Source organism: Triticum urartu, chromosome 7A (genome assembly GCF_056163025.1).
Source record: "Triticum urartu cultivar PI428250 chromosome 7A, HENAU_Tu73, whole genome shotgun sequence".
Classification (NCBI taxonomy): Eukaryota; Viridiplantae; Streptophyta; class Magnoliopsida; order Poales; family Poaceae; genus Triticum; species Triticum urartu.
This window is the reverse complement of record NC_141879.1, coordinates 92,813,057-92,957,235: the sequence shown is the minus strand read 5'-3', so window position 1 is coordinate 92,957,235 and position 144,179 is coordinate 92,813,057.

Below are 144,179 nucleotides of genomic sequence, written 5' to 3'. Positions count from 1 at the left end.
GTTGAAGCCACCTAGAACACCACGGGGTAATGGTGTGTCCGGACGTCGTAATCGAACCTTATGAGATATGGTGCGATCTATGATGTCTCTTACCGATCTACCATTTTCATTTTGAGGATATGCGTTAGAGACAGCTGCATTCACTTTAGATAGGACACCATCTAAGTCCGTTGAGACGACGTCGTATGAATATGGTTTGGAAAGAAACCAAAATTGTCTTTTCTTAATGTTTGGGGCTGCGATGCTTAAGGCTTCAGCCGGAGAAGCTCGAACCCAAAAGCGGACAAACACATCTTCATAGGATACCCAAAGGTGACAGTTGGGTATACCTTCTATCTCAGATCCAAGGGCAAATTTTTTGTCGCTAAGAACGGGTCCTTTCTTGAGAAGGAGTTTCTCTCGAAAGAATTGAGTGGGAGGAAGATAGAACTTGATGAGGTTGTCGAACCTTTACTTCAACCAGAGAGTGATGCAACACAGAAATATGTTTTCTGTGGCGCCTACATCTGTTGAATAGGAAGTTAATGATAGTGATCATGAAGCTTCGGATCAAGTTGCTATCGAACCTCGTAGGTCCACAAGGATATGTACTACTCCTGAGTGGTACGGTAATCTTGTCTTAGATATCATGTTGTTAGACAACAATGAACCTATGAGCTATGGAGAAGCGATGGTGGGCCCGTATTCCGACAAATGGTTAGAAGCCATGAAATCCGAGATAGGATCCATGTATCAGAACAAAGTATGGACTTTGGTGGACTTGCCCGATGATCGGCAAGCCATTGAGATAAATGGATCTTTAAGAAGAAGACGGACGTGGGCGGTAATGTTACCGTCTATGAAGATCGACTTGTGGGAAAGAGTCTTTTCACAAGTTCAAGGAGTTGACTACGATGAGAATTTCTCACTCGCAGCGATGCTTAAGTCCGTCGGAATCATGTTAGCATTAGCTGTATTTTTCGATTATGAAATCTGACAGATGGATTTCAAAACAAGTTTTCTTACTAGTTTTCATAAGAAAAAGTTGTATGTGATACAATAAAAGGTTTTGTCGATCCTAAGGATGCTAAAAGGTATGCTGGCTCCAGCAATCCTTCTATGGACTAGAGCAAGCATCTTGGAGTCGGAATATATGCTTTGATGGAGTGATCAAAGCTTTTAGGTTTATACAATGTTTGCTAGAAATTTGTATTTACAAGAAAGTGAGTGGGAGCACTACAACATTTCTGATAAGTATATGTGGATGACATATTGTTGATTCGAAATAATGTAGAATTTATGGAAAGCATAAACGGTTGTTTGAAGAGTGATTTTCAAAGGAAAACCTGGATAAAGCTACTTACATATTGGGCATCAAGATCTATAGAGATAGATCAAGACGCCTGATGATACTTTCAAAGAACGCACACCTTGACATGTTTTTGAAGGAGTTCAAAATAGATCAGTGAAAGAAGGGATTCTTACCTGAGTTGTAAGGTGTGAAGTTGAGTAAGACTGAAAGATTGACCACGGCAGAAGATAGAGGAAGGACGAAGGTCGTCCCCTATGCTTCTGTCATAGGCTCTATACGGTATGCCATGCCGAGTACCGCACCAGACGTGTGCCTTGCCACATGTCTGGCAAGAGGGTAAAAAGGTGATCTAGGAGTGGATCACCAGATAGCGGTCAAAATTATCCTTAGAGGAATAAGGAAATGTTTCTCGGTTATGGAGGTGATAAAGAGTTCGACGTAAAGAGTTACGTCGATGCAAGATTAACACCTATCCGGATAGCTCTGAGTAGAGATACCGGATACGTATAATGGAGCAAAAATTTGGAATAGCTCCAAGTGGAACGTGGTAGCAGCATCTATGATATGACATAAAGTTTTGCGAAATACATAAGGATCTGAATATTGCAGACCCGTTGACTACAACCTCTCTCACAAGCATAACATGATCAAACCCAGAACTCATTGCGTGTTAATCACAAAGTGATGTGAACTATATTATTGAGTCTAGTAAACTCTTTGGATGTTGTCACATGGCGATGTGACCTGTGGGTGTTAATCACATGGCGAGGTGAACTAGATTATTGAATCTAGTGCAAGTGGGAGACTGTTGGAAATATGCCCTAGAGGCAATAATAAATTGGTTATTATTATATTTCCTTGTTCACGATAATCGTTTATTATCCATGCTAGAATTGTATTGATAGGAAACTCCGATACATGTGCGGATACATAGACAACACCATGTCCCTAGTAAGCCTCTAGTTGACTAGCTCGTTGATCAATAGATGGTTACGGTTTCCTGACCATGGACATTGGATGTCGTTGATAACGGGATCACATCATTAGGAGAATGATGTGATGGACAAGACCCAATCCTAAGCCTAGCACAAGATCGTGTAGTTTGTATGCTAAAGCTTTTCTAATGTCAAGTATCATTTCCTTAGACCATGAGATTGTGCAACTCCCGGATACCGTAGGAATGCTTTGGGTGTGCCAGACGTCACAACATAACTGGGTGGCTATAAAGGTCCACTACGAGTATCTCTGAAAGTGTCTGTTTGGTTGGCACGAATCGAGACTGGGATTTGTCACTCCGTGTAACGAAGAGGTATCTCTGGGCCCACTCGGTAGGACATCATCATAATGTGCACAATGTGACCAAGGAGTTGATCACGGGATGATGTTTTACGTCACGAGTAAAGAGACTTGCCGGTAACGAGATTGAACAAGGTGTTGGGATACCAACGATCGAATCTCGGGCAAGTATCGTACCGATAGACAAAGGGAATTGTATACGAGATTGATTGAATCCTTGACATCGTGGTTCATCTGATGAGATCATCGTGGAGCATGTGGGAGCCAACATGGGTATCTAGATCCCGCTGTTGGTTATTTACCGGAGAGTTGTCTCGGCCATGTCTGCATGACTCCCGAGCCCGTAGGGTCTACACACTTAAGGTTCGATGATGCTAGGGTTATAGGGAATAGATGTATGTGGTTACCGAATGTTGTTAGTAGTCCCGGATGAGATCCCGGACGTCACGAGGAGTTCCGGAATGGTCCGGAGGTAAAGAATTATATATGGGAAGTCATCATACGGTTACCGGAATAATTCGGGGGTTACCGGTATTGTACTGGGACCACCGAAGGGGTTCCGGGGGTCCACCGGGAGGGTCCACCTGCCCCGGAGGGCCCTATGGGCTATGTGTGGAGAGGGACCAGCCCCTTAGTGGGCTGGGCGCCTCCCCCCTAGGGCCCATGCGCCTAGGGTTTGAAGAACCCTAAAGGGGGGCGCCCCCCTTGCCTTGGGGGGCAAGGCAACCCCCCTGGCCGCCGCCCCCTCCTCAGATTGGATCTGAGGGGGCCGGCCGCCCTCTCCCTTGCCCCTATATATATGTGGGGGTGGGAGGGCAGCCGCACCCAAGTTCTGGCGCAGTCCTCCCCCTCTCCCAAGTCCTCCTCCTCTCCCGCGGTGCTTGGCGAAGCCCTGCAGGATTGCCACGCTCCTCCTTCACCACCACGCCGTCGTGCTGCTGCTGGATGGAGTCTTCCCCAACCTCTCCTTCTCCCCTTGATGGATCAAGGCATGGGAGACGTCACCGGGCTGTACGTGTTTTGAACGCGGAGGCGCCCTTGTTCGGCGCTTAGATCGGAATCACCCGCGATCTGAATCGCTGCGAGTACGACTCCTTCATCCACGTTCTTACAACGCTTCCGCTTAGCGATCTACAAGGGTATGTAGATGCACTCCCCTTCCCCTCGTTGCTAGATTACTCCATAGATTGATCTTGGTGATGCGTAGAAAATTTTAAATTTCTACTACGATCCCCAACATGCATATCTATAGACGGGGTATTACTTACCCTTGTTCTCCTCGAGCTGCCTCTTGGCAAGGCCGAGCTCTTTCTTGGACCCCTCGAGGTCCTGCTTCAATATGGCGACCTCCCAGTTAGTGCGGCGGACGCCAGTAGCGAAGCCTGCATATGCATATTGACATACTTATATTAGACTCCTGCGATATTATTTGATCCTCTGTTCGTCTTTTCTTTGTGAGCACCAAACAAAGCATCAGGAGCTACTGTCTATGCCGTAATATTTCTACTACATTTTAAAACACTTACCTCGAAGCCTGTTAGAAGGCTGGCACAGGCTTCAGTCAATCCGCTCTTGGCGGACTGAACCTTTTGGATCACCGCACTCATGATAGTGAGGTGCTCCTCGTCGATGGAAGCGCTGCGAAGCGCTTCCAGCAGATTGTCCAGTGCCTCTGGATGGACAGAGGTCACCGGCACAAGCGTCTTACCCCTCTTAGAAGGAGGCCGCCTGCCCGAGCCCGGAACCGCTAGAGGGTCCGGCACGGTGTTCGGCTGAGGGCCGAACTCGGAGCTCTCGGGGGCCCCGTCCCCGCGGCTCCTGGAGTCCGGAAGGTCGCCTTGAGGCGCCTCCAGGACTGTCTCCCCTTGATCTGGTGCCTCTTGAGACAACACCTCGGCGTCGTCGGCAGGATGAGGGGAGGTGGCGGTTGGGACTGGATCGCTATCCATGTCCGACAAGCCCAAGGAGCCGTCCGATGATACATCGATACTGGCTCGTGGCGGCCTGCATAATTGCGTTCGGCGTTAGGGAAAGCAGTGCGACAACGGAATCCTAGGAGTTACTCTGGTATCCAAATACTTATGATCTCCCCGGGGGCTTGACCCTGGGCAACCACTCGTCTTTGCCTTCATCGGCGGCGGTGGAACTGTCCGGAAGGAGAGTCCTTCCCTTCTTGGACCCTCCGGCCGCACCAGTTGGGGCGGCCTTCCTTTTCTTGTCTCCCCCAGTCGGTGGGGGAGCATCTTCTTCTTCCTCTTCCTCGTCTTCAGGGGAAGAGTGCGCCGCAAAGTCATCAGACGGTGAGTCCGACGACGCCTGGCATCGGGAACTCTTTCGGGTTCCGTTGGCCTTCTTGGTCTTCTCCGGCACCGTATAAGGGGCCGGAGTCTACATCTTCGCCAGAAGATCGTCTGCGGGGCCTTTGGGAAAAGGAGCCGGACAGTCGATCTATCCGGCCATCTTCTGCTAGTCCTGTCAAAGGTACGGGAGTTTAGATCCCGCATAGAGTCAATCTATATAAAAAATAATTATCCTATGAAAGGTAAAACAGCTTACCACACTGGCTTGGCGCTTCGCGTTGAATCCGCGATCCTCGGTAATAGGGGGGACCTCGGCACTTTTGAACAGCACCCTCCAGGCGTCTTCATGAGTCGTGTCGAAGAGCATGTTCAGAGTTCGGTGCCGCGCCGTATTGAACTCCCACAAGTTGAACTCCCGTTGTTGGCACGGGAGTATCCGGCGGATGAGTATAACTTGGACTATGTTGGCAAGATTGAGCTTCTTGTCCACCATGTTTTTAATACATGTTTGAAGTCCGAGCAGCTCTTTCGAACTACCCCAGGACAGGCCCTTCTCTTTCCAGGAGGTGATCCGCGTGGGGATGCCAGATCGGAACTCGGGGGCCGCTGCCCATGCAGGGTCGCGCGGCTCAGTGATATAGAACCACCCCGATTGCCACCCCTTTATGGTTTCCACAAAGGAGCCCTCGAGCCATGTTACGTTGGGCATCTTGCCCACCATGGCACCTCCGCACTCCGCATGGAACATGCCCACCACCTTTGGCTTGACAATGAAGGTCTTCAGCCATAAGCCGAAGTGTTGCTTGATGCGGAGGAAGGCCTCGCACACGACGATAAACGCCCAGATGTTGAGGATGAAGTTCAGGGCCAGATCGTGGAAATCCAGGCCGTAATAAAACATGAGCCCCAGACGAAGGGATGGAGAGGGAACCCCAGTTCGCGGAGGAAATGGGTGAGGAATACTACCCTCTCATGGGGCCTGGGGGTGGGGATGAGCTGCCCCTCATCTGGGAGCCGGTGGGCGATGTCGTCGGGCAGGTATCCGGCTCTCCTCAGTTTCTTGATGTCTCCCTCCGTGGCGGAGGAGACCATCAACTTGCCTCCCGCTCCGGACATGATTGGAGAAGGTCGAGGTGGGAAGTGTGTACTTGGGCGCTAGAGCTTGAGTGTGCGAAAATGGATGGGTAAGGGAGGAAGAAGGCGTGGACAGAAAGGTGAATCCTTATCCCGTTATATGGGCGGACGAAACTAAGCGTCCCCACTTGCCTGGTAAAACTCGCTTATCCCCAAGCGCCGCAATTGATGGCGCAGTTGGGTTACCCATGCCCGTATTGATGAGAATCCCGTAATAAGGGGACACGATCTCTACTTTGATAAGACGTGTCAAAAAACTGCCTCGTGTTATGTGCGGGGCTGGTTAAAAGAAACGGTTCGAATAATCACCGGGCCATGACGTAACGTCATGCTGCCAAAACAAGCCAGCAAATTAGATCTACGAAAATATAATTCTCTCTACGGTGGAATGTGGAACTTATTTTGCAGGGTCGGACACTATCCTCGTATTCAAATTCTTCTGTGATGTATTCGGAGAAGGAACCCGCCTTGCAATGTCAAAGACAATACTGCGCACCGGACTCATCGTCATTGAAGCCTGGTTCAGGGGCTACTGAGGGAGTCCTAGATTAGGGGGTATCCGGACAGCCGGACTATCTCCATTGGCTGGACTGTTAGACTATGAAGATACAAGATTGAAGACTTCGTCTCGTGTCCGGATGGGACTCTACTTGGTGTGGAAGGCAAGCTAGGCAATACGGATATGGATATCTCCTCCTTTGTAACCGACCTTGTGTAACCCGAACCCTCTCCGGTGTCTATATAAACCGAAGGGTTTTAGTCCGTAGGACAACAACCATAACATACAATCATACCATAGGCTAGCTTCTAGGGTTTAGCCTCTCTGATCTCGTGGTAGATCTACTCTTCTACTACCCATATCATCAATATTAATCAAGCAGGACGTAGGGTTTTACCTCCATCAAGAGGGCCCGAACCTGGGTAAAACATCGTGTCCCCTGCCTCCTATTACCATCCGGCCTAGACGCATAGTTCGGGACCCCCTACCCGAGATCCGCTGGTTTTGACACCGATAGGATCCATGTATGAGAACAAAGTATGGACTTTGATTGACTTGCCCAATGATCAGTGAGTCATTGAGAATAGATGGATCTTCAAGAGGAAGACGGACACTGATAGTAGTGTTACTATCTACAAAGCTCGAATTGTCGCAAAATGTTTTTGACACGATCAAGGTGTTGACTATGATGAGATTTTATCACTCGTATCAATGCTTAGAAGTCTGTCCGAATCATGTTAGCAGTTGCCGCATTTTATGAAATCTAGCAAATGGATGTCAAAACTGCATTCCTTAATGGATTTCTTAAAGAAGAGTTGTATATGATGCAACCAGAAGGTTTTGTCAATCCTAAAGGTGCTAACAAAGTGAGCAAGCTCCAGCGATCCATCTATGGACTGGTGCAAGCATCTCAGAGTTAGAATATATGCTTTGATAAAGTGATCAAAGCATATGGTTTTTATACAGACTTGCAGTGAAGCCTGTATTTACAAGAAAGTGAGTGGGAGCACTACAGCATTTCTGATAAGTATATGTGAATGACATATTGTTGATCGGCAATAATGTAGAATTTTTTGGAAAGCATAAAGGAGTGCTTGAAAGGAGTTTTTCAAAGAAAGACCTCGGTGAAGCTACTTGCATATTGAGCATCAAGATCTATAGAGATAGAACAAGATGCTTGATATATTTTCAATGAGTACATACCTTGACAAGATTTTGAAGTAGTTCAAAATGGAACAGCCAAAGAAGGAGTTCTTGCCTGTGTTGCAAGGTGTGAAGTTGAGTAAAGACTCAAAACCCGACCACGGCAGAAAATAGAAAGAGAATGAAAAGTCATTCCCTATGCCTCAGTCATAGGTTCTACAAAGTATGCTATGCTGTGTACCAGACCTATTATGTACCTCACCATAAGTTTGGCAAGATGGTACAATAGTGATCCAGGAGTGGATCACTAGACAACGGTCAAAAATATCCTTAGTGGAATAAGGAAATGTTTCTCCGTTATGGAGGTGACAAAGAGTTCGTCGTAAAGAGTTACGTCGATGCAAGCTTTGACACCGATCTGGATGACTCTAAGTCTTGATCTAGATACATATTGAAAGTGGGAGCAATTAGCTAGAGTACCTCCGTGCAAAGCATTGTAGACATAGAAAACTTGCAAAATACACACGGCTCCGAATGTGGCAGACCCATTGACAAAATTTCTCTCACAAGCAAAACAGGATCACTCTTTGGGTGTTAATCACATAGCAATGTGAACTATATTATTAACTCTAGTTAGTCACATGGAGATGTGAACTAATCACATAAAGATGTGAACTATTGGTGTTAAATCACATGACGATGTGAACTAGATTATTGACTCTAATGCAAGTGGGAGACTGAAGGAAATATGCCCTAGAGGCAATAATAAAGTTGTTATTTATATTTCCTTATATCATGATAAATGTTTAGTATTCATGCTAGAATTTTATTAACCAGAAACTTAGTACATGTGTGAATACATAGACAAACAGAGTGTCACTAGTTTGCCTCTACTTGACTAGCTCGTTGAATCAATGATGGTTATGTTTCCTAACAATAGACATGAGTTGTCATTTTATTAACGGGATCACATCATTAGAGAATGATGTGATCGACTTGACCCATCCGTTAGCTTAGCACGATGATCGTTTAGTTTGTTGCTATTGCTTTCTCCATAACTATACATGTTCCTATGACTATGCGATCATGCAACTCCCGAATACCGGAGGAACACTTTGTGTGCTACCAAATGTCACAATGTAACTGGGTGATAATAAAGGTGCTCTACAGGTGTCTCCTATGGTGTTTGTTGAGTTGGCATGGCTCAAGATTAGGAATTGTCACTCCGATTGTCGGAGAGGTATCTCTAGGCCCTCTCGGTAATGTTCATCACTATAAGCCTTGCAAGCAATGTAGCTAATGAGTTAGTTACGAGATGTAGCATTATGGAATGAGTAAAGAGACTTGCTGGTAACAAGATTGAACTAGGTATTGAGATACCGACGATCGAATCTCGGGCAAGTAACATACCGATGACAAAGGGAACAACGTATACCGTTATGCGGTTTGACCGATAAAGATCTTCGTAGAATATGTAGGAGCAAATATGAGCATCCAGGTTCCGCTATTGGTTATTCACCGGAGACATGTCTCGGTCATGTCTACATAGTTCTCGAACCCGTAGGGTCCGCACGGTTAACGTTCGGTGATGATTGGTATTAAGAGTTTATGTGATTTGATGTACCATAGGTTGTTCGGAGTCCCGGATGAGATCAAGGACATGACGAGGAGTCTCGAAATGATCGATCCATAAAGATCAATATATTGGAAGGCTATATTCGGACATCAGAAAGGTTCTGAGTGATCCGGGTATTTTTCGGAGTACCATGGGAGTTACGGGAATACGGGAGTACATATGGGCCTTAGTGGGCTTTAAAGGAAAAGGAGGAGAAGCCACGAGGGCTGGCTGCGCGTCCCCCATGGACCTAGTCCGAATTGGACTAGGGAGGGGCTTCGGCCCCTCTTTCCTTCTCCTCCCCTTCTCCTTCCTCCCCCCTCCTAGTAGGACTAGGAAAGGGGGAATCCTACTCCTACTAGGAGGAGGATTCCTCCCCCCTTGGCGCGCCTAGAGAGGCTGGCCGACGTCCCCTCCCTCCTTTATATACGTGGGGAGGGGGCACCCTAGAACACACAAGTTGATCAGTTGATCTTTTAGCCATGTGCGGTGCCCCCCACCATAATCCACCTCGGTCATATCGTAGCGGTGCTTAGGCGAAGCCCTGCATCAGTAGCATCATCATCACGGTCATCACGCCATCGTGCTGATAGAACTCTCCCTCGAAGCTCTGCTGGATCGGAGTTTGTGGGACGTCACCGAGCTGAATGTGTGCTGAACTCGGAGGTGCCATACGTTTGGTACTTGGATCGGTCGGATCATGAAGACGTACGACTACATCAACCGCGTTCTCGTAACGCTTCCACTTATGGTCTACGAGGGTACGTGGACGAAACTCTCCCCTCTTGTTGCTATGCATCACCATGATCTTGCGTGTGTGTAGGAATTTTTTTGAAATTACTACGTTCCCCAACAGTGGCATCCGAGCTAGGTTTATGCGTAGATGTTATACGCACGAGTAGAACACAAAGGAGTTGTGGGCGTGGGTATATATATATTGCTTGCCGTCACTAGTTGATTCTTGATTCGGCGGCATTGTTGGATGAAATGGCTCAGACCCACATTACGCGTAAGCTTATGCGAGACTGGTTCTACCGACGTGCTTCACACACAGGTGGCTGGTGGGTGTCAGTTTCTCCAACTTTAGTTGAATCAGATTCAATGAACAAGGTTCTTTCTGAAGATCAAAAACCAATCACTATACTGCGTTGTGGTTTTTGATGCGTAGGTAAGAACGGTTCTTGCTCAGCCCGAAGCAGCCACGTAAAACTTGCAACAACAAAGTAGAGGACGTCTAACTTATTTTTGCAGGGCATGTTGTGATGTGATATGGTCAAGACATGATGCTAAATTTTATTATATGTGATGATCGTTTTGTAACAAAGTTATCGGCAACTGGCAGGAGCCTTATGGTTGTCTCTTTATTGCATAAGACGCAAGTGCCATGTAATCGCTTTACTTTATCTCTATGCGATAGCAATAGTTGAAAAAGCAATAGCTGGTGTGACGACCATGTGACAACACGTTGATAAAAGATCAAGATGATGGAGATCATGGTGTCATGCCAGTAACAATGGAGATCATGACAGTACTTTGTGGATGGAGATCAAAGGCACAAGATGATGACGGCCATATCATGTCACATATTTTTGATTGCATCTGATGTTTATCTTTTATACATCTTATTTTGCTTAGTTCGACGGTAGCATTATAAGATCATCTCTCACTAAATTTCAAGGTATAAGTGTTCTCCCTGAATATGCACCGATGCGACAGTTCATCGTGCCGAGACACCACGTGATGATCGAGTGTGATAAGCTCTACGTTCACATACAACGGGTGCAAGCCAGTTTTGCACACGCGGAATACTCGGGTTATACTTGACGAGCCTAGCATATGCAGATATGGCCTCGGAACACTGGAGACTGAAAGGTCGAGCATGAATCATATAGTAGATATGATCAACATAGTGATGTTCACCGTTGAAAACTACTCTATCTCACGTGATGATCAGACATGGTTTAGTTGATATGGATCACATGATCACTTAGATGATTAGAGGGATGTCTATCTAAGTGGGAGTTCTTAAGTAATATGATTGTCCTGATAGTATTTGCATAACTATGTTGTAGATCAATAGCTCGCAATGTAGCTCCCCGTTTATTTTTGATATGTTACTAGAGAAAAAACTATGTTGAAAGTTGATAGTAGCAATGATGCAGACTAGGTCCGTGAACTGAGGATTATCCTCATTGCTGCATGGAAGAATTATGTCCTTGATGCACCACTAGGTGACATACCTATTGCTGGAGTAGATGCAGACGCTATGAACGTTTGACAAGCTCGGTATGATGACTACTTGATAGTTTAGTGCACCATGCTTTACGGCTTAGAACCGGGACTTTAAAAATGTTTTGAACGCCATGGATCATATAAGATGTTCCAAGAGTTGAAATTGGTATCTCATACTCATGCCCGTGTTAAGAGGCATGAGACCTCTGACAGTACTTTGCCTACAAGATGGAGGAGAATAGCTCAATGAGTAAGCATGTGCTTAGAATGTCTGTACTACAATCACTTGAATCAAGTGGGAGTTAATATTCCCGGTAAGATAGTGATTGACAGAGTTCTCTAGTCACTATCACCAAGTTACTAGAACTTCGTGATGAACTATAATATGCAAGGGATAACGAAAACGATTCCCAAAGCTCTTCGCGATGCTGAAATCGATGAAGGTAGAAATCAAGAAAAAGCATCAAGTGTTGATGGTTGACAAGACCACTAGTTTCAAGTAAAAGGGCAAGGGAAAGAAAGGGAACTTCAACAAAAATGGCAAGCAAGTTGCCACTACCATGAAGAAGCCCAAAGCTAGACCCAAGCCTGAAACTGAGTGCTTCTACTGCAAAGGAAATGGTCACTGGAAGTGGAACAGCTCTAGATACTTGCCGGATAAGAAGGATGGAAAAGTGAACAAAGGTATATTCGATATACATGTTATTGATGTGTACTTTACTAGTGTTTATAGGAAACCCCTCAGTATTTGATACTAGTTTAGTTGCTAAGAGTAGTAACTTGAAACGGGAGTTACAAAATAAGCAAAGACTAGTTGAGGACGAGGTGACGATGTGTGTTGGAAATAATTCCAAGGTTGATAAGATCACCATCGCACACTCCCTTTACCTTCGGGATTAGTGTTGAACCTAAAATAAATTTTATTTGGTGTTTGCGTTGAGCATAATATGATTGGATCATGTTTATTGCAATACGGTTATTCATTTAAGTCAAAGAATAATTGTTATTATGTTTACATGAATAAAACATTCTATGATCATACACCCAAGGTGAATGGTTTATCGAATCTCTATTGTAGTGATACACATATTTATAATATTGAAGCCAAAAGATGCAATGTTAATAATGATAGTGCAACCTATTTGTGGCACTGTCATTTAGGTCATATTGGTGTAAAGCGCATGACGAAACTCCATGCTGATGGACTTTTGGAATCACTTGATTATGAATCACTTGATGCTTGCCAACCATGCCTCATGGGCAAGATGAAGGAAATATGCCCTAGAGGCAATAATAAAGTTATTATTTATTTCCTCATATCATGATAAATGTTTATTATTCATGCTAGAATTGTATTAACCGGAAACTTAGTACATGTGTGAATACATAGACAAACAGAGTGTCACTAGTATGCCTCTACTTGACTAGCTCATTAATCAAAGATGGTTAAGTTTCCTAACCATAGACATGAGTTGTCATTTGATTAATGGGATCACATCATTCGGAGAATGATGTGCTTGACTTGACCCATTCCATTAGCTTAGCACTTGATCGTTTAGTTTTCTGCTATTGCTTTCTTCATGACTTATACATGTTCCTCTGACTATGAGATTATGCAACTCCCGATTACCGGAGGAACACTTTGTGTGCTACCAAACATCACAACGTAACTAGGTGATTATAAAGGTGCTCTACAGGTGTCTCCAATGGTACTTGTTGAGTTGGCATAAATCAAGATTAGGATTTGTCACTCCGATTGTCGGAGAGGTATCCCTGGGCCCACTCGGTAATGCACATCACTATAATCCTTGCAAGAATTGTAACTAATGAGTTAGTTGCGGGATGATGTATTATGGAACGAGTAAAGAGACTTGCCGGTAACGAGATTGAACTAGGTATTGAGATACCGATGATCGAATCTCGGGCAAGTAACATACCGATGACAAAGGGAACAACATATGTTGTTATGCGGTTTGACCGATAAAGATCTTCGTAGAACATATGGGAGCCAATATGAACATCCAGGTTTCGGTGTTGGTTATTGACTGGAAACGTGTCTCGGTCATGTCTACATAGTTCTCAAACCCGTAGGGTCCGCACGCTTAAAGTTTGGTGATGATCGGTATTATGAGTTTTTGTGTTTTTATGTACCGAAGGTAGTTCGGAGTCCCGGATATGATCACGGACATGACGAGGAGTCTCGAAATGGTCGAGATGTAAAGATCGATATATTGGACGACTATATTCGGACACCGGAAGTGTTCCGGATGGTTTCGGAGAAAACCGGACCCCCCCGGCCTAGGGCAGGCCGCGCGCCCCTCCCCCTCTGGTCTGAATTGGACTAGGAGAGGGGGGCAGCGCCCCCCATTCCTTCTCCCTCCCCCCTTACTTTCCCCCTCCTAGTAGGAGTAGAAAAGAGGGGAATCCTACTCTTACTAGGAGGAGGATTCCTCCTCCTGGCGCGCCTACAGGGGCCGACCGTCCTTCCCCCTTGCTCCTTTATATACGGGGACGGGGGGCACGTTTAAACACACAAGTTGATCTATTGATCTATTCCAGCCGTGTGCGGTGCCCCCCTCCACCATAATCCACCTCGATTATATCGTAGCGGTGCTTAGGCGAAGCCCTGCGTCGGTAGCATCATCATCACCATCATCACGCCGTCGTGCTGACGAAACTCTCCCGTGAAGCTCTGCTGGATCGGAGTTCGTGGGACGTCATCGAGGTGAACATGTGCTAAACTCGGAGGTGCTGTGCGTTCGGTACTTGGATCGGTCGGATCATGAAGACGTACGACTACATCAACCACGTTGTGCTAATGCTTCCGCTTTCGGTCTACGAGGGCATGTAGACACACTCTCCCCTCTCGTTGCTATGCATCACCATGATCCTGTGTGTGCGTAGGAATTTTTTTGAAATTACTACGTTCCCCAACAGTGGCATCCGAGCTAGGTTTATGCATAGATGTTATATGCACGAGTAGAACACAAGTGAGTTGTGGACGATACAAGTCATACTGCTTACCAGCATGTGATAACCCACAAGTATAGGGGTTCGCAACAGTTTTCGATAAGTAAGAGTGTCGAACCCAACGAGTAGCTAAAGGTAGAACAAATATTCCCTCAATTCTATCGACCACCGATACAACTCTACGCACGCTTGACGTTCGCTTTACCTAGAACAAGTATGAAACTAGAAGTACTTTGTAGGTGTTGTTGGATAGGTTTGCAAGATAATAAAGAGTACGTAAATAAAAAGTAGGGGCTGTTTAGATAAAGAAACAATAAAGTAAATATAGAGAGTGTGGAAAAGTGGTGGTAGGAGTTGCCGAATTGCCCCTAAGCAATTGACTACTTTACTTGACCGATAGCAAGTATTATGTGGGAGAGGCCACTGCTAGCATGTCATCCCTGACTTGGAATTCTATGCACTTATGATTGGAACTATTAGCAAGCATCCACAACTACTAACGTTCATTAAGGTAAAACCCAACCATAGCATTAACATAAATTGGTCCCCCTTCAATCCCGTATGCATCAATTTCTATGCTAGGTTGAAGCTTCTGTCACTCTTGCCCTCCAATACATAGTCCTATCTGTTGGGTTTCGTAGTAATTTCAAAAAAAATCCTAGGCACATGCAAGATCATGGTGATGCATAGCAATGAGATGGGAGAGTTTGATCTACGTACCCTTGTAGATCGACAACGGAAGCGTTAACTTGGTTGATGTAGTCGTACGTCTTCACGGCCCGACCGATCAAGCACCGAAACTATAGCACCTCCGAGTTCTAGCACACGTTCAGCTCGATGACAATCCCCGGACTCCGATCCAGCAAAGTGTCGAGGAAGAGTTCCGTCAGCACGATGGCATGGTGACGATCTTGATGTACTACCGTCGCAGGGCTTCGCCTAAGCACTGCTACAATATTATCGAGGACTATGGTGGAAGGGGGCACCGCACACGGCTAAGAATATGATCACATGGATCAACTTGTGTCTCTAGGGGTGCTCCTTGCCTCCATATATAAAGGCTCAAAAGGGGGGGCTGGCCGGCCATCATAGGGCGCGCCAGGAGGAGTCCTACTCCCTCCGGGAGTAGGACTCCCCCCCTTTCCTAGTTGGAATAGGATTCGTGAAGGGGGGGAAAAGAGAGAGAGAAGGAAGGGGGCGCCGGCCCCCTCTCTCCTTGTCCTATTCGGACTAAGGGGGGGAGGGGCGCACGGCCCATCCCTGGACACCTCTCCTATCTCCCACTAAGGCCCACTAAGGCCCATATACCTCCCGGGGGGTTCCGATAACCTCCCGATACTCCGGTAAAATCCCGATTTCACCCGGAACACTTCCGATATCCAAATATAGGCTTCCAATATATCAATCTTTATGTCTCGACCATTTCGAGACTCCTCGTCATGTCCGTGATCACATCCGGGACTCCGAACAAACTTCAGTACATCAAAACATATAAACTCATAATATAACTGTCATCGAAACCTTAAGCGTGCGGACCCTACGGGTTCGAGAACAATGTAGACATGACCGAGACATGTCTCCGGTCAATAACCTATAGCGGAACCTGGATGCTCATATTGGCTCCTACATATTCTACGAAGATCTTTTATCGCTCAGACCGCATAACAACATACATTGTTCCCTTTGTCATCGGTATGTTACTTGCCCGAGATTCGATCGTCGGTATCCAATACCTAGTTCAATCTCGTTACCGGCAAGTCTCTTTACTCGTTCCATAATACATCATCCCGCAACTAACTCATTAGTTGCAATGCTTGCAAGGCTTAAGTGATGTGCATTACCGAGAGGGCCCAGAGATACCTCTCCGGCAATCGGAGTGACAAATCCTAATCTCGAAATATGCCAACCCAACATGTACCTTTGGAGACACCTGTAGAGCTCCTTTATAATCACCCAGTTACATTGTGACGTTTGGTAGCACACAAAGTGTTCCTCCGGCAAACGAGAGTTGCATAATCTCATAGTCATAGGAACATGTATAAGTCATGAAGAAAGCAATAGCAACATACTAAACGATCGGGTGCTAAGCTAATGGAATGGGTCATGTCAATCAGATCATTCAACTAATGATGTGATCCCATTAATCAAATGACAACTTTTTGTCCATGGTTAGGAGACATAACCATCTTTGGTTAACGAGCTAGTCAAGTAGAGGCATACTAGTGACACTCTGTTTGTCTATGTATTCACACATGTATTATGTTTCCCATTAATACAATTCTAGCATGAATATACATTTATCATGATATATGGAAATAAATAATAACTTTATTATTGCCTCTAGGGCATATTTCCTTCAGTCTCCCACTTGCACTAGAGTCAATAATCTAGATTACACAGTAATGATTCTAACACCCATGGAGCCTTGGTGCTGATCATGTTTTGCTCGTGGAAGAGGCTTAGTCAATTTGTCTGCTACATTCAGATCCGTATGTATCTTGCAAATCTCTATGTCTCCCACATGGACTAGATCCCGGATGGAATTGAAGCGTCTTTTGATGTGCTTGGTTCTCTTGTGAAATCTGGGTTCCTTCGCCAAGGCAAGGGCACCAGTATTGTCACAAAAGATTTTCATAGGACCCGATGCACTAGGTATGACACCTAGATCGGATATGAACTCCTTCATCCAGACTCCTTCGTTTGCTGCTTCCGAAGCAGCTATGTACTCCGCTTCACATGTAGATCCCGCCACGACGCTTTGTTTAGAACTGCACCAACTGACAGCTCCACCGTTTAATGTAAATACGTATGCGGTTTGTGATTTAGAATCGTCCGGATCAGTGTCAAAGCTTGCATCAACGTAAACGTTTACGATGATCTCTTTGTCACCTCCATATACGAGAAACATATCCTTAGTCCTTTTCAGGTACTTCAGGATGTTCTTGACCGCTGTCCAGTGATCCACTCCTGGATTACTTTGGTACCTCCCTGCTAGACTTATAGCAAGGCACACATCAGGTCTGGTACACAGCATTGCATACATGATAGAGCCTATGGCTGAAGCATAGGGAACGTCTTTCATTTTCTCTCTATCTTCTGCAGTGCTTGGGCATTGAGTCTGATTCAACTTCACACCTTGTAACACAGGCAAGAACCCTTTCTTTGCTTGATCCATCTTGAACCTCTTCAAAACTTTGTCAAGGTATGTGCTTTGTGAAAGTCCAATTAAGCATCTTGATCTATCTCTATAGATCTTAATGCCTAATATGTAAGCAGCTTCACCGAGGTCTTTCATTGAAAAAACTCTTATTCAAGTATCCCTTTATGCTATCCAGAAATTCTATGTCATTTCCAATTAGTAATATGTCATCCACATATAATATCAGAAATGCTATAGAGCTCCCACTCACTTTCTTGTAAATACAGGCTTCTCCAAAAGTCTGTATAAAACCAAATGCTTTGATCACACTATCAAAGCGTTTATTCCAACTCCGAGAGGCTTGCACCAGTCCATAAATGGATCGCTGGAGCTTGCACACTTTGTTAGCTCCCTTTGGATCGACAAAACCTTCTGGTTGCATCATATACAACTCTTCTTCCAAAAATCCATTCAGGAATGCAGTTTTGACATCCATCTGCCAAATTTCATAATCATAAAATGCGGCAATTGCTAACATGATTCGGACAGACTTAAGCATCGCTACGGGTGAGAAGGTCTCATCATAGTCAATCCCTTGAACTTGCCGAAACCCTTTTGTGACAAGTCGAGCTTTGTAGACAGTAATATTACCATCACCGTCAGTCTTCTTCTTGAAGATCCATTTATTCTCAATTGCTTGCCGATCATTGGGCAAGTCAACCAAAGTCCACACTTTGTTCTCATACATGGATCCCATCTCAGATTTCATGGCTTCAAGCCACTTTGCGGAATCTGGGCTCACCATCGCTTCTTCATAGTTCGTAGGTTCATCATGATCTAGTAGCATGACTTCCAGAACAGGATTACCGTACCACTCTGGCGCGGATCTTACTCTGGTTGATCTACGAGGTTCAGTAGTATCTTGTTCTGAAGTTCCATGATCATTATCATTAGCTTCCTCACTAATTGGTGTAGGTGTCACAGAAACAGGTTTCTGTGATGTACTACTTTCCAATAAGGGAGCAGGTACAGTTACCTCATCAAGTTCTACTTTCCTCCCACTCACTTCTTTCGAGAGAAACTCCTTCTTCAGAAAGTTTCCAAATTTAGCAACAAAAGTCTTGCCTTCGGATCTGTGATAGAAGGTGTATCCAATAGTCTCCTTTGGATATCCTATGAAGACACATTTCTCTGATTTGGGTTCGAGCTTATCAAGTTGAAGCTTTTTCACATAAGCATCGCAGCCCCAGACTTTCAGAAACGACAACTTTGGTTTCTTGCCAAACCATAGTTCATAAGGCGTTGTCTCAATGGATTTTGTTGGTGCCCTATTTAACGTCAATGCGGCCGTCTCTAAAGCATAACCCCAAAACGATAGCGGTAAATCAGTAAGAGACATCATAGATCGCACCATATCTAGTAAAGTACGATTATGACGTTCGGACACACCATTACGCTGTGGTGTTCCGGGTGGCGTGAGTTGCGAAACTATTCTGCATTGTTTCAAATGTACACCAAACTCGTAACTCAAATATTCTCCTCCACGATCAGATCGTAGGAATTTTATTTTCTTGTTACGATGATTTTCAACTTCACTTTGAAATTCTTTGAATTTTTCAAACATTTCAGACTTATGTTTCATTAAGTAGATATACCCATATCTGCTTAAGTCATCTGTAAAGGTGAGAAAATAACGATATCCGCCACGAGCCTCAATATTCATCGGACCACATACATCTGTATGTATGATTTCCAATAAATCTGTTGCTCTCTCCATAGTACCGGAGAACGGCGTTTTAGTCATCTTGCCCATGAGGCACGGTTCGCAAGTACCAAGTGATTCATAATCAAGTGGTTCCAAAAGTCCATCAGTATGGAGTTTCTTCATGCGCTTTACACCGATATGACCTAAACGGCAGTGCCACAAATAAGTTGCACTATCATTATCAACTCTGCGTCTTTTGGTTTCAACATTATGAATATGTGTGTCACTACTATCGAGATTCAATAAGAATAGACCAATCCTTAAGGGTGCATGACCATAAAAGATATTACTCATGTAAATAGAACAACCATTATTCTCTGATTTAAATGAATAACCGTCTCACATCAAACAAGATTCAGATATAATGTTCATGCTCAACGCTGGCACCAAATAACAATTATTTTGGTCTAATATTAATCCCGAAGGTAGATGTAGAGGTAGCGTGCCGAACGCGATCACATCGACTTTGGAACCATTTCCCACGCGCATCGTCACCTCGTCCTTAGCTAATCTTCGCTTAATCCGTAGTCCCTATTTCGAGTGCAAATATTAGCAACAGAACCAGTATCAAATACCCAGGTGCTACTGCGAGTATTAGTAAGGTACACATCAATAACATGTATATCACATATACCTTTATTCACCTTGCCATCCTTCTTATCCGCCAAATACTTGGGGCAGTTCCGCTTCCAGTGACCAGTCTGCTTGCAGTAAAAGCACTCAGTTTCAGGCTTAGGTCCAGACTTGGGTTTCTTCTCTCGAGAAGCAACTTGCTTGTTGTTCTTCTTGAAGTTCCCCTTCTTCTTCCCTTTTCCCTTTTTCTTGAAACTAGTGGTCTTGTTGACCATCAACACTTGATGCTCCTTCTTGATTTCTACCTCCGCAGCCTTTAGCATTGCGAAGAGCTCGGGAATTGTCTTATTCATCCCTTGCATATTATAGTTCATCACGAAGCTCTTGTAGCTTGGTGGAAGTGATTGGAGAATTCTGTCAATGACGCTATCATCCAGAAGATTAACTCGCAGTTGAATCAAGTGATTACAATACCCAGACATCTTGAGTATATGCTCACTGACAGAACTGTTCTCCTCCACCTTGCAGCTATAGAACTTATTGGAGACTTCATATCTCTCAATCTGGGCATTTGCTTGAAATATTAACTTCAACTCCTGGAACATCTCATATGCCCCATGACGTTCAAAACATCGTTGAAGTCCCGGTTCTAAGCCGTAAAGCATGGCACATTGAACTATCGAGTAGTCATCAGCTTTGCTCTGCCAGACGTTCATAACATCTGGTGTTGCTCCAGCAGCAGGCCTGGCACCCAGCGGTGCTTCCAGGACGTAATTCTTCTGTGCAGCAATGAGGATAATCCTCAAGTTACGGACCCAGTCCGTGTAATTGCTACCATCATCTTTCAACTTTGCTTTCTGAAGGAACGCATTAAAATTCAACGGAACAACAACACGGGCCATCTATCTACAATCAAACATACATAAGCAAGATACTATCAGGTACTAAGTTCATGATAAATTTAGGTTCAATTAATCATATTACTTAAAGGACTCCCACTTAGATAGACATCCCTCTAATCCTCTAAGTGATTACGTGATCCAAATCAACTAAACCATGTCCGATCATCACGTGAGATGGAGTAGTTTCATCGGTGAACATCACTATGTTGATAATATCTACTATATGATTCACGCTCGACCTTTCGGTCTCCATGTTCCGAGGCCATATCTGTATATGCTTGGCTCGTCAAGTATAACCTGAATATTCCGCGTGTGCAACTGTTTTGCACCCGTTGTATTTGAACGTAGAGCCTATCACACCCGATCATCACGTGGTGTCTCGGCACGAAGAACTTTCGCAACGGTGCATACTCAGGGAGAACACTTCTTGATAATTAGTGAGAGTTCATCTTATAATGCTACCGTCAATCAAAGCAAGATAAGATGCATAAAAGATAAACATCACATGCAATCAATATAAGTGATATGATATGGCCATCATCATCTTGTGCTTGTGATCTCCATCTCCGAAGCACCGTCATGATCACCATCGTCACCGGTGCGACCCCTTGATCTCCATCGTAGCATCGTTGTCGTCTCGCCAATCTTATGCTTCCACGACTATCGCTACCGCTTAGTGATAAAGTAAAGCATTACAGCGCGATTGCATTGCATACAATAAAGCGACAACCATATGGCTCCTGCCAGTTGCCGATAACTCGGTTACAAAACATGATCATCTCATACAATAAAATTTAGCATCATGTCTTGACCATATCACATCACAACATGCCCTGCAAAAACAAGTTAGACGTCCTCTACTTTGTTGTTGCAAGTTTTACGTGGCTGCTACGGGCTTAAGCAAGAACCAATCTTACCTACGCATCAAAACCACAATGATAGTTTGTCAAGTTGGTGCTGTTTTAACCTTCGCAAGGACCGGGCGTAGCCACACTCGGTTCAACTAAAGTTGGAGAAACAGTCACCCGCTAGCCACCTTTGTGCAAAGCACGTCGGGAGAACCGGTCTCGCGTACGTAATGTCGGTCCGGGCCGCTTCGTCCAACAATACCACCGAACCGAAGTATGACATGCTGGTAAGCAGTATGACTTATATCGCCCACAACTCACTTGTGTTCTACTCGTGCATATAACATCAACACATAAAACATAGGCTCGGATGCCACTGTTGGGTTTCGTAGTAATTTCAAAAAAATTCCTACGCACACGCAAGATCATGGTGATGCATAGCAACGAGATGGGAGAGTGTGATCTACGTACCCTTGTAGATCGACAACGGAAGCGTTAACTTGGTTGATGTAGTCGTACGTCTTCACGGCCCGACCGATCAAGCACTGAAACTACAGCACCTCCGAGTTCTAGCACACGTTCAGCTCGATGACGATCCCCGGACTCCGATCCAGCAAAGTGTCGGGGAAGAGTTCCTTTAGCATGATGGCGTGGTGACGATCTTGATGTACTACCGTCGCAGGGCTTCGCCTAAGCACTGCTACAATATTATCGAGGACTATGGTGGAAGGGGGCACCGCACACGGCTAAGAAAATGATCACGTGGATCAACTTGTGTCTCTAGGGGTGCTCCTTGCCTCCGTATATAAAGGCTCAAAAGGGGGGTCTGGCCGGCCATCATAGGGCGCGCCAGGAGGAGTCCTACTCCCTCCGGGAGTAGGACTCCCCCCCTTTCCTAGTTGGAATAGGATTCGTGAAGGGGGGAAAAAGAGAGAGAGAAGGAAGGGGGCGCCGGCCCCCTCTCTCCTTGTCCTATTCGGACTAAGGGGGGGAGGGGCGCACGGCCCATCCCTGGCCACCTCTCCTATCTCCCACTAAGGCCCACTAAGTCCCATATGCCTCCCGGGGGGTTTCGGTAACCTCCCGGTACTCCGGTAAAATCCCGATTTCACCCAGAACACTTCCTATATCCAAATATAGGCTTCCAATATATCAATCTTTATATCTCGACCATTTCGAGACTCCTCGTCATGTCCGTGATCACATCCGGGACTCCGAACAAACTTCGGTACATCAAAACTTATAAACTCATATAACTGTCATCGAAACCTTAAGCGTGCGGACCCTACGGGTTCGAGAACAATGTAGACATGACCGAGACATGTCTCCGGTCAATAACCAATAGCGGAACCTGGATTCTCATATTGGCTCCTACATATTCTACGAAGATCTTTTATCGGTCAGACCGCATAACAACATACGTTGTTCCCTTTGTCATCGGTATGTTACTTGCCCGAGATTCGATCGTCGATATCCAATACCTAGTTCAATCTCGTTACCGGCAAGTCTCTTTACTCGTTCCGTAATACATCATCCCGTAACTAACTCATTAGTTGCAATGCTTGCAAGGCTTAAGTGATGTGCATTACCGAGAGGGCCCGGAGATACTTCTCCATCAATCGGAGTGACAAATCCTAATCTCGAAATACGCCAACCCAACATGTACCTTTGGAGACACCTGTAGAGCTCCTTTATAATCACCCAGTTACGTAGTGATGTTTGGTAGCACAAAAAGTGTTCCTCCGGCAAACGGGAGTTGCATAATCTCATAGTCATAGGAACATGTATAAGTCATGAAGAAAGCAATAGCAACATACTAAACGATCGGGTGCTAAGCTAATGGAATGGGTCATGTCAATCAGATCATTCAACTAATGATGTGATCCCGTTAATCAAATGACAACTCTTTGTCCATGGTTAGGAAACATAACCATCTTTGGTTAACGAGCTAGTCAAGTAGAGGCATACTAGTGACACTCTGTTTGTCTATGTATTCACACATGTATTATGTTTCTGGTTAATACAATTCTAGCATGAATGATAAACATTTATCATGATATAAGGAAATAAATAATAACTTTATTATTGCCTCTAGGGCATATTTCCTTCACTATCAACATACAACTAACCCTAGGGTGTGATCCACGCGCGCAATCATATGATGGGCACCAAAGGACAGCAACATAATCACAAGCAAATTAAATCAATCATAGCAATTCATCAACCACCGATAGGACAACGAAAATCTACTCAGACATCATAGGATGGTAACACATCATTGGATAATAATATGAAGCATAAAGCACCATGTTCATGTAGAGGGTACAGCGGGTTGCGGGAGAGTGGACCGCTGTAGATAGAGCGGGGAAGGTGATGGAGATGTTGGTGAAGATGGCGGAGGTGTTGGTGAAGATCGCGGTGATGATGATGATGATGGCCACGGTGGCGTTCCGGCGCCACCGGAGGAGAGGGGGAGAGGGGCCCCCTTCTTCCTCTTCTTCCTTGACCTCCTCCCTAGATGGGAGAAGGGTTTCCCCTCTGGTCCTTGGCCTCCATGGCATGGGAGGGGCGAGAGCCCCTCCGAGATTGGATCTATCTCTTTGTTTCTCTCTGGTTCTGTGTTCTGTTCTGGCTCTGTTTCACCGTTTCGTGTATATATGGAGATCTGTAACTCCGATTGGCCTGAAACTTTTGCCGTGATTTTTTTCTGAATATTATCTTTCTTGCGGCAAAAGAAGAGCGTCAACCACCTTACGGTGGGCTCACGAGGGTATGGGGCGCGCCCTAGAGGGAGCGCGCCCCCTGCCTCGTGACCACCTCGGGCACTGGTTCACGTTGATTTTCCTTCCGAATTTTCCATATTTTCCAAAAATAAGCTCCGTCCGTTTTTATCCCGTTTGGACTCCGTTTGATATGGATATTCTGCGAAACCAAAAACATGCAACAGACAGGAACTGGCACTGGGCACTGGATCTATATGTTAGTCCAAAAAATAGTATAAAAAGTTGCCAAAAGTATATGAAAGTTGAATAATATTGGCATGGAACAATAAAAAATTATAGATACGATGGAGACGTATCAGCATGTCACACTTTGGTTCGGCGGTATTGTTGGATGAAGTGGCCCGGACCGACATTACGCGTATGCTTACGCGAGACTGGTTCTACCGACGTGCTTTGCACACAAGTGGCTGGCGGGTGTTAGTTTCTCCAACTTTAGTTGAATCGAGTGTGGCTACACCCGGTCCTTGAGAAGATTAAAACAGCACTAACTTGACAAACTATCGTTGTGGTTTTGATGCGTAGGTAAGAACGGTTCTTGCTCATCCCGTAGCAGCCACGTAAAACTTGCAACAACAAAGTAGAGGGCGTGTAACTTGTTTTTGCAGGGCATGTTGTGATGTGATATGGTCAAGACATGATAATATTTTATTGTATGAGATGATCATGTTTTGTAACCGAGTTATCGGCAACTGGCAGGAGCCATATGGTTGTCGCTTTATTGTATGCAATGCAATCGCCCTGTAATGGCTTCACTTTATCACTAAGCGGTAGCGATAGTCGTAGAAGAAATATTTGGCGAGACGACAACGATGCTACGATGGAGATCAAGGTGTCGCGCCGGTGACAATGGTGATCATGATGGTGCTTCGGAGATGGAGATCACAAGCACAAGATGATGATGGCCATATCATATCACTTATATTGATTGCATGTGATGTTTATCTTTTATGCATCTTATTTTGCTTAGATCGACGGTAGCATTATAAGATAATCTCTCACTAAATTTTAAGGTACAAGTGTTCTCCCTGAGTATGCACCGTTGCAAAAGGTCGTCGTGCCGAGACACCACGTGATGATCAGGTGTGATAAGCTCTACGTTCATATACAACGGGTGCAAACCAGTTTTGCACATGCAGAATACTCGGGTTAAACTTGATGAGCCTAGCATATGCAGATATGGCCTCAGAACACTAGAGACCGAAAGGTCGAGCGTGAATCATATAGAAGATATGATCAACATAGTGATGTTCACCATTGAAAACTACTCCATCTCACGTGATGATCGGACATGGTTTAGTTGATATGGATCACATGATCACTTAGATGATTAGAGGGATGTCTATCTAAGTGGGAGTTCTTTAATAATTTGATTAAATGAACTTTAATTTATCATGAACTTAGTACCTGATAGTATTTTTGCATGTCTATGTTGTTGTAGATAGATGGCCCGTGTTGTTGTTCCGTTGAATTTTAATGCGTTCCTTGAGAAAGCAAAGTTGAATGATGATGGTAGCAATTACACGGACTGGGTCCGTAACTTGAGGATTATCCTCATTGCTGCACAGAAGAATTACGTCCTGGAAGCACAACTAGGTGCCAAACCTGCTGCAGGAGCAACACCAGATGTTATGAATGTCTGGCAGAGCATAGCTGATGACTACTCGATAGTTCAGTGTGCCATGCTTTACGGCTTAGAACCGGGACTTCAACGACATTTTGAAAGTCATGGAGCATATGAGATGTTTCAGGAGTTGAAGTTAATATTTCAAGCAAATGCCCGGATTGAGAGATATCAAGTCTCCAATAAGTTCTACAGCTGCAAGATGGAGGAGACTAGTTATGTCAGTGGACATATACTCAGAATGTCTGGGTACCATAACCACTTGACTCAACTGGGAGTTAATCTTCATGTTGATAGTGTCATTGACAGAGTTCTTCAATCACTGCCACCAAGCTACAAAAGCTTCATGATGAACTATAACATGCAAGGGATTCATAAGACAATTCCCGAGCTCTTCGTAATGCTAAAGGCTGCGGAGGTTCAAATCAAGAAGGAGCATCAAGTGTTGATGGTTAACAAGACGACCAGTTTCAAGAAAAAGGGTAAAGGGAAGAAGAAACGGAACTTCAAGAAGAATGGCAAACAAGTTGCTTCTCAAGAGAAGAAACCCAAGTCTGGACCTAAGCCTGAGACTGAGTGCTTCTACTGCAAACAGACTGGTCACTGGAAGCGGAACTGCCCCAAGTATTTGGCAGATAAGAAGGATGGCAAGGTGAACAAAGGTATATGTGATATACATGTTATTGATGTGTACCTTACTAATTCTCGCAGTAGTGCCTGGGTATTTGATACTGGTTCTGTTGCTAATATTTGCAACTTGAAACAGGGACTTTGGATTAAGTGAAGATTGGCAAAGGACGAGGTGACGATGCGCGTGGGAAATGGTTCCAAAGGCGATGTGATTGCGGTCGGCACGCTACCTCTACATCTACCTCCGTCATTAGTATTAGACCTGAATAATTGTTACTTGGTGCCAGCATTGAGCATGAACATTATATCTGGATCTTGTTTGATGCGAGACGGTTATTCATTTAAATCAGAGACTAATGGTTGTTCTATTTATATGAGTAATATCTTTTATGGTCATGCACCCTTAAAGAGTGGTCTATTCTTTTTGAATCTCGATAGTGGAGATACACATATTCATAGTATTGAAGCTAAAAGATGCAGAGTTGATAATGATAGTGCAACTTATTTGTGGCACTGTCGTTTAGGTCATATTGGTATAGAGCACATGAAGAAACTCCATTCTGATGGACTTTTGGAATCACTTGATTATGAATCACTTGGTACTTGCGAACCGTGCCTCATGGGCAAGATGACAAACGCCGTTCTCCGGAACTATGGAGCAAGCAACAGAATTGTTGGAAATCATACATACTGATGTATGTGGCCCGATGAATATTGAGGCTCGCGGCGGATATCGTTATTTTCTCACTTTCACAGATGATTTGAGCAGATATGGGTATATCTACTTGATGAAACATAAGTCTGAAACATTTGAAAAGTTCAAGGAATTTCAGAGTGAAGTGGAAAATCATCGTAACAAGAAAATAAAGATTCTACGATCTGATCATGGAGGAGAATATTTGAGTTACGAGTTTAGTCTTCATTTGAAACAATGCGGAATAGTTTCGCAACTCACGCCACCCGGAACACCACAGCGTAATGGTGTGTCCGAATGTTGTAATCGTACTTTACTAGATATGGTGCGATCTATGATGTCTCTTACTGATTTACCGCTATCATTTTGGGGTTATTCTTTAGAGATGGCTACATTCACGTTAAATAGGGCACCATCTAAATCCACTGAGATGACTCCTTATGAATTGTGGTTTGGCAAGAAGCCAAAGTTGTTGTTTCTTAAAGTTTGGGGCTGCGACGCTTATGTGAAAAAGCTTCGACCCGATAAGCTCGAACCCAAATCGGAAAAATGTGTCTTCATCGGATACCCAAAAGAAAGAGTTGGGTACACCTTCTATCACAGATCCAAAGGCAAGACCTTTGTTGCTAAGAATGGATCCTTTCTAGACAAGGAGTTTCTCTCGAAAGAAGTGAGTGGGAGGAAAGTAGAACTTGATGAGGTAACTGTACCTGCTCCCTTATTGGAAAGTAGTTCATCACAGAAACCGGTTCCTGTGACACCTACACTAATTAGTGAGGATGCTAATTATGATGATCATGAAACTTTAGATCAAATTACTACCGAACCTCATAGGTCAACCAGAGTAAGATCCGCACCAGAGTGGTACGGTAATCCTGTTCTGGAGGTCATGTTACTAGACCATGATGAACCTACGAACTATGAGGAAGCGGTGATGAGCCCAGATTCCTCAAAATGGCTAGAGGCCATGAAATCTGAGATGGGATCCATGTATGAGAACAAAGTGTGGACTTTGGTTGACTTGCCCGATGATCGGCAATCCATCAAGAATAAATGGATCTTCAAGAAGAAGACAGACGCTAATGGTAATGTTACTGTCTACAAAGATCGACTTGTTGCGAAAGGTTTTCGACAAGTTCAAGGAGTTGACTACGATGAGACCTTCTCACCCGTAGCGATGCTTAAGTCCACCTGAATCATGTTAGCTATTGCCGCATTTTATGATTATGAAATTTGGCAAATGGATATGAAGACTGCATTCCTGAATGGATTTCTGGAAGAAGAGTTGTATATGATGCAACCTGAAGGTTTTATTGATCCAAAGGGTGCTAACAAAGTGTGCAAGCTCAAGTGATCCATTTATGGACTGGTGCAAGATTCTCGGAGTTGGAATAAATGTTTTGATAGTGTGATCAAAGCATATGGTTTTATACAGACTTTTGGAGAAGCCTGTATTACAAGAAAGTGAGTGGGAGCTCTGTAGCATTTCTAATATTATATGTGGATGACATATTGTTGATTGGAAATGATATAGAATTTCTGGATAGCATAAAAGGATATTTGAATAAGAGTTTTTTAATGAAAGACCTCGGTGAAGCTGCTTACATATTAGGCATCAAGATCTATAGAGATAGATTAAGACGCTTAATTGGACTTTCACAAAGCACATACCTTGACAAAGTTTTGAAGAAGTTCAAAATGGATCAGGCAAAGAAAGGGTTATTACCTGTATTACAAGGTGTTAAGTTGAGTAAGACTCAATGCCCGACCACTGCAGAAGATAGAGACAAAATGAAAGATGATCCCTATGCTTCAGCCATAGGCTCTATCATGTATGAAATGTTGTGTACCAGACCTGATGTGTGCCTTGCTATTAGTTTAGCAGGGAGGTACCAAAGTGATCCAGGAGTGGATCACTGGACAGCAGTCAAGAACATCCTGAAATACCTGAAAAGGACTAAGCATATGTTTCTCATTTATGGAGGTGACAAAGAGCTTATCGTAAATGGTTACGTTAATGCAAGCTTTGACACTGATCTGGACGATTCCAAATCGCAAACCAGATACGTGTTTATATTGAACGGTGGAGCTGTCAGTTGGAGCAGCTCTAAACAAAGTGTCAGGGCGGGATCTACGTGTGAAGAGGAGTACATTGCTGCTTCGGAAGCAGCGAATGAAGGAGTCTAGATGAAGGAGTTCATATCCTATCTAGGTGTCATACCTAGTGCATCGGGTCCAATGAAAATCTTTTGTGACAATACTAGTGCAATTGCCTTGGCAAAGGAATCCAGATTTCACAAGAGAACCAAGCACATCAAGAGACGCTTCAATTCCATCTGCGAGCTAGTCTAGGTGGGAGACATAGAGATTTGCAAGATACATATGGATCTGAATGTTGCAGACCCGTTGACTAAGCCTCTCTCACGAGCAAAACATGATCAGCACCAAGGCTCCATGGGTGTTAGAATCATTACTGTGTAATCTAGATTATTGACTCTAGTGCAAGTGGGAAGCTCAAGGAAATTTGCCCTAGAGTCAATAATAAAGTTATTATTTATTTCCTCATATCATGATAAATGTTTATTATTCATGCTAGAATTGTATTAACCGGAAACTTAGTACATGTGTGAATACATAGACAAACAGAGTGCCACTAGTATGCCTCTACTTGACTAGCTCATTAATCAAAGATGGTTAAGTTTCCTAACCATAGACATGAGTTGTCATATGATTAATGGGATCACATCATTCGGAGAATGATGTGATTGACTTGACCCATTCCGTTAGCTTATCACTTGATCGTTTAGTTTTCTGCTATTGCTTTCTTCATGACTTATACATGTTCCTATGACTATGAGATTATGCAACTCCTGATTACCGGAGGAACACTTTGTGTGCTACCAAACGTCACAATGTAACTGGGTGATTATAAAGGTGCTCTACAGGTGTCTCCGATGGTACTTGTTGAGTTGGCATAAATCAAGATTAGGATTTGTCACTCTGATTGTCGGAGAGGTATCTCTAGGCCCACTCGATAATGCACATCACTATAAGCCTTGCAAGCATTTGTAACTAATGAGTTAGTTGCGGGATGATGTATTACGGAACGAGTAAAGAGACTTGCCGGTAACGAGATTGAACTAGGTATTGAGATACCGACGATCGAATCTTGGGCAAGTAACATATCGATGAAAAAGGGAACAACATATGTTGTTATGCGGTTTGAACGATAAAGATCTTCGTAGAACATGTGGGAGCCAATATGAACATCCAGTTTCCGATGTTGGTTATTGACCGGAAATGTGTCTCGGTCATGTCTACATAGTTCTCGAACCCGTAGGGTCCGCACGCTTAAAGTTTGGTGACGATCGGTATTATGAGTTTTTGTTTTGATGTACCGAAGGTAGTTCGGAGTCCCGGATATGATCACGGACATGACGAGGAGTCTCGAAATGGTCGAGACGTAAAGATCAATATATTGGACGACTATATTCGGACATCGGAAGTGTTCCAGATGGATTCGGAGAAAACCGGAGTGCCAGAGGGTTACCGGACCCCCCCCCGGGGGAGAAATAGTGGGCCTTATGGGCCTTAGTGGAGAGCGAGAGGGCTGGCCTAGGGCAGGCCGCGTGCCCCTCCCCCTCTGGTCTGAATTGGACTAGGAGAGGGGGGCGGCGCCCCCCTTTCCTTCTCCCTCTCCCCCTTCCTTTCCCCCTCCTAATAGGAGTAGAAAAGAGGGGAATCCTACTCCTACTAGGAGGAGGATTCCTCCTCCTGGCGCGCCTACAGGGGCTGTCCGGCCTCCCCCCTTGCTCCTTTATATACGTGGATGGGGGGCACCTCTAGACACACAAGTTGATCTATTGATCTATTCCAGCCGTGTGCGGTGCCCCCCTCCACCATAATCCACCTCGATTATATTGTAGCGGTGCTTAGGCGAAGCCCTACATCGGTAGCATCATCATCACCGTCATCACACCATCGTGCTGACGAAACTCTCCCGTGAAGCTCTGCTGGATCGGAGTTCATGGGACGTCATTGAGCTGAACGTGCGCTGAACTCGGAGGTGCCGTGCGTTCGGTACTTGGATCGGTCGGATCGTGAAGACGTACGACTACATCAACCGCGTTGTGCTAACAATTCCGCTTTCGGTCTACGAGGGTACGTAGACACACTCTCCCCTCTCGTTGCTATGCATCACCATGATCATGTGTGTGTAGGAATTTTTTGAAATTAGTACGTTCCCCAACACAAGATGACTAAGACTCCGTTCTCCGGAACAATGGAGCGAGCAACTGACTTAATGGAAACAATACATACTGATGTATGCGATCCGATAAGTGTTGAGGCTCGTGACGGGTATCGTTATTTTCTGACCTTCATAGATGATTTGAGAAGATATGGGCATATCTACTTGATGAAACATACGTCTGAAACATTTGAAAAGTTCAAAGAATTTCAGAGTGAAGTGGAAAATCATCGTAACAAGAAAATAAACTTTCTGCGTTCTTGTCGTGTAGGAGAATATTTGAGTTACGAGTTTGGTCTTCATTTGAAACAATGTAGAATAGTTTCGCAATTCACGCCACCTGGAACACCATAGCGTAATGGTGTGTCCGAACGTCGTAATCGCACTTTACTAGATATGGCGCGATCTATGATGTCTCTTACTGATTTACCGCTATCATTTTGGGGTTATGCATTAGAGACGGCTGCATTCATGTTAAATAGGGCACCATCTAAATCCGTTGAGATGACACCGTATGAACTATGGTTTGGCAAGAAACCAAAGCTGTCGTTCCTTAAAGTTTGAGGTTGCGATGCTTATGTGAAAAGGTTTCAAACTGATAAGCTCGAACCCAAATCGGAGTAGTGCGTCTTCATAGGATACCCAAAAGAAACTGTTGGGTAGACTTTTTATCACAGAACCGAAGGCAAGATATTTAGTTGCTAAGAATGGATCCTTTCTAGAGAAGGAGTTTCTCTTGAAAAAGTGAGTGGGAGGAAAGTAGAACTTAATAAGGTAATTGTACCTTCTCCCGAATTGGAAAGTAGTTCATCACAGAAATCAGTTCCAGTGATTCCTACACCAATTAGTGAGGAAGCTAATGATGATGATCATGAAACTTCAGATCAAGTTACTACCGAACCTCGTAGGTCAAACAGGGTACGGTCCGCACCAGAGTGGTATGGTAATCCTGTTCTGGAAGTCATGTTACTAGACCATGGAGAACCTACGAACTATGAGGAAGCGATGATGAGCCCAGATTCTGCAAAATGGCTTGAGACCATGAAATCTGAGATGGGATCTGAGGGAGTCCTGGATTAGGGGGTATCCAGACAGCCGGACTATCTCCATTGGCCGGACTGTTAGACTATGAAGATACAAGATTGAAGACTTCGTCTCGTGTCCGGATGGGACTCTACTTGGCGTGGAAGGCAAGCTAGGCAATACGGATATGGATATCTCCTCCTTTGTAACCGACCTTGTGTAACCCGAACCCTCTCCGGTGTCTATATAAACCGAAGGGTTTTAGTCCGTAGGACAACAACCATAACATACAATCATACCATAGGCTAGCTTCTAGGGTTTAGCCTCTCTGATCTCATGGTAGATCTACTCTTGTACTACCCATATCATCAATATTAATCAAGCAGGACGTAGGGTTTTACCTCCATCAAAAGGGCCCGAACCTGGGTAAAACATCGTGTCCCCTGCCTCCTGTTACCATCCGGCCTAGACGCACATTTCGGGACCCCCTACCCGAGATCCGCCGGTTTTGACACCAACATTGGTGCTTTCATTGAGAGTTCCTCTGTGTCGTCGCCGTTAGGCTTGATGGCTCCTACTATCATTGATAGCGATGCGGTCCAGGGTGAGACTTTTCTCCCCAGACAGATCTTCGTATTCGGTGGCTTTGCACTGCGGGCTAATTCGCTTGGCCATCAGGTCAGATTTGGAAGTTTGAACTACACGGCCGACATCTGCGGAGACTTGATCTTCAACGGATTCGAGCCACAGCCGGGCGCGCCGCACTGTCGCGATGGGTATGACCTAGCTCTGCCGCCGAACAGTACCCCAGAGGCTGCGCCCGCATAAGCTCCGACCCTTAGCTCGGAGCCAACTGCGCCAGTCGAGGACGGGTGGTTAGACACCGCCTCAGGGGCTGCAGTCTCAACGGCGATCGAGCCGAACACCAGCCTAACCCTCTGCGCAGCCCGTGACTCCAAGGTGCCGGACTCTTTTCCGGACTCCGAACCATCCGCGCCCCTACCAATCGAATCCGATTGGGCACCGATCATGGAATTCACCGCCACGGATATCTTCCAGCACTCGCCCTTCGACAACATTCTGAATTCACTAAGGTCTCTCTCTTTGTCAGGAGAGCCCTGGCCGGATTATGGCCAACAGGATTGGGATGCGGACGACAAAGAAATTCGACGCCCACCCACCACCCACTTCGTAGCCACTGTCGATGATTTAACCAACATGCTCGACTTCGACTCCGAAGACATTGACGGTATGGACGACGATGTAGGAGACGAACACGAACCAGCACCTATAGGGCATTGGAAAGCCAAACCGTCATATGACATATACATGGTGGATACACCCAAAGAAGGCAATGGCGACGGGATAGCGGAGGATGACCCCTCCAATAAGCAACCCAAACACCGGCGTCAGTGGCGCCGCTCTAAGTCCCGCCACAGCAAAAGTGGTGATACCGGCACAGGAGATAATTACACTCCGGATAGTGCCGAAGAAAACAACAAACCCCTCCAGCAAGATTTAGAGCAGGAGGACGGAGGATCCAGCTCTCCTGAGAGAGCGGCAGACGGAGAGGAGGAGGATGACAATCACATGCCCCCTCCGAAGACAAGGCAAGCCTCAGCGATGATGAATTCGCCGTACCAGAGGATCCCGTCGAACAAGAGCGCTTCAAGCGTCGGCTTATGGCCACGGCAAATAGCCTGAAGAAAAAGCAGCAGCAGCTTCAAGCTGATCAAGATTTGCTAGCTGACAAATGGACTGAAGTCCTCGCGGCCGAGGAATATAAACTCGAGCGCCCCTCCAAGAGTTACCCAAGGCGCAGGTTACTACCCCGACTGGAGGAAGAAGCGTATGATATGGCTGATCGGCCACCTCGTGGCTGTGATAGAGAGGCACTCCAGCCAAAAGCTCAGCCTCCACCCCAACGCCATTCAAATAAAAAGGCATGGGGAGATACGCCAGACCTGCGAGACATATTGGAGGACAAGGCAAAGCATTCAAGATCGATCTACGGATCATGAGGGCGCACCACACTGCGAGACGACAAACGTCACGCCGGATATAGTAAAAGCAAATCCAGCCGGGCTGAACAAAGCAGGCAAGACCCATTCGAGCTGCGTCGCAATATAGCCCAATACAGAGGCGCCGCACACCCCTTATGCTTCATAGACGAAGTAATGGAACATCAATTCCCAGAAGGTTTCAAACCTGTAAATATTGAATCATACGACGACACAACAGATCTCGTAGTATGGATTGAGGACTTCCTCCACCACATCCACATGGCCCGCGGCGATGACTTACACGCCATCAAATACCTCCCACTAAAGCTCAAAGGACCAGCGCGACATTGGCTTAACAGCTTGCCAGCGGACTCCATTAGCTGTTGGGAAGATCTGGAAGCTGCATTCCTCGACAACTTTCAGGGCACTTATGTGCGACCACCAGACGCCGATGATTTGAGCCACATAATTCAGCAACCAGAAGAGTCGGCCAGGCAATTCTGGACTCGGTTCCTTACAAAGAAAAATCAAATCGTCGACTGTCTGGATGCGGAGACCTTAGCGGCTTTCAAGCACAACATCCGAGACAAGTGGCTAGCCCGGCACCTTTGTCAAGAAAAGGCGAAATCTATGGCAACTCTCACGACGCTCATGACCCGCTTTTGTGCGGGAGAAGACAGGTGGCTGGCTCGCAGTAATAACATATCAAAGAACCATGGTATCTCAGATACCAAGGACGGCAATAGCAGGTCACGTCGCAACAAGCATAAGCGTCGCTTTAACAGTGAAAATACTGAGGATACGCAGTCAATGCCGGATTCCAAGGCTCTAAACCTGGTCAGCGGAAAAAGCCATTCAAACAAAGTACGTCGGGTCCATCCAGCTTGGACCACATACTCGATCGCTCGTGTCAAATACACGGCACCCCAGACAAGCCAGCCAATCACACCAACAGGGATTGTTGGGTGTTCAAGCAGGCCGGCAAGTTAATTGCCGAAAACAAGGACAAGGGGCCGCATAGCGATGACGAGGAGGAACCCCGGCAGCCGCACACTGGAGGACAGAAGAGGTTTCCCCCACAAGTGCGGACGGTGAACATGATATACGCAACCCACATCCCCAAGAGGGAGCGGAAGCGTGCGCTCAGGGACGTATATGCGTTGGAGCCAGTCTCCCCAAAGTTCAACCCTTGGTCCTCCTGTCCGATCACCTTCGATCACAGGGACCACCCCACTAGTATCCGTCATGGCGGATTCGCCGCACTGGTCCTAGACCCAATCATCGACGGATTTCACCTCAGTCGTGTCCTTATGGACGGCGGTAGCAGCCTGAACCTGCTTTATCAGGACACAATGCGCAAAATGGGTATAGACCCCTCAAGGATCAAACCCACAAAAACGACCTTTAAGGGCGTCATTCCAGGTGTAGAGGCCCATTGCACAGGCTCAGTTACACTGGAAGTGGTCTTCGGATCCCCGGATAATTTCCGAAGCGAAGAGTTAATCTTCGATATAGTCCCGTTCCACAGTGGTTATCATGCGCTGCTCGGGCGAACCGCATTCGCTAGATTCAATGCGGTACCGCATTATGCATACCTCAAGCTCAGGATGCCAGGACCTCGCAGAGTTATTACGGTCAATGGAAACACAGAGTGCTCTCTCCGAACAGAGGAGCACACCACGGCCCTCGCAGCAGAAGTGCAAAGCAGCCTCTCAAGGCAATCAACCAGTTCGGCACCTCAAAGCCCGGACACCTTCAAGCGCGCTCGAGGCAATCGGCAAATAGACCGCCTGGCGCGATCTGAGCTCGCGTAGCAATACGGAGGCCACACCAATCCCAGCCCAACGGTGATATTCGTGCCGCGCGTACATAATTACGCATTAAAAATACCATGCGCACAGGTGGGGAGGGGGGCACAACTGCGGCACGCCCCAAAACGCGTCCTAAACCGCACGAGGGGCTTCCCGTTTGGTTATTTTTCTTTTTCTTTCAGGACCTTAATCTCTGGAAACACTGTCTGGCAGCACTATTGCCGAACACATGATGCAGCAACCAAGGAGGCAGACAGCTACGTTATACCACGGAATTCCCTGGTTGATTATCGTAACGAGTGAAATATTCAATTTAATATCATTCCTCAGCTTGCCCTTGGAAGGGACATAGTCCTACTCTTTGCTTATCACACTATCTGTATCACTCTGCTTTAACGCAATTTTTAAAAAAACAATGGATGACATTAAGACTATTATTGCATTTTTGTTATATATATATGTGTGTGTGTGTGTGTGTGTTCATTAATGACGCCTTGCAACCGTACACTCTGGTACGGCCAATACACCAGGGGCTTACGTACCCCACAATGCGGTGTGAAAAGTACGAACACTTTCACAAGTGCGGCACCCCGAACTTATAGCATTATATGCATCAGCTCCGAATCATGTCTTTGGTCAAATGTTGGGTTTGCCCGGCTCCTATGTTTTGGTACCTTACGTTCCGCTCTATCGGCTAATGTAGCACTAGGAGAACTACTGCGATTGTGCCCCGGTTCTGCCGGGCTTAGCACCTCAGTAGAGAAACATAAAACTGACTGTCATGATAAGGCGAGAGACTGGTTGCTGTTCGGCCAGGTTTTTTCGAGTCCCTAAAGACTTATGACGCTTAGTGCGAGGGGCCTGCCCTGTCCGGCTTACAGGCGTGTATCGCGCCCCGAATTCGGCCTTCCGAATACCAGGGGCTTCGCCGAAATTTAAAATTATAGAATTCTATGGCTAAGTGAGAGTGATAAAGCATTATTAGTCTGGTTGCCTTGTTCGTTCTGCTGAGCACCTCCCTCGAAGGACCCAAATATGGGAACAAGAGTGCTCAGGTTTATCCCGAACACCCCAGCACTCGTGGCATGGGGGCAGAAGCCGAGGACTAGCCATCTCTCAAATTGGATAAACGGCCAAACATAAGGTAATATTTTAAATTCACACAAGCGTTGCATAGCGCATATGAAACAAGTTTTCATCATACAGGATCACACGAGCAAGTTCACTCAAATATTACATCCTTTGAACACTCATTCGCGATAAGACGGGCACCCGGCAAAACACCCTCATAGTACATCTCGGGGTGGTGGTGCTCCTTGCCCTCCGGCTGCCCCTCCTTGATTAGCTTCATGGCGTCTAGCTTGACCCACTGCAATTTCACACGAGCGAAAGCCCGGCGTGCACCTTCAATGCAGACAGATCGCTTGACGACCTCCAGCCGTGGGCAGGCATCCACAAGCCACCTCACCAGGCCGAAGAAGCTGTTCGGAAGGGCATCGCCAGGCCACAGCCGGACTATAAAGCTCTTCATGGCCTGATCGGCCGCCGTATGTAGCTCGACCATCTGCTTCAGCTGGTCGCTCACTGGCACTGGATGTTCGGCCTCAGCATACTGAGACCAGAACAACTTCTTCGTCGAGCTTCCGTCCTCGGCATGGTAAAATTGTGCGGCATCGGACACACTGCGGGGCAAATCTACGAATGCTCCTGAAGAGCTCCGGATCCGGGTAAGTAACCGGTAATTTACTTTTACATGCTTGCTTTGCATATAGAAAGCCTTACCCGCCGCTATCTTCTTCATCGCGTCGATATCTTGGAGGGCCTTTTGGGCATCGGCCTTGGCACTTTTTACACTCTCGAGGGCCGCGGAAAGATCAGACTCCCGCGTCTTGGAGTCAAGCTCCAACGCCTCGTGCTTCGCCAGAAGAGCCTGGAGCTCTTGCTGCGCCTCGCCCACCCGAGCCTCGTGCTTCTCTCGCTCGGTGCGCTACTTGGCCGCTGTATCTTCGGCCTTGGTCAGCGCTTGCTTCAGCGTCGCCACCTCGGTCGTGGCCCCTGGCAAACATACAATGATCCTGTCATTTTGCAATCGCGTCCTTTTTTATATATACATCGTTGGAAATATGCCCTAGAGGCAATAATAAATTGGTTATTATTATATTTCCTTGTTCATGATAATCGTTTATTATCCATGCTAGAATTGTATTGATAGGAAACTCAGATACATGTGTGGATACATAGACAACACCATGTCCCTAGTAAGCCCCTAGTTGACTAGCTCGTTGATCAATAGATGGTTACGGTTTCCTGACCATGGACATTGGATGTCGTTGATAACGGGATCACATCATTAGGAGAATGATCTGATGGACAAGACCCAATCCTAAGCCTAGCACAAGATCGTGTAGTTCGTATGCTAAAGCTTTTCTAATGTCAAGTATCATTTCCTTAGACCATGGGATTGTGCAACTCCCGGATACCGTAGGAGTGCTTTGGGTGTGCCAAACGTCACAACATAACTGGGTGGCTATAAAGGTGCACTACGGGTATCTCCGAAAGTGTCTGTTGGGTTGGCACGAATCGAGACTGGGATTTGTCACTCCGTGTAATGGAGAGCTATCTCTGGGTCCACTCGGTAGGACATCATCATAATGTGCACAATGTGACCATGGAGTTGATCATGGGATGATGTGTTACGAAACGAGTAAAGAGACTTGCCGGTAACGAGATTGAACAAGGTATCGGGATACCGACGATCGAATCTCGGGCAAGTATCGTACCGATAGACAAAGGGAATTGTATACGGGATTGATTGAATCCTTGACATCGTGGTTCATCCGATGAGATCATCGTGGAGCATGTGGGAGCCAGCATGGGTATCCAGATCCCGCTGTTGGTTATTGACCGGAGAGTTGTCTCGGCCATGTCTGCATGACTCCCAAGCCCGTAGGGTCTACACACTTAAGGTTCGATGATGCTAGGGTAATAGGGAATAGATGTACGTGGTTACCGAATGTTGTTCAGAGTCCCGGATGAGATCCTGGACGTCACGAGGAGTTCCGGAATGGTCCGGAGGTAAAGATTTATATATGGGAAGTCATCATACGGTCACCGGAATAATTCGGGTTTACCGGTTTGTACCGGGACCACCGAAGGGGTTCCGGGGGTCCACTGGGAGGGTCCACCTGCCCCGGAGGGCCCTATGGGCTGTGTGTGGAGAGGGACCAGCCCCTTAGTGGGCTGGGCACCTCCCCCCTAGGGCCCATGCGCCTAGGGTTTGGGGAACCCTAAAGGGGGGCGCCCCCTTGCCTTGGGGGGCAAGGCAACCCCCTGGCCGCCGCCCCATCCTCAGATTGGATCTGAGGGGGCCGGCCCCCCTCTCCCTTGCCACTATATATATGTGGGGGTGGGAGGGCAGCCGCACCCAAGTTCTGGCGCAGCCCTCCCCCTCTCCCAAGTCCTCCTCCTCTCCCGCGGTGCTTGGCGAAGCCCTACGGGATTGCCACGCTCCTCCTTCACCACCACGCCGTCGTGCTGCTGTTGGATGGAGTCTTCCCCAACCTCTCCTTCTCCCCTTGCTGGATCAAGGCATGGGAGACATCACCGGGCTGCATGTTTGTTGAACGCGGAGGCGCCATTGTTCGGCGCTTAGATCGGAATCAACCGTGATCTGAATCGCTATGAGTACGACTCCTTCATCCGTGTTCTTGCAACGCTTTCGCTTAGCGATCTACAAGGGTATGTAGATGCACTCCCCTTCCCCTTGTTGCTAGATTACTCCATAGATTGATCTTGGTGATGCGTAGAAAATTTTAAATTTCTGCTACGATCCCCAACAGTGGCATCATGAGCTAGGTCTATGCGTAGTTTCTATGCACGAGTAGAACATAAGTTGTTGTGGGCGTCGATTTTGTCAATTTACTTGCCGTTACTAGTCTTATCTTGATTCGGCGGCATTGTGGGATGAAGCGGCCCAGACCGACCTTACACGTACTCTTACGTGAGACAGGTTCCACCGACTGACATGCACTAGTTGCATAAGGTGGCTAGCGGGTGTCTGTCTCTCCCACTTTAGTCGGATCGGATTCGATGAAAAGGGTCCTTATGAAGGGTAAATAGAAATTAGCATATCACGTTGTGGTTTTGGCGTAGGTAAGAAACGTTCTTGCTAGAAACCTATAGCAGCCACGTAAAAAATTTGCAACAATAATTAGAGGACGTCTAACTTGTTTTTGCAGCATATGCCTTGTGATGTGATATGGCCAAAAGGATGTGATGAATGATATATGTGATGTATGAGATTGATCATGTTCTTGTAATAGGAATCACGACTTGCATGTCGATGAGTATGACAACCGGCAGGAGCCATAGGAGTTTTCTTAATTTATTTATGACCTGCGTGTCAACTTAAACGTCATGTAATACTTTACTTTATTGCTAAACCATTAGCCATAGTAGTAGAAGTAATAGTTGACGAGACGACTTCATGAAGACACGATGATGGAGATCATGATGATGGACATCATGGTGTCATGCCGGTGAAGATGATGATCATGGTGCCCCGAAGATGGATATCAAAAGGAGCAAAAAATGATATTGGCCATATCATGTCACTATTTGATTGCATGTGATGTTTATCATGTTTTACATCTTATTTGCTTAGAACGACGGTAGCTTAAATAAGATGATCCCTCGCAATAATTTCAAGAAAGTGTTCCCCCTAACTGTGCATCGTTGCAAAGGTTCGTTGTTTTGAAGCACCACGTGATGATCGGGTGTGATAGATTCTAACGTTCGAATACAACGGGTGTAAGACAGATTTACACACGCAATACACTTAGGTTGACTTGACGAGCCTAGCATGTATAGACATGGCCTCGGAACACGGAAGACCGAAAGGTCGAACATGAGTCGTATAGAAGATATGATCAACATGAAGATGTTCACCGATGATGACTAGTCCGTCTCACGTGATGATCGGACCCGGCCTAGTTGACTCGGATCATGTTTCACTTAGATGACTAGAGGGATGTCTATCTGAGTGGGAGTTCATTAAATAATTTGATTAGATGAACTTAATTATCATGAACATAGTCTAAATTGTCTTTGCAAATGTGTTGTAGATAAATAGCTCACGTTATAGCTTCCTGTTTCAATACGTTCCTAGAGAAAGACCAAGTTGAAAGATATTGTAAGCAATGATGTGGACTGGGTCCGTAGTCCGAGGAGTGTCCTCACTGCTACACAGAAGGCTTACATCTTTGATGCACTGCTCGATGTGCAAACCCCTACAACGTCGTTTGTGGATGTTGTGAACACCTGACAGACACATCCTGATGACTACTTGATAGTTTAGTGCACCATACTTTACGGCTCAAAATCGGGATTCCAATGATGTTTTGAACGCCATAAGACATATGAGATGCTCCAAGAGCTGAAATTGGGATTTCAGGCTCATGCCCGTGTTGAGAGGTATGAGACCTCTGACAAGTTATTTTGCCAACAAGTTGGAGGAGCATAGCTCAGCTAGTGAGCATGTGCTCAGAATGTCTGGGTGCTACAATCACTTAAATCAAGTGGGAGTTAAACTTCCAGATAAGATAGTGATTGATAGAGTTCTCTAGCCACTATCACTAAGCTACTAGATCTTCGTGATGAACTATGACATGCAAGGGATGGAGTTGATCCCGAAGCTGTTCGCGGTGCTTAAGACCGCAAAAGGTAGAAATCAAGAAGGAGCATCAAGTGTTGATGGTTTAACAAGACCACTGGTTTCAAGAAGGGCAAGGGCTAGAATGGAAACTTCATGGGTGGCAAACCAGTTGCCGCTCCAGTGAAGGAACCCAAGGTTGAACCCAAACCCGAGACTAAGTGCTTCTATTGTAAGGGGAACGGTCACTGGTAGCGGAATTACCCCAAATGCATGGTAGATAAGAAGGCTGGCAACTTCAACAAAGTATATACGTGTTATTAATGTGTACCTCACTAGTACTCCTGGTAGCACCTGCGTATTGGATATCGGTTCAATTGCTATTATTGGTGACTTGAAGCAAAAGCTACGGACTAAACGGAGACCGGCTAAGGGCGAGGTGACGATGTGTGTTGGAAGTGTTTCCAAAGTTGATGAGATCACCATCGCACGCTCCATCTGCCTTTGGGATTAGTATTGAACCTAGATAAATGTTATCAGGTGTCTACGTTGAGCATGAATATGATTAGATCATGTTCATTGCAATACGGTTATTCATTTAAGTTAGAGAATAATGGTTATTCTGTTTACATGAATAATACCTTTCATGGTCATGCACCCTATGTCAATGGTTCAGTGAATCTCGGTCGTGGTAATACACATGTTCACGCCAAAAGATGTAGATAGTACCACTTTCTTGTGGCACTGCCGCTTAGGTCATATTAGCGTAATATGCATGAAGAAACTCCGTGTCGATGGATGTTTGGAGTCACTTGATTTTGAATGGCTTGACACATGCGAGCCATGCCTCATGGGCAGGATGACTAAGACCCCGTTTTCAGGTACAATGAAACGGGCAAGTGACTTGTTGGAAATCATACATGCTAATGCGTGTGATCTAATGAGAATTGAAGCGTGCGGTGGATATCGCTATTTTCTCATCTTCACTGACGATTTGAGTAGATATAGGTATATTTACTTAATGAAGCACAAGTCTGAAATATTTGAAAAGTTCAAGCGGTTTCAGAGTGAAGTTAAGAACCATCATAACAAGAAGATCAAATTCCTACGATCTGATCGATGAGAATTTCTGAGTTATGAGTTTGGCAATCACTTAAGACATTGTGGAATTGTTTCACAGTTGAAGCCACCTAGAACACCACAGGGTAATGGTGTGTCCGGACGTCGTACTCGAACCTTATGAGATATGGTGCGATCTATGATGTTTCTTACCGATCTACCGTTTTCATTTTGAGGATATGCGTTAGAGACAGCTGCATTCACTTTAGATAGGACACCATCTAAGTCCGTTGAGACGACGTCGTATGAATATGGTTTGGAAAGAAACCAAAATTGTCTTTTCTTAATGTTTGGGGCTGCGATGCTTAAGGCTTCAGCCGGAGAAGCTCGAACCCAAAAGCGGACAAACACATCTTCATAGGATACCCAAAGGTGACAGTTGGGTATACCTTCTATCTCAGATCCGAGGGCAAATTGTTTGTCGCTAAGAACGGGTCCTTTCTCGAGAAGGAGTTTCTCTCGAAAGAATTGAGTGGGAGGAAGATAGAACTTGATGAGGTTGTCGAACCTTTACTTCAGCCAAAGAGTGATGCAACACAAAAAGATGTTTTCTGTGGCGCCTACGTCTGTTGAATAGGAAGTTAATGATAGTGATCATGAAGCTTCGGATCAAGTTGTTATCGAACCTCGTAGGTCGACAAGGATATGTACTACTCCTGAGTGGTACGGTAATCCTGTCTTAGATATCATGTTGTTAGACAAAAATGAACCTACGAGCTATGGAGAAGCGATGGTGGGCCCGTATTCTAACAAATGGTTAGAAGCCATGAAATCCGAGATAGGATCCATGTATCAGAACAAAGTATGGACTTTGGTGGACTTGTCCGATGATCAGCAAGCCATTGAGATAAATGGATCTTTAAGAAGAAGACGGACATGGGCGGTAATGTTACCGTCTATGAAGCTCGACTTGTGGGAAAGAGTCTTTTCACAAGTTCAAGGAGTTGACTACGATGAGAATTTCTCACCCGCAGTGATGCTTAAGTCCATCGGAATCATGTTAGGATTAGCTGTATTTTTCGATTATGAAATCTGACAGATGCATGTCAAAACAAGTTTTCTTACAAGTTTTCGTAAGAAAAAGTTGTATGTGATTCAATAAAAGGTTTTGTCGATTCTAAGGATGCTAAAAGGTATGCTAGCTCCAGCAATCCTTCTATGGACTAGAGCAAGCATCTCGGAGTCGGAATATATACTTTGATGGAGTGATCAAAGCTTTTAGGTTTATACAATGTTTGCTAGAAACTTGTATTTACAAGAAAGTGAGTGGGAGCACTACAACATTTCTGATAAGTATATGTGGATGACATATTGTTGATTCGAAATAATGTAGAATTTCTGGAAAGCATAAACGGTTGTTTGAAAAGAGTGATTTTCAAAGGAAAACCTGGATAAAGCTGCTTACATATTGGGCATCAAGATCTATAGAGATAGATCAAGACGCCTGATGATACTTTCAAAGAACGCACACCTTGACATGTTTTTGAAGGAGTTCAAAATAGATTAGTCAAAGAAGGGATTCTTACCTGACTTGTAAGGTGTGAAGTTGAGTAAGACTCAAAGATTGACCACGGCAGAAGATAGAGGAAGGACGAAGGTCGTCCCCTATGCTTTTGCCATAGGCTCTATATGGTATACCATGCTGAGTACCGCACCAGATGTGTGCCTTGCCACATGTCTGGCAAGAGGGTACAAAGGTGATCTAGGAGTGGATCACCAGATAGCGGTCAAAATTATCCTTAGAGGAATAAGGAAATGTTTCTCGGTTATGGAGGTGATAAAGAGTTCGACGTAAAGAGTTACGTCGATGCAAGCTTAACACCTATCCGGATAGCTCTAAGTAGAGATACCGAATACGTATAATGGAGCAAAAATTTGGAATAGCTCCAAGTGGAACGTGGTAGGAGCATCTACGATGTGACATAAAGTTTTGCGAAATACATAGGGATCTGAATATTGCCGACCCGTTAACTACAACCTCTCTCACAAGCATAACATGATCAAACCCAGAACTCATTGAGTGTTAATCACATAGTGATGTGAACTAGATTATTGAGTCTAGTAAACTCTTTGGATGTTGGTCACATAGCGATGTGACCTATGAGTGTTAATCACATGGCGATGTGAACTAGATTATTGACTCTAGTGCAAGTGGGAGACTGTTGGAAATATGCCCTAGAGGCAATAATAAATTGGTTATTATTATATTTCCTTGTTCACGATAATCGTTTATTATCCATGCTAGAATTGTATTGATAGGAAACTCAGATACATGTGCGGATACATAGACAACACCATGTCCCTAGTAAGCCTCTAGTTGACTAGCTCGTTGATCAATAGATGGTTACGGTTTCTTGACCATGTACATTGGATGTCGTTGATAACGGGATCACATCATTAGGAGAATGATGTGATGGACAAGACCCAATCCTAAGCCTAGCACAAGATCGTGTAGTTCGTATGCTAAAGCTTTTCTAATGTCAAGTATCATTTCCTTAGACCATGAGATTGTGCAACTCCCAGATACCGTAGGAATGCTTTAGGTGTGCCAAATGTCACAACGTAACTGGGTGGCTATAAAGGTGCACTACGGGTATCTCCGAAAGTGTCTGTTGGGTTGGCACGAATCGAGACTGGGATTTGTCACTCCGTGTAACGGAGAGGTATCTCTGGGCCCACTTGGTAGGACATCATCATAATGTGCACAATGTGACCAAGGAGTTTATCACGGGATGATGTGTTACGGAACGAGTAAAGAGACTTGCCGGTAACGAGATTGAACAAGGTATCGGGATACCGACGATCGAATCTCGGGCAAGTATCGTACCGATAGACAAAGGGAATTTTATACGAGATTGATTGAATCCTTGACATCATGGTTCATCCGATGAGATCATCGTGGAGCATGTGGGAGCCAACATGGGTATCTAGATCCCGCTGTTGGTTATTGACCGGTGAGTTGTCTCGGCCATGTCTGCGTGACTCTCGAGCCCGTAGGGTCTACACACTTAAGGTTCGATGACGCTAGGATTATAGGGAATAGATGTATGTGGTTACCGAATGTTGTTAGGAGTCCCGGATGAGATCCCGGACGTCACGAGGAGTTCCGGAATGGTCCGGAGGTAAAGATTTATATATGGGAAGTCATCATACGGTCACCGGAATAATTCGGGGGTTATCGATATTGTACCGGGACCACCGAAGGGGTTCCGGGGGTCCACTGGGAGGGTCCACCTGCCCCGGAGGGCCCTATGGGCTGTGTGTGGAGAGGTACCAGCCCCTTTGTGGGCTGGGCACCTCCCCCCTAGGGCCCATGCGCCTAGGGTTTGGGGAACCCTAAAGGGGGGCGCCCCCTTGCCTTGGGGGGCAAGGCAACCCCCTGGCCGCCGCCCCCTCCTCAGATTGGATCTGAGGGGGCCGGCCCCCCTCTCCCTTGCCCCTATATATATGTGGGGGTGGGAGGGCAGCCGCACCCAAGTTCTGGCGCAGCCCTCCCCCTCTCCCAAGTCCTCCTCCTCTCCCGTGGTGCTTGGCGAAGCCCTGCGGGATTGCCACGCTCCTTCACCACCACGCCATCGTGCTGCTGCTGGATGGAGTCTTCCCCAACCTCTCCTTCTCCCCTTGCTGGATCAAGGCATGGGAGACGTCACCGGGCTGCACGTGTGTTGAACGCAGAGGCGCCGTCGTTCGGCGCTTAGATCGGAATCAACCGCGATCTGAATCGCTGTGAGTATGACTCCTTCATCCGCGTTCTTACAACGCTTCCGCTTAGCGATCTACAAGGGTATGTAGATGCACTCCCCTTCCCCTCGTTGCTAGATTACTCCATAGATTGATCTTGGTGATGCGTAGAAAATTTTAAATTTCTGTTACGATCCCCAACAAACATATCTATAGACGGGGTATTACTTACCCTTGTTCTCCTCGAGCTGCCTCTTGGCAAGGCCGAGCTCTTTCTTGGACCCCTCGAGGTCCTGCTTCAGTACGGCGACCTCCGCAGTTAGTGCGGCGGACGCCAGCAGCGAAGCCTGCATATGCATATTGACATACTTATATTAGACTCCTGCGATATTATTTGATCCTCTATTCGGCTTTTCTTTGTGAGCACCGAACAAAGCATCAGGGGCTACTGTCTATGCGGTAATATTTCTACTACATTTTAAAACACTTACCTCGAAGCCTGTTAGAAGGCTGGCACAGGCTTCAGTCAATCCGCTCTTGGCGGACTGAACCTTCTGGATCACCACACTCATGATAGTGCGGTGCTCCTCGTCGATGGAAGCGCTGCGAAGCGCTTCTAGTAGATTGTCCGGCGCCTCTGGATGGACAGAGGTCACCGGCACAGGCGTCTTGCCCCTCTTAGAAGGAGGCCGCCTGCCCAAGCCCGGAACCGCTGGAGGGTCCGGCACGGTGTTCGGCTGAGGGCCGAACTCGAAGCTCTCGGGGGCCCCGTCCCCGTGGCTCCCGGAGTCTGGAAAGTCGCCTTGAGGCGCCTCCAGGATTGTCTCCCCTCGATCTGGTGCCTCTTGAGACAACACCTCGGCATCGTCGGCAGGATGAGGGGAGGTGGCGGTCGGGACTGGATCGCTATCCATGTCCGACAAGCCCAAGGAGCCGTCCGATGATACATCGATACTGGCTCGTGGCATCCTGCATAATTGCATTCGGCGTTAGGGAAAGCAGTGTGACAAAGGAATCCTAGGAGTTACTCTGGTATCCGAATACTTATGATCTCCCCGGGGGCTTGACCCTGGGCAACCACTCGTCTTCGCCTTCGTCCGCGGCGGTGGAACTGTCTGGAAGGAGAGTCCTTCCCTTCTTGGACCCTCCGACCTCCCCAGTTGGGGTGGCCTTCCTTTTCTTGTCTCCCCAAGTCGGTGGGGGAGCATCTTATTCCTCCTCTTCCTCGTCTTCAGGGGAAGAGTGCGCCGCAGAGTCATCAGACGGTGAGTCCGAGGACGCCTGGCGTCGGGAACTCTTTCGGGTTCCCTTGGCCTTCTTGGTCTTCTCCGGCACCGTATAAGGGGCCGGAGTCAACATCTTCGCCAGAAGAGCGTCTGCGGGGCCTTTGGGCAAAGGAGCGGGACAGTGGATCTGTCTGGCCATCTTCGGCCAGTCCTGTCAAAGGTACGGGAGTTTAGATCCCGCATAGAGTCAATCTATATAAAAAAAAATTACCCTGTGAAAGGTAAAACAGCTTACCGCACTGGCTTGGCGCTTCGCGCTGAATCCGCGATCCTCAGTAATAGGGGGGACCTCGGCACTTTTGAACAGCACCCTCCAGGCTTCTTCATGAGTCGTGTCGAAGAGCATGTTCAGAGTTCGGTGCTGCGCCATATTGAACTCCCACAAGTTGAACTCCCGTTGTTGGCACGGGAGTATCCGGTGGATGAGCATAACTTGGACTATGTTGACAAGCTTGAGCTTCTTGTCCACCATGTTTTGAATACATGTTTGAAGTCCGGGCAGCTCTTTCCAGGAAGTGAGCCGCGTGGGGATGCCAGATCGGAACTCGGGGGCCGCTGCCCATGCAGGGTCGCGCGGCTCGGTGATATAGAACCACCCCGATTGCCACCCCTTTATGGTTTCCACAAAGGAGCCCTCGAGCCATGTTACGTTGGGCATCTTGCCCACCATGGCACCTCCGCACTCCGCATGGAACATGCCCACCACCTTTGGCTTGACAATGAAGGTCTTCAGCCATAAGCTGAAGTGGGGCTTGATGCGGAGGAAGGCCTCGCACACGATGATAAACGCCAAGATGTTGAGGATGAAGTTCGGGGCCAGATCGTGGAAATCCAGGCCGTAATAAAACATGAGCCCCGGACGAAGGGATGGAGAGGGAACCCCAGTCTGTGGAGGAAATGGGTGAGGAATACTACCCTCTCATGGGGCCTGGGGGTGGGGATGAGCTGCCCCTCATCTGGGAGCCGGTGCGCGATGTCGTCGGGCAGGTATCCGGCTCTCCTCAGTTTCTTGATGTCTCCCTCTGTGGCGGAGGAGACCATCCACTTGCCTCCCGCTCCGGACATGATTGGAGAAGGTCGAGGTGGGAACTGCGGACTTGGGCGCTAGAGCTCGAGTGTGCGAAAATGGATGGGTAAGGGAGGAAGAAGGCGTGGACAGAAAGGTGAATCCTTATCCCTTTATATGGGTGGACGAAACTAAGCGTCCCCACTTGCCTAGTAAAACTCGCTTATCCCCCAAGCGCCGCAATTGATGGAGCGGTTGGGTTACCCACGCCCGTATTGATGAGAATCCCATAATAAGGGGACACGATCTCTGCTTTGATAAGACGTGTCGAAAAACTGCCTCGCATTATGTGCGGGGCTGGTTAAAAGAAACGGTTTGAATAATTACCGGGCCATGACATAACATCATGCTGCCAAAACAAGCCAGCAAATTAGATCTGCGAAAATATAATTCTCTCTATGGTGGAATTTGGAACTTATTTTGCAGGGTCGGACACTATCCTCATATTCAAATTCTTTTGTGATGTATTCGGAGAAGGAACCCGCCTTGCAATGCCGAAGACAATACTGCGCACCGGACTCATCGTCATTGAAGCCTGGTTCAGGGGCTACTGAGGGAGTCCTATATTAGGGGGTATCCGGACAGCCGGACTATCTCCATTGGCCGGACTGTTAGACTATGAAGATACAAGATTGAAGACTTCGTCTCGTGTCCGGATGGGACTCTACTTGGCGTGGAAGGCAAGCTAGGCAATACGGATATGGATATCTCCTCCTTTGTAACCGACCTTGTGTAACCCTAACCCTCTCCGGTGTCTATATAAACTGAAGGGTTTTAGTCCGTAGGACAACAACCATAACATACAATCATACCATAGGCTAGCTTCTAGGGTTTATCCTCTCTGATCTCGTGGTAGATCTACTCTTGTACTACCCATATCATCAATATTAATCAAGCAGGACATAGGGTTTTACCTCCATCAAGAGGGCCTGAACCTGGGTAAAACATCGTGTCCCCTACCACCTGTTACCATCCGGCCTAGACGCATAGTTCGGGACCCCCTACCCGAGATCCGCTGGTTTTGACACCGACAGGATCCATGTATGAGAACAAAGTATGGACTTTGATTGACTTGCCCAATGATCGGTGAGTCAATGAGAATAAATGGATCTTCAAGAGGAAGATGGACACTGATAGTAGTGTTACTATCTACAAAGCTCGAATTGTCGCAAAAAATTTTTGACAGGATCAAGGTGTTGACTACGATGAGATTTTATCACTCGTATCAATGCTTAAAAGTCTGTCCGAATCATGTTAGCAGTTGCCGCATTTTATGAAATCTAGCAAATGGATGTCAAAACTGCATTCCTTAATGGATTTCTTAAAGAAGAGTTGTATATGATGCAACCAGAAGGTTTTGTCAATCCTAAAGGTGCTAACAAAGTGAGCAAGCTCCAGCGATCCATCTATGGACTGGTGCAAGCATCTCAGAGTTAGAATATATGCTTTGATAAAGTGATCAAAGCATATGGTTTTTATACAGACTTGCGGTGAAGCCTGTATTTACAAGAAAGTGAGTGGGAGCACTACAGCATTTCTGATAAGTATATGTGAATGACATATTGTTGATCGGAAATAATGTAGAATTTTTTGGAAAGCATAAAGGAGTGCTTGAAAGGAGTTTTTCAAAGAAAGACCTCGGTGAAGCTACTTGCATATTGAGCATCAAGATCTATAGAGATAGAACAAGATGCTTGATATATTTTCAATGAGTACATACCTTGACAAGATTTTGAAGTAGTTCAAAATGGAACAGCCAAAGAAGGAGTTCTTGCCTGTGTTGCAAGGTGTGAAGTTGAGTAAAGACTCAAAACCCGACCACGGCAGAAAATAGAAAGAGAATGAAAAGTCATTCCCTATGCCTCAGTCATAGGTTCTACAAAGTATGCTATGCTGCGTACCAGACCTATTATGTACCTCACCATAAGTTTGGCAAGATGGTACAATAGTGATCCAGGAGTGGATCACTGGACAGCGGTCAAAAATATCCTTAGTGGAATAAGGAAATGTTTCTCTGTTATGGAGGTGACAAAGAGTTCGTCGTAAAGAGTTACGTCAATGCAAGCTTTGACACCGATCTGGATGACTCTAAGTCTCGATCTAGATACATATTGAAAGTGGGAGCAATTAGCTAGAGTACCTCCGTGCAAAGCATTGTAGACATAGAAAATTTTCAAAATACACATGGCTCCGAATGTGGCAGACCCGTTGACGAAATTTCTCTCACAAGCAAAACATGATCACTCTTTGGGTGTTACTCACATAGCGATGTGAACTAGATTATTGACTCTAGTAAACCCTTTGGGTGTTAGTCACATGGAGATGTGAACTAATCACATAAAGATGTGAACTATTGGTGTTAAATCACATGACGATGTGAACTAGATTATTGACTCTAATGCAAGTGGGAGACTGGAGGAAATATGCCCTAGAGGCAATAATAAAGTTGTTATTTATATTTCCTTATATCATGATAAATGTTTATTATTCATGCTATAATTTTATTAACCGGAAACTTAGTACATGTGTGAATACATAGACAAACAGAGTGTCACTAGTTTGCCTCTACTTGACTAGCTCGTTGAATCAATGATGGTTATGTTTCCTAACCATAGACATGAGTTGTAATTTTATTAACAGGATCACATCATTAGAGAATGATGTGATCGACTTGACCCATCCGTTAGCTTAGCACGATGATTGTTTAGTTTGTTGCTATTGCTTTCTCCATAACAATACATGTTCCTATGACTATGCGATCATGCAACTCCCGAATACTGGAGGAACACTTTGTGTGCTACCAAACGTCACAATGTAACTGGGTGATTATAAAGGTGCTCTACAGGTGTCTCCGATGGTGTTTGTTGAGTTGGCATGGATCAAGATTAGGATTTGTCACTCCGATTGTCGGAGAGGTATCTCTGGGCCCTCTCGGTAATGTACATCACTATAAGCCTTGCAAGTAATGTAGCTAATGAGTTAGTTACGAGATGTAGCATTATGGAATGAGTAAAGAGACTTGCTGGTAACAAGATTGAACTAGGTATTGAGATACCGACGATCGAATCTCGGGAAAGTAACATACCGATGACAAAGGGAACAACGTATACCGTTATGCGTTTTGACCGATAAAGATCTTCGTAGAATATGTAGGAGCGAATATGAGCATCCAGGTTCCGCTATTGGTTATTCACCGGAGACATGTCTCGGTCATGTCTACATAGTTCTCGAACCCGTAGGGTCCGCACGGTTAACGTTCGGTGACGATTGGTATTAAGAGTTTATGTGATTTGATGTACCAAAGGTTGCTCAGAGTCCCGGATGAGATCATGGACATGACGAGGAGTCTCGAAATGATCGATCCATAAAGATCGATATATTGGAAGGCTATATTCAGACATCAGAAAGGTTCCGAGTGATCCGAGTATTTTTCAGAGTACCAGGGGAGTTACGGGAATACGGGAGTACATATGGACCTTAGTGGGCTTTAAAGGAAAAGGAGGAGAAGCCACAAGGGCTGGCTGCGCGTCCCCCATGGACCTAGTCCGAATCGGACTAGGGGAGGGGCTTCGCCCCCTCTTTCCTTCTCCTCCCCTTCTCCTTCCTCCCCCCTCCTAGTAGGACTAGGAAAGGGGGAATCCTACTCCTACTAGGAGGAGGATTCCTCCCCCCTTGGCGCGCCTAGAGAGGCTGGCCGGCCTCCCCTCCCTCCTTTATATACGTGGGGAGGGGGCACCCTAGAACACACAAGTTGATCAGTTGATCTTTTAGCCATGTGCGCTGCCCCCCACCATAATCCACCTCGGTCATATCGTAGCGGTGCTTAGGCGAAGCCCTGCGTCAGTAGCATCATCATCATGGTCATCACGCCGTCGTGCTGATAGAACTCTCCCTCGAAGCTCTGCTGGATCGGAGTTCATGGGACGTCACCGAGCTGAACGTGTGCTGAACTCAGAGGTGCCATACATTTGGTACTTGGATCGGTCGGATCGTGAAGACGTACGACTACATCAACTACGTTCTCGTGACGCTTCCTCTTATGGTCTACGAGGGTACGTGGACGAAACTCTCCCCTCTCGTTGCTATGCATCACCATGATCTTGCATGTGCGTAGGAATTTTTTTGAAATTACTATGTTCCCCAATAGTGGCATCTGAGCTAGGTTTATGCGTAGATGTTATACGCACGAGTAGAACACAAAGGAGTTGTGGGCGTGGGTATATACATATTGCTTGTCGTCACTAGTTGATTCTTGATTCGGCGGCATTGTTGGATTAAACGGCTCAGACCGACATTACGCGTAAGCTTATGCGAGACTAGTTCTACCGACATGCTTTGCACACAGGTGGCTGGTGGGTGTCAGTTTCTCCAACTTTAGTTGAATCAGATTCAATGAACAAGGTTCTTTCTGAAGATCAAAAAGCAATCACTATACTGCGTTGTGGTTTTTGATGCGTAGGTAAGAACGGTTCTTGCTCAGCCCGAAGCAGCCACGTAAAACTTGCAACAACAAAGTAGAGGACGTCTAACTTGTTTTTGCAGGGCATGTTGTGATGTGATATGGTCAAGACATGATGCTAAATTTTATTATATGTGATGATCGTTTTGTAACAAAGTTATCGGCAACTGGCAGGAGCCTTCTGGTTGTCTCTTTATTGCATAAGACGCAAGTGCCATGTAATCGCTTTACTTTATCTCTATGCGATAGCAATAGTTGCAAAAGCAATAGCTGGTGAGACGACCATGTGACAACACGTTGATAAAAGATCAAGATGATGGAGACCATGGTGTCATGCCGGTAACAATGGAGATCATGACAGTATTTTGGAGATGGAGATCAAAGGCACAAGATGATGATGGCCATATCATGTCACATATTTTTGATTGCATCTGATGTTTATATTTTATACATGTTATTTTGCTTAGTTCGATGGTAGCATTATAAGATCATCTCTCACTAAATTTCAAGGTATAAGTGTTCTCCCTGAATATGCACCGATGCGACAGTTCATCGTGCCGAGACACCACGTGATGATCAAGTGTGATAAGCTCTACGTTCACATACAACGGGTGCAAGCCAGTTTTGCACACACGGAATACTTGGGTTATACTTGACGAGCCTAGCATATGCAGATATGGCCTCGGAACACTGGAGACTGAAAGGTCGAGCATGAATCATATAGTAGATATGATCAACATAGTGATGTTCACCGTTGAAAACTACTCTATCTCATGTGATGATCGGACATGGTTTAGTTGATATGGATCACGTGATCACTTAGATGATTAGAGGGATGTCTATCTAAGTGGGAGTTCTTAAGTAATATGATTAATTGAACTTTAATTTATCATGAACTTAGTCCTGATAGTATTTGCATAACTATGTTGTAGATCAATAGCTCACAATGTAGCTCCCCGTTTATTTTTGATATGTTACTAGAGAAAAAACTATGTTGAAAGTTGATAGTAGCAATGATGCAGACTAGGTCCATGATCTGAGGATTATCCTCATTGCTGCACGGATTATCCTCATTGCAGGAGCAGATGCAGACGCTATGAACGTTTGACAAGCTCGGTATGATGACTACTTGATAGTTTAGTGCACCATGCTTTACGGCTTAGAACCGGGACTTTAAAAATGTTTTGAACGCCACAGAGCATATAAGATGTTCCAAGAGTTGAAATTGGTATCTCATACTCATGCCCGTGTTAAGAGGCATGAGACCTCTGATAGTACTTTGCCTACAAGATGGAGGAGAATAGCTCAATGAGTAAGCATGTGCTTAGAATATCTAAGTACTACAATCACTTGAATCAAGTGGGAGTTAATCTTCCCGGTAAGATAGTGATTGACAGAGTTCTCTAGTCACTATCACCAAGTTACTAGAACTTCGTGATGAACTATAATATGCAAGGGATAACGGAAACGATTCCCAAAGCTCTTCGCGATGCTGAAATCGGCGAAGGTAGAAATCAAGAAAAAGCATCAAGTGTTGATGGTTGACAAGATCACTAGTTTCAAGTAAAAGGGAACTTCAAGAAAAATGGCAAACAAGTTGCCACTACCATGAAGAAGCCCAAAGCTAGACCCAAGCCTGAAACTGAGTGCTTCTACTGCAAAGGAAACGGTCACTGGAAGTGGAACTGCCCTAGATACTTGCCGGATAAGAAGGATGGAAAAGTGAACAAAGGTATATTCGATATACATGTTATTGATGTGTACTTTACTAGTGTTTATAGGAAACCCCGCAGTATTTGATACTAGTTTAGTTGCTAAGAGTAGTAACTTGAAACGGGAGTTGCAAAATAAACAAAGACTAGTTGAGGACGAGGTGACGATGTGTGTTGGAAATAATTCCAAGGTTGATAAGATCACCATCGCACACTCCCTTTACCTTCGGGATTAGTGTTGAACCTAAAATAAATGTTATTTGGTGTTTACGTTGAGCATAATATGATTGGATCATGTTTATTGCAATACAGTTATTCATTTAAGTCAAAGAATAATTGTTATTATGTTTACATGAATAAAACCTTCTGTGATCATACACCCAAGGTGAATGGTTTATTGAATCTCTATTGTAGTGATACACATATTTATAATATTGAAGCCAAAAGATGCAAAGTTAATAATGATAGTGCAACCTATTTGTCGCACTGTCATTTAGGTCATATTGGTGTAAAGCGCATGAAGAAACTCCATGTTGATGGACTTTTGGAATCACTTGATTATGAATCACTTGATGCTTGCCAACCATGCCTCATGGGCAAGATGAAGGAAATATGCCCTAGAGGCAATAATAAAGTTATTATTTATTTCCTCATATCATGATAAATGTTTATTATTCATGATAGAATTGTATTAACCGGAAACTTAGTACATGTGTGAATACATAGACAAACAGAGTGTCACTAGTATGCCTCTACTGTACTAGCTCATTAATCAAAGATGGTTAAGTTTCCTAACCATAGACATGAGTTGTCATTTGATTAATGGGATCACATCATTAGGAGAATGATGTGATTGACTTGACCCATTCCATTAGCTTAGCACTTGATCGTTTAGTTTTCTGCTATTGCTTTCTTCATGACTTATACATGTTCCTCTGACTATGAGATTATGCAACTCCCGATTACTGGAGGAACACTTTGTGTGCTACCAAACATCACAACGTAACTAGGTGATTATAAAGGTGCTCTACAGGTGTCTCCAATGGTACTTGTTGAGTTGGCATAAATCGAGATTAGGATTTGTCACTCCAATTGTCAGAGAGGTATCCCTAGGCCCACTCGGTAATGCACATCACTATAAGCCTTGCAAGCATTGTAACTAATGAGTTAGTTGCGGGATGATGTATTACGGAACAAGTAAGGAGACTTGCCGGTAACGAGATTGAACTAGGTATTGAGATACCGACTATCGAATCTCAGGCATGTAACATACCGATGACAAAGGGAACAACATATGTTGTTATGCGGTTTGACCGATAAAGATCTTCGAAGAACATGTGGTAGCCAATATGAACATCCAGGTTCCGGTGTTGGTTATTGACTGGAAATGTGTCTCGGTCATGTCTACATAGTTCTCGAACCCGTAGGGTCCGCACGCTTAAAGTTTGGTGACGATCGGTATTATGAGTTTTTGTGTTTTTATGTACCGAAGGTAGTTCGGAGTCCCGGATATGATCACGGACATGACGAGGAGTCTCGAAATGGTCGAGACATAAAGATCGATATATTGGACGACTATATTCGGACATCGGAAGTGTTCCGGATGGTGTCGGAGAAAACCAGAACCCCCCCCCCCCCGGCCTAGGGCAGGCCGCGCGCCCCTCCCCCTCTGGTCTGAATTGGACTAGGAGAGGGGGGCGGCTCCCACCTTTCCTTCTCCCTCCCCACTTCCTTTCCCCCTCCTAGTAGGAGTAGAAAAGAGGGGAATCCTACTCCTACTAGGAGGAGGATTCCTCCTCCTGGCACGCCTACAGGGGCCGACCATCCTTCCCCCTTGCTCCTTTATAGACGCGGATGGGGGGCACCTCTAAACACACAAGTTGATCTATTGATCTATTCCAGCCGTGTGCGGTGCCCCCCTCCACCATAATCCACCTCGATTATATCGTAGCGGTGCTTAGGCGAAGCCCTGCGTCGGTAGCATCATCATCACCATCATCATGCCGTCGTGCTGATGAAACTCTCCTGTGAAGCTCTGCTGGATCGGAGTTCATGGGACGTCATCGAGTTGAACATGTGCTAAACTCGGAGGTGCCGTGCGTTCGGTACTTGGATCGGTCGGATCATGAAGACGTACGACTACATCAACCGCATTGTGCTAACGCTTCCGCTTTCGGTCTACGAGGTTACGTAGACACACTCTCCCCTCTCGTTGCTATGCATCACCATGATCCTGTGTGTGCGTAGGAATTTTTTTGAAATTACTACGTTCCCCAACAGTGGCATCCGAGCCAGGTTTATGCATAGATGTTATATGCACGAGTAGAACACAAGTGAGTTGTGGATGATACAAGTCATACTGCTTACCAGCATGTGATAACCCACAAGTATAGGGGATCACAACAGTTTTCGATAAGTAAGAGTGTCGAACCCAACGAGGAGCTAAAGGTAGAACAAATATTCCCTCAAGTTCTATCAACCACCGATACAACTCTATGCACGCTTGACGTTCGCTTTAACTAGAACAAGTATGAAACTAGAAGTACTTTTTAGGTGTTGTTGGATAGGTTTGCAAGATAATAAAGAGTACATAAATAAAAAGTAGGGGCTGTTTAGATAAAGAAACAATAAAGTAAATATAGCGAGTGTGGAAAAGTGGTGGTAGGAGTTGCGGAATTTCCCCTAAGCAATTGACTACTTTACTTGATCGATAGCAAGTATTATGTGGGAGAGGCCACTGCTAGCATGTCATCCCTGACTTGGAATTCTATGCACTTATGATTGGAACTATTAGCAAGCATCCGCAACTACTGAAGTTCATTAAGGTAAAACCCAACCATAGCATTAAGATAAACTGGTCCCCCTTCAATCCCGTTTGCATCAATTTCTATGCTAGGTTGAAGCTTCTGTCACTCTTGCCCTCCAATAAATAGTCCTATCAACATACAACTAACCCTAGGGTGTGATCCACGCGTGCAATCATATGATGGGCACCAAAGGATAGCAACATAACCACAAGCAAATTAAATCAATCATAGCAATTCATCAACCACCGATAGGACAACGAAAATCTACTCAGACATCATAGGATGGTCACACATCATTGGAAAATAATATGAAGCATAAAGCACCATGTTCAAGTAGAGGGTACAGCGGGTTGCAGGAGAGTGGACCGTTGTAGATAGAGGGGGGAAGGTGATGGAGATGTTGGTGAAGATGGCGGAGGTGTTGGTGAAGATCACAGTGATGATGATGATGGCCACGGCGGCGTTCCGGCGCCACCGGAGGAGAGGGGGAGAGGGGGCCCCTTCTTCCTCTTCTTCCTTGACCTCCTCCCTAGATGGGAGAAGGGTTTCCCCTCTGGTCCTTGGCCTCCATGGCATGGGAGGTGCGAGAGCCCCTCCGAGATTGGATCTATCTCTTTGTTTCTCTCTGGTTCTGTGTTCTGTTCTGGCTCTGTTTCACCGTTTCGTGTATATATGGAGATCTGTAACTCTGATTGGCCTAAAACTTTCGCCGTGATTTTTTTTCGAATATTAGCTTTCTTGCGGCAAAAGAAGAGCGTCAACCACCTTACGGTGGGCTCACGAGGGTATGGGGCGCGCCCTAGGGGGGAGCGCGCCCCCCTGCCTCGTGACCACCTCGGGCACTGGTTCGCGTTGATTTTCCTTCCGAATTTTCCATATTTTCCAAAAATAAGCTCCATCCGTTTTTATCCCGTTTGGACTCCGTCTGATATGGATATTCTGCGAAACAAAAAAAACATGCAACAGACAGGAACTGGCACTGGGCACTGGATCTATATGTTAGTCCCAAAAATAGTATAAAAAGTTGCCAACAGTATATGAAAGTTGAATAATATTGGCATGGAACAATCAAAAATTATAGATACGACGGAGACGTATCAGCATCCCCAAGCTTAATTCCTGCTCATCCTCGAGTAGGTAAATGATAAAAAAGATAATTTTTGATGTGGAATGCTACCTAGCATAATCTTGATCATATGTCTAATCATGGCATGAATATTAAGACACGAGTGATTCAAAGCAATAATCTATCCTTTGACATAAAGACAATAATATTTCAAGCATACCAACCAAGCAATTATGTCTTATTTAAATAACATAGCCAAAGAAAGCTCATCCCTACAGAATCATATATTCTGGCTATGCTCCATCTTCACCACACAAAGCATTCACATCATGCACAACCCCGATGACAAGCCAAGCAATTGTTTCATACTTTGACGTTTCTCAAACCTTTTCAATTTTCACGCAATACATGAGCGTGAGCCATGGACATAGCACTATAGGTGGAATAGAATATGATGGTGGGGGTTATGTGGAGAAGACAAAAAAAGGAGAAAGTCTCACATCAACTAGGCGTATCAATGGGCTATGGAGATGCCCATTAATAGATATCAATGTGAGGAGTAGGGATTACCATGCAACAGATGCACTAGAGCTATAACTGTATGAAAGCTCCAACTGAAACTAAGTGGTTGTGCATCCAACTTGCTTGCTCATGAAGACCTCGGGCATTTGAAGAAGCCCATCATCGGAATATACAAGCCAAGTTCTATAATGAAAATTCCCACTAGTATATGAAAGTGATAACTCAAGAGACTCTCTATATGAAGAACATGGTGCTACTTTGAAGCACAAGTGTGGTAAAAGGATAGTAACATTGCCCCTTCTCTCTTTTTCTCTCATTTTTTTATTTTCTCTTTTTTTGGTAGGCTTCTTTGGCCTCTTTTTTGGGGCTTCTTTGGCCTCTTTTATTTTTTTTGTAAAGTCCGGAGTCTCATCCCGACTTATGGGAGAATCATAGTCTCCATCATCCTTTCCTCACTAGGGCAATGCTCTAATGATGATGATCATCACACTTTTATTTACTTACAACTTGATATTACAACTCGATACTAGAACAAAGATATGACTCTATATGAATGCCTCCGGTTGTGTACCGGGATGTGCAATGATCTAGCGTAGCAATGACATCAAAAAACGGGCAAGCCATGAAAACATCATGCTAGCTATCTTACGATCATGCAAAGCAATATGACAATGAATGCTCAAGTCATGTATATGATGATGATGGAAGTTGCATGGCAATATATCTCGGAATGGCTATGGAAATGCCATGATAGGTAGGTATGGTGGCTGTTTTGAGGAAGGTATATGGTGGGTTTATGGTATCGGCGAAAGTTGCGCGGCACTAGAGAGGCTAGCAACGGTGGAAGGGTGAGAGTGCGTATAATCCATGGACTCAACATTAGTCATAAAGAACTCACATACTTATTGCAAAAATCTATTAGTCATCGAAACAAAGTACTACGTGCATGCTCCTAGGGGGATAGATTGGTAGGAAAAAACCATCGCTCGTCCCCGACCGCCACTCATAAGGAAGACAATCAATAAATAAATCATGCTCCGACTTCATCACATAACGGTTCACCATACGTGCATGCTACGGGAATCACAAACTCCAACACAAGTATTTCTACAATCCACAACTACCCACTAGCATGTCTCTAATATCACAATCTTTATATCGCAAAACTATTGCAAGGAATCAAACATATCATATTCAGCGATCTACAAGTTTATGTAGGATTTTATGACTAACCATGTGAATGACCAGTTCCTGTCATCTCTCTAAATAGATATAAGTGAAGCAAGAGAGTTTAATTCTTTCTACAAAAGATATGCCCACGCTCTAACAAATATAAGTGAAGCAAAAGAGCATTCTGCAGATGGCGGTTGTCTAAGTAAAGAGAAACAGTCAATCCAAACTTCAAATGATATAAATGAGGCACATGAAGCATTCTATAAAGCCATACTCAAAAAATATAAGTGAAGTGCAAAGAGAATTCTATAAATCAACCAAGGACTATCTCATACCAGCATGGTGCATAAAAAATTAAAAACCTAGATGCAAAAGACGCTCCAAGACTTGCACATATCGCATGAACCAAACGAATCCGAAAACATACCGATATTTGTTGAAGAAAGAGGGGATACCTCCCCAGCATCCCCAAGCTTAGACGCTTGAGTCTTCTTGAATATTTACGTGGGGTGCCTCGGGCATCCCCAAGCTTGAGCTCTTGCCTCTCTTCCTTCTTCTCACATCGAGACCTTCTCAATCATTGAACACTTCATCCACACAAAAGTTCAACAGAAAACTCGGTAAGATCCATTAGTTTAATAAAGCAAATCACTACTCTAAGTACTGTTGCAAACCAATTCATATTTTGTTTTTGCATTGTGTCTACTGTAATATAACTTTTTCATGGCTTAATCCACTGATATGAATCGATAGTTTCATCAAAACAAGCAAACTATGCATCAAAAACAGAATCTGTCTAAAACAGAACAGTCTGTAATAATCTGAACATTCACCATACTTCTGATACTTGAAAAATTCTACCAAAATTAGGAAAAATAAAAAAATTGTATAGGAATACAGTGCAAAAAGAATCAGAACCATTTGAAGTTCCAGCTAAAAATGTAAAATCGCGCACTACAGCCAAAGTTTCTGTCCTGCACCGTACAAACCATCAAGCAAATGTAAACATCCTAAAGGCAAACCTTGGCACATTATTTTTATAATAAAATGGAATTGTACAAGGGGATAATTATTTTTATTGAAAAGTTTCTCTAATCAAGATTCACAAAGTTGTCGTGAGCATGAACAAAGTTCAAGGAGCTCTCCCACTTCAGCAATGCTTGTCTTTCTCACTTTCGCTTTCCTTTTTGAAAAAGTTTTGGGTTCCCCTATTTATTTATTTTTGTTTTTAAACTATATGAAAGCACTCAACATAAATAAATGACTCTCTAAAACTTCCGGGTTGTCTCCCTGGCAGCACTTTCTTTAAAGCCATTAAGCTAGGCATATAGTGCTCAAGTAGTGAATCCACCCGGATCCCAAGGTATATCAAAGCCAATTTTAATTAGCAATGATTTGTAATTTAGTAGTGAGCACAAAGCAACATATATCAAGCAATGACGAAGTATAACTCTCTTCATATGCATCGGCATGTCATAAAAGAACAATTCATGCACACCTAGTAAAGGCCAATGCATAGTATAAATAGTTTCTTGCAATTTTATCATGTTGGAAACATAGAGAGGTGGAGATATAGTTCCTCTCTCATAATAATTGCAAGTAGGAGCAGCAAGCACATGCATATTATATTAATCAAAATCATCATGTGCAACGGTAAAAGGCAACCCATCAAAATAATCCTTAATAAGTGCAAACTTCTCCGATATAGTATAATCGGGAGAATTCAAAAAGATAATAGGACTATCATGCGTGGATGCAATAGCAACAATTTCATGTTTAACATGAGGAACTATAGCAAGTTCATCTCCATAAGCATAATTCATATTGGCATCTTGGCCAGAAGCATAGCAAGCATCATCATAAAGGGATATTTCAAAAGAATCATAGGGATCATAACAGCCATCATAGCAATCATCCTTCGGTAAGCACGAAGGGGAATTAAACAATGTATGAGTTGAAGAGTTACTCTCATTAGAAGGTGGGCACGGGTGATCAATCCACTCTTCCTCCTTTTGTTCTTCGCTCTCCTCCTCATCTTTTTCATCCAATGAGCTCACAGTGTCATCAACTTCTTCTTCCATAGATTCCTGCAAAATATTAGTCTCTTCTTGGACATCGGAGACTTTCTTAATAAGTGCATTAATTTCATAATTATATTCATAATTATCATAGCAATATTTGAGGATAGCTAAATTTTCAGATCTATAACAAGCATCATCAATATCATCAAACTCTTTAAACATAGATTCAATTTCATAAGCACCCATAAAAGCGACAAATTCTTCTATTTGTTCCACATCATAGTAATCATATATACCTCTAGCATAAGAAGCCAAGGTTTCATTTATCATTAAATTTGCATTAAAAGGGGAGGTGTGGAGAATTCATCCTAGAGCAACAAGGATAATCATATTCCGAGCATAGTTGTCTAGCATACCACTTCAATATATATATTTGATCCCATAATAGTTTCCCTTTTTGTGTCAAGCGATAATCCCTAAAGTATTCACGTTGATCCAACGTTACTCCCATTACATAATTGAATGGGGTTTTCTCAGGATTATTAAAGTAGTACATAATATTTTTCACATAACCAGCATCGAGGGTTTTAGGAGGTTCCCCATCTCCATGAGTAGCAAGTACACCTAATTTTTTTGGTATTTCATGTTCCATATCCATAACTAAAGAGAGAGAACAGCTAAGAACAGCAAATAAAAATTACTTAGTGATAAATCAAACAAGTAGACACGAGAATATTCACCCCACGCTATTGCTCCCCGACAACGGCGCCAGAAAAAGGTCTTGATAACCCACAAGTATAGGGGATCGCAACAGTTTTCGATAAGTAAGAGTGTCAAACCCAACGAGGAGCTAAAGGTAGAACAAATATTCCCTCAAGTTTTATTGACCACCGATACAACTCTACGCACGCTTGACGTTCGCTTTACCTAGAACAAGTATGAAACTAGAAGTACTTTATAGGTGTTGTTGGATAGGTTTGCAAGAAAATAAAGAGTACGTAAATAAAAAGTAGGGGCTGTTTAGATAAAGAAACAATAAAGTAAATATAGCGAGTGTGGAAAAGTGGTGGTAGGAGTTGCGGAATTGCCCCTAAGCAATTGACTACTTTACTAGACCGATAGCAAGTATTATGTGGGAGAGGCCACTGCTAGCATGTCATCCCTGACTTGGAATTCTATGCACTTATGATTGGAACTATTAGCAAGCATCCGCAACTACTAACGTTCATTAAGGTAAAACCCAACCATAGCATTAAGATAAATTGGTCCCCCTTCAATCCCGTATGCATCAATTTCTATGCTAGGTTGAAGCTTCTGTCACTCTTGCCCTCCAATACATAGTCCTATCAACATACAACTAACCCTAGGGTGTGATCCACGCGCGCAATCATATGATGGGCACCAAAGGACAGCAACATGACCACAAGCAAATTAAATCAATCATAGCAATTCATCAACCACCGATAGGACAACGAAAATCTACTCAGACATCATAGGATGGTAACACATCATTGGATAATAATATGAAGCATAAAGCACCATGTTCAAGTAGAGGGTACAGCGGGTTGCAGGAGAGTGGACCGTTGTAGATAGAGGGGGGAAGGTGATGGAGATGTTGGTGAAGATGGCGGAGGTGTTGGTGAAGATCGCGGTGATGATGATGATGATGGCCACGGCGACGTTCTGGCGCCACCGGAGGAGAGGGGGAGAGGGGCCCCCTTCTTCCTCTTCTTCCTTGACCTCCTCCCTAGATGGGAGAAGGGTTTCCCCTCTGGTCCTTGGCCTCCATGGCATGGGAGGGGCGAGAGCCCCTCCGAGATTGGATCTATCTCTTTGTTTCTCTCTGGTTCTGTGTTCTGTTCTGGCTCTGTTTCACCGTTTCGTGTATATATGGAGATCTGTAACTCCGATTAGCCTGAAACTTTCGCCGTGATTTTTTCCGAATATTAGCTTTCTTGCGGCAAAAGATGAGCGTCAACCACCTTACGGTGGGCTCACGAGGGTATGGGGCGCGCCCTAGGGGGAGCGCGCCCCCCTGCCTCGTGACCACCTGGGGCACTGGTTCGCGTTGATTTTCCTTCCGAATTTTCCATATTTTCCAAAAATAAGCTCCGTCCATTTTTATCCCGTTTGGACTCCGTTTGATATGGATATTCTGCGAAACCAAAAACATGCAACAGACAGGAACTGGCACTGGGCACTGGATCTATATGTTAGTCCCAAAAATAGTATAAAAATTTGCCAAAAGTATATGAAAGTTGAATAATATTGGCATGGAACAATAAAAAATTATAGATACGACGGAGACGTATCAGCATATCACACTTTGGTTCGGCGGTATTGTTGGATGAAGTGGCCCGGACCGACATTACGCGTATGCTTACGCGAGACTGGTTCTACTGACGTGCTTTGCACACAGGTGGCTGGCGGGTGTTAGTTTCTCCAACTTTAGTTGAATCGAGTGTGGCTACGCCCGGTCCTTGAGAAGATTAAAACAGCACTAACTTGACAAACTATCGTTGTGGTTTTGATGCGTAGGTAAGAACGGTTCTTGCTCATCCCGTAGCAGCCACGTAAAACTTGCAACAACAAAGTAGAGGGCGTGTAACTTGTTTTTGTAGGGCATGTTGTGATGTGATATGGTCAAGACATGATAATATTTTATTGTATGAGATGATCATGTTTTGTAACCGAGTTATCGGCAACTGGCAGGAGCCATATGGTTGTCGCTTTATTGTATGCAATGCAATCGCCCTGTAATGGCTTCACTTTATCACTAAGTGGTAGCGATAGTCGTAGAAGCAATATTTGGCGAGACGACAACGATGCTACGATGGAGATCAAGGTGTTGCGCCGGTGACAATGGTGATCATGATGGTGCTTCGGAGATGGAGATCACAAGCACAAGATGATGATGGCCATATCATATCACTTATATTGATTGCATGTGATGTTTATCTTTTATGCATCTTATTTTGCTTAGATCGACGGTAGCATTATAAGATGATCTCTCACTAAATTTCAAGGTACAAGTGTTCTCCCTGAGTATGCACCGTTGCGAAAGGTCGTCGTGCCGAGACACCACGTGATGATCGGGTGTGATAAGCTCTATGTTCATATAGAATGGGTGCAAACCAGTTTTGCACATGCAGAATACTCGGGTTAAACTTGACGAGCCTAGCATATGCAGATATGGCCTCAGAACACTAGAGACCGAAAGGTCGAGCGTGAATCATATAGAAGATATGATCAACATAGTGATGTTCACCATTGAAAACTACTCCATCTCACGTGATGATTGGACATGGTTTAGTTGATGTGGATCACATGATCACTTAGATGATTAGAGGGATGTGTATCTAAGTGGGAGTTCTTTAATAATTTGATTAAATGAACTTTAATTTATCATGAACTTAGTACCTGATAGTATTTTTGCATGTCTATGTTGTTGTAGATAGATGGCCCGTGTTGTTGTTCCGTTGAATTTTAATGCGTTCCTTGAGAAAGCAAAGTTGAATGATGATGGTAGCAATTACACGGACTGGGTCCGTAACTTGAGGATTATCCTCATTGCTGCACAGAAGAATTACGTCCTGGAAGCACAGCTAGGTGCCAAACCTGCTGCAGGAGCAACACCAGATGTTATGAACGTCTGGCAGAGCATAGCTGATGACTACTCGATAGTTCAGTGTGCCATGTTTTATGGCTTAGAACCGGGACTTCAACGACGTTTTGAACGTCATGGAGCATATGAGATGTTTCAGGAGTTGAAGATAATATTTCAAGCAAATGCCTGGATTGAGAGATATCAAGTCTCCAATAAGTTCTACAGCTGCAAGATGGAGGAGAATAGTTCTGTCAGTGAACATATACTCAGAATGTCTGGGTACCACAACCACTTGACTCAACTAGGAGTTAATCTTCCTGTTGATAGTGTCATTGACAGAGTTCTTCAATCACTGCCACCAAGCTACAAAAGCTTCATGATGAACTATAACATGCAGGGGATTCATAGGACAATTCTCGAGCTCTTCGTAATGCTAAAGGCTGCAGAGGTTGAAATCAAGAAGGAGCATCAAGTGTTGATGGTTAACAAGACCACCAGTTTCAAGAAAAAGGGTAAAGGGAAGAAGAAACGGAACTTCAAGAAGAACGGCAAACAAGTTGCTTCTCAAGAGAAGAAACCCAAGTCTGGACCTAAGCCTGAGACTGAGTGCTTCTACTGCAAACAGACTGGTCACTGGAAGCGGAACTGCCCCAAGTATTTGGCGGATAAGAAGGATGGCAAGGTGAACAAAGGTATATGTGATATACATGTTATTGATGTGTACCTGACTAATTCTCGCAGTAGTGCCTGGGTATTTGATACTGGTTCTGTTGCTAATATTTGCAACTCGAAACAGGGACTACGGATTAAGCGAAGATTGGCAAAGGACGAGGTGACGATGCGCGTGGGAAATGGTTCCAAAGGCGATGTGATCGCGGTCGGCACGCTACCTCTACATCTACCTCCGGGATTAGTATTAGACATGAATAATTTTTATTTGGTGTCAGCGTTGAGCATGAACATTATATCTGGATCTTGTTTGATGCGAGATGGTTATTCATTTAAATTAGAGAATAATGGTTGTTCTATTTATATGAGTAATATCTTTTATGGTCATGCACCCTTAAAGAGTGGTCTATTCTTTTTGAATCTCGATAGTGGAGATACACATATTCATAGTATTGAAGCTAAAAGATGCAGAGTTGATAATGATAGTGCAACTTATTTGTGGCACTGCCGTTTAGGTCATATTGGTATAAAGCACATGAAGAAACTCCATTCTGATGGACTTTTGGAATCACTTGATTATGAATCACGTGGTACTTGCGAACCGTGCCTCATGGGCAAGATGACTAAAATGCCGTTCTCCAGAACTATGGAGCGAGCAATAGAATTGTTGGAAATCATACATACTGATGTATGTGGACCGATGAATATTGAGGCTCGCGGCGGATATCGTTATTTTCTCACCTTCATAGATGATTTGAGCAGATATGGGTATATCTACTTGATGAAACATAAGTCTGAAACATTTGAAAAGTTCAAGGAATTTCAGAGTGAAGTGGAAAATCATCGTAACAAGAAAATAAAGTTTCTACGATCTGATCGTGGAGGAGAATATTTGAGTTACGAGTTTAGTCTTCATTTGAAACAATGCGGAATAGTTTCACAACTCACGCCACCCGGAACACCACAGCGTAATGGTGTGTCCGAATGTCGTAATCGTACTTTACTAGATATGGTGCGATCTATGATGTCTCTTACTGATTTACCACTATCATTTTGGGGTTATGCTTTAGACATGGCTACATTCACATTAAATAGGGCACCATCTAAATCCACTGAGATGACTCCTTACGAACTGTGGTTTGGCAAGAAGCCAAAGTTGTCGTTTCTTAAAGTTTGGGGCTGCGACGCTTATGTGAAAAAGCTTCGACCCGATAAGCTCGAACCAAAATCGGAAAAATGGGTCTTCATAGGATACCCAAAAGAAAGAGTTGGGTACACCTTCTATCACAGATCCAAAGGCAAGACTTTTGTTGCTAAGAATGGATCCTTTCTAGACAAGTAGTTTCTCTCGAAAGAAGTGAGTGGGAGGAAAGTAGAACTTGATGAGGTAACTGTACCTGCTCCCTTATTGGAAAGTAGTTCATCACAAAAACCGGTTCCTGTGACACCTACACCAATTAGTGAGGATGCTAATGATGATGATCATGAAACTTTAGATCAAATTACAACCGAACCTCATAGGTCAACCAGAGTAAGATCCGCACCAGAGTGGTACGGTAATCCTATTCTGGAGGTCATGTTACTAGACCATGATGAACCTACAAACTATGAGGAAGCGGTGATGAGCCCAGATTCCTGAAAATGGCTAGAGGCCATGAAATCTGAGATGGGATCCATGTATGAGAACAAAGTGTGGACTTTGGTTGACTTGCCCGATGATCGGCAAGCCATCAAGAATAAATGGATCTTCAAGAAGAAGACAGACGCTAATGGTAATGTTACTGTCTACAAAGCTTGACTTGTTGCGAAAGGTTTTCAACAAGTTCAAGGAGTTGACTACGATGAGACCTTCTCACCCGTAGCGATGCTTAAGTCCATCTGAATCATGTTAGCTATTGCCGCATTTTATGATTATGAAAATTGGCAAATGGATATAAAGACTGCATTCTTGAATGGATTTCTGGAAGAAGAGTTGTATATGATGCAACCTGAAGGTTTTATTGATCCAAAGGGTGCTAACAAAGTGTGCAAGCTCCAGTGATCCATTTATGGACTGGTGCAAGCCTCTCGGAGTTGGAATAAATGTTTTGATAGTGTGATCAAAGCATATGGTTTTATACAGACTTTTGGAGAAGCCTGTATTACGAGAAAATGAGTGTGAGCTCTGTAGCATATCTAATATTATATGTGGATGACATATTGTTGATTGGAAATGATATAGAATTTCTGGATAGCATAATAGGATATTTGAATAAGAGTTTTTTAATGAAAGACCTCGGCGAAGCTGCTTACATATTGGGCATCAAGATCTATAGAGATAGATCAAGACGCTTAATTGGACTTTCACAAAGCACATACCTTGACAAAGTTTTGAAGAAGTTCAAAATGGATCAGGCAAAGAAAGGGTTATTACCTGTATTACAGGGTGTTAAGTTGAGTAAGACTCAATGCCCGACCACTGCAGAAGATAGAGACAAAATGAAAGATGATCCCTATGCTTCAGCGATAGGCTCTATCATGTATGAAATGTTGTGTACCAGACCTGATGCGTCCCTTGCTATTAGTTTAGCAGGGAGGTACCAAAGTGATCCAGGAGTGGATCACTGGACAGCGGTCAGGAACATCCTGAAATACCTGAAAAGGACTAAGGATATGTTTCTCGTTTATGGAGGTGACAAAGAGCTTATCGTAAATGGTTATGTTGATGCAAGCTTTGACACTGATCCGGACGATTCCAAATCGCAAACCGGATATGTGTTTATATTGAATGGTGGAGCTGTCAGTTGGAGCAATTCTAAACAAAGCGTCACGGCAGGATCTACGTGTGAAGCGGAGTACATTGCTGCTTCGGAAGCAGCGAATGAAGGAGTCTGGATGAAGGAGTTCATATCCTATCTAGGTGTCATACCTAGTGCATCGGGTCCAATGAAAAGCTTTTGTGACAATACTAGTGCAATTGCCTTGGCAAAGGAATCCAGATTTCACAAGAGAACCAAGCACATCAAGAGATGCTTCAATTCCATCCGCGATCAAGTCTAGGTGGGAGACATAGAGATTTGCAAGATACATATGGATCTGAATGTTGCAGACCCGTTGACTAAGCCTCTCTCACGAGCAAAACATGATCAGCACCAAGGCTCCATGGGTGTTAGAATCATTACTGTGTAATCTAGTTTATTGACTCTAGTGCAAGTGGGAAGCTCAAGGAAATATGCCCTAGAGGCAATAATAAAGTTATTATTTATTTCCTCATATCATGATAAATGTTTATTATTCACGCTAGAATTGTATTAACCGGAAACTTAGTGCATGTGTGAATACATAGACAAACAGAGTGCCACTAGTATGCCTCTACTTGACTAGCTCATTAATCAAAGATGGTTAAGTTTCCTAACCATAGACATGAGTTGTCATATGATTAATGGGATCACAACATTAGGAGAATGATGTGATTGACTTGACCCATTCCGTTAGCTTAGCACTTGATCATTTAGTTTTCTGCTATTGCTTTCTTCATGACTTATACATGTTCCTATGACTATGAGATTATGCAACTCCTGATTACCGGAGGAACACTTTGTGTGCTACCAAATGTCACAACGTAACTGGGTGATTATAAAGGTGCTCTACAGGTGTCTCCAATGGTACTTGTTGAGTTGGCATAAATCAAGATTAGGATTTGTCACTCCGATTGTCGGAGAGGTATCTCTGGGCCCACTCGATAATGCACATCACTATAAGCCTTGCAAGCATTGTAACTAATGAGTTAGTTGCGGGATGATGTATTACGGAACGAGTAAAGAGACTTGCCGGTAACGAGATTGAACTAGGTATTGAGACACCGACGATCGAATCTTGGGCAAGTAACATATCGATGACAAAGGGAACAACGTATGCTGTTATGCGGTTTGAACGGTAAAGATCTTTGTAGAACATGTGGGAGCCAATATGAACATCCAGTTTCCGATGTTGGTTATTGACCGGAAACGTGTCTCGGTCATGTCTACATAGTTCTCAAACCCGTAGGGTCCGCACGCTTAAAGTTTGGTGACGATCGGTATTATGAGTTTTTGTTTTGATGTAACGAAGGTAGTTCGGAGTCCCGGATATGATGACGGACATGATGAGGAGTCTTGAAATGGTCGAGACATAAAGATGGATATATTGGACGACTATATTCGGACACCGGAAGTGTTCCGGATGGTTTCGGAGAAAACCGGAGTGCCGGAGGGTTACCGGACCCCCCCCCCCCCCGGGGAGAAATAGTGGGCCTTATGGGCCTTAGTGGAGAGCGAGAGGGCTGGCCTAGGGCAGGCCATGCGCCCCTCCCCCTCTGGTCTGAATTGGACTAGGAGAGGGGGGGCGGCGCCCCCCTTTCCTTCTCCCTCTCCCCCTTCCTTTCCCCCTCCTAATAGGAGTAGAAAAGAGGGGAATCCTACTCCTACTAGGAGGAGGATTCCTCCTCCTGGCGCGCCTACAGGGGCCGTCCGGCCTCCCCCTTGCTCCTTTATATACATGGATGGGGGGCACCTCTAGACACACAAGTTGATCTATTGATCTATTCCAGCCGTGTGCGGTGCCCCCCTCCACCATAATCCACCTCGATTATATTGTAGCGGTGCTTAGGAGAAGCCCTGCATCGGTAGCATCATCATCACCGTCATCACACCATCGTGCTGACGAAACTCTCCCGTGAAGCTCTGCTGGATCGGAGTTCGTGGGACGTCATCGAGCTGAACGTGCGCTGAACTCGGAGGTGCCGTGCGTTCGGTACTTGGATCGGTCGGTGTCGGTGTACTAGAGTAGGGGTACCCTAGTATCCCGAACTTGTGCACGGGCAGTCGCAGCATCCCGCGGCAAGGCTTGTCGGGTGACCGCCAAGGTCCTCCGTGGTTCCTTTGGAGCCATTCAAGAACAAAGTATCCAAGCCAAGGAGACAAGACCCCGGCAAGAGGAGCTTGCCGGGAAGGCCAACCAGGGCATCTCAAGACCCCGGCAAGAGGAGCTTGCCGGGAAGGCCACCCAAGGCGTCTCAAGGAACTTGCCGCGACGCGCCGCGCGTCCCGACAAGGCCCGGTGAGCGACAAGCTCCTGGACGCGACAAGGCAACAACCGCGGCAAGGCGCTTACCGCGACAAGCCACCGCTCTGTGCCCGCGCTCCAGCACATCCACCAACGTGTCGCTCTGGGACCCTTCCAGGCGTACGTGGCGGGAGGCTGTGCAGCCAGGGGTGCGCGGTGGCAAGCGGCGCTGACAAGATTGCCTTCGTGGCAAGCTGTGGCGTCCCTGACGGTCCCTTTTGCACTGTTTAGATGACAGAGACGGGCATTTAAGGCCCTTGTCCCCTGCCGTCAGGGTTAGGTATGATACACTATAGCAGGTAGCTGTACCTACCGCATCACCTTTTTTTACCCTTTGTCTCCGTTGCCACCTGTCGGTGACCCCTTGAGCATATAAAAGGAGGCCCATGCGCAACGTAGAGGGGGGGCTAGTTCAGAGAACACTCACGCTCGGTCTCGTTAGCTGCTGGTGTGTACTGTAGCACTTCGCGCTCCCGAGCAAGAACTCAATACAAACCACAAAGCAGGAGTAGGGCTTTACGCATCCGTGCGGCCCGAACCTGGGTAAACTGCTCGTGTGCTTCGCCTCGATCCGCTCTTTGCACGACCTCCGCCCACGCCGAACTGAAAGGGACTCGGTCCGCCGGTCCCATAGGTGTTCGTGGATTAGTCCCCCGACATCTTTGGCGCGCCAGGTAGGGGTCGTCGAGGTTGTGTGAACCAGATCCGGCGTTCACGCAAGCTAGATCTTCATCATCTTCATCGACATGTTGCTGAAGAAGAAGGCTTCAGAGGCGGCTGCTCCGTCCGCCCCGCTACCACCGGAGCAAACGGCTGATGGGGCGGACGCCGGCGGAAGAACGGGCGTCGACGAGGGAACTCATGGTGCTGCCAGGTCCAAGGACAAGGCTGCGCTGCCCATTGGCGGCGTAGCTGGCTCCCCCAACGACCGGGCACACTCCAAGACCTCGGCGTCTGTACATGCACCGCGCCCATCTCATGAGGCGCGGGACCGGCAGCGTCATGGTGCTCACGGTACCATGCGCTTGCTGGACCAAGATCGAGCTGGTGGATCTCGGAGTGCTCAAGACCATCATGCACGCCAACATGTTGGCACGAGCGAGGCACGGTCGCCTGGACGGGATACTGCTCCTTCTAACATAGTTAGAAGTCCGAGCATATCCCGCTACTCGCACCGTTCGCCACCACCACCCGCCACTGCAGCAGAAGCTTTGGCGCGAGCTCAACTGCTCCTGGAATACCCTCCAACAGCAGACAAGATCGATGACTGGAGGGCCACCATCCAGAGTCTCATCGGCTTCGCCAACGGCGACACTCAACGGCAGCCGAGCACGTCGCAGCCGCGGCAAGTCAGCCAGGCACGGGCCGGTGGTGACAAGACCGGTGGGGGTGCAACCACTATGCACCCTCCGCCCCGAAGGCCAAGATCGCCGATTCACCGGATCCACCTCGACAGCGACTCCACCGCGTCATCAAATCCACGAGCTCCTCGCGATCAGCGCCAAGTTCTTCACGAACGACAGCAAGAAGACGCTCGTACTCGCATCGAGCGCCGAAGAGAAGCGCGACGTCAATCAGACCAGCGCGCTGGGCCCTCTGTCCACATGCATGCGCCAGGGGAACCAGGCGACTTGCCGTACGTGGTAGGTTGCCCTGCGTTCACTCGTGAGCTGCGGCAAGTCCAGTGGCCCAGCATGAAGAATTTCAAGCCAGACGTACCAGAGAAATACGACGGCAAGTCGCATCCGTCGGAGTTCCTCAGCATCTACACAATCGCGGTGCATGCTGCCGGGGGACGGGACGACAAGATCCTTGCCAATTACTTCCCGCTGGTGCTCAAGCCCAACGTCAGATCTTGGCTCATGCACTTGCCGGACAATTCCATATCCTCCTGGGCAGACCTATGCCATCAGTTTGTCGGCGCCTTTACAGGCGGCCACAAACCTCATGGCCAAGAGAGTGACCTTCATCTGCTCGCCCAGAAGGAAGGAGAGCCCTGCGGAAGTACATTCAGAGATTCAGCAGTGTACAGCACAACATCCCAGATGTTCACCCTGCCGCGGTCATCAGCGCGTTCCATCAGAACGTGCGTAACTGCAGGATGCGGGAGGAGATGGCGATGTGCAAGATCAGAGACGTCAGTGAGCGATATGCCCTGGCCGACAAGTGTGCACGTGCTGAGGAAGGGAGGAAACTCCCTGGAGAGAATGCAGGAGCAGGGGGATCTGACAGCGAGGATGCTGCCCCGGCAAAGAAAAACCGGCGGCGGAACAAGAAGAAGAAAGGCAAAGACGTGCTAGTCGTTAAGCAGTCCGGCAACGAAGGTGGCGCCAAGAAAGCCAAAGTTGGTAGCTCCGGCAAGGAGATTGCCACATGCACCAACTGCCAGGCTGTGGTGGTCGCCGACAAGCAGGACGGCACTGACAAGCAGTACTGCAAGATTCACCGCACCAAGGGCCATGACCTCCAGAGCTGCAAGAAGGTCGAGCAACTTGTCCAGCAACAAAAGGCTGAGTACGAGCGACGAGACAAGGAGAGGGCCCAAGGAAGCGCTAGAGAATCTAGCAAGAAGCGCGCCGGCCGGGGAGGACGCCGCGGCAAGGCCAAGTAGCGGCAAGGAGACAGACCTCCCCACGGCCGCGACAAGGATGAAGATGACGACGATGACAAAGACATGGATGATGTCGAGACCAGTGAGCAGGAGTTCCAGAAAGCCACAAAGGTCTTGTGCGTTGACGGCGGCGCTTCTCTGCATACTTCGCACCGCCAACTCAAGCAGTGGGTGCGGGAAGTCAATGCGGCAGAACCACCCGTCGAATCACGCAAGCTTCTGAAATGGTCCAGCACGCCTATCATCTTTGACATTGAGGACCACCCTGATCGCACAACTGTGGTCGGGTGCTTGCCGATGTTGGTTTCACCAACTATCCGCAACCTCAAGGTCACTAAGATGTTAGTTGACGGCGGGGCCGGCTTGAACCTAATCTCCTCCGCTGTACTCCAGAAACTCCAGATCCCTGACAGCGAGCTTGAAGAGACCGGCACATTCCAAGGAATCAACCCGGGAAGGAGCAAGCCGAAGGGGAAGGTCACGTTGCCAGTAACATTTGGCAGCGAGCTGAACTTCAGGACTGAGAGGGTCACTTTTGACGTTGCCGATATTCCATTGCCTTACAATGGGATACTTGGTCGTCCAGCACTCGCCAAGTTCATGGCGGCCTCTCACTACGCATACAACATGCTGAAGATGCCAGGCCCGATAAGCGTCATCTCTGTCCCCGGCGACAAGAAGGATGCTCTTATCTGCGCCGACAAGATCTACCAGGAAGCGGCAGCCGCAACAGATCGCAAGTCACTTGCCGCTGAAGCTCCCGGGGGGAAGAAGAAGACCAAGTCCGGCAAGAGTTCTGATGCCTACTCCGGCAAGCGCACCTCTTCGGAGTGCTGCGCTGCCGTCGAGGACGCACCATCGAGCTCCACCGGCAAGTGTAAGAAGGCGATGGCAGCTCCGCCAGAAACGAAGAAGGTGTCCACCAAGGAGTACGGCACTGGTGGTACCTTCACCATCAGTGCCACTCTCGACCCTAAATAGGAAAGCGCGCTCATTGCATTCCTGCGGGTGAATGTCGACGTGTTTTCGTGGCAACCGTCTGACATCCCCGGTGTTCCGAGGAAAGTAATTGAGCACCACCTTGCCGTTTGTCCTCATGCGCGGCCCGTCAAGCAGAAGGTCAGGAAGCAAGCAGTAGAGCGCCAAGAATTCATTGCAGAAGAGATCAAGAAGTTGGAAGCAGCAGGCCTTGTCAGAGGAGTGCTCCATCCTACGTGGTTGGCCAATCCTGTAGTCGTGCGCAAGGCGAACGGGAAATGGAGACTTTGTATCGATTTTACCAATGTTAACAAAGCTTGTCCCAAAGACCCATTTCCTTTGCCGCACATTGACCAGATTGTTGACTCCATAGCCGGATGTGATTTGCTTTCATTTCTTGATGCATACTCAGGATACCATCAGATCTTCATGGCAGAAGAGGATGAGGAGAAGACCGCATTTATTACTCCATGTGGCACGTACTGTTTCATACGGATGCCTTTCGGATTAAAGAATCCTGGTTCAACATTTGCAAGACTAGTCCATGTCGCTCTTGAGCCACAAATACACAGAAATGTGGAAGCCTACATGGATGACGTAGTGGTCAAGAGCAAGGACAAAGCAACCCTGATCCAAGATTTAGACGAGACCTTTGCAAATCTGCGCAAGATCAGCCTCAAGCTCAACCCCGAGAAGTGTGTGTTTGGAGTCCCCTCCGGCAAGCTTCTCGGGTTCTTCGTATCTCAGCGGGGAATTGAAGCCAATCCCGACAAGATCAAGGCCATTGAGCAGATTGAAGCAACAAAGCGCGTCAAGGATGTACAAAGACTTGCCGGTTGCGTGGCTGCTCTCAGCAGGTTTATCTCTAGGTCTGCTGAGCGCGCCCTGCCGTTTTTCAAATTATTGAAAAAGGCAGGTCCAATGAAATGGACTCCAGAAGCGGAGGCTGCGCTGCAAGACTTGAAGAGATACCTATCCTCCCCTCCAATACTTGTCGCACCTAAGCCACAAGAGAAGTTGCTGCTGTATATAGCGGCAACCAAGCAAGTGGTTAGTGCTGCGTTAGTAGCAGAGAGGGAGGCAGATGGCGAGCCAGCAACCACGGCAAGCGCATCCAGCGACAAGCAAGGGACTTCCCCGGCAAGCTCTGGTCCCGACAAAGATGGATCTGCGCAGATGCACGAGGAGACACAGAAGAAGATGGTGCAGCGCCCAGTTTCCTTTGTCAGTTCCCTTCTGTAGGGGGCTAGGTCAAGGTACTCTGGCGTGCAGAAATTGCTTTTCGGCCTTCTCATGGCCTCGAGAAAGCTACGCCATTACTTCCAAGCACACGAGATCACAGTTGTCGCTCGCTTTCCGCTAAAGAGGATACTACAGAATCCAGAAGCGACAGGTAGGATTGTTGAGTGGGCACTGGAACTGTCAAGCTTTGGCCTCAAGTTTGAGAGCACTTCAACTATCCAGAGCAGAGCATTGGCAGAATTCATAGCAGAGTGGACGCCAACACCAGATGAAGAAATTCCAGAAACGAGCATCCCCGTCAAGGAAGCAAGCAAAGAGTGGCTGATGTATTTTGACGGTGCCTTTTCGCTGCAAGGCGCCGGCGCTGGCGTGCTGCTTGTCGCACCCACCGGAGAGCACCTCAAGTACGTAGTCCAGATGCACTTTCCCAAGGAGCAGGCAACAAACAATACTGCAGAGTATGAAGGCTTGCTTGCCGGTCTCAGGATCGCTGCAGACCTTGGGATCAAGAAGCTCATTGTCAGGGGTGACTCGTAGCTTGTCGTCCGCCAAGTGAACAAGAGCTATCAGAGTCCGTTGATGGAAGCCTACGTCGACGAAGTTAGTAAGCTAGAAGAGCACTTTGAAGGCCTACAGATGGAGTATGTTCCAAGAGCTCAGAACGCTATTGTTGATGGCCTGTCAAAGTGCGTCGCACTTAAGTTACCTGTGGAACCAGGGATCTTTGTGCTCAAGCTGACTCAACCGTCCGTAATACCATCAACTGGACAGAGCAAGAAGAGGAAATTGATTTCTGGTGACTATTTTCCGGCAGAGCTTCCCGAAGCCGCCGCGAAGAAGGTCCCCAAGATCAACACTAAGAGTGCTGAGGAGCAGTCTGCTCTAGCAAGCCCTAGGGTTTGTTCCATTGAAGCAGAGGCTCTCGACAAGTTTTGCTCTGGAAAGCTTGCCGGGGAACGTCAAGCTCCGACAGAGCCGCAGGTTCTCGCCGTAGAAGCGGATGTTCCCGCAGCAGCAGATATGCCTTTAGTCCTTGTTGTCGAGCCGCAAGCTCCAGCATGGGCATAGCAGATTGTCCGATTCCTTCAGACAGGAGAACTTCCCGAAGAGCAAGAAGAAGCGGAAAGAGTAGCCCGGCAGTCAAGTATGTACCAGTATGTCGACAAGACACTATACAAAAGAAGACTCAACGGCGTGAAATTGAAGTGTATTCACTGGGAAGATGGACAAAAGCTGTTGGCAGAGATACATGGAGGCATATGTGGTCACCACATTGGCGCAAGAGCACTTGCCGGCAAGGCATTCCGGCAAGGTTTCTTTTGGCCGACAGCCCTCCAGGATGCAACTGCACAAGTAACCAAGTGTGAAGCGTGCCAGTTCCATTCTAAGCAGATACACCAGCCAGCTCAAGCTCTCCAGACGATCCCTTTATCCTGGCCATTTTCGGTCTGGGGGCTCGACATCCTCGGCCCCTTTCCCCGAGCAGTCGGGGACTTTGAGTACTTGTACGTTGCAATCGACAAGTTCACAAAGTGGCCGGAAGTGGAACCAGTGAGGAAGGTGACAGCACAGTCAGCAGTCAAGTGCTTCAGGTCGATTGTTTGCCGCTTCGGGATCCCTAACAGGGTCATCACCGACAACGGTACGCAATTCATGAGCCGCACCTTCATGTAGTACGTCCAAGATCTTGGCGCCAAGGTCTGCTTCGCTTTCTGTTGCTCACCCGAGAAGCAACGGTCAAGCGGAGAGGGAAAATGCTGAAGTGCTGCGAGCGCTCAAGACCAGGACTTTCGACAGGCTACACAAGTGCGGAAGAAACTGGATTGAGGAGCTGCCGGTGGCTCTTTGGTCAATCAGGACGACGCCAAATCAAGCCACTGGCCAGACACCTTTCGCTCTAGTCTATGGAGCAGAGGCAGTTCTCCCCATGGAACTCGTACACGGGTCACCTTGAGTGCTCGCTTATGATGAGCTTGAGCAAGAGCAGCTGCGACAAGATGACGCGCTGCTCCTTGAGGAAGACCGTCTTCAGGCTGCTGTGCGAGCTGCTCGCTACCAGCAAGCTTTGCGCCGCTACCATAGCCGCAAAGTTAACGCCAGAAGTCTCGAGGAAGGCGACCTTGTTCTTCGGCGTGTTCAGTCCGCCAAGAATTCCAACAAGTTGACGCTGAAGTGGGAAGGCCCTTACCGGGTGAAACGAGTCACTAGGCCTGGCGCTGTCCGCCTTGAGACCGAAGATGGCATTCCGGTGAGCAACTCCTGGAACATTGCACATCTTCGTAAGTTTTACCCGTAAGGCGCGGTTGCCGGAACCCGTTCCGGCAACCACCTTTTGTACAAGTCTTGCCGCTGTTGCATGTAATCCTTTGTACAAAGCCGGGCGCAGACCCCATGCATAAGTAAAGCTCATGTGCTCCGCACATCTTGTCAATTTCATGCTTTCTATTTTTCGCATGTGTTATCTGACACTTTGTGCAGCACCTACCCCCGGTAAGCAACAACGAGCCATAAGGCTCCATATCTTTATTTTCTCTTCTTATTAAGGAAAGGAAGGTTCCCTCGCGCACAAGTTTGCCGGGGGGGAGGAGAAGATAATAGTATTGACCAGGCGTCGTTCAAGAAAGTTTCGCCTTGCCGGAAAGCAAACAACAGAAAAGATAAGTTGCCAAAATTTGAGCAATCAGATTTTTAAAATTTTTAAGTTATCTTCCTTGAACGACCGTGCTTTGTATGGAAAACCTGTGCGCGGAGGAACCAACTCGTAGCTAGTTGCGCCCTTACTTTGTTTCGAGTCCGCTCAACAACTTAAGTGAGCTGCACTAGTTGCGCCCTTACTTTGTTTCGAGTCCGCTCAAAAACTTAAGTGAGCTGCGACTAGTTGCGACAAGGTTTCTTGTCGGCAGCAGCACAACCAGCAGGCTGCTAACGTCCCGCACTCAGCGCTCGCGGCAAAGGTGCCTGCGCCGACAAGTTCCCTAAAAGCGTAGGGCAAAAACATACAAAGGAAGGAATCAAGTAAAGGAGATAACATTGTAATCAATACTCGGAATAGAATTATATTACAAGATAACTTGTCGCGGCTCTAACAGACTGTTCTCATGACATGACTAGCAGCGACAAGAAAAGAAGAAGGTGGGCGGCCTAGTCTACGCGATCGCCCTCAATCCTCTTGATCCCGCTCACCTTGTCCACAATGGGTGCGACAAGGGTCTTGAGCGCCTCCAGATCAGCATCCGGCGGCAAGGTCTTGAGGACGTTGGTGAGGTTGAGGCCCGGATTGCGGAAGGCCACCTTCACCAACACTTTCTAAAGAGCTCCCGCGCAGATCTTGCGCGACTCATCGGCCAGCTGCTTTGGGATCCTCTCCCGGAGTCGCTGGAGGGCCGTCGCCACGCCCTTGAAGAACAAGACGAGCTTGGTGCTGGGTTGGAGGTTCTCGTCGGAAGGATACCCGAGATCCTCCATCCCCAGCTGCGCCAACTCCCTGTCAATATCTGCGGCAGCGCTCACGAGGCTCTCCGTCCAGTGCTCCACATTTTCCCTGAAAGCATTCTGGGTGGCAGCAACACTCTCCAGCAGCGCCTTGTCGGCCTTGATCTCTTCTTTCAAGGCCGCCTCCTGCTTCTTGGCGCCGTCCAGCGTCTTGGTCAAAGTGGTCAGCTTCAACTCAAGATCCACGTTGGAGTCCCTGGCGGCGCTGAGCTCTTTGCCCTTCTCGGCAAGATCGGCCTCCAGCTGCGCCACCTTCGTCTCCAGCTCCTTCTTGGCGGCCTCGGCGGCTGCGGCAGCATCCTCCGCTTGCTTGAGGGCTCCGCCAAATTTTTCCTCGCGCGCGACAAGCTCCTCCTCGTGGGCGTCAAGATTGAGCTTCCACTGCGCCAGCTCGCCCTCCTCCATGGATAGCTTCACAGCGGCAAGTCGTTGTTGCTCTTCGACTTCAGCCTTCTCGAGGAGGAAGGCCTTCTGCGCTTCGGCGAGCTGCTCCCGCTCCTCCGCCAGGGACCGGAGGGCTTCCTGGTGGAAACCCCTGAGCTCTTCCGCGCGCTTCTTGATATTTGCTCCCGCCTTCGCGACAAGCGCCTCGCGGGATACTAGCTTGGCTTGCCGCGCGCGGTAGAGCGACAACAACTTCCGCAGCAGCCGCTCTTCCTCGGGCTCGTTGCTGCTGCTGCTCTGCGCGTCAACCAGCGTCAGCCCAGCGGAGGCAAGCACCTCCCCGTCGAAGATCTCTCCCTCGACCGGTGCCCTGGAGCTTGATGCCCAGGGAAGGTCGATGAAGACGTCGTCGCCGGCCTTCAAGTAGACGCCTGGCTGGGGCTCTTCGGAGCCTGGCGCTGCGGCAGCGGCGGACGGGTCGGCGGTCGGTGTAGCGCCTGGCGCTCCTGCGGCCTCAGGGCCGTCAGTGCGATCGCCAGACCCCTCACCAGTTGCCGCGGCGGCAGCCTTGGCGGCCTCTGCACCGGCGGGATCGTCAGCACTGGCCGCTTCTTCGGCGGCAACCTCGGTCTCCATCGGCTCCGTAGCAGATGGGTCTGACAGCCGGAAAAGGGAGAAGAGTCAAGCAAATACCCAAGAAGATCAAAAGAAGAAGAACCCAAGGGAAGTTTTGAAGCAAGAGGATTACCTGTGCCGGGTTCTGCAGTCGTGGTCCCCGTCGCCGGGGGGCCGCTGGTGCTATCCCTTGCCAGGGAATTCCCCCTTGGCGGAGAACTCCCCCTTGCCGGAGAATTCTCCCTTGCCGGGGAATCCCTTGCCGGAGAAATCTCCCTTGGCGGCGTAGTCGAAGCAGATGGCATGCCGGGGGCGGTCTCAGGGCACTCCTGGTGAGGCTGCTCTGCTCCTGCACAAACCAACAATCCAATATCAGAAAAGACAGAGTATCCATGCGCACCTCACAAGCGGAGAGCAAACCATATACTTACGCTGGGGGCTGCTCTGGAGAAAAGTTGTCGGGTCCGGCAAGGTTGTCTCGGGCACACCTCCTGCTGTCGCAGTAGGTTCGTCCTCGATGACAATCACCGGGACCTTGGCCCTCTTTGCTGCTCTCTGGGCCAGAGTCCTAAAAAGGAACAAGTTTAGAGTCAAGCAAATGAGATACAAGACAAACAGCAAGGATTGAAGAACTACAAGTACAACAAGGGAATCTTACTCTTCTTCTTCCTCCTCGTCAGAGCTGAACGCGGAGAAGTCGAAGTCTGGCTCATGTCCGGCGCGAGGAGGCGGAGGAGTAGCTTCCCTTGGCCGCTTGGCGGGAGCAGTGGCGGTGGTCTGAGACGACCCCGCTCCGGCTGGAGTAGAAGCGGTGGTCCGGGAGGGCCCCGCTCCAATTGTCGTTGCAGCGTGAGATGCTCCCGCGGCAACAGTGCTTGCCGCGGTGGAGCGTGTCGCATGGCGCGGCGGCTATTCACTCGCCTGCCACTCCGCTACATCACCGGCCTTGCGGAGACGCCTTCTTGGTGGGGATGGAGGCTCTGCTTGCGGCGAGCTGTCTAAAGATGAGGAGGAAGACGAGTTGATCTTCGACGAGCCGCTCGTATCCTTGGCAGGCTCGCTCGACCCGACGCCATGTTCGGCAAGTTCTTTCTCGCCGGTGGGATCCCCTCGCTCGGCACGGCTTGCCGCCTCTGCTGCCTCTGCCTCCTCCACGGTGAACCCAAATTCGCCCGCGGCTGCGGCTGCCGCCGCCTCTTCCAACCTAGTGGCGATGAGTGCCATCTCCGCATGCGTGGTGTCGCGGGTGAGGCTATCCTTCTCGTCGGAGCGGATCGGCACCTCTACCAAGTCATCGAAGAACTGCTGCACGACATCGTCTGCAGGCTCCTGCCAAGTTGGCACAATTCCATGCGAGTCGCACGGCGGCATCATTGCACGGATGCGGTCGAGCGTGGAATTGTTGCACAACGGAACGACACCCCCCGGCAACCTGAACACTTCGGGATGTTGGGGGTCATACTTGAAGAGCTCCTGGAGCATCGCGTTGAGCTCCAGAACAGTGAAGTTGAAGTTGAGGCCCGGCCGTAGCCTCATGATATCCGCCACATTCTTGAACTCCCAAGTGGGTCTCCCCCGTTCCTGCAGGGGGGCGATGCAGCGGCGAAGAAAATCTGCGCCAACAGCGCCTACAGTGAGCCCGGCATGCCTGAGGCGCTGGATCCTGGTGACGGCAATCTTCAGCCTGTCGTCTTCCGGGGCCACGTCACTGCAATCGCTACCGCGTGCTACTGGGGTTTGGCGCCGGGTGGTGAATGGCTGCGGGTTCTCCTCGTCGATCCAGCACCAGTCTGCTCTCCACTCCTCCCACTTGCCGCGGAATTCTCCCTCCAGATAAATTTCCTTCTTGCCGGCCCTTGAGATCCAGGCGATTCCGCCGGATAAAGGCTCTCCTCTCTCTACTGGGGTATAAAGAAATGGCGAAAAAGGGCTACATTGGGATGGACTCCGACAAAGTTTTCGCAGAGATGTGCGAAAACTGCCATGGCCAGAACGACATTGGGGGTGAAGTCAAGGAGGTGGAATCCGTAGGTATTCATGATGTCGCAGAAGAATTCAGAGAAAGGCGGGTAGAGTCCGCAGTAGAAGAACAAAGCGAAGAAAGGGTATCCGCTTGGAGCCTTCTTCCAAGAGGCGGCGGGGAGTACCTTCATGAGCGGATGCGCTCGTGTCTCCATCGACCAGAAGAGGTAGTAGTTCTCCCTCAGCTCCTTCGCGGCGAGCTTGGGGGGGAAGACCGCCCGCTCCTTTCGTAGCGCCGCAAGCCGCTGCGCCTCGGTCGACTTCACAACCTTCCCCTTGTCGGCTTTTGGAGCCATGACGGAAGTGGTGGAGGAGGTCGACAGCGTTGGTGGTGCTAGTGGCGATGGGGGCGGAGCGCCGCTCTCCTTTGGCTTTGGGAAGACAAGGGAACGGCGGAGATTTCCGAGATTGGAGCAGCAACGGGCGAATGGGCGAACTACCCCTGTTTCCCCTGCTTATAAAGAGGGAGGGGGCGGACGTTCCGCATTTCCAAATAAAGAAACCACCCACAATCTCTCCCACGACGCTGCATTCAACGCGTGCCGTTCGGGGAGGGCGCGGTGGATACGGAGAGAGATATGGCGTGACCTAGGCCGCGTGCGCCCGTGCCCTGTTTTGGGCCTGGCCCAATAGCGCTCGGCACCGTGTATGGCCCAGGCCCGGGGGCTCCTGTCGTTGTACTAGAGTAGGGGTACCCTAGTATCCCGAACTTGTGCACGGGCAGTCGCAGCATCCCGCGGCAAGGCTTGCCGGGTGACCGCCAAGGTCCTCCGTGGTTCCTTTGGAGCCATTCAAGAACAAAGTATCCAAGCCAAGGAGACAAGACCCCGGCAAGAGGAGCTTGCCGGGAAGGCCAACCAGGGCATCTCAAGACCCCGGCAAGAGGAGCTTGCCGGGAAGGCCACCCAAGGCGTCTCAAGGAACTTGCCGCGACGCGCCGCGCGTCCCGGCAAGGCCCGGTGAGCGACAAGCTCCCGGACGCGACAAGGCAACAACCGCGGCAAGGTGCTTACCGCGACAAGCCACCGCTCTGTGCCCGCGCTCCAGCACATCCACCAACGTGTCGCTCTGGGACCCTTCCAGGCGTACGTGGTAGGAGGCTGTGCAGCCAGGGGTGCGCGGTGGCAAGCGGCGCTGACAAGATTGCCTTCGTGGCAAGCTGTGGCGTCCCTGACGGTCCCTTTTGCACTGTTTAGGCGACACAGACGGGCATTTAAGGCCCTTGTCCCCTGCCGTCAGGGTTAGGTATGATATACTGTAGCAGGTAGCTGTACCTACCGCATCTCCTTTTTTTACCCTTTGTCTCCGTTGCCACCTGTCGGTGACCCCTTGAGCATATAAAAGGAGGCCCATGCGCAACGTAGAGGGGGGGCTAGTTCAGAGAACACTCACGCTCGGTCTCGTTAGCTGCTGGTGTGTACTGTAGCACTTCGTGCTCCCAAGCAAGAACTCAATACAAACCACAAAGCAGGAGTAGGGTTTTACGCATCCGTGCGGCCCGAACCTGGGTAAACTGCTCGTGTGCTTCGCCTCGATCCGCTCTTTGCATGACCTCCGCCCCCGCCGAACCGAAAGGGACTCGGTCCGCTGGTCCCATAGGTGTTCGTGGATTAGTCCCCCGACAGTCGGATCATGAAGACGTACGACTACATCAACCGCGTTGTGCTAACACTTCCACTTTCGGTCTACGAGGGTACGTAGACACACTCTCCCCTCTCGTTGCTATGCATCACCATGATCCTCTGTGTGTGTAGGAATTTTTTGAAATTACTACGTTCCCCAACACAAGATAACTAAGACTCCGTTCTCCGGAACAATGGAGCGAGCAACTGACTTAATGGAAACAATACATACTGATGTATGCGATCCGATAAGTGTTGAGGCTCGCGATGGGTATTGTTATTTTCTGACCTTCACAGATGATTTGAGAAGATATGGGCATATCTACTTGATGAAACATACGTCTGAAACATTTGAAAAGTTCAAAGAATTTCAGAGTGAAGTGGAAAATCATCGTAACAAGAAAATAAACTTTCTGCGATCTTATCGTGGAGGAGAATATTTGATTTACTAGTTTGGTCTTCATTTGAAACAAGCAGAATAGTTTCGCAATTCACGCCACCTGGAACACCACAGCGTAATGGTGTGTCCGAATGTCGTAATCGCACTTTACTAGATATGGCGCGATCTATGATGTCTCTTACTGATTTACCGCTATCATTTTGGGGTTATGCATTAGAGACAGCTGCATTCACGTTAAATAGGGCACCATCTAAATCCATTGAGATGACACCGTATGAACTATGGTTTGGCAAGAAACCAAAGCTGTCGTTCCTTAAAGTTTGAGGCTGCGATGCTTATGTGAAAAAGTTTCAAACTGATAAGCTCGAACCCAAATCGGAGTAGTGCGTCTTCGGGCCAGTTCTTTTCGGCGATTCTCCCAGAATCGCCCCCCTCCCCAGCTTCTCCCAGAATCGCCACTTCATATATTTTTTTACAATCCTAGCTAATTAGAACTTAACTAGACAGGATTGTCAAAAATATATGGAATGACAATTCTGGGAGAAGCTGGAGAGGGGGCGATTCTGGGAGAATCGCCCAAAAGAACTGGCCCATAGGATACCCAAAAGAAACTGTTGGGTAGACTTTCTATCACATATCCGAAGGCAAGATATTTAGTTCCTAAGAATGGATCCTTTCTAGAGAAGGAGTTTCTCTCGAAAAAGTGAGTGGGAGGAAAGTAGAACTTAATAAGGTAATTGTACCTTCTCCCGAATTGGAAAGTAGTTCATCACAAAAATCAGTTCCAGTGATTCCAACACCAATTAGTGAGGAAGCTAATGATGATGATCATGAAACTTCATATCAAGTTACTACCGAATCTCGTAGGTCAACCAGGGTATGGTCCGCACCAGAGTGGTATGGTAATCCTTTTCTGGAAGTCATGTTACTAGACCATGGAGAACCTACGAACTATGAGGAAGCGATGATGAGCCCAGATTCCGCAAAATGGCTTGCGACCATGAAATCTGAGATGGGATCTGAGGGAGTCCTAGATTAGGGGGTATCCGGACAGCCGGACTATCTCCATTGGCCGGACTGTTAGACTATGAAGATACAAGATTGAAGACTTCGTCTCATGTCCGGATGGGACTCTACTTGGCGTGGAAGGCAAGCTAGGCAATACGGATATGGATATCTCCTCCTTTGTAACCGACCTTGTGTAACCCTAACCCTCTCCGGTGTCTATATAAACCGAAGGGTTTTAGTCCGTAGGACAACAACCATAACATACAATCATACCATAGGCTAGCTTCTAGGGTTTAGCCTCTCTGATCTCATGGTAGATCTACTCTTGTACTGCCCATATCATCAATATTAATCAAGCAGGACGTAGGGTTTTACCTCCATCAAGAGGGCCCGAACCTGGGTAAAACATCGTGTCCCCTGCCTCCTGTTACCATCCGGCCTAGACGCACAGTTCGGGACCCCCTACCTGAGATCCGCCGGTTTTGACACCGACATTGGTGCTTTGATTGAGAGTTCCTCTGTGTCGTCGCCGTTAGGCTTGATGGCTCCTACTATCATCGATAGCAATGAGGTCCAGGGTGAGACTTTTCTCCCCGGACAGATCTTCGTATTCGGTGGCTTTGCACTGCAGGCTAATTCGCTTGGCCATCTGGAGCAGATTGAAAGCTACGCCCCTGGCCATCAGGTCAGATTTGGAAGTTTGAACTACACGGCCGACATCCGCGGAGACTTGATCTTCGACAGATTCGAGCCACAGCCGGGCGCGCCGCACTGTCGCGATGGGTATGACCTAACTCTGCCACCGAACAGTACCCCAGAGGCTACGCCCGCATCAGCTCCAACCCTTATCTCGGAGCCAATTGCGCCAGTCGAGGACGGGTGGTTAGACACCGCCTCAGGGGTTGCAGTCTCAACGGCGATCGAGCCGAACACCAGCCTAACCCTCTGCGCATCCCGTGACTCCAAGGTGCCGGACTCTTTTCCGGACTCCAAACCATCCGCGCCCCTACCAATCGAATCCGATTGGGCGCCGATCATGGAATTCACCGTCGCGGATATCTTCCAGCACTCGCCCTTCGGCGACATTCTGAATTCACTAAGGTCTCTCTCTCTTTGTCAGGAGAGCCCTGGTCGGATTATGGCCAACAGGATTGGGATGCGGACGACGAAGAAATTCGACGCCCACCCACCACCCACTTCGTAGCCACTGTCGATGATTTAACCAACATGCTCGACTTCGACTCCGAAGACATCGACGGTATGGACGACGATGTAGGAGACGAACACGAACCAGCACCTATAGGGCACTGGAAAGCCACCCCGTCATATGACATATACATCATGGATACACCCAAAGAAGGCAATGGCGACGGGATAGCGGAGGATGACCCCTCCAAGAAGCAACCCAAACGCCGGCGTCAACGGCGCCGCTCTAAGTCCCGCCACAGCAAAAGTGGTGATACCGGCACAGGAGATAATCACACTCCGGATAGTGCCGAAGAAAACAACAAACCCCTCCAGCAAGATTTAGAGCAAGAGGACGGAGGAGCCAGCTCTCCTGAGAGAGCGGCAGACGGAGAGGAGGAGGATGACAATCACATGCCCCCCTCCGAAGACGAGGCAAGCCTCAGCGACGATGAATTCGCCGTACCAGAGGATCCCGTCGAACAAGAGCGCTTCAAGCGCCGGCTTATGGCCACGGCAATAGCCTGAAGAAAAAGCAGCAGCAGCTTCAAGATGATTAAGATCTGCTAGCTGACAAATGGACTGAAGTCCTCGCGGCCGAGGAATATAAACTAGAGCGCCCCTCCAAGATTTACCCAAGGCCCAGGTTACTACCCCGACTGGAGGAAGAAGCGTATGATACGGCTGATCGGCCACCTCGTGGCCGCGATAGAGAGGCATTCCAGCCAAAAGCTCAGCCTCCACCCCAACGCCATTCAAATAAAAAGGCATGGGGAGATACGCCAGACCTGCGAGACATATTGGAGGACAAGGCAAAGCATTCAAGATCGATCTACAGATCACGAGGGCGCACCACTCTGCGAGACAACAAACGTCACGCCGGATACAGTAAAAGCAAATCCGGCTGGGCCGAACACAACGGGTAAGACCCATTCGAGCTGCGTCGTGATATAGCCCAATACAGAGGCGCCGCACACCCCTTATGATTCATAGACGAAGTAATGGAACATCAATTCCCAGAAGGTTTCAAACCTGTAAATATTGAATCATTCGACGGCACAACAGATCCCGCAGTATTGATTGAGGACTTCCTCCTCCACATCCACATGGCCCGCGGCGATGACTTACACCCATCAAATACCTCCCACTAAAGCTCAAAGGACCAGCGCGGCATTGGCTTAACAGCTTGCCAGCGGACTCCATTAGCTATTGGGAAGATCTGGAAGCCGCATTCCTCGACAACTTTCAGGGCACTTATGTGCGACCACCAGACGCCGATGATTTGAGCCACATAATTCAGCAACCAGAAGAGTCGGCCAGGCAATTCTGGACTCGGTTCCTTACAAAGAAAAATCAAATCGTCGACTGTCCGGATGCAGAGGCCTTAGCGGCTTTCAAGCACAATATCCGAGACAAGTGGCTAGCCCAGCACCTTGGTCAGGAAAAGCCGAAATCTATGGCAGCTCTCACGACGCTCATGACCTACTTTTGTGCGGGAGAAGACAGCTGGCTGGCTCGCAGTAATAACATATCAAAGAACCATGGTACCTCAGATACCAAGGACAGCAATAGCAGGTCACGTCACAACAAGCATAAGCGCCGCATTAACAGCGAAAATACTGAGGATACGGCAGTCAATGCCGGATTCAAAGGCTCTAAACCCGGTCAGCGGAAAAGCCATTCAAACAAAGTACGCCGGGTCCGTCTAGCTTGGACCGTATACTCGATCGCTCGTGTCAAATACACGGCACCCTAGACAAGCCAGCCAATCACACCAACAGGGATTGTTGGGTGTTCAAGCAGGTCGGCAAGTTAATGGCCGAAAATAAGGACAAGGGGCCGCATAGCGATGACGAGGAGGAACCCTGGCAGCCGCACACTGGAGGACAGAAGAGGTTTCCCCCACAAGTGCGGACGGTGAACATGATATATGCAACCCACATCCCCAAGAGGGAGCGGAAGCGTGCGCTCAAGGACGTATATGCGTTGGAGTCAGTCTCCCCAAAGTTCAACCCTTGGTCCTCCTGTCCGATCACCTTCGATCGCAGGGACCACCCCACTAGTATCCGTCATGGTGGGTTCGCCGCACTGGTCCTAGACCCAATCATCGATGGATTTCACCTCACTCGAGTCCTTATGGACGGCGGTAGAAGCCTGAACCTGCTTTATCAGGACACAGTGTGCAAAATGGGTATAGACCCCTCAAGGATCAAACCCACAAAAACGACCTTTAAGGGCGTCATTCCAGGTGTAGAGGCCCGTTGCACAAGCTCAGTTACACTGGAAGTGGTCTTCGGATCCCCGGATAATTTCTGAAGCGAAGAGTTAATCTTCGATATAGTCCTGTTCCGCAGTGGTTATCATGTACTGCTCGGGCGAACCGCATTCGCTAGATTCAATGCGGTACCGCATTATGCATACCTCAATCTCAAGATGCCAGGACCTCGCGGAGTTATTACAGTCAATGGAAACACAGAGCGCTCTCTCCGAACAGAGGAGCACACCATGGCCCTCGCAGCAGAAGTGCAAAGCAGCCTCTCAAGGAAATCAACCAGTTCGGCGCTTCAAAGCCCGGACACCTTCAAGCGCGCTCGAGGCAATCAGCAAATAGACCGCCTGGCGCGATCTGAACTCGCGTAGCAATACGGCGGACACCCCAATCCCAGCCCAATGGTGATATTCGTGCCGCGCGTACATAATTACGCATTAAAAATACCATGGGCACAGGTGGGGAGGGGGGCACAACTATGGCACGCCCCAAAACACGGCCTAAACCGCACGAGGGGCTTCCCGTTTGGTTATTTTTCTTTTTCTTTCAGGACCTTAATCTCTGGAAACACTGTCCAGCAGCACTATTATCGAAGACATGATGCAGCAACCAAGGAGGCAGACAGCTACGTTATACCACGGAATTCCCAGGTTGATTACAGTAACGAGTGAAATATTCAATTTAATATCATTCCTTAGCTTGCCCTTGGAAGGGACATAGTCCTACTCTTTGCTTATCGCACTATCTGTATCACTCCGCTTTAACGCAATTTTTAAAAAAACAATGCATGACATTACGACTATTATTGCATTTTTGTTATATATATATGTGTGTGTGTGTGTGTGTTCATTAATGACACCTTGCAACCATACACTCTGGTACGGCCAATACACCAGGGGCTTATGTACCCCACAATGCGGTGTGAAAAGTTCGAACACTTTCACAAGTGTGGCACCCTGAACTTATAGCATTATATGCATCAGCTCCGAATCATGTCTTTGGTCAAATGTTGGGTTTGCCCGGCTCCTATGTTTTGGTACCTTACGTTCCGCTCTATCGGCTAAGGTAGCGCTAGGAGAACTACTGCGATTGTGCCCCAGTTCTGCCGGGCTTAGCACCTCAGTAGAGAAAGATAAAACTGACTGTCATGATAAGGCGAGAGACTGGTCGCTGTTCGGCAAGGTTTTTTCGAGTCCCTAAGGACTTATGCCGCTTAGGGCGAGGGGCCGGCCCTGTCCAGCTTACAGGCGTGTATCGCGTCCCGAATTCGGCCTTCCGAATACCAGGGGCTTCACCGAAATTTAAAATTATAGAATTCTATGGATAAGTGAGAGTGATAAAGCATTATTAGTCCGGTTGCCTTGTTCGTTGTGCTGAGCACCTCCCTCGAAGGACCCAAATATGGGAACAAGAGTGCTCAGGTTTATCCCGAACACCCCAGCACTCGTGGCATGGGGGCAGAAGCCGAGGACTAGCCACCTCTCAGATTGGATAAACGGCCAAACAGAAGGTAATATTTTAAATTCACATAAGCGTTGCATAGCGCATATGAAACAAGTTTTCATCATACAGGATCACACGAGCAAGTTCACTCAAATATTACATCCTTTGAACACTCATTCGCGACAAGACGAGCACCTGGCAGAACACCCTCGTAGTACATCTCGGGGTGGCGGTGCTCCTTGCCCTCCAGCAGCCACTCCTTGATTAGCTTCACGGCGTCTAGCTTGACCCACTGCAATTTCACACAAGCGAAAGCCCGGCGTGCACCTTCAATGCAGACAGATTGCTTGACAACCTCCAGTCGCGGGCAGGCATCCACAAGCCGCCTCACCAGGCCGAAGAAGCTGTTCGGAAGGGCGTCGCCAGGCCACAGCCGGACTATAAAGCTCTTCATGGCCTGATCGGCCGCCGTATGTAGCTCGACCATCTGCTTCAGCTGGTCGCTCACTGGCACCTGATGTTCGGCCTCAGCATACTGAGACCAGAACAACTTCTTCGTCGAGCTTCCGTCCTCGGCCTGGTAAAATTGTGCGGCATCGGACACACTACGGGGCAAATCTGCGAATGCTCCTGAAGAGCTCCGGATCTGGGTAAGTAATCAGTAATTTACTTTTACATGCTTGCTTTGCATATAGAAAGCCTTGCCCGCCGCTATCTTCTTCATCGCGTCGATCTCTTGGAGGGCCTTTTGGGCTTTGTCCTTGGCACTTTTTACACTCTCGAGGGCCGCGGCAAGCTCAGACTCCCGCATCTTGGAGTCAAGCTCCAACGCCTCGTGCTTCGCCACAAGAGCCTGGAGCTCTTGCTGCACCTCGCCCACCCGAGCCTCGTGCTTCTCTCGCTTGGTGCGCTCCTTGGCCGCTGTATCTTCGGCCTTGGTCAGCGCTTGCTTCAGGGTCGCCACCTCGGTCGTGGCCCCTGGCAAACATACAATGATCCTGTCATTTTGCAATCATGTCCTTTTTTATATATACATCATTGGAAATATGCCCTAGAGGCAATAATAAATTGGTTATTATTATATTTCCTTGTTCATGATAATCGTTTATTATCCATGCTAGAATTATATTGATAGGAAACTCATATACATGTGTGGATACATAGACAACACCATGTCCCTAGTAAGCCTAGCACAATATCATGTAGTTCATATGCTAAAGCTTTTCTAATGTCAAGTATCATTTCCTTAGACCATGAGATTGTGCAACTCCTGGATACCATAGGAGTGCTTTGGGTGTGCCAAACGTCACAACGTAACTGGGTGGCTATAAAGGTGCACTACGGGTATCTCCGAAAGTGTTTGTTGGGTTGGCACGAATCGAGACTGGGATTTGTCACTCCGTGTAACGGAGAGGTATCTCTCGGCCCACTCGGTAGGACATCATCATAATGTGCACAATGTGACCAAGGAGTTGATCACGGGATGATGTGTTATGAACAAGTAAAGAGACTTGCCGGTAACGAGATTGAACAAGGTATCGGGATACCGACGATCGAATCTCGGGCAAGTATCATACCGATAGACAAAGGGAATTATATACGGGATTGATTGAATCCTTGACATCGTGGTTCACCCGATGAGATCATCATGGAGCATGTGGGAGCCAACATGGGTCTCCAGATCCCTCTGTTGGTTATTGACCGGAGAGTTGTCTCGGCCATGTCTGCATGACTCCCAAGCCCGTAGGGTCTACACACTTAAGGTTCGATGATGCTAGGGTTATAGGGAATAGATGTACGTGGCTACCGAATGTTGTTCAGAGTCCGGGATGAGATCCCGGACGTCACGAGGAGTTCCGGAATGGTCCGGAGGTAAAGATTTATATATGGGAAGTCATCATACGGTCACCGGAATAATTCGGGGGTTACCGGTATTGTACCGGGACCACCGAAGGGGTTCCGGGGGTCCACTGGGAGGGTCCACCTGCCCCCGAGGGCCCTATGGGCTGTGTGTGGAGAGGGACCAGCCCCTTAGTGGGCTGGACGCCTCCCCCCCTAGGGCCCATGCGCCTAGGGTTTGGGGAACCCTTAAGGGGGGCGCCCCCCTTGCCTTGGGGGGCAAGGCAACCCCCTAGCCGCCGCCCCCTCCTCAGATTGGATCTGAGGGGGCTGGCCCCCCTCTCCCTTGCCCCTATATATATGGGGGGGTGGGAGGGCAGCCGCACCCAAGTTCTGGCGCAGCCCTCCCCCTCTCCCAAGTCCTCCTCCTCTCCCGCGGTGCTTGGCGAAGCCCTGTAGGATTGCCACGCTCCTCCTTCACCACCACGCCATCGTGCTGCTGCTAGATGGAGTCTTCCCCAACCTCTCCTTCTCCCCTTGCTGGATCAAGGCATGGGAGACGTCACCGGGCTGCACGTGTGTTGAACGCGGAGGCGCCGTTGTTCGGCGCTTAGATCGGAATCAACCGCGATCTGAATCACTGCGAGTACGACTCCTTCATCCGCGTTCTTGCAACGGTTCCACTTAGCGATCTACAAGGGTATGTAGATGCACTCCCCTTCCCCTCGTTGCTAGATTACTCCATAGATTGATCTTGGTGATGCGTAGAAAATTTTAAATTTCTGCTACGATCCCCAACAGTGGCATCATGAGCTAGGTCTATGTGTAGTTTCTATGCACGAGTAGAACACAAGTTGTTGCGGGCGTCGATTTTGTCAATTTACTTGCCGTTACTAGTCTTATCTTGATTCGGCGGCATCGTGGGATGAAGCGGCCCGGACCGACCTTACACGTACTCTTACGTGAGACAGGTTCCACCGACTGACATGCACTAGTTGCATAAGGTGGCTAGCGGGTGTCTGTCTCTCCCACTTTAGTCGGATCGGATTCGATGAGAAGGGTCCTTATGAAGGGTAAATAGAAATTGGCATATCACGTTGTGGTTTTGGCGTAGGTAAGAAACGGTCTTGCTAGAAACCTATAGCAGCCACGTAAAAAATTTGCAACAACAATTAGAGGACGTCTAACTTGTTTTTGCAGCATATGCCTTTTGATGTGATATGGCCAAAAGGATGTGATGAATGATATATGTGATGTATGAGATTGATCATGTTCTTGTAATAGGAATCACGACTTGCATGTCGATGAGTATGACAACCGGCAGGAGCCATAGGAGTTGTCTTAATTTATTTATGACCTGCGTGTCAACTTAAATGTCATGTAATTACTTTACTTTATTGCTAAACCGTTAGCCATAGTAGTAGAAGTAATAGTTGACGAGACGACTTCATGAAGACATGATGATGGAGATCATGGTGTCATGCCGGTGAAGATGATGATCATGGCGCCCCGAAGATGGAGATCAAAAGGAGCAAAAAATGATATTGGCCATATCATGAAACTATTTGATTGCATGTGATGTTTATCATGTTTTACATCTTATTTGCTTAGAACGATGGTAGCTTAAATAAGATGATCCCTCGCAATAATTTCAAGAAAGTGTTCCCCCTAACTGTGCACCCTTGCGAAGGTTCGTTGTTTCGAAGCACCACGTGATGATCGGGTGTGATAGATTCTAATGTTCAAATACAACGGGTGTAAGACAGATTTACAGACGCAATACACTTAGGTTGACTTGACGAGCCTAGCATATACATACATGGCCTCGGAACACGGAAGACCGAAAGGTCGAACATGAGTCGTATAGAAGATACAATCAACATGAAGATGTTCACCGATGATGACTAGTCCGTCTCACGTGATGATCGGACACGGCCTAGTTGACTCGGATCATGTTTCACTTAGATGACTAGAGGGATGTCTATCTGAGTGGGAGTTCATTAAATAATTTGATTAGATGAACTTAATTATCATGAACATAGTCTAAATTGTCTTTGCAAATATGTTGTAGATAAATAGCTCACGTTATAGCTCCCTGTTTCAATACGTTCCTAGAGAAAGACCAAGTTGAAAGATATTGTAAGCAATGATGCGGACTGGGTCCGTAGTCCGAGGAGTGTCCTCACTGCTACACAGAAGGCTTACGTCTTTGATGCACCGCTCGATGTGCAAACCCCTACAACGTCGTCTGTGGATGTTGTGAACACCTGACAGACACATCCTGGTGACTACTTGATAGTTTAGTGCACCATACTTTACGGCTCAGAATCGGGATTCCAATGACGTTTTGAACGCCATAAGACATATGAGATGTTCCAAGAGCTGAAATTGGGATTTCAGGCTCATGCCCGTGTTGAGAGGTATGAGACCTCTGACGAGTTCTTTTGCCAACAAGATGGAGGAGAATAGCTCAGCTAGTGAGCATGTGCTCAGAATGTCTGGGTGCTACAATCACTTAAATAAAGTTGGAGTTATACTTCCAGATAAGATAGTGATTGATAGAGTTCTCTAGCCACTATCACTAAGCTACTAGATCTTCGTGATGAACTATGACATGCAAGGGATGGAGTTGATCCCGGAGCTGTTCGCGGTGCTTAAGACCGCAAAAGGTAGAAATCAAGAAGGAGCATCAAGTGTTGATGGTTTAACAAGACCACTGGTTTCAAGAAGGGCAAGGGCTAGAAGGGAAACTTCATGGGTGGCAAACCAGTTGCCGCTCCAGTGAAGGAACCCAAGGTTGAACCCAAACCCGAGACTAAGTGCTTCTATTGTAAGGGGAACGGTCACTGGTAGCGGAATTACCCCAAATGCATGGTAGATAAGAAGGCTGGCAACTTCAACAAAGTATATACATGTTATTAATGTGTACCTCACTAGTACTCCTGGTAGCACCTGGGTATTGGATATCGGTTCTATTGCTATTATTGGTGACTTGAAGCAAAAGCTACGGACTAAACGGAGACTGGCTAAGGGCGAGGTGATGATGTGTGTTGGAAGTGTTTCCAAAGTTGATGAGATCACCATCACACGCTCCATCTGCCTTCGGGATTAGTATTGAACCTAGATAAATGTTATCAGGTGTCTACGTTGAGCATGAATATGATTAGATCATGTTCATTGCAATACGGTTATTCATTTAAGTTAGAAAATAATGGTTATTCTGTTTACATGAATAATACCTTTCATGGTCATGCACCCTATGTGAATGGTTCAGTGAATCTCGGTCGTGGTAATACACATGTTCACGCCAAAAGATGTAGATAGTACCACTTTCTTGTGGTACTGCCGCTTAGGTCATATTGGCGTTAGATGCATGAAGAAACTCCGTGTCGATGGATGTTTGGAGTCACTTGATTTTGAATCGCTTGACACATGCGAGCCATGCCTCATGGGCAGGATGACTAAGACCCCATTTTCAGGTACAATGAAACGGGCAAGTGACTTGTTGGAAATCATACATGCTGATGCGTGTGATCCAATGAGAATTGAAGCGTGCGGTGGATATCGCTATTTTCTCATCTTCACTGACGATTTGAGTAGATATAGGTATATTTACTTAATGAAGCACAAGTCTGAAACATTTGAAAAGTTCAAGCGGTTTCAGAGTGAAGTTAAGAACCATCATAACAAGAAGATCAAATTCGTACGATCTGATCGATGAGAATTTCTGAGTTATGAGTTTGGCAATCACTTAAGACATTGTGGAATTGTTTCACAGTTGAAGCCACCTGGAACACCACAGGGTAATGGTGTGTCCGGACGTCGTAATCGAACCTTATGAGATATGGTGCGATCTATGATGTCTCTTGCCGATCTATCGTTTTCATTTTGAGGATATGCGTTAGAGACAGCTGCGTTCACTTTAGATAGGACACCATCTAAGTCCGTTGAGACGACGTCGTATGAATATGGTATGGCAAGAAACCAAAATTGTCGTTTCTTAATGTTTGGGGCTGCGATGCTTAAGGCTTCAGCCGGAGAAGCTCGAACCCAAAAGCGGACAAACACATCTTCATAGGATACCCAAAGGTGACGGTTGGGTATACCTTCTATCTCAGATCCGAGGGCAAATTGTTTGTCGCTAAGAACGGGTCCTTTCTCAAGAAGGAGTTTCTCTCGAAAGAATTGAGTGGGAGGAAGATAGAACTTGATGAGGTTGTCGAACCTTTACTTCAACCAGAGAGTGATGCAACACAGAAAGATGTTTTCTGTGGCACCTACGTAGGTTGAATAGGAAGTTAATGATAGTGATCATGAAGCTTCGAATCAAGCTGCTATCAAACCTCATAGGTCGACAAGGATATGTACTACTCCTGAGTGGTACGGTAATCCTGTCTTAGATATCATGTTGTTAGACAACAATGAACCTACGAGCTATGGAGAAGCGATGGTGGGCCCATATTCCGACAAATGGTTAGAAGCCATGAAATCCGAGATAGGATCCATGTATCAGAACAAAGTATGGACTTTGGTGGACTTGCCCGATGATCGGCAAGCCATTGAGATAAATTGATCTTTAAGAAGAAGACGGACGTGGGCGGTAATGTTACCGTCTATGAAGCTCGACTTGTGGGAAAGAGTCTTTTCACAAGTTCAAGGAGTTGACTATGATGAGAATTTCTCACCCGCAGCGATGCTTAAGTCCTTCGGAATCATGTTAGCATTAGCGGTATTTTTCGATTATGAAATCTGACAGATGGATGTCAAAACAAGTTTTCTTACCAGTTTTCCTAAGAAAAAGTTGTATGCGATACAATAAAAGGTTTTGTCGATCCTAAGGATGCTAAAAGGTATGCTGGCTCCAGCAATCCTTCTATGGACTAGAGCAAGCATCTCAGAGTCGGAATATATGCTTTGATGGAGTGATCAAAGCTTTTAGGTTTATACAATGTTTTCTAGAAACTTGTATTTACAAGAAAGTGAGTGGGAGCACTACAACATTTCTGATAAGTATATGTGGATGACATATTGTTGATTCGAAATAATGTAGAATTTCTGGAAAGCATAAACGGTTGTTTGAAGAGTGATTTTCAAAGGAAAACCTGGATAAAGCTGCTTACATATTGGGCATCAAGATCTATAGAGATAGATCAAGACGCCTGATGATACTTTCAAAGAACGCACACCTTGACATGTTTTTGAAGGAGTTCAAAATAGATCAGTCAAAGAAGGGATTCTTACCTGAGTTGTAAGGTGTGAAGTTGAGTTAGACTCAAAGATTGACCACGGCAGAAGATAGAGGAAGGACGAAGGTCGTCCCCTATGCTTTTGTCATAGGCTCTATACGGTATGCCATGCTGAGTACCGCACCAGATGTGTGCCTTGCCACATGTCTGGCAAGAGGGTACAAAGGTGATCTAGGAGTGGATCACCAGATAGCGGTCAAAATTATCCTTAGAGGAATAAGGAAATGTTTCTCGGTTATGGAGGTGATAAAGAGTTCGACGTAAAGAGTTACGTCGATGCAAGCTTAACACCTATTCGGATAGCTCTGAGTAGAGATACCGGATACGTATAATGGAGCAACAATTTGGAATAGATCCAAGTGGAACGTGGTAGCAGCATCTACGATATGACATAAAGTTTTGCGAAATAAATAGGGATCTGAATATTGCAGACCCGTTGACTACAACCTCTCTCACAAGCATAACATGATCAAACCCAGAACTCATTGAGTGTTAATCACATAGTGATGTGAACTAGATTATTGAGTCTAGTAAACTCTTTGGATGTTGTCACATGGCGATGTGACCTGTGAGTGTTAATCACATGGCGATGTGAACTAGATTATTGACTCTAGTGCAAGTGGGAGATTGTTGGAAATATGCCCTAGAGGCAATAATAAATTGGTTATTATTATATTTCCTTGTTCACGATAATCGTTTATTATCCATGCTAGAATTGTATTGATAGGAAACTCAGATACATGTGCGGATACATAGACAACACCATGTCCCTAGTAAGCCTCTAGTTGACTAGCTCGTTGATCAATAGATGGTTATGGTTTCCTAACCATGGACATTGGATGTCGTTGATAACGGGATCACATCATTAGGAGAATGATGTGATGGACAAGACCCAATCCTAAGCCTAGCACAAGATCGTGTAGTTCGTATGCTAAAGCTTTTCTAATGTCAAGTATCATTTCCTTAGACCATGAGATTGTGCAACTCCAGGATACCGTAGGAGTGCTTTGGGTGTGCCAAACGTCACAACGTAACTGGGTGGCTATAAAGGTGCACTACGGGTATCTCCGAAAGTGTTTGTTGGGTTGGCACGAATCGAGACTGGGATTTGTCACTCCGTGTAACGGAGAGGTATCTCTGGGCCCACTCGGTAGGACATCATCATAATGTGCACAATGTGACCTAGGAGTTGATCACGGGATGATGTGTTACGGAAAGAGTAAAGAGACTTGCCGGTAACGAGATTGAACAAGGTATCGGGATACCGATGATCGAATCTCGGGCAAGTATCGTACCGATAGACAAAGGGAATTGTATACGAGATTGATTGAATCCTTGACATCGTGGTTCATCCGATGAGATCATCATGGAGCATGTGGGAGCCAACATGGGTATCCAGATCTCGCTGTTGGTTATTGACCGGAGAGTTGTCTCGGCCATGTCTGCATGACTCCCGAGCCCGTAGGGTCTACACACTTAAGGTTCGATGATGCTAGGGTTATAGGAAATAGATGTATGTGGTTACCGAAAGTTGTTAGGAGTCTCGGATGAGATCCCGGACGTCACGAGGAGTTCCGGAATGGTCTGGAGGTAAAGATTTATATATGGGAAGTCATCATACGGTCACCGGAATAATTCAGGGGTTATCGATATTGTACCGGGACCACCGAAGGGGTTCCGGGGGTCCACCGGGAGGGTCCACCTGCCCCGGAGGGCCCTATGGGCTGTGTGTGGAGAGGGACCAGCCCCTTAGTGGGCTGGGCGCCTCCCCCCTAGGGCCCATGCGCCTAGGGTTTGGGGAACCCTAAAGGGGGCGCCCCCCTTGCCTTGGGGGCCAAGGCAACCCCCCTGGCCGCCGCCCCTCCTCAGATTGGATCTGAGGGGGCCTGCCCCCCTCTCCCTTGCCCCTATATATATGTGGGGGGTGGGAGGGCAGCCGCACCCAAGTTCTGGCGCAGCCCTCCCCCTCTCCCAAGTCCTCCTCCTCTCCTGCGGTGCTTGGCGAAGCCCTGCAGGATTGCCACGCTCCACCACGCCGTCGTGCTGCTGGATGGAGTCTTCCCCAACCTCTCCTTCTCCCCTTGCTGGATCAAGGCGTGGGAGACGTCACCGGGCTGCACGTGTGTTGAACGCGGAGGCGCCATTGTTCGGCGCTTAGATCGGAATCAACCGCGGTCTAAATCGCTGCGAGTACGACTCCTTCGTCCGCGTTCTTACAACGCTTCCGCTTAGCGATCTACAAGGGTATGTAGATGCACTCCCCTTCCCCTCGTTGCTAGATTACTCCATAGATTGATCTTGGTGATGCATAGAAAATTTTAAATTTCTGCTACGATCCCCAACATACATATCTATAGACGGGGTATTACTTACCCTTGTTCTCCTCGAGCTGCCTCTTGGCAAGGCCGAGCTCTTTCTTGGGCCCCTCGAGGTCCTGCTTCAGTACCGCGACCTCCGCAGTTAGTGCGGTGGACGCCAGCAACGAAGCCTGCATATGCATATTGACATACTTATATTAGACTCCTGCGATATTATTTGATCCTCTGTTCGGCTTTTCTTTGTGAGCACCGAACAAAGTATCAGGGGCTACTGTCTATGCGGTAATATTTTTACTACATTTTAAAACATTTACCTCGAAGCCTGTTAGAAGGCTGGCATAGGCTTCAGTCAATCCTCTCTTGGCGGACTGAACCTCCTGGATCACCGCACTCATGATAGTGCGATGCTCCTCGTCGATGGAAGCGCTGCGAAGCGCTTCCAGCAGATTGTCCGGCGCCTCTGGATGGACAGAGGTCACCGGCACAGGCGTCTTGCCCCTCTTAGAAGGAGGCCGCCTGCCCGAGCCTGGAACCGCTGGATTGCCCGGCACGGTGTTCGGCTAAGGGCCGAACTCGGAGCTCTCGGGGGCCCCGTCCCCGCGGCTCCCGGAGTTCGAAAGGTCGCCTTGAGGCGCCTCCAGGACTGTCTCCCCTCGATCTGGTGCCTCTTGAGACAATACCTCGGCATCGTCGGCAGGATGAGGGGAGGTGGCGGTCGGGACTGGATCGCTATCCATGTCCGACAAGCCCAAGGAGTCGTCCGATGATACATCGATACTGGCTCGTGGCGGCCTGCATAATTGCGTTCGGAGTTAGGGAAAGCAGTGCGACAAAGGAATCCTAGGAGTTACTCTAGTATCCGAATACTTACGATCTCCCCGGGGGCTTGACCCTGGGCAACCACTCGTCTTCGGCTTCATCGGCGGTGGTGGAACTGTCCGGAAGGAGAGTCCTTCCCTTCTTGGACCCTCCGGCCTCCCTAGTTGGGGCGGCCTTCCTTTTCTTGTCTCCCCCAGTCGGTGGGGAGCATCTTCTTCTTCCTCTTCCTCGTCTTCAGGGGATGAGTGCACCGCAGAGTCATCAGACGGTGAGTCCGACGACGCCTGGCGTCGGGAACTCTTTCGGGTTCCCTTGGCCTTCTTGGTCTTCTCCGGCACCGTATAAGGGGCTGGAGTCAACATCTTCGCCAGAAGAGCGTCTGCGGGGCCTTTGGGCAAAGGAGCCGGACAGTCGATCTGTCCGGCCATCTTGTGCCAGTCCTGTCAAAGGTACGGGAGTTTAGATCCCGCATAGAGTCAATCTATATAAAAAATAATTATCCTGTGAAAGGTAAAACAGCTTACCGCACTGGCTTGGCGCTTCCCGCTGAATCCACGATCCTCAGTAATAGGGGGTGACCTCGGCACTTTTGAATAGCACCCTCCAGGCGTCTTCATGAGTCGTGTCGAAGAGCATGTTCAGAGTTCGGTGCTGCACCATATTGAACTCCCACAAGTTGAACTCCCGTTGTTGGCACGGGAGTATCCGGCGGTTGAGCATAACTTGGACTATGTTGACAAGCTTGAGCTTCTTGTCCACCATGTTTTTAATACATGTTTGAAGTACGGGCAGCTCTTTCGAACTACCCCAGGACAGGCCCTTCTCTTTCTAGGAGGTGAGCCGCGTGGGGATGCCAGATCGGAACTCGGGGGCCGCTGCCCATGCAGGGTCGCGCGGCTCGGTGATATAGAACCACCCCGATTGCCATCCCTTTATGGTTTCCACAAAGGAGCCCTCGAGCCATGTTACGTTGGGCATCTTTCCCACCATGGCGCCTCCGCATTCCGCCTGGCGGCCGCCCACCACCTTTGGCTTGACAATGAAGGTCTTCAGCCATAAGCCGAAGTGGAGCTTGATGCGGAGGAAGGCCTCGCACACGACGATAAACGCCAAGATGTTGAGGATGAAGTTCGGGGCCAGATCATGGAAATCCAGGCCGTAATAAAACATGAGCCCTGGACGAAGGGATGGAGAGGGAACCCCAGTCTGCGGAGGAAATGGGTGAGGAATACTACCCTCTCATGGGGCCTGGGGGTGGGGATGAGCTGCCCCTCATCTGGGAGCCGGTGCGCGATGTCGTCGGGCAGGTATCCGGCTCTCCTCAGTTTCTTGATGTCTCCCTCCGTGGCGGAGGAGACCATCCACTTGCCTCCTGCTCCGGACATGATTGGAGAAGGTCGAGGTGGGAAGTGCGGACTTGGGCGCTAGAGCTCGAGTGTGCGAAAATGGATGGGTAAGGGAGGAAGAAGGCGTGGACAGAAATGTGAATCCTTATCCCTTTATATGGGCGGACGAAACTAAGCGTCCCCACTTGCCTGGTAAAACTCGCTTATCCCCCAAGCACCGCAATTGATGGCGCGGTTGGGTTACCCACGCCCGTATTGATGAGAATCCCGTAATAAGGGGACACGATATCTGCTTTGATAAGACATGTCGAAAAACTGCCTCGCGTTATGTGCGGGGCTGGTTAAAAGAAACGGTTCGAATAATCACCGGGCCATGACGTAACGTCAGGCTGCCAAAACAAGCCAGCAAATTAGATCTACGAAAATATAATTCTCTCTACGGTGGAATGTGGAACTTATTTTGCAGGGTCGGACACTATCCTCGTATTCAAATTCTTCTGTGATGTATTCAGAGAAGGAACCCACATTGCAATGCCGAAGACAATACTGCACACCGGACTCATCGTCATTGAAGCCTGGTTTAGGGGCTACTGAGGGAGTCCTAGATTAGGGGGTATCCGGACAGCCGGACTATCTCCATTGGCCGGACTGTTAGACTATGATGATACAAGATTGAAGACTTCATCTCGTGTCCGGATGCGACTCTACTTGGCGTGGAAGGCAAGCTAGGCAATACGGATATGGAAATCTCCTCCTTTGTAACCGACCTTGTGTAACCCTAACCCTCTCCGGTGTCTATATAAACCGAAGGGTTTTAGTCCGTAGGACAACAACCATAACATACAATCATACCATAGGCTAGCTTCTAGGGTTTATCCTCTCTGATCTCGTGGTAGATCTACTCTTGTACTACCCATATCATCAATATTAATCAAGAAGGACGTAGGGTTTTACCTCCATCAAGAGGGCCTGAACCTGGGTAAAACATCGTGTCCCCTACCACCTGTTACCATCCGGCCTAGACGCATAGTTCGGGACCCCCTACCCGAGATCCGCTGGTTTTGACACCGACAGGATCCATGTATGAGAACAAAGTATGGACTTTGATTGACTTGCCCAATGATCGGTGAGTCAATGAGAATAAATGGATCTTCAAGAGGAAGATGGACACTGATAGTAGTGTTACTATCTACAAAGCTCGAATTGTCGCAAAAAAATTTTGACAGGATCAAGGTGTTGACTACGATGAGATTTTATCACTCGTATCAATGCTTAAAAGTCTGTCCGAATCATGTTAGCAGTTGCCGCATTTTATGAAATCTAGCAAATGGATGTCAAAACTGCATTCCTTAATGGATTTCTTAAAGAAGAGTTGTATATGATGCAACCAGAAGGTTTTGTCAATCCTAAAGGTGCTAACAAAGTGAGCAAGCTCCAGCGATCCATCTATGGACTGGTGCAAGCATCTCAGAGTTAGAATATATGCTTTGATAAAGTGATCAAAGCATATGGTTTTTATATAGACTTGCGGTGAAGCCTGTATTTACAAGAAAGTGAGTGGGAGCACTACAGCATTTCTGATAAGTATATGTGAATGACATATTGTTGATCGGAAATAATGTAGAATTTTTTGGAAAGCATAAAGGAGTGCTTGAAAGGAGTTTTTCAAAGAAAGACCTCGGTGAAGCTACTTGCATATTGAGCATCAAGATCTATAGAGATAGAACAAGATGCTTGATATATTTTCAATGAGTACATACCTTGACAAGATTTTGAAATAGTTCAAAATGGAACAGCCAAAGAAGGAGTTCTTGCCTGTGTTGCAAGGTGTGAAGTTGAGTAAAGACTCAAAACCCGACCACGGCAGAAAATAGAAAGAGAATGAAAAGTCATTCCCTATGCCTCAGTCATAGGTTCTACAAAGTATGCTATGCTGCGTACCAGACCTATTATCTACCTCACCATAAGTTTGGCAAGATGGTACAATAGTGATCCAGGAGTGGATCACTGGACAGCGGTCAAAAATATCCTTAGTGGAATAAGGAAATGTTTCTCCATTATGGAGGTGACAAAGAGTTCGTCGTAAAGAGTTACGTCGATGCAAGCTTTGACGCCGATCTGGATGACTCTAAGTCTCGATCTAGATACATATTGAAAGTGGGAGCAATTAGCTAGAGTACCTCCATGCAAAGCATTGTAGATATAGAAAATTTGCAAAATACACATGGCTCCGAATGTGGCAGACCCGTTGACGAAATTTCTCTCACAAGAAAAACATGATCACTCTTTGGGTGTTAATCACATAGCGATGTGAACTAGATTATTGACTCTAGTAAACCCTTTGGGTGTTAGTCACATGGAGATGTGAACTAATCACATAAAGATGTGAACTATTGGTGTTAAATCACATGACGATGTGAACTAGATTATTGACTCTAATGCAAGTGGGAGACTGAAGGAAATATGCCCTAGAGGCAATAATAAAGTTGTTATTTATATTTCCTTATATCATGATAAATGTTTATTATTCATGCTAGAATTTTATTAACCGGAAACTTAGTACATGTGTGAATACATAGACAAACAGAGTGTCACTAGTTTGCCTCTACTTGACTAGCTCCTTGAATCAATGATGGTTATGTTTCCTAACCATAGACATGAGTTGTCATTTTATTAACAGGATCACATCATTAGAGAATGATGTGATCGACTTGACCCATCCGTTAGCTTAGCACGATGATCGTTTAGTTTGTTGCTATTGCTTTCTCCATAACTATACATGTTCCTATGACTATGCGATCATGCAACTCCTGAATACCGGAGGAACACTTTGTGTGCTACCAAACGTCACAATGTAACTGGGTGATTATAAAGGTGCTCTACAGGTGTCTCCGATGGTGTTTGTTGAGTTGGCATGGATCAAGATTAGGATTTGTCACTCCGATTGTCGGAGAGGTATCTCTGGGCCCTCTCGGTAATGTACATCACTATAAGCCTTGCAAGCAATGTAGCTAATGAGGTAGTTACGAGATGTAGCATTATGGAAGGAGTAAAGAGACTTACTGGTAACAAGATTGAACTAGGTATTGAGATACCGATGATCGAATCATGGGCAAGTAACATACCAATGACAAAGGGAACAACGTATACCGTTATGTGGTTTGACCGATTAAGATCTCCGTAGAATATGGAGGAGCGAACATGAGCATCCAGGTTCCGCTATTGGTTATTCACCGGAGACATGCCTCGGTCATGTCTACCTAGTTCTCGAACCCGTAGGGTCCGCACGGTTAACGTTCGGTGACGATTGGTATTAAGAGTTTATGTGATTTGATGTACCGAAGGTTGTTCGGAGTCCCGGATGAGATCACGGACATGACGAGGAGTCTCGAAATGATCGATCCATAAAGATCGATATATTGGAAGGCTATATTCGGACATCAGAAAGGTTCCGAGTGATCCGGGTATTTTTCGGAGTACCAGGGGAGTTACGGGAATACGGGAGTACATATGGGCCTTAGTGGGCTTTAAAGGAAAAGGAGGAGAAGCCACGAGGGCTGGCTCCGCGTCCCCCATGGACCTAGTCCGAATTGGACTAGGGGAGGGGCTGCGCCCCCTCTTTCCTTCTCCATCCTTCCCCCTCCTAGTAGGACTAGGAAAGGGGTAATCCTACTCCTACTAGGAGGAGGATTCCTCCCCCCTTGGCGCGCCTAGAGAGGCCGGCTGTGTCACATCCCTAGTTCTGGTATGACCTAGGCTTGTTGTGTGCATCATTTTTAAGTTTCAAATGAATTTGAAATGGGGAATGTTTCAAACCCTAGCACCAAAGAAAATTCAAATAGGTTCAAGTTAAAAATAGAATTTCAATAAACCCAAAATGCTCTTCAAAAATGTTCATGGTCTTTGGAAAATGTTGCAAACAACAACCAGAGGTGATGCACATTTTTGCTAAACATTTTGGATTTTTGAATGAACCCATATGTATTTGAATTGGAGCTGTTTAAAATAATATAAATATTTTAAAGGCTCCAAAAATGTTGGAAATTGGTGAGGGCCTCTGGTATATTATAACTAGTGGTCACAAGGAATCCCAACATTTTTAGAATTGTGCTAGTTTTTATTTTAAGTCAAAAACAAATGTCCGAAATAGAAAAGAAAACAAAAAAAGGGGAAAACTTACCTGGGCCACTTACCTGAGGCCTGGCATTGTGCGGCCCAGCTGGCCGGCCCAGCCAGCTGGCCCTGCCAGTCGTCGACTCCACCGCACCAGGAGGACGCCGAGCGCGTGGCCGACGCACGCCGGTGCACGCCCGGCCACCTCCTGCTTGCCGCTTCGCCCTGGCCTCTTTGGATGACGCCACGCAACCTCCCCGACCCCCTCTCACTCTCCCCCGTCCCCGTCTCCTCCTCTGTCTCTCTCTCCTGCGATCGTCGCGACCGCCCGAGAACGCCGACGAGCACCTCCGTGGCCACCAGCTCTCCCTCGCCCTGCCGCCAGGTCCAGAAGCTCCGTCGTGTCTCCCTCAACCTCCACGCCGAGCCAGGCTTCGCCGGAGGCCCTGCAATGCCGTCCCCGACGTCTTCTTCAACCTCTGTGCCCGGAGATCCTCGTCGTCGATTTGCTGCCCACCGGCCGTCCCCGCGCCTGCCGAGTCCTCCGTTAGCCTCTCTGTGAGCTCCGTCGCCTTTTCCCCTCCTCCACGAGCTCGTTCCTCTCCTCTAGCCACCTCTGCCACCGGAGTCGAGAGCTCCGTGCCGCCGGCCATGGCACCATCGTGGCCAGAGCCCGAACCAGCCGCTCCCGCATGCGTCGTCGTTCTCCTCACCTCCCCAGGAGCATGTAGCCACCATCAGCTCCTCCCCACATGCCCCCTAGCTCCAACCCGAGCACGCCCGAACTCTGGCCGCCGCACTTGTCGTCGCCGACGCCACTCCGACCACTCCCCGACCACGCCACCACCACGGTTAGATGCGGACGAGCGTCCGCATCCCGTAGCTGCGCTCCGCGCGCCAAATGGCGTCTGGTAGGCAAAACCCGCAGCGCACCGCCGCGTCTGGCCTCGCCGGCGTCGAGCCGCCGGCAGGTTTGCCCGTTTGACCAGGGGATTTGACCTCCCCCGGGTCTATGACATGCGGGCCCCGCCCGGTTAATTAGTCTAGTTTAGGTTTAAAACTAATTACTTTAACCTAGGTTAGTGCTAATTAAACTAGGTTAGTTTAGTTAGTCACTGACCAGTGGGTCCCACTGGTCAGGTTTGACCTGGACCGCGCCTGTTGACTTGCTGACATCACACCGACGTCATGCTGATGCAATAAGTCATTTCTGGATTTAGTTTAAATTAGAATAATTAGGAAAATCCAGAAAATGATATAAACTTCTAAAATTCATAGAAATTCAACCGTAGCTCAAAATGAAATAATTTATATATGAAAAATTATCAGAAAAATGCAAGGAATCAATTTATGCCAGGTCCATGCATGAAAAACCAACTTATACATGCTGTATAAGTGAAAACATAATATGGGCATTTTAAATGCTTCGTTTTGAGTTTGCATTTGAATCTTTGATGCAAATGGGCTTCAACCGATTTGGTAGCATCTTGCATTAGCCCAAACACTACCATTTGCACATGTCATGTTCATGCATCATATTTGTCAGTGGGACCGACACCTATGGGATCACAAGAATCCCTACTGTGGTTAGCGGGGCACGGGGTCGTGAGAAGAGCGGATCAAACAGATAACACACGGTTCGTTTATCCAGGTTCGGGCCGTGAGGATGCGTAAAACCCTACTCCTGCTTTGGTGGATTGTATATCTGTGTTCTTGAGCTAGCTATGGGGCATGAGGAGCTCCAAAAAGCCGAATCCTTCCTCTGGTCGCCTCAGGCCTCCTTTTATAGAAAAAGGGGTTGCCACAGTGGCACACAGGAGGTGGAAAGGGTACAGTGATGCGAGGTTATCCCTCGCATTACATGACCAGGCGCATTTAATGCGTCTTGCCTAGGTGTCCTTGCTTTATCGGGGATGGGGGAGAGATCTGTCTCGTCCGTCGCCGCTCCTTCTTGTATCGACACGCGCCCTGGCCAGCGATGCCTGAGATGCCATGTAGGTAGGCAGGCAGCTGAGGTGGTGCAATGGTGGGTCTTCACAAAGATCTGCATGCCGCCACGCAGGTGCCTGCCCAGCTGGTTGGGTCGGCAGCTGCATGCGAACGGCGGTGGAGGTTTAGTCAGCGCGGGCCTGGTGGTGGTCCTGCGGATGTCCTTGGCAAGGGCCTTGCCGGGGCACCGGCAAGGGTTTTGCCAAGGCGCCTGCTGTCATCCCCGGCAAGGTGCTTGCCAGGGCCTTGTGGTCTTCCTCGGCTGGGATCCCGCCAAGGGTTGTCGTCTCCTTAGTGCGTATCTGATCTTGAATGTCTTCACAAAGATCTGCATGCCGCCACGGGGATGTCTCCCGAATCCTTGCCCTTTGGGGGCAGTGGACTCAAGGGTGATTTGCTCCGTAGGCGTGGGACGAGTCGCCGCGGCAAGGGTCTTGTCGGGGCTGCTAGAACTCTCTCCCGGCAAGGATCTTGCCGGGGGAGTCCGCTTCATCCCCTTTGCTCTTCGTGGTCTTGGCCTTGGCGTCGTTCTAGTTCTCTTAAGCTTTGGTCTTACCCTGTCTCACCTCCCTTGCTTTGCTTGGTGTGGTGGTGCCCGTGGCTCAGACTACCCGTGCACAGTTATAGGGGTACAAAAAGTGTACCCCTCTTTTTGTACACCGACAGGAGCCCCGGGGCCTGGGCCACACATAAGTGCAACGCGTTGTTGGGCTTGGCCCAAAAACGGTGTGCGGGCAGGCGGGGCGGTTTTTACCGCGGTAAGGTTCTTCATGCGCTGCGCTTCCCATGACTCCCGCGCGTGGCTCAGCGTGGGGAGGTGCGTGTGACGTGGGCAGCATGCGTGGGGTTGGTTCCCGCGGGCATGCGTCACACCACAGTTAATGTGAAAGGAGGCGGCCCGTGTTTTCCCCCATAAAAAAGGAATAACCGCGGGCGCGCTGCTCACTTTCTCCTCTTTCCTCGTGCCTTTTCCAAGCTTAGAGCCGCCGTTTCTTCTCTTCCTTCCTTCCTAAGCTTCCTCCGTCGCCCGCCGTCGTTGCTTCGCCATCCCCCTTCCTCAGCCCTCTAAACTTCTTGGCCGCCATGGCGCCCAAATCTGTCAAGGGCAAGGGGTTGGCTAAGGGTGCTGGGACTGAGGAGCCGCCGGAGAGCGCGCTGTCGGGGGACCGGACGAAGTCCGCCTTTTTCTTCCCCTCGACGGTTGATGTTCATGAGCTCCGGGCCTCCTTCAGGCCCCTATGGGGAGCGAAGACGGGGGGAGAGAATTCGGGACACCCGGTGACGCGCGTCATTCCTGCTGCTTGCGCCGATCCTGCTCCAAATCGGTATCCCTTTTTCGTCGATTATCTTTCTTGCGGGTTATGCCCCCCTTTCTCCGATTTCTTCTGCGACATTATGCACACCTTCGGCTTTCGCCTCTTGGATTTTACTCCGAATGCGGTGGCGTGCATGGCTTTCTTCGTGCATCTTTGCGAAGGCTTTGCCGGGGTGCAACCCAACACGGCGCTCTTCCGCCATTATTTCTTCCCTCGGATCCAGCTGGGAGGTGCCGTCTCTGGTTGTGTCACCTGGATCCCAAGATCCAAGGGGGCGTACCCGGACGGTGCCGTGAAGGAGAGGTGGGAGGAATGGCGTGGCTGGTGGTGCTGGATTGAGGATGAGGACCCGCCGGAATTCTGCAAGGTCCGCCGAGTGCCGCCGGTCCATGGCAGAGATTAGAGCGATGTCGACACCACCGACGGGAGGCTCACTGTTGCCACTACTAGGATTCTCCGGATCACCCGGGCCGGACTCACCCTTGAGATGATCAGGGCGGACTTCATTCGCCGCCGGATCGCCCTATTGCACAACAAGGGGAGGCCAGCTTGGCTCTTTACGAATCCGGCTGACATTATGTGACTCCGCCCCGCCCTCGATCACAACTTCACAGTGATGGCACATGCCCACTTCTACCAGCGGCTTTTCCAGCTTGATATGGGTCGCGGCGGCGAGGTCGAACGGACCGGCAAGGCCGCGAGGGATGCTGCAAAGGTCGGCAAGGCCATCAAGGGGCCGTTTTTCAAGTTGCCAGCGGGGGTGGTCCCGTTGTGCAATAATTCATGTCGGTCCGAGATCATCGCTATGATGCTGGACTGTAACGTGCACGGCCCTGTCCCGAGCTGGAAGGAGCCGAAGGATGCTGATGTGCAGCAATTCTTTGACACCCTGATCGAGGTGTATGTCAATGCTGACGCCGAGCGGTGGCTTGTCATGGACACCACCCAGGCAGAGCTGGACTACATCGCCACTAGGGCGAGGGAGGCATAGCTTGCCATGGAGGCCGGCAGCGCCGGGGGTGTGGAGGACAAGGCCGCAACGGCTGCGGAGGAAGAGGAGCTCAACCGGTGGGCGGCGGCCACCGAGGAGGTCAGCAGCGCCGACACTGGAGCTCCGCTTGTCGAAGACGCGGCCGACGAGTCGGAGGAGGAGGAGGACGTGGCGGCGAGCTCGGCGCCAACCAGGGGAAGAGGGCGAGTCCTGCGGCGGGCTGGCTCCGGCGAGCCGGTCCGGCCCGGCAGGGCTACGCGGCCTCAATTGACCCTGGAGGGGTCTGGGCGTCACACGAGGGCCACGGCAGCCAAGAGGCTGACGAAGGCCACTAAGAAGAAGAAGACAACAGCCCCTTCCTCATCTGGGCGCGCACAAACCCCGCCGTCTTCGCCTCCTCTGGCAGATGTCGACTCGGATGTTGATGCGGAGGTCGCTTTTAATCTCAGGCCTCTCAGCCCGAAGAGGAAAAGGAAAGTGGTGGAGGAAGAGGAGATGGGTGATGAGTAAGTACTGTCCCTTACTGCCATTTCCATTCCCCTGAATTAAGCCACTTATCTTGATCCGTTTTTGCTTTTGCAGGGATGCAGAGACGTTGGCCCAGAGGGTGAAGAGGGCCAAGGCCTTGGCGGGCGGCCAGCCCCCGGCCAGTGCTTCAAAGTCGCCACTGGTGGTGCTGAGCAGCCTGGACAGCAGCCCCCAGCACAGCCCCCAGCGTAAGTTCGTCACCCTCCTCTTATCGACACGTGGTGGGCGTTCGATGCTATGGTTTTGACCTTGTCGGGTTTGCAGGAGGGGAGCGGCAGCAGGAGGAGCCGTAGAGGGCTACCCCCATCGACTACACCGCCGCGAGGGGCATCCCCGGCAAGGGCATCAAGCACGGAGCCCACACCCATGGAGGAAGAGGGGAACTTGGGCGCTGGTGACTCTGCCACGGCGCCGAATGCTGGCAGGGAGGGGACTTCTGCTTCACAGCCTGGCACCGGTGAGTCGCCTGTCCTCCGTCTCTGTTTTTCCCTTATTCTTTTTCTTGGCTTCAATGCTCCCATTACTACCCAGGCCCTCCTTCAATAGGTATGGAGGACGTGGATACTATTGTTGGGAATATTGCTGAGGAGGCCGCGGTGGAGGCCGACAGGATTGCCGCCGAGGAGGCCGCCAGGGATGCTAACGAGGTCTCCGCTGATGAGGCCGCCGAGGATGCTGCCGAGGACACCGCTGCGGGGGCCGCCAAGGCGACCGGCGAGGCTTCTGCCGAGGGCGCCAATAGTGGGCCTGCCGGGGAAGCCGGCAAGGCCACTGCCGAGGAAGAGGTGGTTGATGATCAGCCTCCCTCCTCCTCAACCTCGGGCCCCGGCAGATATCTGAAGGTGGGCGACGATCTTTTCGTCCATCTCCCAGGGGCGTCAAGTTCCCGAGCACCCGCCGAAGGGGAAGTCTTTGACGGCGAGGTGTTTGCCGCCACCGGGCTCGAGGTTGTCGATGAGCCGGGCGTTGGCGGTGATGGTTCTCCAGAAGAGCAGCTTTTCTGCGCTATGGGGGCCAACTTCCGAAAACTCCAGGCGCTCTACTGTGTCCGTCTGCACAAGGTTAAGTCCAGGACGGCAACGGTGGACCAGGCGGAGGTGGATTTCAAGGCGCGCGTTGCTGAGACGCAGACCTGGTTCCACCAGACTCGCGAGGAGCAGAGGGCCTTTCAGGAGGAATTGGCCAAGCGCAATGTCGAGCTCACCATGAAGATGGCTGACATCGAGAAGGCCCAGGAAAAGGCGGCGAACTTGGCTGCCGCGGTCGAGGCTGTCCGGAACCGGCATCAAGCCGCACTGGATTCCCAGGAAGAGGACCTCACCGCGCGTGAGGCGAAGCTTGCCGCAGCGCTCCGTGGCAAGGATGAGGAGCTCGAGGCCCTTGTCACGTGGCGGACTCGTGAGCTGGAGCAGAGGCACAAGGAGGCACTCGATGCCCAGGCTCTGGCCCATGCCGGAAAAGTAAGGGAGTTGGAGGTGGAGCGGGACGAGCTGAAGGAGCAGGCCCTCAAGCTGTCCAACAAGAAGAGCACGCTCAACAGCGCCTTGGCGGAGGCACAAGGAGCGGTCATCAGCAGGACTGGGGAGCTCTCCGAAGCACAAAACTCCGTCAGAGATCTCAAGCTGAAGCTGGAGGATCTCGAGAAGATGTTGTCGGAGAGCAGGGCTCAGGAGGAGACCTTGACCAGGAGTCTGGAGGGGGAGAAGCAGCTGCGGGCGAACGAGGCCGCCTCCCACCAGTAATATGTGGCAAGCGAGAACAGATGGATCAGCCGTCTGGAGGACGTCGCCGGCAGGGTCACCTCGCTGTTGGCCACCATGGGGATGCCAAACGTGAGGTACGCCCCTGAGCGCAGCGGGACCGTCAACACCAAGCTGACCCAGTTCTTCGAGGGCGTCCTTGGAGCCTTGGCTTATCTTCACTCCAACCGAGCGGCCACGTTGGCCGGGGAAGCCCGGCGACTTTGCCGGGGGGTCATGACCAAGGTCCTCACCAAGATGGCGTACTGGAATCCCGACCTCGACTTCGATGCCGCGATGGATAGCTTGCCGGATGGTACTGACCTCACGGTGCTCAAGGAGCGCATCAAGCCCGTCGTCAGCAGCATCGACGAAATCAAGAGGGTGGAAGGCCAGCACCGGGATTAGGCATCCCGTTCTTCACCACCGCTGCAGGTTCACGACCAAGACAAATTTCATCTTTAGTTAGAACCGCAGCAATGATGTGATGTAATATAACTTTGTAGTACTCTTAATTTCATGCACATTATTTCCCCGTTCAATTCCTCTTTGTATGTGCGCCCTACGTCGATTGGGTAGGCTCGCCGGCGCGAAAGCCCCTAGCGGCGTTTTGGGGACGGATCCCCATGGGCCTGCTGGGTACGCATGCTGCCGGACGAGCCACCTTTCCGTTCTGAACGCGGACGCTCGAACTGTCGAGCTTGACTCGAGTCAGAATCGAGAGCGTTGTTGATCGCGGAAGGCTACTCTGCCATTCTCAATGTAGCAGCTTGAGCTGTTGAGCGGACTCGAAACAGGGCAAGGGCGTTGCCGATCGTGGGAGAGCCCCCTGGCGTGCAGGTTTCTCATACAAAGGTGTGACATCTCCGGGGGGAATAACCTCATATAAGAAGGATAGAACAAATAAGGGTTCAGTGCAACTTAGCTTTTGTTTGAAATCGCTCGAGTGCCGATCTTCTGGCCTCCTTTCTTCTCCAAGGGTCACGAAGATGGAGTGTCGGGCTAACTGCTAAAGCCGATTCTCACAACTGCGCCCCCTACCTGGTGTGCCAAAGATGTCAGTGGGAACGACACCTATGGGATCACAAGAATCCCTACTGTGGTTAGCGGGGCGCGGGGTCATGAGAAGAGTGTATCAAACAGATAGCACATGGTTAGTTTATCCAGGTTCGGGCCGCGAGGTTGCGTAAAACCCTACTCCTGCTTTGGTGGATTGTATATCTGTGTTCTTGAGCTAGCTATGGGGCATGAGGAGCTCCAAAAAGCCGAATCCTTCCTCTGGTCGCCTCGGGCCTCCTTTTATAGAAAAAGGGGTTGCCACAGTGGCACACAGGAGGTGAAAAGGGTACAGTGATGCGAGGTTATCCCTCGCATTACATGACAAGGCACATTTAATGCGTCTTGCCTGGGTATCCTTGCTTTATCGGGGATGGGGGAGAGATCTATCTCGTCCGTCTCCGCTCCTTCTTGTGTCGACACGCGCCCTGGTCAGCGATGCCTGAGATGCCATGTAGGTAGGCAGGCAGCTGAGGTGGCGCAATGGTGGGTCTTCACGAAGATCTGCATGCCGCCACGCAGGTGCCTACCCAGCTGGTTGGGTCGACAGCTGCATGCGAACGGCGGTGGAGGTTTAGTCGGCGCGGGCCTGGTGGTGGTCCTACGGATGTCCTTGGCAAGGGCCCTGCCGGGGCCCGGGAAAGGGTTTTCTCGAGGCGCCTGCTGTCATCCCCAGTAAGGCGCTTGCAAGGGGCCTTGTGGTCTTCCTCGGCAGGGATCCCGCCAAGGGTTATCGTCTCCTTAGTGCGTATCTGATCTTGAATGTCTTCACAAAGATCTGCATGCCACCACGGGGATGTCTCCCGAATCCTTGCCCTTTGGGGGCAGTGGATTCAAGGGTGATTTGCTCCGTAGGCGCGGGACGATTCGCCGCGGCAAGGGTCTTGCTGGGGCTGCTAGAACTGTCTCCCGGCAAGGATCTTGCGGGGGGAGTCCACTTCGTCCCCTTTACTCTTCATGGTCTCGGCCTTGGCGTCGTTCTAGTTCTCTTGAGCTTCGGTCTTACCCTGGCTCACCTCCCTTGCCTTGCTTGGTGTGGTGGTGCCCATGGCTCAGACTGCCCGTGCACATTTATAGGGGTACAAAAGTGTACCCCTCTTTTTGTACACCGACAATATTGTTGCATTGTTTCTGTATTGATTGCCGGCACCGTTTCTTCTCGATAGGTTCCACTCCGAAAGGTGTTCCCGAGTACCTGTCAGAGGAGCCGTACCCCTTCGTTGTTCTATCAGGAAAGCAACCCCCCTTGAGCATTTCTATAAATCCCACTCTCTCGCCCCTGCTCCTTATACTGCATTAGGACAACAACGATTCAACTGCTACTTTCTGCTGCGGTAGTTGAACACATTTCCTCTGCATGACCTGTCATTGCCACAGTAAATAGTTGAAACCCACTAGCATGAGTAGGAGTTGCTTGAGCCTTGATGTGCCTGCTCATCCATGCTTGTTTTCTTTATGCCAGTTATGCTTAGAGTTGTGTCAGGTCGGATTCATCGGGAATGAATCGGAGTGGTGAACATGTCCTACCGATAAAGGCTAAGTGTGTGAACACGTTTTGGTAAAGGTAGCGATGAGAGGCCATGTAGGAGTACATGGTGGGTTGTCTCATTGGAACCGTCCCTAAGCACTAAGTTCTGTGTATGTTATCCAAGTCCAGTTACTACCACACATTGGGTTCCGGTTATCCGGCCCCTCTCGGCTTATTAATCCACTTGATCTCTGGCCAGGAGTTGCAACTAGTTTCTGGCATTTGTAGGTAGTGCTACTTGTCTACCAGGTGGTGTCTGACGGGACGGGCTTGGGACAGACTAGGCACCGTGGCACGGTGTACCAAGTGGCACCCGGATGGTGGGCTTGGGAACCCTGCACACATCGTTTGGGGCCGTATTGGAGACTACGGCCGGAACTCCTTGCGGATGGAACTCGAGTAGGAGATAAACCTGGACAGAGACTTGTGTGGTTAGTCAGGTCATGGCCGACACCCTCGCCCGGCTTCCGCTTGAAGGTTGCCGAGGTACATGACGTGTACAGGGCGATAAGTGGCGAGAGCGTGTGTGAAGAAGTACACCCCTGCAGGGTTAACCTTATCTATTCGAATAGTCGTTTTCCTCGGATATGGAAACTTGGAGGACTTATGTAGTACATAGACAACTTTAAGTGGATACTCTAAAATCCGCAAGATAAGCGTGAGTGCTATGGATGGCCTTCTCGTAGGGAGACGGGAACGGATCCGTAGTGGAGTATTGATATGGTGAATATGTGGACTCGTGTGCGTCTTCTAACCTCAAAGAAGTTTCTGATACTCGTAGTATAGGTTAGCCACTGAGTCAAAGCTGGCTTGCTGCTGTTAAGACTCCACCACCCCCTTTGTTGATAATGTTGCATATGTAGATAGTTCTGATGTAAGACTTGTTGAGTACCTTCGTACTCACGTTTGCTTATTTATGTTTTGCAGTTGGTTACACTAGTGACTTTGACGAGTAGCTTGTATCCCAGCTACGATCTTGTACCCTTTGGAGGGTCTTGTAGGTAGTCAGGCTTCTCAGCCCTTTTCTTTTATAGTTGTGTGTACTCAGACATGTAATGCTTCCGTTGCTTGTATGCTTTGAATGATGGGTCATGAGACCCCTATTTGTATTGAATGCTATGTGGCTCTTCCGGGCCTTTATACATATGAGTTTGAGTTATGTTGTGATGCCATGTTGTACAGCACATACTTGCATGTTATGTGTACGTGTAACGTGTATTGCTATGTGTGGATCCGACAATCTAGTTGTTTATGCTTGGTAGCCTCTCTTATGGGGAAATGTAGTCTAGTGCTTCCACTGAGCCTTGGTAGTCCGCTATAGCCTGGTTTACTGGAGTCCTGTTAGCCCAGCACTACTGCTCCGGAACACTTAGACTGGCCGGCATGTGATTCACTTCGTTCCTGTGTCTGTCCCTTCGGGGAAATGTCACGCGGAGACATCCGGAGTCTTGTTAGCCTGCTATAGCCCGGGTTCCCGGAGTCCTGTTAGCCCAGTTGCTACAGCCCGGATTCATACGCTGTTGACCGACATGCTCGAGGTTGATTCATGTATGTTTGTCCTTGTAAGTTAGTGCCACTTTGGGTTCATGACTAGTCATGTCGGCCCGGGTTCTTTGTCATATGGATGCTAGCGACACTATCATATACGTGAGCCAAAAGGCGCAAACGGTCCCGGGCCATGGTAAGGCGACACCCGTGGGGATACCGTGCGTGAGGCCGCAAGGTGATATGATGTGTTACATGCTAGATCGGTGTGACCTAGGATCGGGGTCCCGACAGCGTTGGTATCAGAGCCTGACTAACTGTAGGATTACCAAGCCAAACTGGTCGAAGTTGAGTCTAGAAATGCTTTAGTTATATAAGGGAATTGATTGTGGAAGGGAACGTAAGGCTCTTTTTACTCCTTTACCTCATGTCATTCTTTCTGAGTCAGTCTCTTCTTTTCTATGAGGGTTAAGGACTAGGATTCTCCTCTATCTCTGAGGATGACGTGTTACTAAACCGTAAAGTCTTAGGATTGTTGGGTTTGTGTCTCTGTTCAGTTCTACTACTTCCCTGTGTCATCAGTTTGACCCAGAACCTTGATATTATGATGCTGAGTGATTATGCTATTCCTTTGATGAATGTCTCAAAATCCTTTTTGAGCATTCACAGCTGTTATGCTGCCGCAATTGTCCTAGGATTTCAAGAGTTTCCAATGCTTTTGCATTACATTCCGCATCCTTATGTCGATGCTAATTCCATCCTTGTTTCCTTGGTTTCTATGCCAGGATGTCATCTGCTAACCGAGGTTCAGTTTCTCATAGCAAGAACCACGGAGATGGTAGGGATGAGGATCCTCCTGACCAGCCTTCGATGGCAGAGTTCTTGTTAGCATCCGAGAGGAACAAGCGTGAGACTAACCGCTTGCTGGCACAGATTGAGCAGAACACCGCACATCAGTGTAAGAAGTTGGTTTCCATCACCGACTTCATTGGTCTGAAACCACCCACCTTCCATCATTCCATTGAGCCACTCGATGCAGATGACTGGCTCCGGAGCATCACTCACAAGTTGCATTCTTTGAACGTAGCTGAAGGTGACAAGGTCACCTATGCTACCTATCACCTGGAAGGTCCTGCTAGTATTTGGTGGCAGAGCTATGAGGCTATGCTTCCAGGTGGCCAGATTCCTACCTAGAGGGATTTCACCGAGGCTTTTCGTGAGCACCACATTCCTCAGGCTCTCATTGACCGCAAGAGGGAAGATTTCTGTAGTTTTACCCAGGGTAAGCTGCCTGTTGATGCTTACAGTATAGAGTTTGGAAACCTCGCCCGCTATGCTACAGAAGAAGTCTCCACGGACGCCAAGAAGCAGGCTAGGTTCCGGAAGGGTCTCAACCCTAAGTTGCGTCGTGATCTCCACATGCATCATTGTGATACTTTCCAGGCTCTTGTGAATAAGGCCATTAATGCAGAGACAGCTCAGCTCTCTTACGAGGAGTCTCGTAAGCACAACCGTGATCTGGGTTCTTCCTCCCGCTCTGGCTCTCGGAAGCGACGGATTTGGATCCCGAACTCAGCTCTTCCACATGGATATGCACAGAGGCCATCCGATGTGGTGCCTCACCCAACTCAGCAACGTGCTCCACCCAGGCCTATTAGTGGACCACTTGCCAATGTAGGACCACGTCCTACCTCAGGAACTTGCTTCACCTGCGGAGAACCAGGACACTATGCACGTGACTGCCCTCAGTCTAGTTATACTGCACCCCGGTATGAGAGGTCTGTTGGCCGTGAAAAGCCACCAGGCAAGATGATCAGTACCAAGCCAACCACCACTGAACGAGCATGTGTGCACCATGTCTCAGCTACAGAAGCTCAAGATGATCCCGGCGTCGTATTGGGAACGCTTCTTGTCAATTGCCACCCAGCTTCAGTTCTGTTCGATACTGGAGCATCCCACTCCTTCATATGCAAAGGTTATGCTCGGTTGCATGACATGTCATTTTGTGATATGCCAACTCCACTAATAATCCAGACTCCTGGTTCCAAATGGCAAACCTCCAAGGTAAGCCATGGAAATGAAATCCTTGTTGACAGACTGGTATTCCTTGCTTCTTTGATATCTCTCAAGTCTTCAGATGTTAACATCATCTTGGGCATGGATTGGATGACAGCTCATCATGCCAAGATCGATTGTTACACTAGATCTGTTCAACTTACACATCCATCTGGCAAAATAGTCACTATCTCCACTAGAGTTGCAAGGCGTCAACTCTATTCTCTTAATGCCAGCCCTCTTCCAGACCTTGAAGATATTCCGGTAGTCCATGACTTCCCGGATGTCTTTCCAGAAGAACTGACAGGTGTCCCACCTGACAGAGATGTAGAGTTTGTCATAGAACTTATCCCAGGAACTGTTCCAATCTCTAGGAGACCATACAAGATGGCACCTTTGGAGTTAGCCGAACTTAAAAAACAGCTTGATGAGTCCTTGCAAAAGGGTTTCATCCGTCCCAGTTCTTCTACTTGGGCTTGTCCTGTCCTCTTCGTCAAGAAGAAGGATGGTACGGATCGGATGGTTGTAGATTATCATCCCGTTAATTTGGTCACGATAAAGAACAAGTATCCACTCCCCAGGATCAACGACCTGTATGATCAGCTCGCGGGATCCTCAGTCTTTTCTAAGATGGATTTGAGGTTAGGCTACCACCAAATCAAAATCAGAAATGGGGACATCCCCAAAACGGCCTTTGTCACTCGTTATGGTCAATACGAGTACACCGTGATGTCTTTCAGCCTAACCAATGCTCCAGCTACTTTCTCCTGCTTGATGAACTCGATCTTTATGGAGTACTTAGATAAGTTCATCGTGGTTTACCTCGATGATATTCTTATTTACTCTAAGAACGAGGAAGAGCATGCCGAACATCTTAGACTTGTGTTAGAAAAACTCAGAGAGCACCGCCTTTATGCCAAGTTCTCCAAGTGTGAATTTTGGTTGCCGGAAGTGACCTATCTAGGCCACGTGATCTCTGGTAAGGGCATTGCTGTCAATCCCGAGAGAGTTAAAGCCGTTCTCGATTGTACTCCACCCGAAACGGTCAAACAAGTTAGGAATTTCCTTGGTCTAGCCAGTTATTGTCGCCGCTTCGCTGAAAACTTCTCCAAAGTGGCCAAACCCCTCACGGAACTTCTCAAGAAAGATAAAAGGTTTGAGTGGACCCCATAGTGTGAACACAGTTTTCAGGAACTGAAAAGACGCCTGACTTCTGCGCCCATACTCGTGCCACCGGATTTCACTAAAGACTTTGTTATCTATTGCGATGCTTCGCGTCAAGGACTAGGTTGCATTCTTATGCAGGATCGTTGTGACGCCCCCGATTCAATCGTACACTAATCATACACGCAAACGTGTACGATCAAGATCAGGGACTCACGGGAAGATATCACAACACAACTCTACAAATAAAATAAGTCATACAAGCATCATATTACAAGCCAGGGGCCTCGAGGGCTCGAATACAAGAGCTCGATCATAGACGAGTCGGCGGAAGCAACAATATCTGAGTACAGACATAAGTTAAACAAGTCTGCCTTAAGAAGGCTAGCACAGACTGGGATACAGATCGAAAGAGGCGCAGGCCTCCTGCCTGGGATCCTCCTAACTACTCCTGGTCGTCGTCAGCGGGCATCACGTAGTAGTAGGCACCTCCGGTGTAGTAGGAGTCGTCGTCGACGGTGGCGTCTGGCTCCTAGGCTCCAACATCTGGTTGCGACAACCAGGTAGAAGGGATAGAGGGAAAAGAAGGAGAAAGCAACCGTGAGTACTCATCCAAAGTACTCGCAAGCAAGGAGCTACACTACATATGTATGCATTGGTATCAACTGGAATAAGGCTATTATATGTGGACTGGACTGCAGAAAGCCGGATTAAGAGGGGGATAGCTAGTCCTTTCGAAGACTACGCTTCAGGCAGCCTCCGTCTTGCAGCATGTAGAAGAGAGTAGAGTGAAGTCCTCCAAGTATCATCGCATAGCATAACCCTAACCGATGATCCTCCCCTCGTCGCCCTGTGAGAGAGCGATCACCGGTTGTATCTGGCACTTGGAAGGGTGTGTTTTATTAAGTATCCGGTTCTAGTTGTCATAAGGTCAAGGTACAACTCCAAGTCGTCCTGTTACCGAAGATCACGGCTACTCGAATAGATTAACTTCCCTGCAGGGGTGCACCACATTCCCCAACACGCTCGATCCCATTTGGCTGGACACACTTTCCTGGGTCATGCCCGGCCTCGGAAGATCAACACGTCGCAGCCCCACCTAGGCACAACAGAGAGGTCAGCACGCCGGTCTAAACCTATGCGCACAGGGGTCTGGGCCCATCGCCCTTAGCACACCTGCACGTTGCGTACGCGGCCGAAAGCAGACCTAGCCTAGTGGCGTTCGAGTCCAATCCAGCGCGCGCCACTCAGTCGCTGACGTCATGAAGGCTTCGGCTGATACCACGACACCAGGATACCCATAACTACTCCCGCGTAGATGGTTAGTGTGTATAGACCAAATGGCCAGACTCAGATCAAATACCCAGATCTCGTTAAGCGTGTTAAGTATCCGCGAACGCCGACCAGGGCCAGGCCCACCTCTCTCCTAGGTGGTCGAAACCTGCCCTATCGCTCCGCCTCAAAGATCCACTCACGGGTGCTCCTACGAGCCGACCCGTCTTTAATCACCACATGTATCATGTATAAAGTATATAGTATATACCCTTCATCAACTCCTAAGTGATCACGGCCCGATAGTATAGCATGGCAGACGGACAAGGATGTAGGGCCACTGATGATAAACTGGCATCCTATACTAAGCATTAGGATTGCAGGTAAAGGTAACAACAGTAGTAGCAAGGACAGGCTATGCATCAGTATAGGATTAACGGGAAGCAGTAACATGCTACACTACTCTAATGCAAGCAGTATAGAGAAGAGTAGGCGATATCTGGTGATCAAAGGGGGGGGCTTGCCTGGTTGCTCTGGAAAGAGAGAGGGGTCGTCAACTCCGTAGTCGAACTGGGCAGCAGCAGCGTCGGTCTCGGTGTCTAGCGAGAGAAGAGGGGGAAGAAACAATAAATATTTAAGCAAGCAGGTGCATAGCGATGCATGACATGACAAGTATCGGTGCTAGAGGTGCCCTAACGCGGTATGAGGTGATACCAGTGAAGGGGGAAACATCCGGGAAAGTATTCCCGGTGTTTCGCGTTTACGGGCAGAGGAGCCGGAGGGGGAAAGTTGCGAGTTTGATAGGTTAGGGGGGTGTGGCGGACGAACGGGTTGCGTATTCGGATTCGTCTCGTCGTTCTGAACAACTTTTATGTATAAAGTTTTTCCATCCGATCTACGGTTTATTTTATATTAATTTTCAAAGTTTCTAATTCATTCTTAGAATTAACAGAATTAATTTAATTTAGAAAATGCCATTATGATGTCAGCATGAGGTCAGCATGATGTCATCAGCCAACCAGTTAGTTGACTTAGTCAAACTGACAGGCGGGTCCCACATGTCATTTGCTGAAGACTAATTATTTGTTAACATTTAATTAGCAGGTTTAATTAGAGTTAATTAACTAAATAGTGTTAATTAAGTTAATTAATTATTTTAATTAACTAATATTTTTATTTTAATTCCTTTTAATTCTTTTCTCTTTTTTTAACAGTGCAGGGGCGCGGGCCCCACATGCCAGTGGCCCAGGAGGCCACTGGAGCGGGCGCAAACAGGCGCGCGAGTGCGGGCGCCCGGACGGGGCGTTGCCAGTCGGTGCCACTGGAGGGGAGGACGACTGCGCCGGCGTGGTAGCGGCGAGGTCGGCGAGCGGCGGCGATGCTGGGCAGTGCACGGGAGCTGCGGACGAGGCCAGGGGAGCGTGGGCGTGGGCAAGCACGGCTGCAACGGCGGGGCTCAACCCCGAGCGACGTGTAGGGAGCGAGCGGAGCGCCGGAGTGCGCGGGGAGCGGGGACAGGGGAAGGAGGAGGGCGGAGGCCGTGGGCTCACCGGGCTTTGTAGGGTCGGGGAAATGGGCGCGGTGAGGTTCGGGGAGGCCGACGGGGATGAGACGGCGGAGCAGGAGGCAGTCCGGTGGGGGAGGGCGAAGCAGGCCGGCGATGGAGCGCTCTGGGACGTCGGCGTCGGGAGTGGTGGGGCGATGGCGCGCGATGGGTCGGGGCGTCGGTTGCCCCGATCCAGATCCACTCGAGGCGGGACGAGTCGCCGAAGGACGGAGGGAGGAGTCGCTGGGCGGAGGCGATGGCTCCACGGCTCGCCGGAGCGAGGGGAGACAGAGAGGAGATGAGGACGGGGCGGAGGAGCTCCAAGCAGCGGCGATAGGGTGCCGGGTTCGAACCCCTCCCGATCCAGATGAGATCGAGAGGTGGGGGCTAACGAGAGGGAGTGGGGAGTGGGTGCGATGTGGGGGTTAGGGTTTCCTGGGGTGGGGGGATATGGGAGGCCGGTTGGGCCAGGGAGGAGTTGGGCCGGATGGCCCAGTTGGCCTGGGGCTTTCCATTTTTTTATAAACCTTATTTTCTTTTATAGTTTCTGTTTATTTGTTTTCTTTTATTTCTCATTTTAGTAAAATACTACAGTGGCACCAAAATAGAGGTTGCAAACTAAGCCACAGCCACAAACCACTTAGCACCGAAACAAAATAGTTTTGAAATTGTTTAACATTTTGAAAGCATTTAAATAATTATTATTGTTACTATTTTATTCATTTTAGAGTGTTTAAACATTTTATCAAAGTTTGGTTTCTCCACCATAATTACTTACGATTTATTTGTCACAACCCGAACATTTTAGTTTTGACGTTTGAAAACTTTTCTAGTTTGACTTTATTTAAAATTTGAATTTGAACGAGTTTTGAATCATCGCGAGATTAGGAACAGTAATCGAGGTGACATGGCACCAATAGCAAAGGTTCACTGTAGCTTAAATATCCGGGCGTCACAATTCTCCTCCACTACAAGAAATCTCGTCCCGAGATTTAAGAGGGGAAGTAAGGGGGAAAGATCTGGTCATGAAATTCTAACGAATCTTCTCGGTCTTGGATGCTCTTCTCGAAGAGGTCGATCCATAACATTGATGTCTTCATACCTCAGCTTTGGGTCACCATGAGGAAGTCATCATATTTTTCTCCGGGAACTCCAACGTACTTACGAATAGGTAAGGGGCCGCTTGGCTACGACAGCATGCTTACGAGGGAAACAATCTGGGGTTAACCATGAATGAGCATAAGATTATCTCTCAAGTTGAACATATAAAACACATCGAGAGTACGATACGAAGGTATAATGGGAGGGTCCAAGCGGGTAGCTAGCTGCTCAAAGTCTGAACCAGAGTGAGAAAGGGGTTCAGAGCGGCGAGAGTAAGCGTTGCGTTTGATACCAGAATAGAGCAGTAGGAAGGTGGCTCAAGAATTACCTATGATGCCAAGCATAAGGGATAACTTTGAAGCAGGGATGTACAGGAGATTCAGGTTTCGATCTTGTGGAATGGTGGGTTATGGGCCCACCATGTGGGTAAAGTAGGGGGGCACTGACATCTTGCACGGTCATGATAGCAAGGCATCATGATAGCCAGGCATGTCAGAGAAGAGATTGTCGGTTATGTTGGCAACAACGTTGGTACCAAGGGCGAGGGACGAAGAGAACCATTTTCCTGCTCGTTGAACGAGGCGGACCAATAGGCAAAGTTCTCGTCCATCGGTGGCTACTGAAATGTCATCAACAATAGTAACAGGGTCTTGCTGGCAAAATTGTACACTGAGGTGTTTACATAAGCAGGAGAATATTTCTTCTTGGATCATATAGATCACAAGAAAGGTTAAACCAAACAATGGAAAGGAAAATATGATTACCACATTGACAGAACAATGGAAAGGAAAATGTGTTAAAACACATATTCCCGGGGTAAATCCTTCCCACGGACAAGTAGGGCATGATATCCATGAAAGGATTTAGAGTAGAAATCTCTTTAGGTAAGGGGAGAGAAATTTCATGATATTACCCATACAATGGTTTTTGGATAATTGAGCGAGAAACATTTAGCATTGGGCTTCAAATGTTCTTTGTGGAAAATTGGAGTACCACAGACATGCTTCGAGATAGTATTGACAAGGTCTTCAAGCGATGCTCGGACCTTGGATACACAAAGAATCCATCAGGAAAAATTTATAAATCAAATCATCCAATTCCCTCATGGAAGAAGGGTTCTCCTTGCCAAAAAGGAAATTATAACAATAGGTCCTTCGGTCAGGTGTGCTAGGCATGACATCACCTTACCGAGTCATATAAGGACCAATGTTATAACTCTTGGAAATATGCCCCAACCATCATATCTGACCGAGGTTCAGATCCGATTGGTGTCAGGATACCTCTAACTTAGGATGCCAGAGAAGAAAAGGTGCAACACAAATTGACGAGATGGCAATGTGAGATTCTCAAGAAATGAACTATGGGAGCGAGTTCTGAAACCAAAGTTCATCATTAAACCAAGGAGAGGATGAGGGGGTGGCTGATGAACTCAGCGACAGTTCCTCGAGACTTCCAAAAAGAGGGGTTTCCACAATTATGTGAACAAGGAGATAACATTAGTCAGATCAAATGATATTATGATGTATGCTCGAGGAAATCATACACAATTAAAAAAAATGGTTGAAAGGTGCACCCGACATATGGGCTTAGGTAGCACGATCAATGTTAGAATGGTGATTCAATTATCGGAAGACTTAGAATGAAACTATCGCCCATTCACTTCAAATCAATAGGGTTGCTTAGAAGTTTTGAATTCACACGTCATAGCTCAATTGTCGGTATTCCGGTCAAAAACAATACGGGGACCAAGGAATGTACGGAGATGGCGAGAAGTATTATCATACCAAGAATTTTTTAAGAGGTGGTGAAATTCTCACCACATTCTTGACAAAAGAGATGGTAATACTTCCAAGGTGAAGAAGAACAACTGCGGGGTAGCAAGGATCTCAACGTGTAACACAAAACACAAACAAGTTTATGTTGAACGGAAGGCAATAAAGTGGTTGATGATAATATAGATCACCGAGGGAAAAGAAGGTAATTCTCATCATGAATTCGATGGATATCCTGGAAGAGCCCAAGATGTTGGTGCTGATCTCGACACATTTGTCGAGAGATTTCATGAAGATGTAATCTATCGGCGATGACATCAAGTCAAAGGAATTATGAAGCAAAAGGTTATCGGAACCATGGGTACGACAGAAACTCAAAATCAAGCTTGTTGTCCAAGGTGAAAGATATGACGAGAAAGATCGACGTAAGCTTAGCTCATCGTCGAAAGTTGTGTTCCGGGAAGAAGGACCAGGTAGCACAGTTAAAATTTAGCACGATAATGATATAGCCAACCGGGCTAGGAATGACTTGAAGGATTATTAAACTCATAAATAGTTATTGATTTGGAGTACAGACTCGATTCACTGTCGGTGTCCTTGAGTGTCTAACAATTCAGAACCCGGGGAAAATTTTGGAATCAGTGAGAAATAATACTTGAAGAATAACTCATAAGAAGTTATGCAGTTCCGCGATAATCTCGAGATACCAGAGTGGGTAATACTCGATGACGGACCAAAGTAGAGGTTGGACTGGGGTATTGCTCTGCAGAAGACAAGTGCTTAAACTTGCATGAGAAATGGTATTTAAAGGAGAACATGGTCGGAATCCACGATCATAAAGGATCGAACCATGGATACAAGATGAACTTATAACAAGGGGTAATTATTTTTACGAGCAGCTTCCATGATAAGTTATACATCGTGTCCCTGGGCATGAACGCAAGGTTCAAGGTCGACTCCCACTTCTTCAATGTATAACCTTCCATTCACTTTTCGCTTTGATAAAGGCCTTAGTGTTGAAAGTTTTAACTGGTGAAATACCAGATGAGTATGACTCGTGAAAACTTCCGAGTTCACACATATAAAGGAAGGCATCGGATCAACCCATTAGGGTATCGTGGAAAAATATAACACAATCTTCAAGAGTAGATATCACCAGCTCGAAAGCAGAGCATGGTTGGCAAAAGGAGAGGATACAATTTACCAAAGGCATTATGTATCGGAGAAAGAACTCACAAGGTGATTAATTATGAAGGACACTATCAGATAATAATCCAACAGTGGATATGGCGATCCATAATGGAGCTGATGTGAGTATCAATACCCAATCAGAGGAAGAAAGAATGCAAATGCATCAATTTATAGAACATTTGAATAATTCAACATCTAAATAGCATAGTAATTATGATTTTCAATTCAAGGGATCAGGAGCAAAAGCTCTGATCAAGGATGGATAAGTCAACTAGACTTAGGGGTAAGATCGATGGCAATCTGATTGGCCAAGAACCAGCTCATGTTCGAAAGACGTCTGAGCCGGAAGGTAATTTATAATGATCAACTGATGATTGCGTGCATTCACACACATATAGAATCAACGGACTTAAAATGATAGTGACAAAGGATGCCAATAGGATTACTAGACTTATTGGATTAACCAAAATGTAAGCAAGCAGGAATTTCAAGAGCAATAGTCTCCTGAGGATTTTTGAAAGATCAAAAGGTATTTCAAAGTCCTTTGCGGAACACATGAACAACTGGGAATGAGCGGATACTCGATAAGTGCGAGGATTTATCCGTAGAGGTATTCATGTGGGTAATGAATTGCAAGGCAGTAGGCACAAAGTATTCTCGGAGCAATAGAGAGAATTTCCGAGGTATCTTGTAATAACAAGATCAATGGGATTGAAAGGACAAGTGTATGTAGTTATCCATAATAATATAACAGTGGTAGGGAATTTGCAAAGGCGATGGGCACAAGTGTCTCAAGAGACCAACGGAGATTATCTTTGGAATCTTCTGGTGAAGCAGTCGATCATCTGTAATGAAGGGGCTCTCCGGCAGGAAGTGGTAACGAGAACCTAGAGTTAGATTTTAGCAAAATCATTTAACCCGAATAGAAGAGAGATTAGAGTCCCAGAGTATAGGTCGAGGAATAAAAGATCCTAATACCACCCAATGGCGACGTGGGCCCATGGGCCACACAGTCATGTTAGTAAAGCAGTTTTCATCGACTAGACTCGACTTCGGCCAAGGAGTGTGGAAGGGGGATTCCTACAGGCAGTCGGCTCTGATACCAACTTGTGACGCCCCCGATTCAATCGTACACTAATCATACACGCAAACGTGTACGATCAAGATCAGGGACTCACGGGAAGATATCACAACACAACTCTACAAATAAAATAAGTCATACAAGCATCATAATACAAGCCAGGGGCCTCGAGGGCTCGAATACAAGAGCTCGATCATAGACGAGTCAGCGGAAGCAACAATATCTGAGTACAGACATAAGTTAAACAAGTCTGCCTTAAGAAGGCTAGCACAGACTGGGATACAGATGGAAAGAGGCGCAGGCCTCCTGCCTGGGATCCTCCTAACTACTCCTGGTCGTCGTCAGCGGGCATCACGTAGTAGTAGGCACCTCCGGTGTATTAGGAGTCGTCGTCGACGGTGGCGTCTGGCTCCTGGGCTCCAACATCTGGTTGCGACAACCAGGTAGAAGGGATAGAGGGAAAAGAAGGAGAAAGCAACCGTGAGTACTCATCCAAAGTACTCGCAAGCAAGGAGCTACACTACATATGTATGCATTGGTATCAACTGGAATAAGGCTATTATATGTGGACTGGACTGCAGAAAGCCGGATTAAGAGGGGGATAGCTAGTCCTTTCGAAGACTACGCTTCAGGCAGCCTCCGTCTTGCAGCATGTAGAAGAGAGTAGAGTGAAGTCCTCCAAGTATCATCGCATAGCATAACCCTAACCGATGATCCTCCCCTCGTCGCCCTGTGAGAGAGCGATCACCGGTTGTATCTGGCACTTGGAAGGGTGTGTTTTATTAAGTATCCGGTTCTAGTTGTCATAAGGTCAAGGTACAACTCCAAGTCGTCCTGTTACCGAAGATCACGGCTACTCGAATAGATTAACTTCCCTGCAGGGGTGCACCACATTCCCCAACACGCTCGATCCCATTTGGCCGGACACACTTTCCTGGGTCATGCCCGGCCTCGGAAGATCAACACGTCGCAGCCCCACCTAGGCACAACAGAGAGGTCAGCACGCCGGTCTAAACCTATGCGCACAGGGGTCTGGGCCCATCGCCCTTAGCACACCTGCACGTTGCGTACGCGGCCGAAAGCAGACCTAACCTAGTGGCGTTCCAGTCCAATCCGGTGCGCGCCACTCAGTCGCTGACGTCACGAAGGCTTCGGCTGATACCACGACACCGGGATACCCATAACTACTCCCGCGTAGATGGTTAGTGCGTATAGACCAAATGGCCAGACTCAGATCAAATACCCAGATCTCGTTAAGCATGTTAAGTATCCGCGAACGCCGACTAGGGCCAGGCCCACCTCTCTCCTAGGTGGTCGGAACCTGCCCTGTCGCTCCGCCTCAAAGATCCACTCACGGGTGCTCCTACGAGCCGACCCGTCTTTAATCACCACATGTATCATGTATAAAGTATATAGTATATACCCGTCATCAACTCCCAAGTGATCACGGCCCGATAGTATAGCATGGCAGACGGACAAGGATGTAGGGCCACTGATGATAAACTGGCATCCTATACTAAGCATTAGGATTGCAGGTAAAGGTAACAACAGTAGTAGCAAGGACAGGCTATGCATCAGTATAGGATTAACGGGAAGCAGTAACATGCTACACTACTCTAATGCAAGCAGTATAGAGAAGAGTAGGCGATATCTGGTGATCAAAGGGGGGGGCTTGCCTGGTTGCTCTGGAAAGAGAGAGGGGTCGTCAACTCCGTAGTTGAACTGGGCAGCAGCAGCGTCGGTCTCGGTGTCTAGCGAGAGAAGAGGGGGAAGAAACAATAAATATTTAAGCAAGCAGGTGCATAGCGATGCATGACATGACAAGTATCGGTGCTAGAGGTGCCCTAACGCGGTATGAGGTGATACCAGTGAAGGGGGAAACATCCGGGAAAGTATTCCCGGTGTTTCGCGTTTACGGGCAGAGGAGCCGGAGGGGGAAAGTTGCGAGTTTGATAGGTTAGGGGGGTGTGGCGGACGAACGGGTTGCGTATTCGGATTCGTCTCGTCGTTCTGAACAACTTTTATGTATAAAGTTTTCCCATCCGATCTACGGTTTATTTTATATTAATTTTCAAAGTTTCTAATTCATTCTTAGAATTAACAGAATTAATTTAATTTAGAAAATGCCATTGTGATGTCAGCATGAGGTCAGCATGATGTCATCAGCCAACCAGTTAGTTGACTTAGTCAAACTGACAGGCGGGTCCCACATGCCACTGGCTGAAGACTAATTATTTGTTAACATTTAATTAGCAGGTTTAATTAGAGTTAATTAACTAAATAGTGTTAATTAAGTTAATTAATTGTTTTAATTAACTAATATTTTTATTTTAATTCCTTTTAATTCTTTTCTCTTTTTTTAACAGTGCAGGGGCGCGGGCCCCACATGCCAGTGGCCCAGGAGGCCACTGGAGCGGGCGCAAACAGGCGCGCGAGTGCGGGCGCCCGGACGGGGCGCTGCTAGTCGGTGCCACGGGAGGGGAGGACGATGGTGCCGGTGTGGCAGTGGCGAGGTCGGCGAGCGGCGGCGATGCTGGGCAGTGCACTCGGGCTGCGGACGAGGCCAGGGGAGCGTGGGCGTGGGCAAGCACGGCTGCAACGGCGGGGCTCGACCCCGAGCGACGTGCAGGGAGCGAGCGGAGCGCCGGAGTGCGCGGGGAGCGGGGACAGGGGAAGGAGGAGGGCGGAGGCCGTGGCCTCACCGGGCTTTGTAGGGTTGGGGAAATGGGTGCGGTGAGGTTCGGGGAGGCCGACGGGGATGACACGGCGGAGCAGGAGGCAGTCCGGTGGGGGAGGGCGAAGCAGGCCGGCGATGGAGCGCTCTGGGACGTCAGCGTCGGGAGTGGTGGGGCGATGGCGCGCGATGGGTCAGGGCGTCGGTTTCCCCGATCCAGATCCACTCGGGGCGGGGCCGGTCGCTGAAGGACGGAGGGAGGAGTCGCTGGGCGGAGGCGATGGCTCCACGGCTCGCCGGAGCGAGGGGAGACAGAGAGGAGATGAGGACGGGGCGGAGGAGCTCCAAGCAGCGGCGATAGGGTGCCGGGTTCGAACCCCTCCCAATCCAGATGGGATCGAGAGGTGGGGGCTAACAAGAGGGAGTGGGGAGTGGGTGCGATGTGGGGGTTAGGGTTTCCTGGGGTGGGGGATATGGGAGGCCGGTTGGGCCAGGGAGGAGTTGGGCCGGATGGCCCAGTTGGCCTGGGGCTTTCCATTTTTTTATAAACCTTATTTTCTTTTATAGTTTCTGTTTATTTGTTTTCTTTTATTTCTCATTTTAGTAAAATACTACAGTGGCACCAAAATAGAGGTTGCAAACTAAGCCACAGCCACAAACCACTTAGCACCGAAACAAAATAGTTTTGAAATTGTTTAACATTTTGAAAGCATTTAAATAATTATTATTGTTACTATTTTATTCATTTTAGAGTGTTTAAACATTTTATCAAAGTTTGGTTTCTCCACCATAATTACTTACGATTTATTTTTCACAACCCGAACATTTTAGTTTTGACGTTTGAAAACTTTTCTAGTTTGACCTTATTTAAAATTTGAATTTGAACGAGTTTTGAATCATCGCGAGATTAGGAACAGTAATCGAGGTGACGTGGCACCAATAGCAAAGGTTCACTGTAGCTTAAATATCCGGGCGTCACAATCGTCATGTGATTGCCTATGCATCTCGACAGTTGCATCCACATGAGGAAAATTATCCTACACATGATCTAGATCTTGCAGCCATAGTCTATGCACTTAAGACATGGCGACATTACCTTCTTGGTAACCGATGCGAAATCTACACTGACCATCAGAGTCTCAAGTATATCTTCACCCAACCGGATCTGAATCTCAGACAGAGATGTTGGTTGGAGTTGATCTCGGATTACGACTTAGGAATCACCTACACCCCAGGCAAAGCCAATGTCATGGCTGATGCTTTAAGTTTTAAATCCTATTGCAACAACCTCATGTTGCAACAATGTCAACCAACCCTACATGAGGAATTCTATAAGCTTAACCTTCACATAGCTTCTCATGGTTCCCTTTCTACCTTGGTGGCGAAACCTACCCTTACGGATCAGATAATAGAGGCTCAGAAGCATGATACGGGAATCTCCCGGATCAAGAAAAATATTTCCAAGGGAGTTGCCGACTGTTTCTCTATGGATGAACGAGGTGTTGTTTACTTTGGAAACCGTTTGGTGGTTCCCAAATGTCAACAGATCCAGCAACTGAGCCTTAAGGAGGCCCATGAATCCCCTCTCACGATTCATCCCGGTAGTACAAAGATGTATCAGGACCTACGCCAGAGGTTCTGGTGGACTAGGATGAAGAGAGAAATCGCTCGGTATATTACCAATTGTGATGTTTTTCTTCGCGTTAAGGCAGAGCATCAAAGACCTGCTGGCACCCTTCAACCTTTAGCTATTCCCGAGTGGAAATGGGACAAAGTTGGTATGGACTTCATCACCGGCTTTCCCAGGACCAAGAAAGGAAATAATGCTATCTTCGTAGTCATTGATCGTCTTTCCAAAGTGGCTCACTTCCTACCTGTTCGAGAGAGTATCACTGCTAGTCAGCTCGCTGACTTATATATCTCCCGAATAGTGTCATTCCATGGTGTTCCACTAGAGATCAATTTAGACCGTGGCAGTCTTTTCACCTCTCATTTCTGGGGAAGTTTCCAGAATGCCATGGGAACCCATCTTTCTTTCAGTACTGCTTTCCACCCTCAGTCAAGTGGTCAGGTGGAAAGGGTCAACCAAATTCTTGAAGACATGCTTAGAGCTTGTGTTATCTCATTCGGTATGGATTGGGAGAAGTGTCTTCCTTTCGCCGAGTTTGCTTATAACAATAGCTATCAATCCAGTCTTAGGAAAGCACCCTTCGAGATTCTGTATGGACGAAGATGTCGAACACCTTTGAACTGGTCAGAAACCGGTGAAATACAATTCTTTGGACCGGATATGATCCAGGAGGCAGACGAGCAAGTTCGCATCATTCGTGAGAATTTGAAAACAGCCCAATCTCGTCAAAAGAGCCAGTATGACCGTCGTCATAAGGAAGTGGCTTATGAAGTTGGCGACAAGGCTTACCTTCGGGTTACTCCTTTGAAGGGTACCCATCGTTTCGGTATCAAGGGCAAGTTGGCTCCTCGTTTCATTGGTCCTTTTCGCATTCTCGCTAAACGAGGAGAGGTTGCCTACCAGTTGGAACTACCCCCACATCTTTCTCGAGTTCATGATGTCTTCCACGTCTCTCAACTCAGGCGTTGCTTCTCGGATCCCATCCGCGGAGTGGACCACGAAACGCTTGATCTCCAAGATAACCTCACTTATCGAGAGTACCCCGTTCACATTCTGGATCAAGCAAAGCGTGTCACTCGATGTCATAACATCAAGTTTCTCAAGGTTCAGTGGTCTCATCATTCCGAGAGAGAAGCTACTTGGGAGTGAGAAGATCGTCTTCGACTTGAGTACCCCGCTTTCTTTCCGCCGACTCCTGAATCTCTGGACGAGATCCTTTTGAGTGGGGGCGAGTTGTCACATCCCTAGTTCTAGTATGATCTAGGCTTGCTTTTTTGCATCATGTTTAAGTTTCATATGAATTTGAAATGGGGAATGTTTCAAACCCTAGAACCAAAGCAAATCAAATAGGTTCAAATTAAAAATGGAATTTCAATAAACCCAAAATGCTCTTCAAAAATGTTCATGGTCTTTGGAAAATGTTGCAAACAACAACCAGAGGTGATGCACATTTTTGCTAAACATTTTGGATTTTTGAATGAACCCATATGTATTTGAATTGGAGCTGTTTAAAATAATATAAATATTTTAAAGGCTCCAAAAATGTTGGAAATTGGTGAGGGCCTCTGGTATATTATAACTAGTGGTCACAAGGAATCCCAACATTTTTAGAATTGTGCTAGTATTTATTTTAAGTCAAAAACAAATGTCAGAAATAGAAAAGAAAACAAAAAAGGGGAAAACTTACCTGGGCCACTTACCTGAGGCCTGGCACTGTGCGGCCCAGCTAGCCGGCCCAGCCAGCTGGCCCTGCCAGTCATCTTCTCCACCGCGCCAGGAGGACGCCAAGCGCGTGGCCGACGCACGCCGGCGCACGCCGGCCACCTCCTGCTTGCCGCTTTGCCCTGGCCTCTTTGGATGACGCCGCGCAGCCTCCCCGACCCCCTCTCACTCTCCCTCGTCCCTGTCTCCTCCTCTGTCTCTCTCTCCCGCGATCGCCATGACCGCCCGAGAACGCCGACGAGCACCTCCGTGGCCACCAGCTCTCCCTCACCCTGCCGCCAGGTCCAGAAGCTCCGCCGTGTCTCCCTCAACCTCCACTTCGAGCCAGGCTTCACCGGAGGCCCTGTAACACTGTCCCCGACGTCTTCTTCAACCTCGGTGCCCGGAGATCCTCACCGCCAATTTGCTGCCCACCGGCCGTCCCAGCGCCTGCCGAGTCCTCCGTTAGCCTCTCTATGAGCTCCGCTGCCTTTTCCCCTCCTCCCCGAGCTTGTTCCTCTCCTCTAGCCGCCTCTGCCACCAGAGTCGAGAGCTCCGGGCCGCCGGCCATGGCGCCACCGTGGCCAGAGCCCGAACCAGCCGCTCCCGCATGCGTCGTCGTTCTCCTCACCTCCCCAGGAGCATGTAGCCACCATCAGCTCCTCCCCACGTGCCCCCTAGCTCCAACCCGAGCATGCCCGAACTCCGGCCGCCGCACTCGTCGTCGCCGGCGCCACTCCGGCCACTCCCCAGCCGCGCCACCACCACGGTTGGATGCGGACGAGCATCCGCATCCCGTAGCTGCGCTCCGCGCGCCAAATGGCGCCCGGTAGGCAAAACCCGCAGAGCACCGTCGCGTCTGGCCTCGCCGGCGTCGAGCCGCCGGCAGGTTTGCCCAGTTGACCAGGGGATTTGACCTCCCCTGGGTCTATGACATGCGGACCCCGCCCGATTAATTAGTCTAGTTTAGGTTTAAAACTAATTAGTTTAACCTAGGTTAGTGCTAATTAAACTAGGTTAGTTTAGTTAGTCACAGACCAGTGGGTCCCACTGGTCAGGTTTGACCTGGACCGCGCCTGTTGACTTGCTGACATCACACCGACGTCATGCTGACGCAATAAGTCATTTCTAGATTTAGTTTAAATTAGAATAATTAGGAAAATCCAGAAAATGGTATAAACTTCTAAATTCATAGAAATTCAACCGTAGCTCAGAATGAAATAATTTATATATGAAAAATTATAAGAAAAATGCAAGGAATCCATTTATGTCAGTTCCATGCATGAAAAACTAACTTATACATGCTGTGTAAGTGAAAACATAATATGGGCATTTTAAATGCTTCATTTCGAGTTTGCATTTGAATCTTTGATTCAAATGGGCTTCAACCGATTTGGTAGCATCTTGCATTAGCCCAAACACTACCATTTGCACATGTCATGTTCATGCATCATATTGTTGCATTGTTTCTGTATTGATTGCCGGCACCGTTTCTTCTTGATAGGTTCCACTCCGGAAGGTGTTCCCGAGTACCTGTCAGAGTAGCCGTACCCCTTCGTTGTTCTATCAGGCAAGCAACCCCCCTTGAGCATTTCGATAAATCCCACTCTCTCGCCCCTGCTCCTTATACTGCATTAGGACAACAACGATTCAACTGCTACTTTCTGCTGCGGTAGTTGACCACATTTCCTCTGCATGACCTGTCATTGCCACAGTAAATAGTTGAAACCCACTGGCATGAGTAGGAGTTGCTTGAGCCTTGATGTGCCTGCTCATCCATGCTTGTTTTCTTTATGCCAGTTATGCTTAGAGTTGTGTCAGGTCGGATTCATCAGGAATGAATCGGAGTGGTGAACATGTCCTACCCATAAAGGCTAAGTGTGTGAACACGTTTTGGTAAAGGTAGCGATGAGAGGCCATGTAGGAGTACATGGTGGGTTGTCTCATTGGAACCGTCCCTAAGCACTGAGTTCTGTGTATGTTATCCAAGTCCAGTTACTACCACACATTGGGTTCCGGTTATCCGGCCCCTCTCGGCTTATTAATCCACTTGATCTCTGTCCAGGAGTTGCAACTAGTTTCTGGTGTTTGTAGGTAGTGCTACTTGTCTACCAGGTGGTATCCGACGGGACGGGCTTGGGACAGACTAGGCACCGTGGCACGGTGTACCAAGTGGCACCCGGATGGTGGGCTTGGGAACCCTGCACACATCGTTTGGGGCCGTACTGGAGACTTCGGCCGGAACTCCTTGCGGATGGAACTTGAATAGGCGATAAACCTGGACGAGAGACTTGTGTGGTTAGTAAGGTCGTGGCCGACACCCTCGCCCGGCTTCCGCTTGAAGGTTGCCGAGGTACATGACATATACAGGGCGATAAGTGGCGAGAGCGTATGTGAAGAAGTACACCCCTGCAGGGTTAACCTTATCTATTCGAATAGCTGTTTTCCTCGGATATGGAAACTTGGAGGACTTATGTAGTACATAGACAACTTGAAGTGGATACTCTAAAATCCGCAAGATAAGCGTGAGTGCTATGGATGGCCTTCTCGTAGGGAGACGGGAACGGATCCGTAGTGGAGTACTGATATGGTGAATATGTGGACTCATGTGCGTCTTCTCACCTCAAAGAAGTTTCTAATACTCGTAGTATAGGTTAGCCACTGATTCAAAGCTGGCTTGCAGCTGTTAAGACTCCACCACCCCCTTTGTTGATAATGTTGCATATGTAGATAGTTCTGATGTAAGACTTGCTGAGTACATTCATACTCACGTTTGCTTATTTATGTTTTGCTGTTGGTTACACTAGTGACTTCGACGAGTAGCTTGTATCCCAACTACGATCTTGTACCCTTTGGAGGGTCTTGTAGGTAGTCAGGCTTCTCAGCCCTTTTCTTTTATAGTTGTTTGTACTCAGACATGTAATGCTTCCGTTGCTTGTATGCTCTGAATGATGGGTCATGAGACCCCTGTTTGTATTGAATGTTATGTGGCTCTTCCGGACCTTTATATATATATATGAGTTTGAGTTATGTTGTGATGCCATGTTGTACAACACATACTTGCATGTTATGCGTACGTGTAACGTGTATTGCTATGTGTGGATCTGACAATCTAGTTGTTTATCCTTGGTAGCCTCTCTTATGGGGAAATGTAGTTTAGTGCTTCCACTGAGCCTTGGTAGTCCGCTACAGCCCGGTTTACCGGAGTCCTGTTAGCCCAGCACTACTGCTCTGGAACACTTAGACTGGCCGGCATGTGATTCACTTCGTTCCTGTGTCTGTCCCTTCAGGGAAATGTCACGCGGAGACATCTGGAGTCCTGTTAGCCTGCTACAGCCCGGGTTCCCGGAGTCCTTTTAGCCCAGTTGCTACAGCCCGGATTCATATGATGTTGACCGACATGCTCGAGGTTGATTCATGTATGCATGTCCCTGTAAGTTAGTGCCACTTTGGGTTCACGACTAGTCATGTCGGCCCGGGTTCTCTGTCATATGGATGCTAGCGACACTATCATATACGTGAGCCAAAAGGCGCAAACGGTCTCGGGCCATGGTAAGGCGACACCCGTGGGGATACCATGCGTGAGGCCACAAGGTGATATGATGTGTTACATTCTAGATCGGTGTGACCTAGGATCGGGGTCCCGACAGGCTGGCCTCCCCTCCCTCCTTTATATACATGGGGAGGGGGGCACCCTAAAACACACAAGTTGATCAGTTGATCTTTTAGCCGTGTTCGGTGCCCCCCTCCATCATAATCCACATCGGCCATATCGTAGCGGTGCTTAGGCGAAGCCCTGAGTCGGTAGCATCATCATCACCGTCATCGCATCGTCGTGCTGACAGAACTCTCCCTCAAAGCTCTGCTGGATCGGAGTTCGTGGGACGTCACCGAGTTGAACGTGTGCTGAACTCGAAGGTGCCGTACATTCGGTACTTGGATCGGTCGGATCGTGAAGACGTACGACTAGATCAACCGCGTTCTCATAACGCTTCCGCTTACGGTCTACAAGGGTACGTGGATGAAGCTCTCCCCTCTCGCTGCTATGCATCACCATGATCTTGCGTGTGCGTAGGAATTTTTTGAAATTACTACGTTCCCCAACAACTTGGATATTAAAATTTTATTTGACTCAAAGACAAGCTTGTAGCCATTTCTACACAGAAGAGATCCGCTAACAAGATTTTTATTGATGGAAGGGACATAATGCATGTTCTCCAGCCGCACGATCTTCCCCGAAATAAACTTCAGATCGACCGTGCCAACACCACGAACAGAAGCACTTGAACCGTTGCCCGTCAGCACAATGGAAGTCCCTCGGTCTGATAAGACAAAAACATGGAAATATCGTTGCATACATGCACATTAGCACCCGTGTCAATCAACCAATCAGGAGAATGACATACTGAAAGAATAGTGGAAAATATACCATACCCAATATCTTTCATGTCAGTTCTTGCCGCCTTACCCAAGATGACGCTTGTCATAACGATTAGGGCAACTATGAGCCCAATGGTCAGGATCTCCGCACACATGACAAACACCTTTCTTCTTGTATTCTTCTTCTTGAAGTTGGTGTGCTGTACAGCCTTGTTCTTCCCATCAAATTTTGCTTTACCATCAATCTTGCCCTTGTTCTTGAACTTGTGGGGCTGGAAGTTTTTCTTTTGTACCAGATTGGCACTAGAACCTCCCTCAATACCTCGAGCACGGTTGTCATTTGCTCTCGCCTTTTCTTCCACATCAAGAGTACCAATGAGATCCAGAACAAAAACTCCTGCCTCTTATGCTTCAGTAAGGTAGCAAAGTTCCTCCACGAAGGAGGAAACTTAGTGATGATACCTCCGGCAACAAACTTGTCCGGTAGCATATAATTGAAGTGCTCAAGTTCTCTAGCAAATGACTGTATCTCATGAGCTTGCTCAACCACGAAGCGCTCTTTAGGCATTCTGTAATCATAGAATTGCTCCATGATGTACAGCTCGGTGCCAGCATCCGAGACCCCAAACTTGGCCTCGAGTGCGTCCCACATATCTTTTCCATTATTAGTTGATGCATAAGCATCAACTATGTTCTCACCAAGAACACTCAAGAGAGCAGCCTTAAACAGGGTATCCATTTTCTGAAAAGTGTGTTCCTGTTGAGCATCATACTCTCCTTCAGGTTTGCCAAGAGTGGCGTCATAGCAACTCATGGTTTGAAACCATAAGACTGCTCTCACACGCCACCTCTTATAGTGGATACCCTCAAATGTAGGAGGTCTCATGAAAGCAGCAAAACCACTTGGGGTAAATTGCCTATAATGAGGTTTTTGGATTGTTGGAAATATGAGCAATTTACCATATGATTTTATTAATAGAAATACTAGATAAAGCATGACTAAAATAGCAGAGATAAAGCAAGTCATGCAATCTGACAAAGAGAAGAAAAATAACATATGCAAATATGTACTAGACCGAACATATCTAGAGCAGACAGTAGAGCAAGTTGCATATATGAAATAGAACTTAACATATGTAGGGAAAACACTAGAACAAGGAACTGTGGCAGGACCTCTAACAGAAAGAGTAAGAACACGTACGGGATAGCAGCAGCAGCAGTAGCACTGGACTTGCGGTCGGTGTCCTCGCCAGCCATGTCGTCGAGGAGGTTGTCGACATCGGGGAAGAAGTCCTCAGAGTCTGGGGCATCCGTGATGAAGAAGTTAGTGGTTGCGCGGAACGCTCCCCAAAAACCTTATCACCCTTCTCCCGTACAGGACTCAAAGATGTGCGGTTTCGGGTACCTACTGTTCCGACTCGCGGTGCACGCCGCATGCCAGGATGAGGAAGACAACAGCAGCTCAGAGATTGGAACCAGTGGCGAGAAGAAGAAGTTCTGGTGCGTCTCTCTGAGAGGAGCGACCTCCCTTTGATAGGCGCAAGAGTAGGAGGGCTCGGCTCATTCCCGTGGCGCTATGTGGCTCTTCCGGGCCTTTATATATATGAGTTTGAGTTATGTTGTGATGCCATGTTGTACAGCACATACTTGCATGTTATGCGTACGTGTAACGTGTATTGCTATGTGTGGATCCGACAATCTAGTTGTTTATCCTTGGTAGCCTCTCTTACGGGAAATGTAGTCTAGTGCTTTCACTGAGCCTTGGTAGTCCGCTACAGCCCGGTTTACTGGAGTCCTGTTAGCCCAGCACTACTGCTCCAGAACACTTAGACTGGCCGGCATGTGATTCACTTCGTTCCTGTGTCTGTCCCTTCGGGGAAATGTCACGCGGAGACATCCGGAGTCTTGTTAGCCTGCTATAGCCCGGGTTCCCGGAGTCCTGTTAGCCCAGTTGCTACAGCCCGGATTCATACGCTGTTGACCGACATGCTCGAGGTTGATTCATGTATGTTTGTCCCTGTAAGTTAGTGCCACTTTGGGTTCATGACTAGTCATGTCGGCCCGGGTTCTCTGTCATATGGATGCTAGCGACACTATCATATACGTGAGCCAAAAGGCACAAACGGTCCCGGGCCATGGTAAGGCGACACCCGTGGGGATACCATGCGTGAGGCCGCAAGGTGATATGATGTGTTACATGCTAGATCGGTGTGACCTAGGATCGGGGTCCCGACAGCGTTGGTATCAGAGCCTGACTAACTGTAGGATTACCAAGCCAAACTGGTCGAAGTTGAGTCTAGAAATGCTTTAGTTATATAAGGGAATTGATTGTGGAAGGGAACGTAAGGCTCTTTTTACTCCTTTACCTCATGTCATTCTTTCTGAGTCAGCCTCTTCTTTTCTACGAGGGTTAAGGACTAGGATTCTCCTCTATCTCTTAGGATGACGTGTTACTAAACCGTAAAGTCTTAGGATTGTTGGGTTTGTGTCTCTGTTCAGTTCTACTACTTCCATGTGTCATCAGTTTGACCCAGAACCTTGATATTATGATGCTGAGTGATTATGCTATTCCTTTGATGAATGTCTCAAAATCCTTTTTGAGCATTCACAGCTGTTATGCTGCCGGAATTGTCCTAGGATTTCAAGAGTTTCCAATGCTTTCGCATTACATTCCACATCCTTATGTCGATGCTAATTCCATCCTTGTTTCCTTGGTTTCTATGCCAGGATGTCATCTGCTAACCGAGGTTCAGTTGCTCATAGCAAGAACCACGGAGATGGTAGGGATGAGGATCCTCCTGACCAGCCTTTGATGAAAGAGTTCTTGTTAGCATCCGAGAGGAACAAGCATGAGACTAACCGCTTGCTGGCACAGATTGAGCAGAACACCGCACATCAGTGTAAGAAGTTGGTTTCCATCACCGACTTCATTGGTCTGAAACCACCCACCTTCCATCATTCCATTGAGCCACTCGATGCAGATGACTGGCTCCGAGCATCACTCACAAGTTGCATTCTGTGAACGTAGCTGAAGGTGACAAGGTCACCTATGCTACCTATCACCTGGAAGGTCCTGCTAGTATTTGGTGGCAGAGCTATGAGGCTATGCTTCCAGCTGGCCAGATTCCTACCTAGAGGGATTTCACCGAGGCTTTTCGTGAGCACCACATTCCTCAGGCTCTCATTGACCGCAAGAGGGAAGATTTCTGTAGTTTTACCCAGGGTAAGCTTCCTGTTGATGCTTATAGTATAGAGTTTGGAAACCTCGCCCGCTATGCTACAGAAGAAGTGTCCACGGACGCCAAGAAGCAGGCTAGGTTCCGGAAGGGTCTCAACCCTAAGTTGCGTCGTGATCTCCACCTGCATCATTGTGATACTTTCCAGGCTCTTGTGAATAAGGCCATTAATGCAGAGACAGCTCAGCTCACTTACGAGGAGTCTCGTAAGCACAACCGTGATCTGGGTTCTTCCTCCCGCTCTGGCTCTCGGAAGCGACGGATTTGGATCCCGAACTCAGCTCTTCCACATGGATATGCACTGAGGCCATCCGATGTGGCGCCTCACCCAACTCAGCAACGTGCTCCACCCAGGCCTATTAGTGGACCACTTGCCAATGTAGGACCACGTCCTACCTCAGGAACTTGCTTCACCTGTGGAGAACCAGGACACTATGCACGTGACAGCCCTCAGTCCAGTTATACTGCACCCCGATATGAGAGGTCTGTTGGCCGTGAAAAGCCACCAGGCAAGATGATCAGTACCAAGCCAACCACCACTGAACGAGCATGTGTGCACCATGTCTCAGCTATAGAAGCTCAAGATGATCCCGGCATCGTATTGGGAACGCTTCTTGTCAATTGCCACCCAGCTTCAGTTCTATTCGATACTGGAGCATCCCACTCCTTCATATCCAAAGGTTATGCTCGGTTGCATGACATGTCATTTTGTGATATGCCAACTCCACTAATAATCCAGACTCCTGGTTCCAAATGGCAAACCTCCAAGGTAAGCCATGGTAATGAAATCCTTGTTGACAGACTGGTATTCCTTGCTTCTTTGATATCTCTCAAGTCTTCAGATGTTAACATCATCTTGGGCATGGACTGGATGACAGCTCATCATGCCAAGATCGATTGTTACACTAGATCTGTTCAACTTACACATCCATCTGGCAAAATAGTCATTGTCTCCACTAGAGTTGCAAGGCGTCAACTCTATTCTCTTAATGCCAGCCCTCTTCCAGACCTTGAAGATATTCCGGTAGTCCGTGACTTCCCGGATGTCTTTCCAGAAGAACTGACAATTGTCCCACCTGACAGAGATGTAGAGTTTGTCATAGAACTTATCCCAGGAACTGTTCCAATCTCTAGGAGACCATACAAGATGGCACCTTTGGAGTTAGCCGAACTTAAAAAACAGCTTGATGAGTCCTTGCAAAAGGGTTTCATCCGTCCCAGTTCTTCTACTTGGGCTTGTCCTGTCCTCTTTGTCAAGAAGAAGGATGGTACGGATCGGATGGTTGTAGATTATCGTCCCGTTAATTTGGTCACGATAAAGAACAAGTATCCGCTCCCCAGGATCAACGAC